The 144,179-nt window shown below is 48.8% G+C and overlaps 1 protein-coding gene across 2 annotated transcripts; it reads left to right on the forward strand.

The window, feature by feature from the left end:
- Nucleotides 1-50,466: 50,466 nt before the first annotated feature.
- Nucleotides 50,467-95,191, forward strand: LOC142295640 (solute carrier family 46 member 2-like). 2 transcript variants are annotated; one of them, XM_075338740.1, is made up of 5 exons: nucleotides 50,467-50,552; nucleotides 84,271-85,329; nucleotides 86,952-87,035; nucleotides 89,076-89,232; nucleotides 94,096-95,191. In XM_075338740.1, exons 2-5 carry the CDS (start codon nucleotides 84,303-84,305, stop codon nucleotides 94,172-94,174), a joined length of 1,347 nt encoding a protein of 448 aa, XP_075194855.1. In that variant the 5' UTR covers nucleotides 50,467-50,552; nucleotides 84,271-84,302; the 3' UTR covers nucleotides 94,175-95,191. The 2 variants fall into 2 exon arrangements, with proteins under 2 accessions (XP_075194855.1, XP_075194862.1); XM_075338747.1 differs by lacking the exon at nucleotides 50,467-50,552 and adding an exon at nucleotides 63,432-63,737.
- The last annotated feature ends 48,988 nt before the right edge of the window (nucleotides 95,192-144,179 follow it).

A 144,179-nucleotide genomic window follows, 5' to 3' on the forward strand; every position in this document is an offset into this window, starting at 1 on the left:
AGCCATAAGATATCCTGATCCTCTAGTCAGCTCCTGAGAGCTTAGACTGGATCCATCAGCATCCATCAACCTTCATCCACCCTGGTGGCTTAAAGAAGTCCCTTTTATAGCCATAACCTTCCCTTAGGATACACTGCGTCCTCATCGATTGGTTGGACAAGATTGCTTCTCCCATTGGATGAATTTCAAGCTGCATGGATAATGTTCATTTAAATGATGTGCATAGAAAGACTCAGTATATCTACATGGAGTCGGCAAGTCACCGACTGGACAATGGCTACTAAGGTAATTACATTATCAATACACAACTACAATACAATGGTTACTGGAAATGTCTGGAGAACAATACGTCTGGCTTTCAGTGGCCAACACAATTACATTGAGTCAACAAGAGTCTTGTAAAAACAATGAGGGACTTCTCCCCCGTCTATAGACAATCTATCATGCTGTCTGGCTGGATTTTAAGAAACTTTAACCCATGAGAGTCCATGTCGTCACATTCCTCCCCCTTCTTAATATTAGCCAGACATGATAGGCTTCCGATCATCCTTCTCCTCTTGACGGCATTGTCCTTTTTAATGGTGAGGTCAGCAACAGAGGCTTGCATCTATACACCTCCCCCTGATTACCTCCCCCAAGTTGAGCAGCCATATTGTGGACAAGCACTAAGGTGGGGTCCATGAGTTGGGCCTGCACAAATCTCCCACTATCAATCCTGCCCCAGTCAATAGCCACACTGTGGTTAGGCTTACTCATGGTTCTTGGCTCAGAAGTGGATGATGGAGACCGGGAATGCAAACCATCCCTGGAAAAGATGTTAGAAAGATCCACATCAGGGTCCTGCTTGGCTTGGAGGTGGGTGATGGCTTCTTCAAACTGACTGGATAGTCCTTGTCCTAGGTCATTCTCCAAAATGACTGGTGTGAGCAGGTAATTCACAAGCCCCACTTTCACTTCCCTTTGAGTGGTATCCGAAACAACAGGCTTGGTGGGGCCATCTATGAACCCCACTTCAACTTCATCCTGGCTAGTCCCCGAAACAACAGGTGTGGGGAGGCTGTCCATAAACTCCATATGGACCTCTTCCTGGTCAGACCCCAAAGTAACTGGTGTGGGGACGGTGTCCATAAGCTCCACATCAGCCTTGCTCTGGTCAGTCTCCACAATGTCAGGTATGGGGAGGCTGTTCACAATCCCCACATCGATCACTTCCTGGATGGTCCCCAAAATACCAGGTGTGAGGAGGCTATCCACAAGCTCCACCTCGACCTCTCCCTGGTCGGTTTTTAGGTCCATCTGCACACATGCCAGAGGGACGTCTGAGCGCTGGCCCTCAGCCAGGGAGATGGATAATTGGGAATCTGGTACAGGGTCCTCTGGAGAAACAATAACTGGGCTTACCAGAGTGATGGAAGATCCAATGTCTCGAAGTCCCTGAGCCTGTATATCACAGACCTTGACCGTCTGGATGTGGGGATGGAGGTTGGCTGGTGTACGGTGTCCGGCCTGCCGTAGGGTGTGGACTGGATAAACCACTTCCTCAGCTATTGGTGTTTCTTGGGAGTAGCATTCCTCAGGTCTCGTTGGTTCATCTCGGCATATGTTGACTGGTTGGAGTGGCAGACGGGCTCCAAGCATGCGGCCTCGGTTTTGGAGACAATCTTTATCTATATGTCCATGGCGCCCACATGTATAACAGCGCCATAGATTGGGCGAGTCACAGGCCCTGTTTGTAGTCCTTTGTTATGGCGCAGCTTCTGCTGGGTAGCGGGACCATCCTTCTCGACCGGCTGGTGCTAGCAGTACGGCAGCTGAAATCCCATAAACATATTCCAGAACCCAAGCCCTCTCTTCTCTTGAGGATCTAGGCCCCAATGCATCCAACAACGCTGTAGCTTGGGCCATTTTGGACAAAGTTGATTCCTGATTGTCACTAAATCCATGATGTGGCACATAGTTTAAATCTTCTGGGTCAATATCGGCGGGATCCTCATCGTCCTCTGCATCATTCTGGGCATCCCAACGGACTAATTTCTGGATCAAGGCTGACCGAGTCTCAGCATTCCAGTAGATAATCTTTCGCCTCTGGCACAGATCCTGTAGCATCCATTTACTGCAGCGGTCGTAACTCCTCTCTTGTCCTTGTCCCATGGCTGAGCTGGTGGGGTTGGACATGGCAGCGTCCGAAACCTGAATGCCTCCCCTATGGCCTGCTGGGTATGCTTATGTGCCTCCCTGGTTGTTGAGCCCTGGACGGTGTCCGAAAACACCAGTCCGCTGCAGCTCCCCTGGGTAAACCAGGCTGAGTAGTATCCCACCGCTGCCACCAATTGTGGAGACACGGGGCTCAGTGGGTGCTCTCGTCCACTAAAACCCGCCGCCTTTAGAAAGACAGCGTGGCTCAGGGCTCATCCCAACTGAACGCCGGCCTCCTTAACCGTGGGCGTAACACTACTCAGACAACACAGGGTGAGGGAACCACAATAATTAGACTTTATTGGATCCCCAAACAATTAACGGCACATAACACATAACCAGCAAAACACACAAATGTAACAGGCAACAGAGTCTCACCCTTCCGCTGGCTCACCAGGGATTTAGAATGTCCATGCCTCACAGGTTCCAAGCTGTCTGAGGTCTGCAAAGTCTGTAACAGGTGACTGAACTGTCCCAACCTGAGTGTCCTCCTTAGGTAGTCCTGGTTTGATGTTAAAATCCTGGCAGCCGGAGTCGAACTCCCTAGGCTGTGGATATGGTCTCCAACCGGAACCGGAGCCCCTAGATTGAAGCCATAAGATATCCTGATCCTCTAGTCAGCTCCTGAGAGCTTAGACTGGATCCATCAGCATCCATCAACCTTCATCCACCCTGGTGGCTTAAAGAAGTCCCTTTTTATAGCCATAACCTTCCCTTAGGATACACTGCGCCCTCATCGATTGGTTGGACAAGATTGCTTCTCCCATTGGATGAATTTCAAGCTGCATGGATAATGTTCATTTAAATGATGTGCATAGAAAGACTCAGTATATCTACATGGAGTCGGCAAATCACCGACTAGACAATGGCTACTAAGGTAATTACATTATCAATACACAACTACAATACAATGGTTACTGGAAATGTCTGGAGTACAATACATCTGGCTTTCAGTGGCCAACACAATTACATTGAGTCAACAAGAGTCTTGTAAAAAGAATGAGGGACTTCTCCGCCGTCTATAGACAATCTATCATGCTGTCTGGCTGGATTTTAAGAAACTTTAACCCATGAGAGTCCATGTCCTCACACCTTAGTCTGTCTGTGAAGCTTTGAATAGATTGTATGTACATCCACTCAGTCTGTCTTGCCTGAGTCTGTCAGCCTGGCAACAAACTGGTCTCAAACACTTGCTTGAGCTCCTGAATGACTGCATAGCCCTTCAGGGCTTCCTTACTTTTTTCCACAGTGGCTGCAAAGCGACTGAAAATTGCCACACCATTTTCTTTCCCACCAACACTTCTTCAGCTTGACAACAGTAACCATTTCACAAAACAAGACTTCAAACCTGGTCAAGTTCTGATTTAAAGTCAAGCTTCTAGTCACGTTAGGTTTGGAGAAGTACCAAGAGAACGGCAAAAGGGAAGGGAAACCCTGTGTCTAGGGAAGGGGAAGATTGCGACCCCTAACCAAACCTACTTCTGGTCCCTGGGGTCGCTCACCTCCCTAGATAGGTTGCGCACCTATGCGCCATGCTGGATACCTGACCCTAGGTATCCCTGGTGCTGGGTCCTAAATAGGGAACAATTGAATGAGCTCTTTGTCAACCCCACTAAACACTATAGAAAACACATGGAGGACACACAGGGGGAAAATGCATGAACTACTTCTCTACAAATCACTCAGGTAGAAGTAAAGCAAAGTTCTCAGCAACGATACCACAGAGGAGTACAAGTCAACTGCTTGCAACCAGTGCATGAATGAACTGAATAATATTACAAGCACCAGTCCAAGGAAGGAAGGGGTATTTAAGCACCAAGATAATACTGATGATCAGCAGCTGGGGGAAAGGCAAGCTCCTGCTGGGTCTGTAAAAAGTTCACATTTATGAAATAATTCATAGTACATATAGATATATATTCCTTTTGCTGATATAACAGAAGTGTATATTAGTATGGGTAATTCTGGTACTGCATTGTATCATGCAAGAGACAGAACTTCCTTAAACCTATAAATACCTCACCATGGGACACACTGAGGGGCTCACTTCACTCTGGAGGGTCGACACTGCAGCAACACGTGTGAGAGTTGCAGGAAGATTCCCGATGAAGCACATGTGCTAGGCCTCAGCAGGGCACTATGGCCTAGACCATTTAAAGGATTCAAGCAGGGATAAATGAAAGAAGAAACAAACTATTGATTTAATAGAGAAATAGACTATTATCCACTAGAATCCCAAAATATCCATCACGTAAGCTAAAGTACAATACTAGTTTTCCTTTTCTGTAACTGATCAACATACAATGAACTCTTTTATTTTTGGCAATCATTTTTATTCTATACTAGCTGTACTACCCGGCTTTGCCCGGGTTAATAACTGCTGTTAACAAAATAGAATATATTAACAAAAATGTATTCTGCACACAAAAACCACAAAACAAATAGATATAAATATAATTATAATGTCTGTCTCCCCCTCTGTATATATCTCTCTGTCTCTCTCTCTATCTCTGTCTGTCTGTCTCTTTCCCTGTCTGTCTCTGACTGTCTCTATCTCTTTCTCCGTCTCTTTCCCTCTCTTTCCCTGTCTGTCCTTTTCCCTCTTTCCCTCTGTCTATTTCTCTGTGTCTGTCTCTTTGTCTGTCTCTTACCCTGTCTTTTTCTTTCCCTCTCTTTCCCTGTCTGTCTGTTTCCTTGTCTGTCTCTTTGTCTGTGTCTGTCTCTTTACTTGTCTGTGTCTGCCTCTTAACCTGTCTCTCTCTTTCCCAGTCTGTCTCTTTCCCTGTCAGTCTGTCTCTTTGTCTGTGTCTGTCTCTTTGTGTCTGTCTCTTACCCTGTCTATGTCTGTTTCTTACCCTGTCTGTGTCTGCCTCTTTCCCTGTCTGTGTCTGTCTCTTTCCCTGGCTGAATTGTGACACACCAAGATTCCATTTAAGGGTGTGGCTGCGCATTATTCTGAAGTTCTGGCTGCACTGTGGCTCCCAGCTCCATTCACTTTAATGGAGGCAGGTTTTTTGGTGAATAACTGTAAAGCGCAGGGTTAAAATTTCCCCTCAAAACATAGCCTATGACACTCTAGAAGTGTGAGTGTGCAAAATTTTGTGGCTGTAGCTGCGATGGTGCAGATGCCAATCCCGTACATACACACACACACACACACACACACACACACACACACACACACACATTCAGCTTTATATATTAGATAAAATGCAACTATTTATTTTTAAATCTTAAGTTTATCTTTGCGGCGCCTTATCGTGTCCTTACTTAAAAAAATGAGTAAGTCATACATTTTTTAACAGGATCCAAAAGGGGGAGAGATGAAAATCCAATGGGAAAGCTACCCATTACAATGAATACTGACAGCAGGAATAATGGAAACTAAGAAAGCATTTTGCACAGACAAACGCTGTGAACTTCTATGGCCAGAAACCATGTGACTAACTGTCACCTGTGACACATCCGTGACAGTACCAGCACTTCTCCGAGTGGTCTCTGGACACCCAGGACCAGGCCTATCTGGATGGGCAGCATAAAATGAATAAACCAATCTTGTGGCATTCACATCCGATGCTGGAACCCACATCCTCTCCTCTGGTCCGTACCCCCTCCAGTGCACCAAATATTGAAGAGAATGATGTAAAAAGGTGAGTCAACAAATTTAGCTATTTGAAACTCCAAATTGCCATCAACCATGATTGGGGCCAGCGGCAGGGGGGATGGCTCCAAAGGTTCCACATACTTTTTGAGCAGTACCCTGTGGAACACATTCTGGATCTTACGCCCTGAGGGAACTCCAAACAAATGCTACTGGGTTACTGATGGCAGTTACTTCATAGGGACCAATAAACCTAGGCCCCAGGTTCCAGGAAGGAATTTTCAACTTTATGTTCCAGGTAGTGAACCACACATAGCCATTCACACCTAGGTCCAGGCAAGCATTTTTTTGTCAACCATAATTTTGTATATGTCTCACATAAGCATCAAATTACTCTGAACCACTTGCCATACTGAAGAGAGTGATGAGGCAAAACACTCCTCCTCAGGAACTGATGAAGTACTCCCTATAACTAAAGGTACCAAATTGCAGATAAAAACCATATGCATCAAAGAATGGTGACTTGCCAGTAGACTCCTGGTGATGATTATTTAAAGCAAATTTGGCCAATGGTAATTAAGATGCCCAATCCATCAGGTTCTCGGAGACAAAGCACATAAGGTAAGTTTCCAAATTTTGATTTATGCGCTTTGTCTGCCCATTCGACTGAAAATGGAAGGCAGAAGAGAAAGACAACTGCAGCTCCAGTCAAGCACAAGTTTCTTTCCAAAATTTGGAAACAAACTGGATTCCCCGATCTGAAACCACATTGGAAGGAACTCTGTGAAGCTTCACGATCTCATTGATGAACACCTGAGCTAGAGTATTGCCATTTGGGAGTACCAGCAACGCAATGAAATCTGTCATCAACTGAACCTATCCACAAATAACAAAACCACAGTCTAAAGGGGGCTTTACACGCTGCGACATCGCTAATGCGGAGTCGTTGGGGTCACGGAATTTGTGACGCATATCCGGCCGCATTGGCGATATTGCTGCGTGTGACACTGATGAGCGATTTTGCATCGTTGCAAAAACGTGCAAAATCGCTCATCGGTGACATGGGGGTCCATTCTCGATTATCGTTACTGCAGCAGTAACGATGTAGTTCGTCGCTCCTGCAGCAGCACACATCGCTATGTGTGACGCCGCAGAAACGAGGAACCTCTCCTTACCTGCCTCCCGGCCGCTATGAGGAAGGAAGGAGGTGGGCGGGATGTTCCGGCCACTCATCTCCGCCCCTCCGCTTCTATTGGGCGGCAGCTCAGTGACGTCGCTGTGACGCCGCACAGACCACCCCCTTAGAAAGGAGGTGGTTCGCCGGTAACAGCGACGTCACCGGGCAGGTAAGTATGTGTGACGGGTCTGCGCGATGTTGTGCGGCACGGGCAGCGATTTGCCCGTGTCGCATAACAGATGGGGGCGGGTACCCACGCTAGCGATATCGGGACCGATATCGCAGCGTGTAAAGTAGCCTTTACTATGCACCCCCATATAGCATTATGCACCCCCATATAGCATTATGCAGCCCCACATAGTATTATTCAGCCTCATATAGCATTATGCAACCCTCATATTATTATGCACCCCTGTATAGTATTGTGTAGGCCCATATAGTATTATGCAGCCCTCATATAGCATTATGCAGCCCCCATATAGTATTATGCAGCCCTATATAGAATTATGCAGCCCCCATATAGCATTAGCACCCCATATAGTATTATGCAACTCCACTGTGTACTCATTGATGAAATATATAAATATTGACTTCTCCTCAGTTCCCTCGCTGATCCTCATTTCCCAGCTGCGTCCTGTGCTCTGCACATGTTAGCACAACGGCGCACAGTAGGGAAGTCATTGTGCTCCACTTTGCTGAGCTGTCAGGGCATCGCAGACTCAGTGAATGATTAGAGAGGAAGCACTCCACTTCGTCTCTCATCATTGTATCAGCATCTGGGTTGCTGATATAATTGAAAGTGGGATAGTGGGCAGGGCACCCTTGGAAGAGGGGGCCCACTAGTGGCACTAATGTCAGGCCCCCCTGACTCAAGGGCCCTATGGTGGCTGCATAATTTGCCACCATTGGCCGTACATCATTGGGAATCCCAGCCCTATCTTCAACTTATAGAGCACTTAACTTCCCCGCCGCATCCTCGTCACCTGCGCGGCTCTGTGTTGCCTGCAGCAGTGTGATGAACTCGCAGCCTGATGACCTCAAAATGCTGCTGCACGCTGGGCTGCAGGATGATGCTCTGCCCCATTGACCTTGGTGCCACTACATGGCTAATATGCACGCAAAGCACATTGCATGCAAATTAGTCCTGTGATAGCACAGCTGTGGATGGGGGTCCAGCCAGGGACTTAATAAAGGGAAGTAAGTGACCCGACCGAACCCAGGCCCCTGTCTTCACCGGGTCCCATCAGTAAGGGCAGTAATGGTGGCCCTGCCAGCAGATGCCAGTGCCTGGGCCCACCAAAAGATCCTCCAGTTCTCCGGTGGGCCAGTCTGACCCTGTACAGGGCAATATTACATATGGAATCTGTGTACAGGGCAACATGGAAGTTGTATACAGGTCCATACTACACATGGAAGCAGTATACAGGTCGACACTACACATGGAAGCTGTATACAGGGCCACACTACATATGGAAGCTGTATACAGAGCCACACTACATATGGAAGCTGAATACAGGGGATTTGGGAGGAATGTATTACCCATAGTGGCTGTATACAATGGCTGAGAGAGATGTACTGCATATAAAGACTGTATACAGAGGCTCGGTTGTGTAATGCATATAAAGGCTGTATACAGAAGGTGGGTCGTGTACTGCATATGAGGCTCACGGGCCAGTGCCCTGGGCTTGCATCCCAGGCTAAAGATTTATTGCCAGTCCCTAATAATGATACTAAACACATGTCAAAATCCACAAAAGGCGCAAGCTGAAGGTTTTACTGCCCTCAAAATACGTAGCCAAACAATAAACATTTTCATTAGAAGCCTGGTTGGTGGTTTCCTTCATCCTGTGCAGTGCCCACACAAGACCACAGATTTCGCTGGGTCAAACCATGGCATGAAAGCATTCGCCATCAAGAAAATACTGATTAAATAAGGTCAGGCATAGATATGATCAAAACGTTTCTCAGGTTGTTGACAAGTGGCCATATCAATGGTCACTGGTCAATGACCTGAGTCCTGTGAATCTCCACCTACCTACTGGTGGGCACCTCTTCTCTTAGTACATTAGGTACTATATTACAATAATAATAATATGCCTTTCTTCATATATGGTGGATGAGATGTAACTTAGATGCATTTTGCTCTTACTTCACTGTGATTCCCCTAACACTCCAGTCTTTCATTTCCTTATTCTTATATATTAGCACAGGCACTTATTATACTATATTATATTTATTTGAGTTTACTTTATATATGTGCCATATTATATTTTACATGATGATACCTAGATTTTTTTTCCCTATGAATTATATTACAATTATTATAACATTGCCCTACTCTCCAAACATTGTCCTTGCAATGTTGGTCTTTGTTTTTAATTATCTCTTTCTCAGTTTAATCATGTCTGTATTTAATAAAATATATGCAATTTTCATATTTGTGTGCTATTGATCTTCATTTCTTTATAGCTTATTATTATTGTCTGTATATAGTATAGTTTGTATGAGACCTCATTCACACATCAGTATTTTTTATGAGTATTTCATCATTATTTACCCAAATGAGGAATGTCTCCAAAATATAGAACAAAGGCGCTGTGTTTATATAGCATAGATTGTATGTATATGTTACCGGCAATGTGTAAAAACAGGCATTCTATAGAATACCTAGGCAATGTATACAATGCCGGAAATGGGTCGTCAAAGTATAAAATACATTAGATGTTTATACATTTCCTAGTCATTCTATAGAATACCTAAATGACAAACAGACGGAGTGTAGAATACTACAGGGGTGGTCCGTCCAAAAGTAGGTGCACAGAGCAGGCAGCAGCAGATCTGTGAAACTGGCTCAGTTGCCCTAAAGCTGGGTTCACACATAGCGACAACGACGTCGCTGTTACGTCACCATTTTCTGTGACGTAACAGCGACCTTGTAAGTCGCTGTTATGATCGCTGCTTAGCTGTCAAACACAGCAGACGCAGCAGCGATCATAACGACACGCGTCACTGTGGAAGTGATGCTGCGCTTGGTAACTAAGGTAAATATCGGGTAATCAACCAAAGTGCTTCTCTGGTTACCCGATATTTACCTTGGTTACAAATGTAAACACTTAAGTGTGGGAGGGCACCAGATATAAATAACATATGGAAATCAATGAGGGATCAAAAAAAACACTAGCACATTTTAAAAAGGCTGAACCAGTAGATAAGAAGAAGAAAATGTGCAAAAAGTGGGATCACCAATATAACAAATAGTAACGTTTATTTGACACAAAAAAACAAAACATGGACATACATTAAAAGCAATTAAAAAAGCACAAGCTTATATAAATGCACATATTTGGTGTCAATGGTGTATGGCATCAAACACACCTCACACCCTCAGCAGGCCAAACAACCCAATATACAATATAAAGGACGTAACCTTGCAAAATGGTTCAAACAGTGAAAATAGAGCAAAGCAGGTGACTGAGACGCAATACAAAAGATACCCAGACATAGAAACCAGCTAGCAATATGTAGCAATGAAATGCATAAATGGACTGAGCCACAACAATCACCTGTCACAGAAAAGAGGTTTGTTGAACCAGAAGGTGCAAGGACGGACGCCAGTGAAAATGAGGGCTGGAGGCAAGGAAAGTGCAACCCCACGCGTATCGCTACAGCAAAGTGTAGCTTCCTCAGGGGAAAGTCACCTTGGTTACAAGCGCACACCGCTTAGCGCTGGCTCCCTGCACTCATAGCCACAGTACACATCGGGTTAATAAGCAAACCTTTGCTTATTTCCCGATGTGTACTCTGGCTGCGTGCAGGGAGCCGGCAGCACAGGCAGCGTGAAAGCGGCGGACGCTGTAACTAAAGTAAATATCGGGTAACCAAGGAAGGGGCTTCCCTTGGTTACCTGATATTTACCTTGGTTACAGCTTACCGCAGTCTGCCAGAAGCTGGCTCCTGCTCCCTGCTCGCTTCAGTTCGTCGCTCTCTCGCTGTGACACACAGCGATGTGTGCTTCACAGCGGGAGAGCAACGAGCAAAAAATGAAGCAGGACATTCAGCAACGAGCAGCGACCTCACAGCAGGGGCCGGGTCGTTGCTGGATGTCACACACAGCGACAGCGACGGGACGTCGCTGCTACGTCACAGAAAATGGTGACGTAACAGCGACGTCGTTGTCGTTGTCGCTATGTGTGAACCCAGCTTTAGCATTAGCAACCAATCAGGAATGAAAAGTGGAATCTAATTGGTTGCTAACGGCTGAAAAGTGGAATCTGATTCATTGCTAAGGGCAACTGATCCAGTTTCACACATCTGCTGCCTGTCCACCTACTACTTTTGGATGGACCACCCTGTATGCTTTCTGGAATGAAGTAGTGTGTTTGCTGTGCCGTAGCAGCAGACTTACATTTACTGTTTCGAGTGAATTGCTGTGCCTTTGGGTGAAATGCTGGGCATTATATCAGACTTTGCCTGAGCAGTTCTTGTCATTCTTTATAATACCTAGACATTTTATGTAATGCCTAGGAAAAGTATAGAACAACACAAATACTTCATACCTTGCCTGAAAACGACAGGGATTGTATACATTGCCTAGGTATTGTATAGAATGCCGGGTTTTCATACATTGCCTGTAACATATATATATATATATATATATATATATATATATATATATATGTATATGTATATATATATATATATATATGTATATCTATCAGAGGTGCTGTGTTTAGATTGCATAGATTGTATGTACATATAATAAGTGCAGTGTTTATATAGCATAGATTGTGTATCACAGAGGCAGTTGCTGTGGCTGTTTAGAGGTCTGTTGACAGGGAGCACCACTCTATTTACCTCAATTGTCCTGTATAGTGTGAGCCTTTAGAGGCTTTCTTCACTACATAGACAATTCTACTCACCTAGGTTTACCTAGAGTCACCCTATTTTTAGCCTCTGCCACCTGGTCAATTATAATTTTTCCCTTGTTTGCCAAAGAGGGGGTATATCATAAAACTGTACAATCAACAGGCAACCCTGGCACCCCAGCCTGATTAAAAAACTGAGATGGGCTTCAATTGTTGCTGAGCGGAGATGGAAGAGGTCGCCTTCCAATGAGCACTTCATTGCATACAAACAGTCACTCACCAATTTCAAGTCCACACTCACCGCCACAAAGCAAACCTACTTCTTATCTCTCATATCCTCCCTATCTCACAACCCCAAACAGCTATTCAACACTTTTAACTCTCTCCTCCATCCCCTGGCGCTTCCTCCCTCTTTTCTCATCTCATCAGAAGACTTTGCCCTTTTCTTCAAGCAGAAGATTGACATCAGAGCAAGCTTTGGCTCACAATCCCCACAGCCCCTTCTCATAACTACTCGGCCCCCTTCCTCCAAATACAGCTTCTTCACCATGAAAGAAGATCAGCTTTCCTCTCTGCTATCAAGATCTTCCTCTCACCACCTGTGCACTTGACCCGCTCCTGTCCTATCACATCCCCAACTTCTCTATAGTCTTCGTCTTCACCCTAACCCATCTCGTCAACCTATCACTAACAACTGGTGTCTTTCCCTCATGCTTTAAACACCCATCCTCAAAAAGCCCACCCTTGACCCATCCTCTGTGTTGAGCTATCCCCCCATATCACTTCTCCCCTTTGCCTCAAAACTACTGGAACAACATATCCATCTTGAACTGTCCTCCCACTTCTACTCCTGCTCCCTTTTTGACCAGTTACAATCTGGTTTCCAACCGCATCATTCCACTGAAACTGCCCTATCTAAAGTCACAAATTACCTACTAATCGCCAAAGCCAAGCAACACTACTCTGTCCTCCTCCTGGACCTGTCCTCTGCGTTCGACATAGTGGACCATTCTCTTTTATGGCACTCTCTCATCTATGGGCATCACAGACATGGCGCTTTCTTGGATCTCCTTATAACTAGCCAACTTTTAGCATCTCCCACTCTCACACCACTTCCTCATCTCACCCTCTATATCAGTTCTTGGACCACTACTGTTCTCTATCTATAACTTTGGCCTGGAACAGCTTATAGAGACCCACACCTTCCAGTATCATCTCTATGCTGATAATATGCAGATCTACCTCTCTGAACCTGACATCACCTTCTTACTAGCCAGAATCCCACAATGTCTGTCTGGAATGTTATCCTTTTTTTCTTTGCTTGATTTCTAAAACTTAACATGGACAGAACAGAATTCATTATCTTTCCTCCTCCTCACTCAACCCCCCCAACAAACCTATCCATCAAAGTCGATGGCTGCTCACTCTCCCCAGTCCCGCATGCTCGCTGCCTGGGGGTAACCCGTGACTCAGTTCTCTGCTTCAAGCACCATATCCAAGCCCTTTTCACCTCCTTCTGAGTCCAACTCAAAAATATTTCCCAGATTTGTACATTCCTTAACCAAGAAGCAGCAAAAACACTAGTGCTTGCCCTCATAATCTCCTGCCTGGACTACTGCAACCCCCTGCTCTATGGCCTAACTTCTAACACTCTTGCACCCCTACAATCTATTCTAAACTCTGCTGCCTGACTAAACTACCTGTCACCTCACTACTCCCCAAGCTCTCCTCTCTGCCAATCCCTTCACTGGTTTCCCATTGGCCAACGACTGCCTCTCTTCCATACATCTGTGACCTAGTCACCCACACATAACCTCTAATTCTTACAAGATCTCTTTCTGTACTCCCCTCTTATCCCACAATCGCATCCAAGATTTCTCCTGTGCACCCCCCATACTCTGGAATTCTCTGAACATATCAGAATCTCGCCTATATTGGAAAGCTTCAAAAAAAACCTGAAGACTCTCCTTCCAAAAGCATACAACTTGCAGTCCACTATCGCACCACATGACCATCTCTACCCTTACGTACTGAATCCTGAGCCCTCGCAGGTAGGGTCCTCTCTCTTCCTGTTCCAGTCTGTGCCTTGTATTGTTCTTGTCCCTATTATGTATACCTCTTTTCATATGTACAGCGCCATTAATAAACGGCATTATAATAATAAAAATAATAATCATATACACAGGAGCATTCATAGGAATCTTTGTTTCAGATTATATGCTGATGTAAACAGCAATCACCTGACAAATACACAACTGCTTATTCGTTGTGTGACTGGATTGATTATGCCGCCACATTAATCACCATTATCAGAAGTACAGCGCCCCAGTTGGAGTGCTGCCGATAATATGATACTGTATCTGGGTGACAGAATGATCCTATTAGTGTTCTGTCCCCATCATTGTTAGTTGGCTTATATAAACCGACCAGTAAACCAACAATAAACTTGCTTGTATATAGGCACTCATTTAATAGCTTGAAACTGGCAGCATAAATGCCCTCTAAATGTCTGTGTATGGTGGAATATCTTAGGGGTACTTTGCACACTACGACATCGCAAGCCGATGCTGCCATGTTGAGTGTGATAGTCCCCGCCCCCGTCGCAGCAGCGATATCTTGTGATTGCTGCCGTAGCGAATATTATCGCTACGTCAGCTTCACATGCACTCACCTGCCCTGCGATGTCGCTTTGGCCGGCGAACCGCCTCTGTGATGCCCTGGACTAGCCAGGGGGTCACAGATAGTCCCCTACACAACACCCCCCCAAAAAGGTTCTACAAGTCAACAAAAACCCTGAGTCACCCCTTTCTGTTCCAGATATCCACACCCGTGGGCGGGGTCAGGCGGTTGGCCACGCCCACCGAAGAGGATTGATGGGCAGGGGTGGTTAAAAACAAACAGATTGTGTTAGGGAGAGGAAAGGAGAGGAGGTAGCTTTGAAAGCTGTGAGTAAATCTGTCAGGGCCTAGGTAGGAGCCTAGGGACCCTGTGGCCAGGAGACAGACGGTGGTGGCCGTCCGCGGGAGGCCGGGAGTAGAACCGGCGGAACCGTCAAGGCACCGGGGCTGGGTCGTAGCCCGCCGGTACCGAACCGGGGAGTCAAACCAAAACCGGAGCACCAGAGAAGGGTACTCAGACCCTGTACGAGGCCCAGGAGCAACTGGACCGAGTCGAATCAACTGATTGAGGCTTGGATTTTAGGTCCATTCCCACCCAAAGTCCCGATAGACGGCAACAGCCCAAAGAGGGGGATAGGAAGCCACCACCAGGGCACCAAAATCCCTCGGGCCAGCACCTGCGGGGAGCGGACTACCGTTGTTCAGATATAAGTAGTCAAACAGTCTACAGAGGTGCAGGGAAAAGACGACACCACCAACCCGAGTAGGGGGAATCACGCAGCCGACTGCGGGCACCGATCACCATCCCATTTTTGGTTTACCAGTGACTCCAGTGTGTTTCTGGTGAGTACACCAGTGCCTTCAGGCACAGCGCCGCACTACGCTGCCCTGCCCTGCACCCCTCTGGCAGCTCCATCATCAACCCCAGCGGGCCCCGGGACTCACACCCCCTACCCACGGAGGGGTCAACACCTGGCAGCTCCATCATCAACCCCAGCGGGCCCCGGGACTCACACCCCCTACCCACGGAGGGGTCAACACCTAGCTGCGCCACAACACCGCCACCCAGGAGCCCCCACCATCATCAGCAGCGGTGGTGCCAACAATCACCACGACCCGTGGGTGGTGTCACGAACAATCTCCATAGCGGCCCCGACCGTGCACCCACCCAAACATCCCAAAACCACAACCACCCCTTTTCAGAGCGACGTAACCCCCGCTTGAGCCACCGACACACACACACCCGAGCCCAGACCCGAGCGGCTCGGCGCAACTGAGCCCCAGGGCGGTACACCTCCTTCCTAAGGGGGCGGGTCGTGCGGCGTCACAGCGACGTCACACGTCAGGCGGCCAATAGAAGCAGAGGGGCGTAGATGAGCGGGACGTAAACATCCCGCCCACCTCCTTCCTTCCGCATAGCCGGCGGGAGCCGCGGTGACGCAGGTAGGAGATGTTCCTTGCTCCTGCGGCTTCTCACACAGCGATGTGTGCTGCCGCAGGAACGAGGAACAACATCGTACCGTCAATGCACCGCAATTATGAAAATGTCGAACCCTACACCGATGATCCGATAACGACGCTTTTGCGCTCGTTAATCGTATCAAAAAGGATTCACACACTACGATATCGACAGCGATGCCGGATGTGCGTCACATTCGATTTGACCCCACCGACATCGCACCTGCGATATCGTAATGTGCAAAGTACCCCTTAGCACTGGTCCAACTTTGAATTTTGCCCAGGGTTACACTATGTCAAAAACTAGAACTGCAAGTAAGTTATATGTATTCAATGCGAACCTGCTCACATCAGTGAAGAAAATAAAACACCTTTGGTAGATCTGACTATTCTGGTATTCTGTGGACTAAAGTGAGGAGGACCTCATCTTGGCATAGGGGTGGGATGAGAGTATTAGAATTTTTTAAAATTTTTTGCAAAGCACAATGAGAGTAATATTGCAATGGGGGAGAATAATACAACAATAAATAGGCACAATGGGGGCAATATAACAACAAGACATAATGGGAGTCAATATTACAGCAATAAAAAAGACACAATGGGGCACTTACTATAAGATGCAATGGTAGGCATTATTACAAGAAATAGGCATAATCGGGTCCACTGTTATGATGAGGCACAATGGGCAGATATTATTACAATTAAGTGGTGCATTGTAGCATTATTTTCAGGAAGCACAGAGTGGCAATACTATAACAAGGGGGCAGCACGGTGGCTCAGTGGTTAGCACTGCAGTCTTGTAGCGCTGGAGTTCTGGGTTCAAATTCACGAAGAGCAACATCTGCAAGGAGTTTGTATGTTCTCCCTGTGTGGGTTTCCTCTCACACTCCAAAGACATACTGATGGGGAATTTATACTGTGAGCCCCAATGGGGACAGTGATGATCACATCTGTAAAGTTCTGTGGAATTAATAGCACTATATAAATGAGTAAAATAAATAGGGGCATTATTACAATACAGGGTCAGAATGTGAAGCAAGTAGGCACAATAGGGGGCACTATTACTAAGGTTTGTGTATTTTGATGTAGCAGAGTTGTGTATGTTTTAATTTAGCAGGGTTGTGTGTGTGAATGTTTATAGAGTTGTGTGTTGATGTAGCAGAGTTGTGTGTTGATGTACCAGACTTGTGTGTTAACCCCTTCAGCACCCAGCCTATTTTGACCTTACTGATCTAGCCATTTTGCGCAATTCTGACCACTGTTCCTTTATGATGTTATAACTCTGGAACGCTTCAACGGATCCCGCCGATTCTGAGATTGTTTTTTCGTGACATATTGTACTTCATAAAAGTGGTAAACTTAGGCCGATATTTTTTGCATTTATTTTTGAAAATTTCTTAAATTTGGCGAAAATTTAGAAAAATTCGCAATTTTCAAAATTTGAAAATGTATTCCTTTAAATCTGAGAGATATGTCACACAAAATAGTTACTAAATAACATTTCCCACATGTCTGCTTTACACCAGCGCAATTTTCAAAACAACATTTTTTTAGTTAGCAAGTTAGAAGGCATCAAAGTTCATCAGCAATTTCTCATTTTTCCAACAAGATTTACAATAAAAAAATTTTTAAGGGCAACGTCATATTTGAAGTGACTTTGAGAGGCCTAGGTGACAGAAAATACCCAAAAGTGACACCATTCTAAAAACTGCACCCTTCACTCTACTGAAAACCATATCCAAGAAGTTTATTAACCCTTTAGGTGCTTCACAGGAATCAAAGCAATGTGGAAGGAAAAAATGAAAATTTAAATTTTTTTACACAAAAGTGTTACTTTAGTTACTTGTAAAAATTAGCATTTTCACAAGGGTATCAGAACAATTGACCCCTCATGAAATTCATCTAGATGTTTAGTGAGCACTTTGAACCCCTGGGGGCTTCACAGAAATTTAAAACGTTGAGTCGTGAAAATAAAAAAAAAAAAAACAAATTACCACAAAATTGTTACTTCAACCAGGTATTTTTTTTTCGCAAGGGTATCAGGAAAAATTGCACCATAAAATTTATAGTGCAATTTCTCTTGAGTACACGGATACCTAATATGTGGTGGAAATCAAATGTTTGGGCGCACAGCAGGGCTCGGAAGGCAAGGAGCGCCATTTGACTTTTTGAATGGAAAATTAGCTCCAAAAGTCAAATGGCACTCGATGACTGGCCGAATTTTGAACAAGCTATCAAAATTCGGGTCATCGCGGGGAAGGCTGTCCACATTGTCCCTAAAATGGAGAAACTTATGAACGGCCTCAAACCATTTGTGGTTCATGACCATATATACACCAAAAAATATATGCAAGCGAATTTGTGTAATTCAATTAACAACATCTTTATTAAACAGAAAAATACATAAAATACATAAAATTGAATGGATCAACCCAAGTGACGGATGGAATAAATGAGGAAAACCTGGCACCTGTTATTAATAAATCTGGGCTTTTGTGTATTGGTAAGAAGTTATATTTTTCTTATCTGGAAAATCAATCTAAGGTCAAATGCATCAACAATCCCTATCTGTAATAAATAAGACTAAGAAGTATATAATTGTAACTGTAGGGGGATTAGATCTACATTACCGTCATGCATAACAATATTACCGATGGTCCAAGTACGTAATGGTGCCGCAGCCTCCCACAAACACACTGACGCGCGTTTCGCAACTACCGTGCTTCGTCCAAGAGTCATGAGTTCATGACCATGCCAAATATTGGAGTTTGATATAAAATATCAGTACTCCAGTATTGGCGAATTTCTGGTTTCTTCACAATCCCCACGAGAAGGACCAGGCCCCAATATTTCATCATTTCTACTGAGTCAATGGGACTCCAAGTAGAATATGATGAATTTGAGTTTTCAGCCAAAAATTCCTGGGCATACAGGTTAGTTTGCTCCACCATAAGACTGACAATTGACTCAGAGAAATAGACTTTGAAAAAGTCTATTTCCCTGATGTTGGAAGTCTCAAATTGGATTCCTGATTGGGGAATGAAATCAGGAATCCGTGGAGCAAAATTTTCAGGGACAGGGGTCCAGACAGGGGCACCAGTGCTAGGTTGGGCGTGACTAGCAGTAGGTTGGGAATTACTCACACTTGGCTGTGGGTCTTCCTCCATTGCCTCCGGCTCTTCTTCTTTGGCCTCCGGCTTTGGTCGATCTCTTGTCCTGCAACATCTCCGTGGTGGCGAGTTTGTGTCGCTGGAGGAGAAAGAGTGGGAGGAATAGATATAAGTGGGGCCCTCTCCCTCACTATCAGCTTCGGAGTGACAAGCGGGACATTTGTGTGTGCGTGTGTAAAAAAACAAAAACTTTAAACTTTATTATAGTGTGCGTGTGTATGTGCAAGTGTTTGGTGAAACTTTCTACTGCAGGAGGGGGCTGAAGAGATGCAGGAGGCAGCAGGGGGCATAATCACCGGGGATGCAATTGCAGGGGAGCAATCGCAGGGGAGTGTCGCGGGCGGAGGAGGGGACGCTGCGCTCACCCACTGCTCGGGTCCGGCTGCTGCTGCTGCTGCTCGGTGGTGGCTCGAGCGGTGGGCCGGATCCCGGGGACTCGAGCGGCGTTCCTCGCCTGTCAGTGAAAGGGGGTGGTTTGGGTTTAGGGATATTGTCCGTGACGCCACCCATGGTTGTGGTGAGGTTGGTGACACCACCGCTGCTCTGGACGGGGGTCCCGGGAGCGGTGACAGGGAGCAGCTTGGATGTTGTTTCTCCCCTCCGTGGGTAGGGGGGTTGGTTGTCCAGGGGCCCGGTGAGGGGTAGGGATGGATGGCAGGCGGGTTACGGGGCCTGGTGAGGTGCAGGATCGCGGGGGCATCGCGGGGGCAGCGCTGTGCCGCACGGCACGGTGGTACTCACTCAGCCAATGATGAATGCAAAGTCTCTGGTAAAACAAACGGCTGGATGGACGGGTCCCACAGACGGCTGCGGTAGCTCTCCCGGTAGGTTGATGGTGACTGCCTTTCCCTGCACCTGTATTGTGTTTACGGTTCCAATGGCTTCCCACCGGTAACCCGCTCCTCAGCTTGGATGGATGCTGAGGGAGCCCCTTTTGCCCACAGGCTCTGGCCCTGGGAACTGTAACCTTGCCGGTGACTGTGTTTCCCTTTACGGTGTGAGCTGTTGCCTTCAATCGGGTCTTGACTGCTGGAAAACCCCGAAGGTTCCCTTCACTAACGGATTTGACCAGTTTTACGGCGACTCCTAGCCTGGTCGGGGTCCGTAAGCCCTGCTGGATGGTGCTGGCTTCTCTTCGCTCCCCGATCCGGTACCGTCGGGCCACCGCCCGTCCGCAGTCCTTACGGTTCGCTCCAATCAGCCTCTCCTGCAGACGGTCACCACCGTTTGCCAACCTTGCTGTTCCGTCACACACCCGGACGACTTCAGTCTCCTCTGCTACCACTTCACTTCACTCCTCCTCAACTCCTCTCCAAAAACTGAACTCCTTCCTTTTCCCACCTCCAGGACTGTGAACTCCTCGGTGGGCGGGGCCAACCACCTGGCCCACCCCCTGGTGTGGACATCAGCCCCTGGAGGGAGGCAACAAGGATTTTTGTTTGACCTAAATGTGCCTAGCCGGGGTGTGGGGTGTGTTGGTGTAGTACCGGTGACGACCTGGCTTGTCCAGGGCGCCACAGGAGCACAATCGCAGAGACGCAATCACAGAGGCGTAAATACCGGGGCGCAGAGGGACGCAATCGCAGGGGAGTGCAATCACAGGGACGCAGGGGGATGCAATATATTAATATATGTCAATAACAGTTTATAGCTTGTGGATAGAGGCAGGAAAGATTTTGTCCTTTGCAGACTCTAATTTGACAATGCCGCCTGACGGTGTTATATACAGTATATACTGGATTCGTAGTACCTTCATTCATCTTTGCTTTCCCAGTCAGTGCATTGTGTGTAACCTACCTATAGATAGCACTACTTATGAGCACGGCTTTCCTTTCCAGTACCTATCCTCATATGGTTTGGTGACTTTAAGGCTATGTTCATTATTTGCTGCAGATACTGAATGTGTTAAGATCAATTATGATTTTGTGTGAAATTCCAAAAGTTTAACTTTTTCTCTTAGTAAATAAGAGTTTTCTACAATTTAAAAAAATGTACTAAAAGCAGAGAGTATGCTAAAATAAAGCAATAACTTAGTAGGCATCACTGCAGTGATTGACTGCAGAGTATATGTGTATGTTCGGCACATCATCACCACAAGACAGTAGGGAAACACTTCAGTGATGGCAAAGGTGCAGAGAAGGAATTTTAGCAAGTGATTTATTTTTCAAACTTTAGTATGTTCACTATCTTGATTACACCATGTTCCAAATTATTATGCAAATTATATTTTTCTCTAATTTTCCTAAATGGTCGGTGCAAATGATAGTCAGACTAATAAAAGTCATCACCCGTTAGAGTACACATCAAATTTTATTGAAGAAACCTCCCAATGATAACAGTATAATCTTCAAAAATAAAAAAAAACTCCTCAAAATGCACTGTTCCAAATTATTAGGCACAGTAAAGTTTCTAAACATTTTATATGTTTTAAAGAACAGAAAATGCTCATTTGTGGAATTTGCAGCATTAGGAGGTGTGAGGATTATGCTGGATGATTATGACAGTTATTCATGTCAGCCAGCTGGTCCCACACATACACCCCCCTCTCTGCACACACAGAGATTCCCCTCAGATGCTCAGCATCTGGGAAGGTGTCGAATCCAATTACATAGCCAAGCCAGAGGAAGACCCCCTGGGGGTTATGTCCATTCATCAAAGGGAGTGGGTGGGAAACTAGAAAAACAATGGAAGCTTCAAGAGATCCAGGATGCTCTATCCCAGCAAGAGTTCATATTCCTGGCTCCGTAACGTTATACACAGTTATGATATTACCGTGCGTCTGAGTCATACACCCACTACATCATTAAAATCAGGACTTCGAGCTGCACCTCTGCATACCCTCTAATTCTTTGTCGCGCCCTGGGGCGGTGAGATACAGAGAACTGCGAGTAGGAGTGTGGTAGAGGAGTCGTGCTTGGACTCAGTATGTGTACCGCCCTGGCAAAACCAGGGTGTCACAGAGGTCTGCATCTATCTTTTTGGTGCAGATCTCACTCTCCCTTGGGGAGTTTCCCACACAGAAACACACCAGCCAATCAGGCCCCACTCACCCCCTCCCCAGGAAAAGAGAGGGGGCGAGAGGAGCTTAGAAAGAGCAGAGCAAAGTTTGAGCTGTAGTCAGTCTGCAGGAGGAGATAAGTCTGGAAGCAGCTCCTGTGGGGAGCTAGGGAGAGTGGCAGTAAGGGTCTCAGGAATAGGCCAGCCGCTTGTGGGGACCCGAAGTGGACCGGGAGAGGGTAGTGGCCCCCCGGTGCCGACTGTCGGGACCCAGTCCGGACCTGTGTACGCAGCAGACACAGACCTCAGGCAGGAGAGGAGCACCTGAATTACACACACGGGTGTGGGACCCGTCCTCACAGCATCTGTAGGCACCAGTTACCAGCGACTTGGTTAATTCCTGGACTCGTGTCAGTTATACTGTGAGTACTCCTACACCACCCGGTCCAAGCCATGGACTGCACCAGTCAGTCCCCAATCAACAACTCCCAATTGGGCCCCGGGACTACACCTCCCCTACCCGTGGAGGGGATTCCACCTTGCTGCCCCACACCACCAGTCCCGGGCACGGTCCCCAGAGGCAGCGGCGGTGCCACCATCTCATCACCGCAACCAGGGGCGGACTGGCCCACCAGGAGGTCGGGAGAACCCCCGGTGGGCCCCTGCTATTGATGGCCACGCCCCCTAGGCCCCACCCCCCTACCCCCCCTGGGCCCCTATGGATATGTGAGAGGCCCCCCCCGGCTGGTAATTTCACTAATCATATCGGTACATTGCCGATATGATTAGTGACAAGCCCATTCCCTCTGCAGCGGCAGGCAGGGAGAGCGATATCCCCTGCTCTGCCTGCTGTCACGGTCAGTGCCGCTCTGACTCATCTGCGCAGCGACACTGCAGGAGGAAGCAGTCTCAGAGTGATGACTGCTTCCTTCTTGTGCAGGTGCTGGCGACATCGCGCTGCGGAGGACGGGCCCGGCGTCGCCCCAGGCCAGGCTGCAGGAGCAGCAGCACGTGAGTATAGAAGGCGGGGGCCCAGGGGAGCGAGCAGGGGCCCGGGGGGGTGTGCAGGGGCCCAGGGGAGCGAGCAGGTGCCAGGGGGGCGTGCGAGGGCCAAGGGGGGGGGCTCTTTAACTTACCAGTCACCTGCCTGGGGCCAGCTCCAGCCGCCTCCACCATCCCATCCAGGGGTGTAACGATCGCGGAGCCCGGTGTCAGCAGGGGGCAGAGGGGCCCCTGACCTGGAGAGGCCACCAGGCGTTTCTAAGCTGCGGCAGAGCAGAATTGCTCCTGCACAGCAGACGGAATCCATCCTTCCAGGACCTGCGATGATATCATGCCCATGTGACTGTGTGGAAGGAGACACAGGATTGCCGGCAGAAAGCAAGATACTGATTCCTGAAGATTTGGATAGATGACTGCTAATAAGAAAAGAGGGGACATAAGAGGGAGGGGGGGTGCAGAGTGAGTGGCATATCAGGGCTGCAGACTGTGATAGAAGGATGTGAAGGGGTGCAGAGTGTTTGAGAGAGGGGTAAGTTGGGGAACAGGCTGTGTGAGATATGTGGTGCAGGGTGTGTGACATATGGGGGTGTAGTGTGTGTGACATGGGGGTTGCAGTCTGTATGGGGAGCAGGGTGTGTGATATATGGGGGTGTAGTGTGTGTGTGTGATATGGGGGGTGCAGGCTGTATGGGGGGCAGTGTGTGTCACATATGGGGGGTGTAGTGTGTGTGATATGGGAGGTGCAGGCTGTATGGGAAGCAGGGAGTGTGACATATGGGGGTGTAGTGTGTGTGATATGGGGGTGCAGGGTGTGTGACATATGGGGGTATAGTGTGTGTGATATGGGGGGGTGCAGGCTGTATGGGGAGCAGGGTGTGTGACCACGTAGAGCTGATGGTTGCCATGTTAGCACAGAGTTATGTGATGACTCCTCTAGCCATCATCATGAGTCAGTTCCTCTTACACCTGACAGACCGCCAGAGGAAAGCAGCATTTATGCAGATCAGAGCAATGCAGCAGGGGGACTAGTAATATATATATATATATATATATATATATATATATATATATATATATATATATATATATATATATATATATATAAAATGTATATGTTAAAAAAAGTTTATAAAAAATAAAAAAGCTAAAAGTTCAAATCATCTCCCAATTCACTCCATTAAAAAAATTATTTTTAATGTATTTATATTTAATTTATTTTTTTTAAGCAGTGAGTAAACAGTGGCTAGAGGTCTATGGGGGTGCATTATACTATATTGACGATCATGGAGTGTGCATTTATATTGAGGATTATGGAGTGTGTATTATACTATATGGAGGATTATGGTGTGTGCATTATACTATATTGAGGATTATGGGGTTTGCCTTATATGGAGGACTATGGGATGTGCATTATCTTAAATCGAGGACTGTGGGATGTGTATTATATTATATGGAAGACTATGCTCTACATTATATAATATGGAGGACTATGTAACGTGTATTATAATACATGGAGGACTATGGGAGGTGCATTATAATATATGAAGGGTTATGTGGGACCCATTATACTATATGGAAGGCTATGTGGGGGTCATTATAGTATTTGGATAACTATATACGAGGGGGACAAAGATAAAGCACTGCATGGGAACGTTTTGTGCTGAGGAAAAGAGGCTCTTTCCCTCAGCACCCAGCTTTCCCATGCTCTGATATCATGGGAAAGCTGGGTGCCGAGGGAAAGATGTATAGCAGAGCTTGGGAAAGCTGCAGATAGAGAGATTTCAGATCATGGGAAACCTGGGTGCTGAGGGAAAGAGCCAAGTGTCAGCGACACTATCCCATACCCCGAGTGTCATGTACGTGTGGGGGGGCCAGGTCCAAACTTTGCACCGGGGCCCATCAAACTCTAGTTATGCCACTGATCCCATCTGTCCTGCTGCTGGGGGCCTGTAGTGCAGCTGCCCCCCATCCCCAGTATGGTGCCCTCAGGCAGCTCCCATGCCACAGGGCATCACAGGCCTGAGTTGGCCCCGCCACCCGGGCTTTCTATCATAAACTTCAGTGATCGTACAGAACTTGTACTATCACTATCACTGAAGTTTTTGCAGTTGCCGGACCTTTAGTGACATCACATGTGTCATGTGACTCACCAAAGGTCCTAGCGGTGCAATGCGGGAGTCCCAAGGCCTGCACCGACCGCACCGGTATCCAGATGTATATGCGTGTTTCAGGCGCGCAATACATTTGTACAGTGCCACCGGTGACAGTAGGGAGAGCAGCGCTGGTACCGCGACGTACCGTCATCGCCGGGGCTGCAGAGGAGCGCGCCTCTGTCCTGCACCGACATCATCATCACCGGGGCCACAGCTGCAGGGATGAAGAGCAGGATGCGCAGGCACAGGTAAGCGCTCCAGAGGAGCCAAAGATGTACTTTTATATGAGGGGCTGCGGGTGGGGCAGGAGCAGTGTTATTTTACAAGGGGCATTAAGAAGCGGTGGGGGACTTTATGGTGCATATTATGGGTCAGTGGGGGACATAATAGGGCAATGGAGAACATAATAGGGCAGTGGGGGACAAAATAGGGCAGTGGGGGACATAATAGGGCAGTGGGGGACATAATAGGGCAGTGGGGGACATTATAGGCCGTGGGGAACATAAGAGGCCAGTGGGAGACATTATAGTGCAGAGGGGACATTATAGAGCAGTGGGGAGACATTATAGGGCAGTGGGAAACATTATAGGGCAGTTAGGACATTATAGGGCAGTGGGAAACATTATAGGGCAGTGGGGACATTATAGGGCAGTACACTGTATACAGAGCTCCTGTGTATAATGTTACTGGTGAGCACTGTATTACCTATACACTATATACAGAGCTCATGTGCATTATGGCACTAATGATACTATTAGTGTTATTAGCATTGTAGTTTTTATTCATGATCATTATTATAGTATTATATGTCCTTGTGTGGTAGTAATATGTCGTCTGGTCATGTACTGATATTTGTCTCATGTGTGGTATTATTTGGTCATTATCTGGTGTGGTAATAGTGTCACGTTATTTCTCCCTTGTATGTGGTTGTATTCGGTCACTATGTGGTCTGATTATGGTCTCGCGGTATTACTTTCTTGTATGTAGTTATAGTCGGTCATTATGTGGCGTGATTATAGTGTTGCGGTATTTCTCCCTTGTATGTGGTAATATTCGGTTACTGTGTGGTCTAATTATGATGTGGTGGTTTTACTCTCTGGTATGTGGTTGCTTTTGATCACTATGTGTTGGTAGTATGTTATCTGGTCATAGTGTTGCGGTATTTCTCCCTTGTATGTGGTATTGTTCGGTCACTTTGTGGTCTGGTCACGGTGTGGTGGTATTTCTCCCTTGTATGTGGATGTATTTGGTCACTGTTTGGTGGTAATATGTGGTCTGGTCACTGTGTGGCGGTATTTATCCCTTGTATGTGGTTGTATTCGGTCACTATGTGGTGGTAATATGTTGTCTTGTCACGGTTTGGCGGTATTTCCCCCTTGTATATGGTATTATTGGTTTTGGTATAGTGGATTGTGTTGTGTATGGAGGTCACATTTTCTCTCTATAAGGGGGAGATTATTTCCAGTAGAAATTAAATACTTAAACATTTAACCTCTCCCTGTCCTGTGACTATTACACTGCAGTAAATATGCACTTACAGAGATTCTCCAGTGAAAACAAGTATACACCTTTACTAAGGCCACGTGCACACACTGAGTATTCAGTGAGTTTTTCTACCTCAGTATTAGAAGCCTAAACCGGGAGTGGTAAAATCAGAGAAAAAGTGTAATAGAAACACGAGCACCACTTCTGTATTTATCACCCACTGCTGGATTTGGCTACAAATACTGATGTAAGATACTGACCAAATACTGAACGTGTGAACGTGGCCTAAGGATAAGTGATAACTTATTCATCTGTGTGGACCGATTGCTGGGACCTGCACCAATCGTGCAACTTTTATCCCCCATTATACTGAAGCTCATGTCCGACTCGACCCCTGATCCATTCATTCCCTCAGTGGCTGCGAGCGCTGGGCTTGTTTTTATCTGGCTGCTCCACAGAGGATGAATGGAGCTGTGGTCACACACCCCACCCCACAGAGGATGAATGGAGCTGCGGTCATACACCCCACCCCACAGAGGATGAATGGAGCTGCGGTCACACACCCCACCCCACAGAGGATGAATGGAGCTGCGGTCACACACCCCAAACCACAGAGGATGAATGAAGCTGCGGTCACACATCCCACCTGCCGCTGCAAAAAGTTCCCCAATCTTCCGATCGGTGCGGTTTCCACTGGTCTGGTTCCACCGATCAATAAGTTATCACCAACCTACCCTGTGATAACTTGTTTTCACCAAAGACCCCATTACTGCAAACGACTATAATTGTACATCACAGTTATGGTGCACAATATAGATGTGCAGGAGCCGCCTGTGTATACAGTCAAAGCAGCACAATAATGGGGATAACGCTAATGGGTGTTTATACTTAGCTGTAGGGTGGGCCCCTGGAGTCAATTCCCCTGGTGGGCCCCAGACACCCCAGTCCGCCCCTGATCGCAACCCATGGGTGGCGTCACGGACAATCTCCCTTACCTAATCCCCCTTTTGCTGTGGAGTCTGGGTCATAGACCGGGTCACTCCACTGTACACCTACAAAAGTGACCCCTTGGCCCGGATCTCAGTATCCCTTATCCTTGGGCGAGACATATGCAGAGGGGTTACAGACGGATCTGATGACACCAGAACTGTCCCGATCAGACCTCCCAGTCCAAAGTTGCGGATCATATTCATTTTGGGATAATTATTTTAGACTTAGGACAGGGGTGGGGCAGTACACCCCTGCGAAGTCACCAGGTAGAAGGGGACCTGACTATTCTGGTATTCTGTGGACTAAAGTGAGGAGGACCTCATCTTGGTATAGGGGTGGGGTGGGAGCGAGTATTAGAATTTTTTAATTTTTTGCAAAGCACAATGAAAGTAATATTGCAATGGGGGGCAATAATACAACAATAAAGAGGCACAATGGGGGCAATATAACAACAAGACATAATGGGAGTCAATATTACAACAATAAAAAAGACACAATGGGGCACTTACTATAAGATGGTGCAATGGCAAGTATTATTACAAGAAATAGGCATAAACGGGTCCACTGTTATAATGAGGCACAACGGGCAGATATTATTACAATTAAGTGGCACATTGTAGCATTATTTTAAGGAAGCACAGAGTGGCAATATTATAACAAGAGGGCAGCACGGTGGCTCAGTGGTTAGCATTGCAGTGCTGGAGTTCTGGGTTCAAATTCACTAAGGCTGGAAACACATCTATGCGAGTAAAATCGGTCCGAGTTGGCTGAAAAAAACTCGGCTGATTTTAGTTCACATTAGGTCCGAGTGCAACGCAAGTGCGATGCTTTTTCTGAATAAATTAATGATTTTACTAGCGTGTGTAATGCGTGTGTAATGCGTGTGTAATGCGTGTGTAATGCGTATTTTTTACTATGTCATCTGCCATTCAGCTCTGCTACATGGCCGCTGACAGCAGACACAGACAGCCATGTAGCAGAGCTGAATGGCAGATGACAGCAGACACAGACAGAGCCGCACTGTCAGAATGAACTCGGGTGAACTTCACTCGACTTCATTGTCATGCTGCGGCTCTGTCTGTGCCGCGTCCTGATTAGCGGTCACCTGTGAAGGGCTCACCGGTGACCGCTAATCCCCTGAGTGAATGAAGTTAGCAGCCCTCTCTCATACTCACCGATCCCCGATCCCCAGCGCGGCGCTGCACAGCATTCACACTGCTCCGGCGGCTTTTACTATTTTGAAAAAGCCGGCCGCTCATTAAACAATCTTGTATTCCCTGCTTTCCCCGCCCACAGGCGCCTATGATTGGTTGCAGTGAGACACGCCTCCACGCTGAGTGACAGGTGTCTCACTGCAACCAATCACAGCAGCCGGTGGGTGGGTCTATACTGTGCAGTGAAATAAATAAATAATTATAAAAAATGGCGTGCGGTCCCCCCCAATTTTAATACCAGCCAGATACAGCCATACGGCTGAAGGCTGGTATTCTCAGGATGGGGAGCTCCACGTTATGGGGAGCCCCCCAGCCTAACAATATCAGTCAGCAGCCACCCAGAATTGCCGCATACATTAGATGCGACAGTTCTGGGACTGTACCCGGCTCTCTTCCCGATTTGCCCTGGTGCGTTGGCAAATCGGGGTAATAAGGAGTTAATGGCAGCCCATAGCTGCCACTAAATCCTAGATTTATTTACTGTCACTGTAAGTGACAGTAAATAAACACACACACACCTGAAAAAATCCTTTATTAGAAATTAAAAACACTAACAAATTCCCTCGTAACCAATTTAATAAGCCCCAAAAAGCCCTCCATGTCCGACGTAATCCACGGACCTCCAGCGTCGCTTCCAGCTCTGCTGCATGGAGGTGACAGGAGCTGCAGCAGACACCGCCCCTCCTGTCACCTCCACGCAGCAACTGAGGTGAGTAGCGCGATCAGCTGAGCTGTCACTGAGGTTACCCGCTGTCACTGGATCCAGCGGTGGCCGCGATTAACCTCAGTGACAGCTCAGCTGATCGCACTACTCACCTCAGTTGCTGCGTGGAGGTGACAGGAGCGGCGGTGTCTTCTGCAGCTCCTGTCACCTGCATGCAGCAGAGCTGGAAGCGACGCTGGAGGTCCATGGATTACGCCGGACATGGAGGGCTTTTTGGGGCTTATTAAATTGCTGAACCAGGGAATTTGTTAATGTTTTTAATTTCTAATAAAGGATTTTTTCAGGCGTGTGTGTTTATTTACTGTAACTTACAGATTAATCATGGAGGGTGTCTCATAGATGCCTGACATGATTAATCTAGGATTTAGTGGCAGCTATGGGCTGCCATTAACTCCTTATTACCCCGATTTGCCAACGCACCAGGGCAAATCGGGAAGAGCCGGGTACAGTCCCAGAACTGTCGCATCTAATGTATGCGGCAATTCTGGGCGGCTGCTGACTGATATTGTTAGGCTGGGGGGCTCCCCATAACGTGGGGCTCCCCATCCTTAGAATACCAGCCTTCAGCCGTATGGCTGTATCTGGCTGGTATTAAAATTGGGGTGACCGCACACCATTTTTTTTAATTATTTATTTCACTGCACAGTATAGACCGGCCCACCGGCTGCTGTGATTGGTTGCAGTGAGACACCTGTCACTCAGCGTGGAGGCGTGTCTCACTGCAACCAATCATAGGCGCCGGTGGGCGGGGAAAGCAGGGAATATGAGATTGTTTAATGAGCGGCCAGCTTTTTCAAAAGAGGAGAAGCCGCCGGAGCAGTGTGAATGCCGTGCAGTGCCGCGCTGGTGATCGGGGATCGGTGAGTATAAGAGAGGGGGGGGAGAGGGATAGACCGACATGGACAGAGAGTGAGGGACAGAGATAGTGACCGACCGACAGACCGACAGAGAGATAGTGACCAACGCAGAGAGAGAATAGAGTCCGAGAGGGAGACACCGACTGACAGAGAATAGTGATTGACAGACATTGTGACACATCACTTGTTTCCAGATTTTTAGGAAATATGCGAGAAATGTATTTAGAAAATCGCATGTCACTAGGATGGTGTGAGTGCCATCCCGTGACATTCGATTATTTACACGCTCCCATAGACTTGCATTGGAAAGACTCGCAGTAGAAACTCGCAAAAAAGCAGCATGCTGCGATTTTTTTCTCAGTCCGATTTGGACTGAGAAAAAAATCGCAGATGAGAGCTGAATCATTCACTAACATGTGTCCGATTCCAATGCGAGTTTTTCTCGCATTGCTCTACTGCGAGAAACTCGCAAGTGAGAAGCAGCCCTTAGAGCAACATCTGCAAGGAGTTTTTATGTTCTCCCCGTGTGGGTTTCCTCTCACACTCCAAAGACATACTGATAGGGGATGTAGATTGTGAGCCCCAATGGGGACAGTGATGATCACATCTGTAAAGTTCTGTGGAATGAATAGCGCTATATAAATGTGTGACACCCCAGGGTTGCCACAGTAACAACACAAAGGGTTAACTCCCCACACACAACACCAAGACCTCCTGGCCAGAAGGGGGAGACCAAGCTGCTTCCCTGTACATTCTGCTGGGGGGGAGGAAATGGTCAGTAGTTTCAGTTTGGAAGTTCAGTGCAGAGCACTGAGGAGACAGGATCTCTGTAGGTTGGAAGCTGGCTTTAGCTCACCTCAGGATCCACTGACCAATTCCAGGCCTAGCTGAGGGTCTGAGGAAAGGAGAAAGCGTACACAGAGGAACATTCCTGGGAGACAGAGCATTGCTGAGATTATCCCAGTGGAGCACACAGAACGGATGCTGGATCCGAGACTGCAGGTTACATGCTGCATAGTTACCACCAGATAAGTGAAGATTCCAGATCTTTCACCTGTACCACAGACACAAGCAACAAACGCAGAGTTCAGGAACATACTAGTAAGGACTCGAGTTGCCTGTCAGGTCGGTACCTAGGAGCAGAGCAGAGCAGAGCCAGCTGCATAGTTCACTCAGCAGCGGGGCCACAGACACACAGTGCAGGCAAGGAAGCCAAAACGGCCCGGCTGGGTGGGAGAAACCCTGAACCCCTCACAGACTCCGTGGACAGTACTCTGCTGAATACCATCATCAGTAAAGGACAAAGAAACTGCAAAACCGTGAGTCTGCCTGTTTATTGTGCTCGTGTCCTGCACTCCCCCTATAGACTATCACACTGCCCCGGGGAAAAGGCTCTACCCGTGGGGAGCCGTCCCATCTCAAGCTGCTTTCCATCACCCCCGGAGGTTCTGCAGCAGCGGTGGTCATCTCTGATCACATTCCACGGGTGGCGTCACGAACATAACCCCCCTTTTATTGTGGAACTAGGGAGCACAGACCGGGTCACGACACCGTGATCCCCTTTCCAGAAGCGACCCCTTGGCCCGGTTCTGGGTATCCCCTTAACCCCTGGCGACACAACTTTGGCGTCACGAACAGGATGCGGACTGGACCCGGCTGCAACCCGGGTGACGTGTGCCTGTAAAGACTTATTGCATCGCATAAAAGACTTGCACTGTGAATTGTTGCAACAAAGAACGGACTTTAAACTTTGCAAAGATACCTGGAAAAATCCAAAAACATCATTGGTAACATTTTCCAGGCGCCATCTTTAATCGCGCCATTAGCTGCTACGCGCGGGAGAACAGCGCGCCTAAACTAAGACTCCGCCTACCGCTTGCAGAGGAAGTGCGCTCGGTGCTGCGACCCGAACGAAAACGCAGAAAAGTGTCCCAGGCTTGCTGTCAAGAAGACTGGTGAAATTAACTAAGGGGGCGCAAAGATGTCGCAGCAGGGAGACGCTGTTGTACCCGGCGGTGCAGCGGCACCTATCATGCCGTTCCTGATGCCGTACACCCCGGGTGCAGTGTGGCTGCCGCAGTACTCAGGTGAGCCCAACACACTTAATGACTTTATCGGAAAGCTAAAAATCTACTACAGCATGTACCCCCTGACAGAAGCTCAGCGTGTTGGTATGCTTATGGGACAGTTAACTGGCAATGCCCAGCGGGAGGTTACATCCTGGCCGGACGATGCAAAAGACACTGTAGAGCATATAATAGCTGGACTAAAAGCAGCTTTTGAATCCACTGCTGGCAGCCGGGCTAAAATGAGGTTCTTTGGATGCAAGCAAAAACCTAGAGAGAGCGCAAGAGACTTTGCCTTAAACTTACAGGAGGCGCTCAGAGCACTTAAATTAGCAGAACCTGCCTTAGCCCCTGGAGCAGATAAGCTGCTGATAGACCAATTCCTGGATGGACTCTCATCCCCTTCCCACCGGGGACAACTGAGCATGATGGTGATCCAGGATCCAGGACTAACATTTGCCCAGCTAAAGGATAGAGCCATCCGCCTCCAGCAGGTGGAGGAGCCGCAGGATATAGACTCTGTTCAATACCTTACAGTGGCACCCCAGCAGCCAGTGGTGCCGGTGACATCGGCCATGTCAGCGGCTGTTGCTAACCACCTGGAGCCGATCACTAATGAGGCTCTACATCAAAAGCTTGAAGCCCTTACAGACACTGTTGCTTCCATGGCTAGAATCATCCAGGAGCTGCGTGGAACCAAGTCTGCACCCAAGATTGAGCTGGCGACCAGCAAGGAGGATGTCCCATGGATGAGGCCTAGGAGATACCAAGCGACGAGAGGACGACCCAGCGACCGCTACCAGCCGGATGGACAGCCCATTTGCCGCCGTTGCAATGAGCCAGGTCACTTTGCCCGTGAATGTGCTTTAAATGGGGATCCCCTGGGGAGGCGGGCCGCTCCTCAGGAATGAACTCTCAAGGTCCTTCACCCTGGCACGACAAGTATGTGGGGGGACGTCCAGTCATCCCCATCGTGCTGGATGGCATTCCGCTCAACGCCTTGCTGGACACTGGTTCCCAAATATCATCAATTCCGCATGTCCTTTATAAGAGGTACTGGGCTGATTCAGACGTTAGCAGTGGTCCATCTAATGTTGCATTGAATATATGGGCTAGCAATGGTGAATTAGTACCACAGGTTGGTTTCAGAGAAATGACCATTAAGGTTGGGAGAGTAGAATTGCAGAATCAGGGTATTATCATTGTTGATGTTGACCGACGAGAACGTGAACCAACTATGCTGCTAGGAATGAATGTAATTGAAAATTGTTTTGCAGAGGTAATTACTGTCTTGCAGCAGATCGTCGAGACTGCCAAACCTGGGCAACAGAGACTCCTGCAGAAGGAAATTAAAGCCTTGATGCTGAAGCAGCAGGTAGAAATGTCAGGAGGTGAAATTGGCAGTGCAAGGGTAAGTGACCCAATACCTATTGTAATTCCTCCCAAAACAGAAATGCTGGTCTGGTGTAGAGCCGCAATAGGCATCAGAGGGCGAGACTATCAGGCCCTGGTAGAACCCGTGTACTCAGACAGTAGGCCCACTGTACTGACGGCCAGAGGAATAGTTGAGGTACATCGGGGAAGAGTGCCAATACGCCTTCTAAATTGTGGGGAAGATGAGGTCACCCTACCAAAGTATGCTACCATGGCTAAGCTATATACAGTTGATAACAACGCCATCACCACCGTTGAGCCCTTGAAGCCGTCAAATCAGGCGGAGGACAATGGCTCAGAGGGAAAGCTGGAGGATTGGTGCCAAAAGCTACATGTAGGCACCGATTCTACACCCTCCCATCAACAGCATGGAGTATACAGGGTAGTGAAAGAATATGAACAAATATTCAGCAAACACCCATTAGACTTTGGGCAGATCAAAGGGGTAGAGCACACTATACCCACAGGTAACCATCCACCCATAAAGGAGAGGTATAGACCAGTACCACCGGCTCACTACCAATGCGCCAAAGACATGCTCAAAGAAATGAAAGAAGCAGGGGTAATAAGAGACAGTTGTAGCCCCTGGGCAGCCCCACTAGTGCTAGTTAAGAAAAAAGATGGGACCATGAGGATGTGTGTAGACTACAGACGGATCAACCGCATTACACACAAGGATGCATACCCATTACCTAGGATAGAGGAGTCATTGGCTGCATTAAAATCCGCTACTTACTTTTCCACCCTAGATCTGACTAGTGGGTATTGGCAAGTTCCTGTGGCAGAGGCTGACAAGGAGAAGACAGCATTCACCACGCCGATGGGCCTCTGTGAGTTCAATTGTATGCCGTTTGGACTCTGCAACGCACCTGGAACCTTCCAGCGACTGATGGAGTGCTGCCTAGGACATAAGAACTTTGAAACTGTCCTCCTGTACCTGGATGACATCATAGTCTACTCCAAGACCTATGAACAGCATCTACAAGACCTGGCAGAAGTGTTTGAAGCCTTATCCGGATACGGCATGAAAATCAAGCCATCCAAGTGTCACCTTCTAAAACCAAGGGTACAGTACCTGGGACATGTCGTGAGCTCAGAAGGGGTAGCACCAGATCCTGAAAAAGTTACCGTGATCAGAGATTGGCCAAGACCCACCAGCGTGAAAGAGGTGAGGCAATTCCTGGGACTGGTGGGCTACTATAGAAGATTTATAAAAGGGTTCACGAAGCTAGCAGCTCCCCTACAAGACATCCTGGTAGGACAGTCAAAGAAGTCTGCAGCCCGAAATCCTCCTTTCCAGTGGAGTGATGAGAGAGAAGAGTCCTTTAAGAAGTTGAAGTGGGCACTGACAGGAGAAGAGATCCTGGCATATCCAGATTACCATCAACCCTTCATTTTGTACACGGATGCCAGCAACGTAGGACTGGGAGCAGTATTGTCTCAAAAGCAGGAAGGCAAGGAGAAAGTTATTGCCTTTGCAAGCAGGAAGCTCCGGCCTACAGAAAGAAACCCAGAGAATTACAGCTCCTTCAAGTTAGAACTACTGGCAGTAGTTTGGGCTGTAACAGAGCGTTTCAAACACTACCTGGCAGCTGCAGAATTTACCATCTTTACTGACAACAATCCGTTGACCCACCTGGACTCTGCAAAATTAGGTGCGCTGGAACAGCGATGGATAGCCCGACTGTCAAACTACAACTTTGTCATCAAGTACAGGGCAGGCCACAAGAATGGGAATGCAGATGCCTTATCCCGGATGCCACACTCGGGGAACGTGGAAGAGGAAACGGAGGGACTGGAAGAAATTGAGCTGCCGACCTTTCACCGTCCTAAGGTGGGACAGTATCAACCAAGTGTCTACCAAAAACAACAGCAGGCAACTCTCAACCCATTAGCACACCACGGATGGGCTGACACACAAGACAGCGATCCAGCTGTGAAGCTAGTGAAAGAACTGCTTACACAACAAGGTGCTTACCCTAATCAGAATGCCCCAGCTGAGACACAACATCTCTGGAAAGAGAGAGGTAAATTGTTCCTGTACCAAGGGAAGCTCTGTAGAAGGCACACCAATCCAAAAACACATGAGTTGGTCTGGCAGATCATTGTGCCCAAGAGAGACGTCAAGATGGTTCTGGAAGCTTACCACAACGGTGCTGGTCATTTTGGTTGGAAAAAGTTGGAAGTGCTCTTAAGAGAAAGATTCTACTGGGTTGGCATGAGAAAATCAATTGAAGATTGGTGTAGAAAATGCGGACCATGCAACCTCAGAAGAAAGGATCAACAGAACCAGAGAGCTCCACTCCAGTCCATAGTAACCAAGCAACCACTCGAGCTAGTCGCATTAGACCACGTCAAGTTGTCACCAAGCCGGTCCGGCTATGTCTATGCCTTAACCATCGTGGACCATTACTCACGCTTCTTAGTGGTGGTACCCGTGAAAGACCTTACAGCTAGAACAGCAGCTCAAGCATTCCAGACGTACTTTTGCAGACCCCATGGTTACCCAGAACAAGTCCTTGCAGATCAAGGTCCAGCCTTCGAATCACAGATCTTCCAAGAATTCTGCAACATGTATGGCTGTAAAAAGATCCGCACAACAGCATACCATCCCCAAACAAATGGCTTATGTGAGAAGATGAACCATATTGTGATTGACCTGTTGAAGACTTTACCAGAGTCAGAAAGAAATCAATGGCCAGAGAAGTTGCCCGACCTAGTGGACTTGTACAATCATGTCCCGGTGAGTTCTACAAACTGCACCCCCGCTTACCTCATGCGTGCAAGGCCCGGTAAACTGCCAATTGATTTAGATATGGGAATTCTGAAGCCAGATGCAGAAATTCAAGAATCCAATTGGGATACCCTACGTCGGCAACAGTATCGCCAAGTACAAGAGTGCGTAGAGAAAAGTCTCCAACAAGCTAGGGGAAGACAGGAGAGAACCTTCAACCAGCATGCTCTAGCAACCCCATTGCAACCTGGTGACCAAGTTCTCAAGAGGAAACGACGCACGAACAAATTGGATAATCAGTGGGAAACCACCCCATATACAGTCTTACCATCCAGTATGGATAATCCCAAAGTGTGTCTCATCAGTAAGGATGAAGGAAGGACATCAGCTGTCGTGTCAAGAGATCAACTCAAACCGTGTCCTGAAACCCTGAAGACACCAGAAGTCACCTTACCCATACAGGTACAACCTGTCAAGAAGGAAGAAGATGTATTCCATACAGTCTTAGGAGATTTCCCAAAAACATGGCCAAATTACCATGGAGCAGTAGTAGTCCCAATGATCGCCTTCCCTCAAGTGGTGGAACCACAATCAGAACCCATACCACAAGAAGTCTCAAGACAAGAAGACCTGGAAGTTGAAACCGTAGAGGAAGAACAGATTCCTGGTCGCAGTGGGCTTGCCAGTCCTACAGTCAGTACCCCATCCTCACAAGTACCAGAATCACCAAATAGGTACACTTCCACCCACACCATTATGCTAAGTACACCCAGTACAGCAACAGTACGCAGGTCACAGCGTAGTACTCAGGGTCAGATACCAGCAAGATATAAGGACTAATGTGAAATTGCATATAAAATGTACATATGTTATAATGTTTATATGAAAAACCGTAACAGTTTAGTGTACAGAAAAGGTGAGAGAAGAGTGGTGTAAGGTGGCAGCACGGAGAGTTACAACTTGATCACATTGTTGGTGGCCCGAGGGCCGTGAGGCCTACTGCACTTACGACCAGAGTAGAGACACCTTTAAGAAGTGTTTGTTGATTGAAATGTTTATTTAATTGCAACGTTAAGACCAAAAGCCCCGTACCTACAGAGACTATACTGTATGAACACTTATATATTTTTGAACATTTTGGACTCTTTTTGAGCTTTAAGGTTTTTGTATTTTTTTCCTTTTGAGACTCTGTATATATACAATTGTTGTGATAACTTGTTTGTTTGTTTCACAGTCCCGGAGTACTGTTCTTCACTAAGGGGGAATGTGACACCCCAGGGTTGCCACAGTAACAACACAAAGGGTTAACTCCCCACACACAACACCAAGACCTCCTGGCCAGAAGGGGGAGACCAAGCTGCTTCCCTGTACATTCTGCTGGGGGGGAGGAAATGGTCAGTAGTTTCAGTTTGGAAGTTCAGTGCAGAGCACTGAGGAGACAGGATCTCTGTAGGTTGGAAGCTGGCTTTAGCTCACCTCAGGATCCACTGACCAATTCCAGGCCTAGCTGAGGGTCTGAGGAAAGGAGAAAGCGTACACAGAGGAACATTCCTGGGAGACAGAGCATTGCTGAGATTATCCCAGTGGAGCACACAGAACGGATGCTGGATCCGAGACTGCAGGTTACATGCTGCATAGTTACCACCAGATAAGTGAAGATTCCAGATCTTTCACCTGTACCACAGACACAAGCAACAAACGCAGAGTTCAGGAACATACTAGTAAGGACTCGAGTTGCCTGTCAGGTCGGTACCTAGGAGCAGAGCAGAGCAGAGCCAGCTGCATAGTTCACTCAGCAGCGGGGCCACAGACACACAGTGCAGGCAAGGAAGCCAAAACGGCCCGGCTGGGTGGGAGAAACCCTGAACCCCTCACAGACTCCGTGGACAGTACTCTGCTGAATACCATCATCAGTAAAGGACAAAGAAACTGCAAAACCGTGAGTCTGCCTGTTTATTGTGCTCGTGTCCTGCACTCCCCCTATAGACTATCACACTGCCCCGGGGAAAAGGCTCTACCCGTGGGGAGCCGTCCCATCTCAAGCTGCTTTCCATCACCCCCGGAGGTTCTGCAGCAGCGGTGGTCATCTCTGATCACATTCCACGGGTGGCGTCACGAACATAACCCCCCTTTTATTGTGGAACTAGGGAGCACAGACCGGGTCACGACACCGTGATCCCCTTTCCAGAAGCGACCCCTTGGCCCGGTTCTGGGTATCCCCTTAACCCCTGGCGACACAACTTAGTAAAATAAATAGGGGCATTTTTACAATACAGAGTCAGAATGTGAAGCAAGTAGGCACAATAGGGGGCACTATTACTAAGGTTTGTGTATTTTGATGTAGCAGAGTTGTGTATGTTTTAATTTAGCAGGGTTATGTGTGTGAATGTTACAGAGTAGTGTGTTGATGTAGCAGATTTGTGTGTTAAAGAAGTGGTTCACTGCTCTGCAGTAATGGCCACCTGTCTGTAAAACTGATAGAGGAGGCTCTTTCGAAATAAACTCAGCCCACAGCCCAGTCACTCAGGAAGACTGGGGCCAGATTCGGTGGTGTCAGGTCAACTGGAAGTTGACGTGACATCACCGGATCCCAGTGGTCACGGAGCCCGGGGGGGTCACTGCATACCTCCCAACCGTCCCGGATACAGCGGGACAGTCCCTCTTCTGAGCCTTTGATCCCGGGTCCCGCCCGTGAGGCTGTTTGTCACGGCTCCACCCACCCACTGTAGCCCCGCCTCGCTGTTTCTCCCTTCTACTATTCATTACAGAGCCGAGCGCGCACCTACTCCTGTGACTGCTGCTGAGGTATGAATCACCCCCTGCAGCAGAGCGACCCCCCTGCAGCAGAGCGACCCCCCCCCTGCAGCAGAGCCCCCCCCCCCCCCTGCACCAGAGCCGACCCCCCCCAGTCCCGGAGCCTGCGTTTGTCTGCAGCTGTTCTCTCTGATTCCCCGTGTGCGGCTTCTCACTGCTGCAGACACGCGGGGAGTCAGGAAGCTGAGGAGACCGTGCAATCAGCACTTATCTCCTGCAGATAGCAGTGACAATAACCTATGCAGAGTGGCATCTGCAGGCTTCTATTAGCTTACCGATCAGTGGTCTCCTGCCTGTGGAGCTGCTGGGTCCTAGCTTCCCAACAGCTTCAGCTCTGCTTTATCCTGGCTCCCCTACCAGTTAAAGGGAAACTGTCAGCAGAAATTTCACAATAAAAGTAAAAGCTTCCCCTCTGCAGCTCCTGGGCTGCTTCTGGAAAGGTTCCTGTTGTTATTGTGCCCCCTTTGAGACCTACAAAAATACTTTATGAAGTCTTACCTTTTTGTATGCAAATGTGTTTTTATGGTCACGGGGGCGGGCTGTCTGGCGTCCGTTATTCCCCCTCCTGCCGCTTTACGCAGTCCCCCATTGCTCATTTACATACACAAGGACGCCTTCCTCATGTAACTGTCCTCCCGAAGTTTTGCGCATGTGAACGCTTTTTCAGGTGATTGCGCAGGCACGAGATTATGGGCGGCGCTGTGATTGTCATCAGCAGCGTTAACCAAGTACCCGCCCATAATCTCGTGCCCGCACTTTTCCCTCTGACTCCACCGTTATGCGCAAGTGCTGGCCATATGAACCATGTTACCTATTACTGCTTGCACGAGATTATGGGCGGGTACTTGGATGACTTTGCTGATGACAATCACAGCGCCGCCCATAATCTCGCGCCTGCGCAATCACCTCAAAAGCGTTCACACTTTGCACAGTGCTCAGTCCCGCGAGAGTGGCACTGGGCATGCACAAAACTTCAGGAGGACAGTTACATGAGGAAGGCATCCTCATGTATGGAAATGAGCAATGGGGGACGGCGTACAGCGGCAGGAGGGGGAATAACGGAAGCCAGACAGCCCGCCCCCGTGACCATAAAAACAGATTTGCATACAAAAAGGTAAGACTTCATAAAGTATTATTTTAGGTCTCAAAGGGGGCACAATAGCAACAGGAACCTTTCCAGAATTCATCCCAGGAGCTGCAGAGGGGAATCTTTTATTTTTTTTGCTAAATTTCTGGTGACAGGTTCCCTTTAAAGGGAACCTATCAGGTGCAATCTGCACTCAGAGCCAGGAGCAGTTCTGGGTGTATATTGCTAATCCCTCCCTAACTGTCCCTGTATACACTACCATAGATAAAGGCATCTATAGAAAAAGTATTTTTAAAGAGCTTATATCTTATGCTAATTAGCGCGGGGACTAGTCCCAAGGGCGTTACTTCACTTGGCTAGTCGGCTCACATAGCGTGTTAGTACTCACACAGGGGCGTAATAACATGCTAACATGCTATGCGAGCCGACTAGCCAAGTGAAGTAACGCCCTTGTGACTAGTCCCCGCGCTCATTAGCATAAGATATAAGATCTTTAAAAATATTTGTTCTTGATCTCTTTATCTATGCTAGTGTATACAGGGACGGTTAGGCAGGGATTAGCAATACGTACCCAGAACTGCTCCTGGCTCTGAGTGCATATTGCACCTGACAGGTTCACTTTAAAGGGAACCTGTCACCAGATTTGGGGCCTATAAGCTGCGGCCACCACCAGCGGGATCTTATGTACACATTCTAACATGCTGCATACCTCCCAACCGTCCCGGATACAGCGGGACTTTCACGCTTTACGTTGTTTGTCCCGTTGCCACGGGCGGGACGGCCGGCTCCCGGGCTCCGCCCACCCACTCTCTCTCCGCCTCCCTGCTTTTCCCTCCTACCATCCTAGTAGACGTGGCATAGAGAGGAGCGCTGCCTGTGCTGCTGCTGGTACAGTAAACTAATCTCCCCAGCGCTGATTTCCCTCCCTCCCCCCTCACCCCCTGCCGCCTGTCTGTGCGGGCGCCCCCCTGCCGCCTGTCTGTGCGGGCGCCCCCCTGCCGCCTGTCTGTGCGGGCGCCCCCCTGCCGCCTGTCTGTGCGGGCGCCCCCCTGCCGCCTGTCTGTGCGGGCGCCCCCCTGCCGCCTGTCTGTGCGGGCGCCCCCCTGCCGCCTGTCTGTGCGGGCGCCCCCCTGCCGCCTGTCTGTGCGGGCGCCCCCCTGCCGCCTGTCTGTGCGGGCGCCCCCCTGCCGCCTGTCTGTGCGGGCGCCCCCCTGCCGCCTGTCTGTGCGGGCGCCCCCCTGCCGCCTCATTGTGCGGGCGGCCGGCCGCCTCTCTCTGCGGGCGGCTGGCCGCCTCTCTGTGCGGGCGGCCCGCCGCCTGTCTGTGAAGGCGGCCGGCCGCCTGTCTGTGAAGGCGACCGGCCGCCTCACTGTGGCTGCCTGCGTGTCCGTGCTGGAGGCCCGCCGGCTGCCTGCGTGTCCGTGCTGGAGGCCCGCTGGCTGCCTGCGTGTCCGTGCTGGAGGCCCGCCGGCTGCCTGCGTGTTTGTGCTGAATGGGTGTGGATGGGGAGTGGATATGGGCGTGACTGTGAAATGGGTGTGGTTAGGGGGCGTGGCCTAAAAATTTGCCGCCGCAAACTTTGTCCCTCTTTTCCTTCTTTAAAAGTTGGGAGGTATGGTCACTGCATGGGTATGAACGGACCTCAATAGCGTCGCTCAGAGGCAGAATTCACTGATCAAGGCATTTAGAAATAGCCTTTCCTATCAGTTTTACTGGGATCTGGTCACTACTGCAGAGTAGTGAACCACCCCTTTAATGCAGCAAAACTATGTATATATCGGATGCCTTCACACTGTGGGTGGGGTCGAAGTGGGGCATCACATTGTGTGTGTGGGAATTTTAATATGTGCAGCTGTACAGGGACTCAAGGGGTATGGATACCAACTTCCACCCACAAAGCAGGTGGAATTGTGCATGATGACCTATTCTACTGCAAAGGGTCCATATATTGTTCTTGGACAGGGGCCTTCTTCTGTCTGTTTCTGCTCCTGTGCTAGTGGGCTTCATTAGGGGCAATATTTCTGTGTAGGCTCATATAAAGGACTGGCATAGCATAAAAGGTACTGTTAGCGAAAAATTCCAGCAGCATGTGTAGCGTGTCTCCACTTTGTAATCATTCAGTTTGCAGCTATGTTAAAGGGAACCTGTACGGTGCAATATACACAGAGAACCACGAGCAGTTCTGGGTGTATATTGCTAATCCCTGCCTAACCGTCCCTGTATACAGTAGCATAGATAAAGAAGTCTTTAGAAAAAGTATTTCTAAAGATCCTATATGATACACTAATGAGTGCAAGGACTAGTCGCAAGGGCGCGATTTCCCCTGGTAAGTCGACCACTTAGCATGTTAGTATGCCTCTGTGGGTGTGCTACCATGCTTATGAATGTGCAGCATTAGATAATCACCTCTCTGCTGCCGAGTCCTGGATTTTGGCACAGTGCACATAATCCTGGACTTTCAATCATAATGTGCATGACCGCCGGGTATGCGCCGGGTGTATGCGTCCTGGCTTCAAACCTATGTAGTGCACATGTCTGAAAGTCCGGGATCATGTGTGTTGCCCAGGGAAGGGGGTACTCGGTCCCGGACGGTTGCAAACGGGAATGTCACTTCAGGTGGCCGTTGCCCGGTGCTGTGCCCTGGGGATGCTTAATAAAAGGGGGTATTTACAGGGGATAATAGAGTTAATTATCATTATTATTATTAATATTATTAATAATGTTGGTGATGCCACCTGCAGGTTGCGGTTAGGGATGGAGAACCGCCGCTGCTCAACGTGGGTACTCCCAGGGATGGTGATAGTGGCAGCTATGGTGGTAGGCTCTCCGCAGGTAGGTCTGTGCCTGGGAGATGTATGATGTATAATTATGGAGACCACGCCAGATTAACTTTAACAGTCTCTACTCACATGGACCCTCGGCTTGCTGGTTCCGGTCCCTGTATTGCCAGTGCCAGATAGTGACTCAGGTTGCTCTGTCCCCGGCACTCTCAGTGTGGTTGAGACCCCGAAGCTTGGAACTTTGGGGGTCCCTCCACTGTGAGACAGCGGTCCGTCCGTTCAGCTGGCAGTGTGGACCCTGCGGGAAGGTACGTGTCCGAACCCCGATCCTAGTTTACTGCTGATGCCCCCGGATCTGAAAGGTCAGTGAGGCCCCTGGAGAGCCCTCACCGTGCAGGTATTTGCCAAACAGTCTAAAACTTGCGCTTGACCTAGGGCCCTGTGCCCCGTACGCGCCCAGATTCCAGTGGGCCGCCCTCCTACCATCCCTGGGGTCTTGACTCCTACCCAGAGGTACTCGCTTGCCCTGGCTGCCAATCTGACTCCCGTGCCCCTGAGTCACTGTTACACAGACCCAGCTAGAGGCACGTCTGCTCTGCTCTCTACATTCTGACAGACTGCTTCCTGTTCTTTCTCAGACTGCTCTGCCCCCCTCCCACCAGGTTGTCTAGTCTCTGGGTTCGCTCTGCCCACTGGGTGGCCCTCCTACTAGCCCTGGTGTGAGTGGCAACATGGATTTTAGGTGTGTGTTGCTGTTGCAAGCATTGGTGTTACAAGTCCCAGGGGGTAGGTCCTGCATCCCCTAGAGGATGCAGTTCCTTTTAGTGCCCTGAGGTTTTCAGGGGCGCTACACCTGCGCACCGAGATAAAATCCAGGACTCAGACTCAATGGCAGCAGAGAGGTGAGCATCCTCTGATGCTGCGTATTCATTTGCATGTTAGTACGCCCACAGGGGCATAATCACATTTTAAGAGGGCGTCTAGTTGGGGGAAGTAATGCCCTTGGGACTAGTCCCTGGCCTCATTAGCATAATATAAAAGATCTTTAGAAATACTTTTTCTAAATATACCTTTATGTATGCTAGTGTATACAGGGACAGTTAGGCAGGGATTAGCAATATGCACCTAGGACTGCTCGTGGTTCTGAGTGCATATTGCACCTGATAGGTTCCCTTTTATTCCCAATTGCCTATACTTCCTAACTGGACAGATTAATATTGACTGGGGGCTATGTTGTAATAAGACTACAATGGGTATGAGTCTGAATGAGACCTTACACGTGTATTTTGCAATGATTCACAGCAGATTTGCAGTTGGTTTGTAGACATTTTGAGTATACAGTTAGGTCCAGAAATATTTGGACAGTGACACAAGTTTTGTTATTTTAGCTGTTTACAAAAACATGTTCAAAAATACAATTATATATATAATATGGGCTGAAAGTGCACACTCCCAGCTGCAATATGAGAGTTTTCACATCCAAATCGGAGAAAGGGTTTAGGAATCATAGCTCTGTAATGCATAGCCTCCTCTTTTTCAAGGGACCAAAAGTAATTGGACAAGGGACTCTAAGGGCTGCAATTAACTCTGAAGGCGTCTCCCTCGTTAACCTGTAATCAATGAAGTAGTTAAAAGGTCTGGGGTTGATTACAGGTGTGTGGTTTTGCATTTGGAAGCTGTTGCTGTGACCAGACAACATGCGGTCTAAGGAACTCTCAATTGAGGTGAAGCAGAACATCCTGAGGCTGAAAAAAAAGACAAAATCCATCAGAGAGATAGCAGACATGCTTGGAGTAGCAAAATCAACAGTCGGGTACATTCTGAGAAAAAAGGAATTGACTGGTGAGCTTGGGAACTCAAAAAGGCCTGGGCGTCCACGGATGACAACAGTGGTGGATGATCACCGAATACTTTCTTTGGTGAAGAAGAACCCGTTCACAACATCAACTGAAGTCCAGAACACACTCAGTGAAGTAGGTGTATCTGTCTCTAAGTCAACAGTAAAGAGAAGACTCCATGAAAGTAAATACAAGGGGTTCACATCTAGATGCAAACCATTCATCAATTCCAAAAATAGACAGGCCAGAGTTAAATTTGCTGAAAAACACCTCATGAAGCCAGCTCAGTTCTGGAAAAGTATTCTATGGACAGATGAGACAAAGATCAACCTGTACCAGAATGATGGGAAGAAAAAAGTTTGGAGAAGAAAGGGAACGGCACATGATCCAAGGCACACCACATCCTCTGTAAAACATGGTGGAGGCAACGTGATGGCATGGGCATGCATGGCTTTCAATGGCACTGGGTCACTTGTGTTTATTGATGACATAACAGCAGACAAGAGTAGCCGGATGAATTCTGAAGTGTACCGGGATATACTTTCAGCCCAGATTCAGCCAAATGCCGCAAAGTTGATCGGACGGCGCTTCATAGTACAGATGGACAATGACCCCAAGCATACAGCCAAAGCTACCCAGGAGTTCATGAGTGCAAAAAAGTGGAACATTCTGCAATGGCCAAGTCAATCACCAGATCTTAACCCAATTGAGCATGCATTTCACTTGCTCAAATCCAGACTTAAGACGGAAAGACCCACAAACAAGCAAGACCTGAAGGCTGCGGCTGTAAAGGCCTGGCAAAGCATTAAGAAGGAGGAAACCCAGCGTTTGGTGATGTCCATGTGTTCCAGACTTAAGGCAGTAATTGCCTCCAAAGCATTCGCAACAAAATATTGAAAATAAAAATATTTTGTTTGGTTTTGGTTTATTTGTCCAATTACTTTTGACCTCCTAAAATGTGGAGTGTTTGTAAAGAAATGTGTACAATTCCTACAATTTCTATCAGATATTTTTGTTCAAACCTTCAAATTAAACGTTACAATCTGCACTTGAATTCTGTTGTAGAGGTTTCATTTCAAATCCAATGTGGTGGCATGCAGAGCCCAAATCGCGAAAATTGTGTCACTGTCCAAATATTTCTGGACCTAACTGTATTTTGCCACTTGTGAGCCCAGCCGTTAACTGCCTGAAAGTTGATAGAACGGAGACTAAAGATGGCTTTACACGCTACAACATCGCTAATGCGAACTCGTTGGGGTCACGGAATTAGTGACGCACATCCGTCCGCATTAGCGATGCCGTTGTGTGTGACACCTATGAGTGATTTTGCATCGTTGCAAAAACGTGCAAAATCGCTCATCGGTGACATGGGGGTCCATTCTCAAAAATCGTTACTGCAGCAGTAACGAAGTTGTTCCTCGTTCCTGCGGCAGCACACATCGCTCCGTGTGACACCACAGGAACGAGGAAGCTCTCCTTACCTGCCTCCCGGCCGCTATGCGGAAGGAAGGAGGTGGGCGGGATGTTCGTCCCTCTCATCTCCGCCCCTCCGCTTCTTTTGGGTGGCGGTTCAGTGACGCAGCTGTGACGTCGCTGTGATGCTGAATGAACCTCCCCCTTAAAAAGGAGGCGGTTCGCCGGTCACAGCGACGTCGCCGGGCAGGTACGTATGTGTGACATGTCTGGGCGATGTTGTGCGGCACGGGCAGCGATTTGCCCATGTCGCACAACAGATGGGGGCGGGTATCTACGCTAGCGTTATCGGTACCGATATCGCAGCGTGTAAAGTAGCCTTAAGGCAATTTTCACACTTGCGTTGTTTTGCATCCGTCACAATCAGTTGTGTAAATGGTGCAACGGATGCGTTGCAGATAGTGGCACACCTGATGTGACTGATGCTGCAAAAAAAGATCCGTTGTTTTTTCTTTACTGTTTTACCGGTGGCCAGCTTTTGTGAACGATCAGCTGATCAGACGGCGGCTGGCTTAAAAAGCTGGCCGCCAGCCGATCAGCTGACCGTTCGCAAAAGGCGTCCGCCGGCTGATCAGCTGAACGTTCTGGATGCTGGAACTGAATTTATAGTAGATCATGGTTTTTTACTGTGCGCATGCTCACAGTAAAAAAACAATCAGTCGCACAAAAAAACATTACATTCCGCGTTGATCTCACCTGACGGTCAATCAGTAAACATTTGATCCGTCACGCGGCAGATGCAACACAATGCCATCAGTCACAATCCATCACTAATAGAAGTCCATGGGGAAAAATGGATTCCTGCAAAATATTTTGCAGGATATTGTAATTCCTCAAGGCGACGGATTGTGACTGATGCAAAACAACGCAGGCAGTGGCGTAACTAGAGTTTGATGGGCCCTGGTGCAAAATTTGGACCGGGGCCCCCCTCCACGTACACCGACACTTAGGATACGGGATAAAGACACTGGCATCGGGGTACAGGATAATGATGCTGACACTTGGCTCTTACCCTCAGCACCCAGGTTTCCCATTATCTGAAATCCCTCTATCAGCACAAAGCTTTCCTATGTTCTGATATCCATCTTGTCCTCAGCACCCAGCTTTCACATGCTCTGCTATACATAATTCCCTCAGCACCCAGCTTTCCCATATCAGAGCATGGGAAAGCTGTATTCTGATAGATGTACAGCAGAGCATGGGAAAGCTGGGTGCTGAGGGAAATAGCCTTTTTCCCTCAGCACAAAACATTCCCATCCCATGTTTGTATCTTTGTCCCCCCTCGTATATAGTTCTACAAATACTATAATGGCCCCCACATAGCCTTCCATATAGTATAAAGGGTCCCACATAACCCTTCACATATTAGAATGCACCTCCATAGTCCTCCATGTATTATAATGCATTTCCCATAGTCCTCCATGTATTATAATTCACCCCACAGTCCTCTATATATTATACTGCACCACAGTCCTCCATGTTTTATAACGCACCCCCATAGTCCTCCATGTATAAAGTAGCCTACCTCCATATATTATAATGTAGCCCCCATAGTACTATATGTATTACAATGCAGCCCCATAAACCTTCATATTGTATTATGCAGCCCCATACTCTTCCATGTATAATGCACCCATATAGTCCATGTATAAGGTGTCCTTCATGTTTATTATGCAGCCCCATAGACCTCCATGTATAATGCATCTCCAAAGACCTCCATGTATAATGCAGACCCATAGACCTCCATGTATAATGCAGCCCCATAGACCTCCATGCATCATGCAGCCAGCCCCCCCAGGGCCTTCATGTGTCATGCAGCCAGCCCCCCCAGGGCCTCCATGTGTCATGCAGCTAGCCCCCCCAGGGCCTCCATGTGTCATGCAGTCAGCCCCTCCAGGCCTCCATGTGTCATGCAGCCAGCCCCCCCAGGGCCTTCACGTGTCATGCAGCCAGCCCCCCCAGGGCCTCCATGTGTCATGCAGCTAGCCCCCCCAGGGCCTCCATGTGTCATGCAGTCAGCCCCCCCAGGGCCTCCACGTGTCATGCAGTCAGCCCCCCCAGGGCCTCCACGTGTCATGCAGACAGCCCCCCCAGGGCCTTCACGTGTCATGCAGACAGCCCCCCAGGGCCTCCATGTGTCCTGCAGCCAGCCCACCCCAGGGCCTCCATGTGTCCTGCAGCCATTCCCCCAGGGCCTCCATGTGTCATGCAGCCCCCCCAGGACCTCCATGTGTTCTGCAGCCAGTCCCCCAGGGCCTCCTTGTGTCCTGCAGCCAGGCCCCGCCCCCAAGGACTCCATGTGCCCTGCAGACAGACACCCCCCAAGGACTTCATGTGTCCTGCAGCCAGGCCCCCCAAGGACTCCATGTGTCCTGCAGCCAGGTCCCCCCAAGGACTCCATGTGTCCTACAGCAAGCCCCCCCCAGGACTCCATGTGTCCTGCAGCAAGCCCCCCCCAGGACTCCATGTGTCCTGCAGCCAGGCCCCCCAAAGGACTCCATGTGTCCTCCCCGTGTACTCACTTATTTATAAAAAAAAAAAAATAAAAAAACAAGTACTCACCTCTCAGCTCTGTCCTCACCTCTACTTGTTTCAGCGCTGCTTGTCCTCACTTCTGTTCTGGTTCCCCCGTGGCTCCGGTCAGCGTCCTCCTGCGCTCTGTGCACTCAGCACAGCAGTCGCACAGGAGCGATGTCACCGCGCAGGCACAGGGGAAGACTGATGATGCCTAGAGCGGCTCTATGCAATATCACTGCAGAGCGCGGTGACGGGAGCAAGGTGCCGGGAGCGCGGTGACGCCGCCGCTGACACCAGGCAGGGAGGCCCGGTGTCAGCGGCGGCGACCGGGTCATATAGCGGCCACCGTGCTGCGTGGTCTCCGGCAGAACAGCGCAGCTCCTCTCTCACAGAAAGGAGCTCGCTGCTGATCTGCCGGCCGCTGGCCCCTAACCACCTGGGCTCGGTCGCAATGGCGACCGCTGCGACCGCGGTAGTTACGCCCCTGAACGCAAGTGTGAAAGCAGCCTAAATTGTTTAATGACACTCAGAAATATTAGGTGATGGTTCCTGTCTTCAGTGCTTGAATATTTGATTGCTCGTGTTACATGCTTCCTGTGGGAGCCCGGCTTTATATGACGGGGAGCCCCTGACTGGCCAGCCTGGTTGTGGCTTGTTATGCCCTCTTTTTCCTGGCGCATCGTAAAGGGTTAATCCTCCATTGCTTGTTCCCTTCCCGAATCCGGATGTGATGCAGTCCTCCTTCCCCCCTCCCCCTATGGGGGTATATATTTCTGTGACCGAAGTGCTTCCGGCCTTTTTGATCGGTGATCGAGAGCTGCCCACCCTCCCTCCCCTTTTATGTTGCTGTTTGTTGTTGGGATTAATGATGTTGTTGTAAGTTGCAGTGGATGGCGGAAGATCGGCTATGGGTAACATGTGTCGGCAGTCCGGCGGCATAACCCCAACACTTCCAGTGGTCAATTTCAGGAGCTGCGACCTTACCCTTCCAAAATGGTGGTCTTAAAAGATGAGAGTGGTTGCAAGTTTTTCTTTACTCTCCAATAAAGTTATTTAAATTTCTAATGTGTTCTTTTCTTTGCGTCGGGGAAAAAGGGGCCTTTGTTTAATGTGTGGGCAGTCTTCTCTTTATGGTTGGCTCACTTTTCTGTCCACCCATCAGGAGGGGGAGGGATTTTCTGTAGCTTCTTTTTTTTTCACGAAACCAAAAGTGAAAAAACAGTGAAGTTCCCGTCTGTTCCCAACATCAGAAAGTCTTCCTGCAGATGCAGAACAGCTCTCTCCTGCTCTAAGCAGATTGTGGTAAGTACTCTCCTGTATCTGTTATGATGAAATGTATGATATACATACAGTATTGTATATGTCAATAACAGTTTGTAGCTTGTGGATAGAGGCAGGAAAGATTTTCTCCTTTGCAGACTCTATACTGGATTCGTAGTACCTTCATTGATCTTTGCTTTCCCAGTCAGTGCATTGTGTGTAACCTACCTATAGATAGCACTACTGATGAGCACGGCTTTCCTTTCCAGTAGCTATCCTCATATGGTTTGGTGATTTTAAAGCGGGCATTACACGAGACGATCTATCGTGCCATAGATCATCGGGGTATCGGGGTCATGGTTTTCGTGACGCACATCCGGCTTCGTTGACGACGTCGTCCCGTGTGACACCTATGAGCGATCACTAATCGGTGAGAAATCATGTATCGTGTATTAGTCGTTTATTTTTTAAAAATCGTGTATTTTACTTTGCGCCGGTTGTTCATCGTACCCGGGGCAGCACACATCGCACTGTGTAACACCCTGGGATCGGTGAACACCGCTTACCTGCGTCTGGCGGCTCCCGCCGGCAATGCGGAAGGAAGGAGGTAGGCGGGATGTTTTACGTCTCGCTCATCTCCGCCCCTCCGCTAATATTGGCCGGCCTCTGTGTGATGTCGCTGTGACACCGTACGTCCCATCCCCTTCAGGAAGTGGATGTTCGCTGCCCACAGCGATGTCGCACAGCCGGTAAGTACGTGTGGCAGGGATTAAACGACTTTGTGCGACACGGGCAGCGATTTTCCAGTGACGCACAAACGACGGGGGCGGGTACGATCGCTCGTGCAATTGCACAATAGATCGTCACATGTAAAGCCCGCTTAAGGCTATGTTCATTATTTGCTGCAGATACTGAATGTGTGCACATACCTTAAGATCAATTATGATTTTGTGTGAAATTCCAAAAGTTTAACTTTTTCTCTTAGTAAGAGTTTTCTACAATTTAAAAAATATACTAAAAGCAGAGAGTATGCTAAAATAAAGCAATAACTTAGTAGGCATCACTGCAGTGATTGAGACTGCAGAGTATATGTGTATGTTCGGCACATCATCACCGCAAGACAGTAGGGAAACACTTCAGTGATGGCAATGGTGCAGAGAAGGAATTTTAGCAAGTGATTTATTTTTCAAACTTTAGTATGTTCACTATCTTGATTACACCATGTTCCAATTTTTTTTTTTTATAACTGAATGTTTTATTAAAGTTTTTAAACAGACACGGAAAAAGTACATGAATGCATAGATATGTCTCACAAGCATATGAGCAATAACTGTAAACCGAGAATCAGTGTACATATCATACTATCCACTAATACAATAAAAACAGGGACTGTGACAAGACAAACAAAACAATACTAGACAAGGAGATATAAGAGGGGGGGATGAAGTGGGGAGGGTGGATATATCAGGCTTCCATCAAAACCACACCTTACTATTATTCTTTATTGGCCCAATAGGTGTCCCAAAGTGACCAAACGTTCTCAACATGATCTACCGTGTTATTTGACAGGGCAGATAGATACTCCATCCTTCTCTAATCTTGGATCCGAGATTGGAGATCTGTAAGTGAGGGTGGATGGGCCAATCTCCAGTTACAGGCAATCAGACATCTAGCTGCTGTGGTTATATGTAACAATAACCGCTTCACTCTTTTCCACAGTTGAACAAGTGGTATATTTAATATATAGAATTTAGGATCCAGGGGAAACTGAAGGTCAGTTACTTTATATGTAAGGGATTGCACCAACCTCCAGAAGCACTGGATAATGGTGCATACCCAGAATATGTGTGGTATGTCTCCTCCTATAGCTCCACACCTCCAACAATTGTCAGGTGTGGCTGGGTTTAGTTTATGCAGTAGTGATGGGGTGTGATACCAATACATGAGTAATTTATACTGATTTTCCTTGTAGACATAGCATGAAGATGTCTTAGAGGCAGTATCCCAGATTCGTTTCCACATACCCAAGGGAATGGACTCACCAAGGAAATTGTCGCGGGCGGGGAGGAGGGCGTCGGCACACTACGCTCACCCCTTCTGCTCGGGTCCGGCGGCTGCTGCTCAGTGGTGGCTCGAGCGGTGGGCCGGATCCCGGGGGTTTCTCGAGCGGCACTCCTCGCCCGTGAGTGAAAGGGGGTTTGTTGGGTGTGGGGATGATTATTGTCCGTGACGCCACCCACGGTTGTGGTGATTGCACCACCGCTGCTCAGTATGGGGATCCCGGGGATGGTGATGCGGAGCAGCCAGGTGTTGTGTTGCCCCTCCGTGGGTAGGGGTTGGTGATCCCGGGGCCCGGTGATGAGATGTGAGGTGCAGGGCCTGGTGGGCGCAGGGACGCGGGGGCAGCGCTGTGCCTTGCGGCACTGTGGTACTCACTCAGCCTGAGACGTTGACACAGTTTTTACGGTAAACCAAACGGCTGGTAAGACGGTCCCACGGACTGCTGCACTTGCTCTCCCAGTAGGTGACGGTGATGTCCCTCTTCCTTGCACCTTTGTTTACTTGTTGGTTGCGATGGGTTCCCACCGGTAACCCGCTCCCCGGCTTCAAGCTGGACCGGGGGAGCTCTACTCTTTGCCCGCAGGCGCTGGCCCTGAGAGACTGGTGCCCTGGTGGTGGCGGTGTCTCTCCTACACTGGTTGGGCTGTTGCCTTCAATCGGGACTTGGTTGTTGGGGGATCTACGTCCCCTTCACTGACGGATTTGGCAAATTATGGCGACTCCTAGCCTTGCCGGGGTCCGAGAGGCCCCTGCCCTGGTGCTGACTGTCCTTTGGTACACTGCTCCAGACCGCCGGGCCACTACCCGTCCGCGGTCCTTCCAGGAACTTCCACACGGTCCCCCTCCAGACAGTCACCGCCGTTGCTGACCTTGCTGACCTGTCCTGCACACAGCTGGACTACCTCAGGCTTCCTTTCTGTCACCACTTCACTTCCTTCAACTTTCACTTTCTTAACTCCTCCACTTAGCTCCTCACTCCTGCTCCTCCCTGAGCTAAACTGCCTGGTTTCTCCCGCCTCCAGAGCTGTGAACTCCTCGGTGGGCGGAGCCAACCGCTTGGCCCACCCCCTGGTGTGAATCATCAGCCTCTGGAGGAAGGCAACAAGGATTTCTGGTTAGCTGTGGTGTTCCTAACTGGGATGTAGGGTGTGGTGGTGTGTGACCTGTGTCCTCTGGCTTGCCCAGGGCGACACATTCCCCCTTAGCAAAATGCAGACCGTCCGCGGGCTGCCGTCCAACACCGGTTTTATTTTTCTGTAAAAGATAACATGGTAAAATAACATATATACATTTTTTAATAAATCTTCCCTTAACGGGAGGCACATTTCTTTAACGTTGCAAACGGTTTACGGTTACGGTTTCCGCTCTCTCCCACCCAAGCAACCTGGCCCTGATGCTGCCCCTAAAGCCCAGGCAGCACCCCTTGACCCACAGTCCAGCACAAGTTACCCGAGCGGGATCTGTCCTTCCCCTCCAGAGGGTAGCCACCGGTTCCTTTGGTGGCTGGGCCCCAGCCTGCTCTGCTGAGGGCCCTCCCTCCAACCTGCCTCTCCGGAGGCGGCATTGCAGAAACGGTAACGGCAAACAACTTATTTACAAGCCACTTAACGTTTGTGGTTGCCCTGCAAGTTCACGGGCTTGTCCATGGATAGTCCTCCATGCAAAACAACGTTTTAAACGGTCCCCACGGGGACAACGGTGCCGGGGCCGGCCGGTTGCAAATCACTCAGATAATCAGGTTAAACTTCGGTAATCATTTTCATTTATCATCAGAACTTTCAAACAAACACTTTTAAACACAATGATGGTCCCAACGGGGACAACTTTTAGGCGGAGGACCGCCGGCTTAGCAGTCCATCCTCAATTGCGGGGCTCTAGTGCCACCTTCACATGGTGCACCGCCGTGGACCCCGATGGTAGCTAGCTACGGGTCATCTTCCTCCATATTCATGCGGGCCTGCACATCCGCTCTACACCCCTCTCGGGCATCGATCTCCCTGCGCAGCTGCTGTTGCCGTCGCTCCCAGCCGGGAGTACTTTCTGTTTGCTCCGGTTCAGCGTGTGCAGGGGACGGGCCCAGCCAGAGTCCCTCCGTGTCGGCTATGACCGGCACCTTCAGTAATGAGGGACCCCGCTGTGACATGGCCTGCTCTGCCTCCTGGCAGCCGCATCCCCGCCGTGCCTCCGGTGCATCTTTGCTGATGGCTTCAGCCTTCGGCTTCTTCCATGGAAGCGGATCAGGGCGGTCACGAGCTTCTGCTGCAGGTCTGTCCGCCGGGGCGGATTGGCAGGGTACCGCTACGGGTGGTGGTGGTAGCGGGCCTAGTGGCGGGGCAGCAGCAGCTAACACGGGTAGCGGGAGAGGCAGCAGGGTGAACGGGTGTAGGCCGGGCCCCTCAGCCGCAGCGGCCGACCCCTCGGGAATACAGGGACGTGGGTCTCTTACCCGTTCCTCCAAATCTTCCTCCACCTCGCATCTCCGCATAGCAGCCACCGCTTCCACCATGTCGGCCTCCCACTCCTCCAGGAGGAGCTGCATGCGGACCTGCTGACGGCTGCTTAGCTGGGTGGTCCGGACTTCCACCCACGCCGCCATGCCGGGCACGGGGATCACGGTGTTGTTGGTCGGACTCAGCATCTTTAGCAGCGGCCTCTTCCAGGAACCAATAAATGGCCGCAGGGTCCTGGCGTCCCTGCTTCTATCGCTGCTCTCACATGCAGCCAGCCGCCATCGCGTCCCCCTTAGCTCTTTCCGGCCCCTCCTCTCCCGGGGCGGGGTTTTGGCCTTCGAGCCTCTACTACTCGAGAAGACGCTCGAGCGGGAACTTTTCGCGCCAAAGATGGCGGCTTCTGAAATTTTTCCTGCCGGATATCTCCGGCGGTAACAAGGCGCACCTCTACCAAACGGCAGAGCGGTAAGATCCTGTTCGTGACGCCAAGTTGTCGCGGGCGGGGAGGAGGGTGTCGGCACACTACGCTCACCCCTTCTGCTCGGGTCCGGCGGCTGCTGCTCAGTGGTGGCTCGAGCGGTGGGCCGGATCCCGGGGGTTTCTCGAGCGGCACTCCTCGCCCGTGAGTGAAAGGGGGTTTGTTGGGTGTGGGGATGATTATTGTCCGTGACGCCACCCACGGTTGTGGTGATTGCACCACCGCTGCTCAGTATGGGGATCCCGGGGATGGTGATGTGGAGCAGCCAGGTGTTGTGTTGCCCCTCCGTGGGTAGGGGTTGGTGATCCCGGGGCCCGGTGATGAGATGTGAGGTGCAGGGCCTGGTGGGCGCAGGGACGCGGGGGCAGCGCTGTGCCTTGCGGCACTGTGGTACTCACTCAGCCTGAGACGTTGACACAGTTTTTACGGTAAACCAAACGGCTGGTAAGACAGTCCCACGGACGGCTGCACTTGCTCTCCCAGTAGGTGATGGTGATGTCCCTCTTCCTTGCACCTTTGTTTACTTGTTGGTTTCGATGGGTTCCCACCGGTAACCCGCTCCCCGGCTTCAAGCTGGACCGGGGGAGCTCTACTCTTTGCCCGCAGGTGCTGGCCCTGAGAGACTGGTGCCCTGGCGGTGGCGGTGTCTCTCCTACACTGGTTGGGCTGTTCCCTTCAATCGGGACTTGGTTGTTGGGGGATCTACGTCCCCTTCACTGACGGATTTGGCAAATTATGGCGACTCCTAGCCTTGCCGGGGTCCGAGAGGCCCCTGCCCTGGTGCTGACTGTCCTTCGGTACACTGCTCCAGACCGCCGGGCCACTACCCGTCCGCGGTCCTTCCAGGAACTTCCACACGGTCCCCCTCCAGACAGTCACCGCCGTTGCTGACCTTGCTGACCTGTCCTGCACACAGCTGGACTACCTCAGGCTTCCTTTCTGTCACCACTTCACTTCCTTCAACTTTCACTTTCTTAACTCCTCCACTTAGCTCCTCACTCCTGCTCCTCTCTGAGCTAAACTGCCTGGTTTCTCCCGCCTCCAGAGCTGTGAACTCCTCGGTGGGCGGAGCCAACCACCTGGCCCACCCCCTGGTGTGAATCATCAGCCTCTGGAGGAAGGCAACAAGGATTTCTGGTTAGCTGTGGTGTTCCTAACTGGGATGTAGGGTGTGGTGGTGTGTGACCTGTGTCCCCTGGCTTGCCCAGGGCAACACAAAATCTTCCCATTTCCTCATATATGTATGATCTGGCTTATCTTCTGGGCAGGGGGTAATTAAAATACGGTATATATCTGAGATGAGGCCTTTAGTAGAGACCCCAGCTCTGCATAATCTCTCAAAAAGTGTAGGGATAGAGACTTCTAAGGAGGTAAAAAGGGAGTGCATCATGTGTCTAATTTGTAAATACCGATATTGGGAATTGCCAGGGAGATTAAATTTAGCAGCTATGGTGGCGTAGGGGAGAAGGACTCTGGAGTGTGCGTCTACTATGTCAGCAAAGCAAAAGAGTTTCCTGTCAAACCATGTTTTAGTCGCTATACCCTGCATACTGTCTGGTATACTGGGATTAAAAAGAAAAGAAGTCAATGGAGAGTGTTCAGATTTAAGTGGAAACTTTTTGACACAATAGTCCCATATCTTCTTAGTGAAGGCTATAGGGCCCAGGGTATGTGGGTCAGGCTTGTTTGATGAGGTGCCCCAGAGGTAGGAATTGGGGTGTATTGGGGCGAGCCATAACTTCTCTATTTCCATCCCTCTATAGAAGGCACTGCGATTAGACCATGCAGGGATGTGGCGTAGATGTACTGCCCAATAGTACCTAGTAATATCAGGGACCCCTAGGCCTCCTCTCAGTTTACTGTCAAACAAAGTTCTTTTCTTAATTATATGTCTCTTGTAGGCCCAAACAAATTGAAGTATAATAGACTGAATGCTGCACAACTCTTTGTATGGTACACACACCGGAAGGGTCTCAAATAGGTAAAGTAGCTTCGGCAGGACAGACATTTTGACTGCAGAGATTCTTCCAAACAGAGACAATGGGAGCTTGTTCCAATTGAGCAAGAGCCTTTTTATCTCAGTAAATAAGCTAGGATAGTCTGCTGGTATAAAAGCTTAGTTGTATCCCCAGGTATGTCAAGGATATATTTTTCCATTTGTAATTGTAGTATTCCTGTAAGGAGGAAACTCGCCCCTGTGGAATATTAATAGGCAGGGCTTCCGTTTTGCTCTGGTTGATCCTATACCCTGACAGCCTTCCAAATTGTAGTAATAGGGAATACAAATTCGGGAGGGTGGTATGTGGTTGGGACAAAATCAATAGGACATCATCCGCATATAAGGATAGCTTAAACTCCTTGTCTCTCACCATTACTCCACGTATATTAGGGTCAATGCGAATAGCAGCAGCCAATGGTTCAATACACATAACAAAGAGCAGGGGGGACAAAGGGCATCCCTGACGAGTGCCATTGTGTATCTGAAAGGGTTGAGATGCGGCATAAGGAAGTTTGACCGATGCTGAGGGGCATGAATATAAACTTTTCAGGGCTGTGATAAATGCACCTGAGATTCCAAAATGATGCAATGTTTCAAACATGAATGGCCACCTCAGACTGTCAAGCGCCATCCAAACTAAGAAGGAGTGCTTCACTCTCTGTCTTATTAACAACTTCTACTAAGTCAATAATCTTCCTGGTGTTATCCCCCCCTTGCCTACATAGGACAAAACCCACCTGGTCTTTGTATATTAGGTGTGGGAGCAGGACCAAAAGATGTAGAGCCAGTAGTTTAGTGAAGATTTTCAAATCAGCATTAAGGAGTGCTATGGGCCTATAATTGGCACATTCCATAGTATCCTTCCCCGGTTTGGGTATGAGCGTAATATAAGAATGTAACATAACACTTGTGGGTATAGGGGAGCCCGTGAGGAAGCTATTAAATAATTTAACTAAATAGGGGGTGAGTCGATCCGCAAATGCCTTGTAGTAAAAATATGTCAGACCATCTGGACCCGGTGATTTTCCATTAGGAAGTAATTTAAGCACCTCTTCTACATCTTCACACGTGATTTCTTTATTCAGTGTATTTACAGCACTCTGAGTAAGAGTAGGCAACTTACACTGCTCAAGAAAGGAGTGGATTAGCTCCCTCTGCTTTCCTGGGTCTGCAGGAAGAGAGCTAGGCAAAGAATACAGTCTTGACCGATAATCCTGAAAGATCTTTGGAACGTTAGCGGGGTCATAGAAAATATTCCCCCCCGAATCTCTCAAGGCATAAACGGATGAGTTCCCCCTATCCTCACTAAGTTGGCAGGCCAAAAGGGAGTGAGATTTATTTCCTTTGTCATAGTATTTATGCCTGCTGTAAAGTAGTAATTTTTCTGTTATATTGACCCCCTAGGTCCTTCAGTTGGGAAAGAGTTTTTACTATACCTCTAAGGGTACGTATTGATGGGTTAAGGGTCATCCTATTTTCTAAAGCTGGGGTCACACTAAACGACAGCGACAACGACGTCGCTGTTACGTCACCATTTTCTGTGACGTAGCAGCGACCTTGTAAGTCGCTGTTATGATCGCTGCTTAGCTGTCAAACACAGCAGCCGAAGCAGCGATCATAACGACACGCATCGCTGTTCTGCAACATGTGCAGAGAGCAGGGAGCCGCGCACACTGAGCGCTGGCTCCCTGCTCTCCTAGCTACAGTACACATCGGGTTAAATACACGATGTGTACTGCAGCTAAATGTGCAGAGAGCAGGGAGCCGCGCACACTGCTTAGCGCTGGCTCCTTGCTCTCCTAGCTACAGTACACATCGGGTTAATTACACAATGTGTACTGCAGCTACATGTGCAGAGAGCAGGAGCCAGCGCTGGCAGCATGAGAGCGGCGGAGGCTGGTAACGAAGGTAAATATCGGGTAACCACCTTGGTTACCCGATGTTTACCTTGGTTACAGCTTACCGCAGCTGCCAGATGCCAGCTCCTGCTCCCTGCTCGCTTCATTTCGTCGCTCTCTTGCTGTCACACACAGCGATCTGTGCGTCACAGCGGGAGAGCGACGACCAAAAAATGAAGCTGGACATTCAGCAACGAGCGGCGACCTCACAGCAGGGGCCAGCTCGTTGCTGGATGTCACACACAGCGACAGCGACGTGACGTCGCTGCAACGTCACAGAAAATGGTGACGTAGCAGCGACGTCGTTGTCGCTGTGTGTGACACCACCTTTAGTCTCTGAGACTTCTGAGGAGCTGATCTCTCTGATAAAGTCTATCTTTTTTGATACGGGAGCTTAATGCTATGCATTGCCCTCTAAAGATGGCCTTATGGGCTGCCCAAACCGTAGAAAAATTAGGCACTGACCCCTCGTTGTTCTTGAAGTATTCTATCAGTCCTGCTTCCAGTTTGTCTCTGTAAGGAGTTCTCTTGAGGAGGGACTCATTGAGCCTCCAGTGGCAGACTCTTGTGCGTGGAGTGGTCTGATCTAGGGTGAGAGTCATTGGCGCATGGTCTGACCACGTTATTGCACCAATATCCACATTGCTCGTCAATCTAAGGGCTTGAATGTTGCCAAAGAAGAAGTTGATCCTGGTGTGTGTACCATGAGGGGGAGAGTAGAAGGTAAAGGTTTTTTCTGAGGGATGTTTAACTCGCCACAAATCAAATAAGGCAAACCTGCGGATCAGTCTTCGAAAGGCAGCTGTCAATTTACGCTGAGATGGGCTCGACAATTGATTGTTAATGGTCAACCTGTCTAAAGAGTCAGAGAAAATAGTGTTAAAATCTCCACCCACAATCCACGCTGAGGAGGGAAGGCGTGTGAGTTTGAGGAATACCTGGTTCAAAAAGAAGATCTGGGAGGTATTAGGCGCGTAAATATTACACAAAATGATCGGAAGATCCTTATATGTTCCTTGTAGGATAAGGTACCTACCCTGTGGGTCTGCCAAGGAGGTCGTAACTTGAATGGGACAGGTCCTTGATATCAAAATCGCCACACTGGCTTTTTTCCTTTCCTGGGAAGCTAAAAAAATCGTGGGGTACAGATGTTTAGCAAAATTGCAGTTCCCATTGAGGTTCAAGTGCGTTTCTTGCAAGAAAACCACATCAGCTCACTAGGTCCGCATCTCACCAATCGCCATACGCCTCTTTATGTTTGAGTTTAAACCCTTAACATTTAACGTTAAAATTTTAACCATATTTTAAGTTGTAGTAGTATAAAGCAAAATTAGCATTACATACAAAGGCTAACCGGGTATTGCCCATCCCACAACTGCCTAAAGGCCCATGCTGGATGGCTCTCAATGGGGTACAGAGGATTCCCTCACAACAATTAGGGTAGACACATAAGGAATGGGAAAGGACAATGACAAAACACATAACATATAGAGCATAACATTTACATGTCACAAATGTTACCAGAGAGGAGTGAAGCCAGGGTCAAAGAAGGAAAAATTGGCATAACGTAAAAAACTGTACCAATATCTAAACCCTAACCTCCTTTACCAACTCTTCCGTAGGAGGAACCAGGGTAACTCTAAAGCGGGCTTTACACGCTACAATAAATCTTACGATGTGTCGGCGGGGTCACGTCGTTAGTGACGCACATCCGACATCGTAAGTAATATTTTAGCGTGTAAAACCTAAGTGCAATTGCGATTGAACGAAAAACCATTCATCGCATACACGTCGTTCAATTATTAAAAATTGAACGTGTGGTTGTTCAATGTTCCCGAGGCAGCTCACATCGCAGTGTGTGACACCCCGGGAACGATGAACAGATCTTACCTCCGTCCCGTGGCTCCCACCGGCAATGCGGAAGGAAGGAGGTGGGCGGGATGTTTACGTCCCGCTCATCTCCGCCCCTCCGCTTCTATTGGCCGGCTGCCGCGTGACGTCGCGGTGATGCCAAATGTCCCTCCCACTCCAGGAAGTGGATGTTCGCCGCCCACATCGAGGTCGTATGGAAGGGTAAGTACGTGTGACGGGAAATAATCGTTTGTGCGACACGGACAACAAAATGAACGTCCAACACATACGATGGGGGCGGGTCACATCGCATACGATATCGTATGGCAAATTGTAAGGTGTAAAGCAGGCTTAACCCTTGAAGGGGGTTTGTAGCTATGGACACTCTGCTATTGCAGTCAGTATCGGAAGCTAGATTCAAAAAATCTACAAGAGGGGAGTATTCATTTCTCACTGCCCTAGTAGCAAACCAATGCAAATATTATGAGGAGTCATAACCAGATATATTAATATCAAAAAAGAAAAAAGTGAACAGCTACTTATGAAAGAAAGAACCAAACAGAGTCCCTGTAGTAAACAAGGGAGGGCATGAAACCACCCCCCCACCCTCCATTACCCCTAAGGGGGGCTGCAGCTTGAAACCAGAGATTCAAACAAGGGGCTCCAGTTCCCAGAAGAGAAAAAAAAATAAAATAAAAATTGTGATCTCAGGACGGAGCTGGTCGTGCCTTAGGCCGTGAAGAGGGAGATCCCCCCCTAGAGTCCACTTGCTGCCAGACTGGACAGGGTGGATTGGATGGCACCTCTAATTCCCAGTCTACCAGGGAGGGTGGAGGGATTCCCAGGTCAGTGCAAAAAGCTGGGAGGTCCCGCGTTGCGCGTAGCACAGCCGTACGACCATCTTTTGAGGCTATGAGGGCAAACGGGAACCCCCAGTGGTATTGGATGCCCTTATCTTTTAAGGATGCAAGTAGTGGCTGCAGTTGTCTCCTTTTCTGTAGGGTGATCCAAGATAGATCAGGGAATAATTGGATCCTAGTCCCTTGATATACAATTCTCTCTGAGGTACAGGCTTTAGCCACAATGGACTCTTTTAGTTGGAAGTCGTGGACGCAGCAAATAATGTCACGAGATTGGTTTTGAGGCCTTCTGGGACGTAATGTTCTATGCGCTCTGTCCAATTTTATCCTTTGAGTTGTAGGGCACTCCAGCACGATGTTAAATATGATTTCAAGTATGGCATGGACATCCTCATTACCCGTGGCATCAGGGACACCTCTCACTTGGATATTATTACGGCGTCCTCTGTTATCCAGGTCTTCCAGATGTTTGTTAGTTTCACTCAAGGCCTGAGCATAGGAAGTCACATTTTTCTGTAATTTGATAATGTACTGTCTAGTGGCATCATGATCCCTTTCCACTGAATCCACTCTATCTGCCAGTAGCCCAACATCTTGGCGGATAGAGTTAATTTCTGACTTACAGTTTTCTTTCACCTCTGAGATCAGGGATTTGAAGTCTTCCTTGGTAGGAAGGAGATCCAGATACTTTTTTAATCTTCTTTGGTCAAAATAGTGTTCCATATCTCCCGACTCAGTTTCTGATGGGGAGTCACGTGACCCTCCCCCGTCCTCCTGCTGAGTCACCAGAGCCGACAGTGAGGGTGTAGAGTCTAGGTCCATATCCAATGGATCTGACCACGCAGTTTTATTTTTCGCTTGAGTACCTTTATGGGTTGATTGTTTGTTGTGACTTCGGTGGCATGGGGTCACTCGCAACACAGTCTCTCTTAGTAGGAAACTTGTCCAGAGGGGTCACAAACGGCTGCCCCTTTCTTAATCTGTATGACCAGCTTGGACCTCTTCTCTTCCTCAGCCCAGCCAGATCGTCACGTAGTCTGTGCCGTGTATTATATCTCCTTTCAATGTTATTTATTGATGTAAGACCATTAAAATTGTAGCTGTCCACTTATGTCCTCTATATGGGTGGTAAGGCGAGCCCCCCTCTACGCAGACATTATACAGGGGTGTATATCTCTTTCATGGCTCCCTCCTGTGGCAATCTCTTTACAGCAAGCTATTGTTCTAATGACCACTAGATGGCAGTAGAGTATAATGCAGAAAGTGAGGAGATTTTATATATAGAAATGGCAGGCTCTGCAAAACACTTTTGTAGCACTGCTCTGAGTTTTCTTCCTTCTCTCTTTTCTCACTTATATCAGGGAAGAGGGAGTCAGAGCGTCCCTCTCCCTGCATTGCTACAAGACCACACACAGGCCCCCAGGTCAGGACGGCAGACAGCTGGACCGCAGCTCTTCACTCCGCTCAGGGCCTCACACTGCTGCCCCTCCCCGCTGCTTTCAGGGCACCTGCTCGTTCCCCTCTTCCAGATCACTGCACTGAGTGCCTCAGTAGCTCCACTCACCACAGCCCCGCTCCAGGACTTGCCCCTCCGCTGCGTGTGTTCACCAGGAAACTGGATCTATTCAGGGTGAGTGGTGTTAGCATTCCTGTTCTCTGAGGGTCACACTAGTGACTATGTAAGGGGAATATGTGAAAAGCAGAAACTGCTGTGTGAATACTGACATGAAAAATCCAATAGCTATATGTAAGAATGAAAATATGAAAATGGAATCTGCATTACTGCCATGAACATATGAATGAAGAGAAATTTAGCAATTGAATTGATCAATGCAATAGAACTCCAACACTACGCCAAAGTATTTCTCTACGTTGGGGTCCCTAGCTTGTGTGTGCCCTCTCATGCAGTTAAAAAACTTACCGTGTTGGGAAGCTGAGACCCAGGCTATATATGCGTATAATGTGGACTGGCAATAGGTGTGGTGGGGCCGGGTTCACAAACGAAAGACTACAAATCAATTAAGACATAACGTCTGGAACACCGTTTGTGAACCCGGCCCCACCCCACCTGTTGCCAGTCCACATTATACGCGTATATAGCATAGGTCTCAGCTTCCCAACACGGTATGTTTTTTAACTGCATGAGAGGACACACACTAGCTAGGGACCCCAACGTAGAGAAATACTTTGGCGTAGTGTTGGGGCTCTATTGCATTGATCAATTCAATTGCTAAATTTCTCTTTATTCATATGTTCATGGCAGTAATGCAGATTCCATTTTCATATTTTAATTCTTACATATAGCTATTGGATTTTTCATGTCAGTATTCACACAGCAGTTTCTGCTTTTCATATATTCCCCTTACATAGTCACTGGTGTGCGTACCTTCTCTCCATATAGTGTAGATTTTGTAGGTTTTTGCACCCAGTTCAGACTCAGAATTGGTGTTCCAGACGTTATTTCTTAATTGCTCTGAGGATCACAGACTGCCACTCCTCGGCGCTGATCTCAGGGCACCCACTCGCTCCCCTCCTCCAGAGTACTGCCCGGCTTCTGCAGAAGCACTGCTCACCGCGACCACGTTGTGGGACTTCCCCTCTGCTGCGTTTGTACACCAGAGATCCAGGCCTTCTCAGGGTGAGTGGTGTCGGCGCTTTTCCTCTCTCCCGGTCCGCTCACGTTCCCGGTCGGTGCCTCACGTCTGCAGGGATCTTTTCAATGTCACTGGGTGCTGAATTCAGGTCCAGAAGGGTCACATTAACCGCTGAACCGGAGTTTTTCACCGGAGCCAAGCCACCACGCGTCTTTCCCGCTCTGCATCCAGGCCACGTCCCAACATGTTCTAAATTACTATGCAAATTATATTTTTCTCTGATTCTCCTAAATGGTCAGTGAAAATGATAGTCAGACTAATAAAAGTCATCACCTGTTAGAGTACACATCAAATTTTATTGAAGAAACTTCCCAATGATAACAGTATAATCTTCAAAAATAAAAAAAATCCTCAAAATGCACTGTCCCAAATTATTAGGCACAGTAGAGTTTCTAAACATTTTATATGTTTTAAAGAACAGAAAATTCTCATTTGTGGAATTTTCAGCATTAGGAGGTGTGAGGATTATGCTGGATGATTATGACAGTTATTCATGTCAGCCAGCTGCCCCCACACATACACCCCCCTCCCTGCACACACAGAGATTCCCCTCAGATGCTCAGCATCTGGGAAGGTGTCGAATCCAATTACACAGCCAAGCCAGAGGAAGACCCCCTGGGGGTTATGTCCATTCATCAAAGGGAGTGGGTGGGAAAGTGGAAAAACAATGGAAGCTTCAAGAGATCCAGGATACCCTATCCCAGCAAGAGTTCATATTCCTGGCTCCGTAACGGTATACACAGTTATGATATTACCGTGCATCTGAGTCATACACCCACTACATCGTTAAAATTGGGACTTCGAGCTGCACCTCTGCATACCCTCGAATTCTTTGTCGTGCCCTGGGGCGGCGAGATACAGAGAACTGCGAGTAGGAGTCCGCTAAGGAGTCGTGCTTGGACTCAGTATGCAGAGGGGACACAGACGGATCTGATGACACCAGAACCGTCCCAATCGGACCTCCCAGTGCGGAGTTGCAGATCATATTCACTTTGGGATATTATTTTAGACTTAGGACAGGGGTGGGGCAGTACACCCCTGCGAGGTCACCAGTTAGGAGGGGACATGGATTGTAGCCAGTTTGATAAAGACAATTTAGGCTTCTTAGCTTGTCTTTTTTCGGGGGCCATGCGTACTATACACATGTGAGGAAGTCCATGAAACCCTGGTCGAACGGCGCCCCCCTGTAGGCAGACGCATAAGGTAACTTCTTGATCTGTATGCCTGCTTATAATCCATAACTTACCTGTAAATGTACTCTGACCTATATATATATATATATATTCTGTAAATTTCATATTGTATATATTGTAGGTTCTAGTGTGCCTTAGGCTGATTAAAATATATAATTTAATCTTGGGCTGTTCTGTTATCTCGATCCTGAATTCCACGTCTGTGTGCAAGGCGTAGTAGTTATCATAATCAATTGGTGGCAGTGAGTTTATGCCAAGGATCATTGTGGGGCAACCAGTGAGATCTGGGGGAAGTTTAGATATATTCCGTCTGCAATGGTCGGGGGAATATATACCTTACTCTCATCGGGAGCCCTTCAATCGCCGGCAAAATAGAATAGCGGCCTCCTTGCTTATTGTCGGGCAATTCCATAATTGGCCTGACTATAAGAGGGGCGCTAGAGAGCGCGTCACGTGCTCGGTCTGTCGGGTGGTGGAAAGGGAGGCTGTAACTTCCACTTCCTACCCCCCGTTTCGTGACATATTGGTGGCCAGCGGTGGGATCGAGATAATAGTGTGTGTTCGTGTGAGACCCATACTCCCAGACACTAAAGACTTCCAGTAGCAGCTGTGGCTGCTGGGGTCTTAAGACCAGCTCAGTACTAGAGTGTCAGAGTGCAGATACTCTAATGTGTGTGGGTGCATCAGGTGGCAGTTCTGTGTCAGTGACCAAAGTCTGCAAGAATGGCTGATGGCACCAGGAGCAGAGCTATGCAACTGGCCAATGCTAAGGCAGAAGCCGAAGAGGGCGAGGACGGTGTTGTGTGCAGCAATGAGGAGGTTGCCACGAGTCCCCCAGGAGCCCGACGCCCAATAACAGCTCTGCAGAGGACATCGCACAACCTGGCAATTATGGACAAGGCGAGGAGGAGCCCACCCAAAGGTCCTCAGGGAGCCAGATGCCAGACCCTGCAGGGGGTCGCTCATCACCTGGCTCTGCAGCGTGCCGCAGCCCTCCTTCAAGCTGCTGTGGCCAGTCTTACAGCTGGAGACCAGAACACCTACAAGATGCTCATGGCAGAGCATGGGCGTCTGGCAGCGTGTGAGGCTGCGGAGCGACAGGCAGCGCGTGAGGCTGCGGAGCAACAGGCAGAGCGTGAGGCTGTGGAGCGACAGGCAGAGTGTGACCACCAGCTGCAGTTAGCTCAGGTCCAGCCCTCACCATCCACCCATGACCATCGAGACACCAAGCTTCCAAAGGTCCGTGTTGAGGACTTCCCAGTGCTGGAGAAGGATGGAGACTTGGACTTTTTTCTGACGGCCTTTGAACGGACTTGCCTGCAGCACCATCTGGACAAGGACCAGTGGGCCAAGTACCTGACCCCTCGTTTAAGGGGTAAGGCCCTGGATATCCTTGGGGACTTGCCTGCTGAGGCAGATCAGGGCTATGACATCATCAAGCGGGCCCTGATCCAACAGTACAACCTTACTCCGGAGTCCTACCGCAAGAAGTTCCGGAGCCTGCAGAAGGGACCAAAGAACACCTGGGCTGACCACCGGCGGGCCCTTGCCATAGCTGCCGACCACTGGGCCCAAGACCTGCAGCTTACTACCGGACCAGAGATCCTGGATTTGTTCATCACGGAGCAACTCTTGTGGAACTGCCCTGAGGATCTCTGCCAGTTCATCCGAGACCAGAAGCCAAAGGGGTCCACTGCTACAGCTGCCCTGGCGGATGACTACACCAACAATCGGGCCCCTGAGGCCAAGAAAGTGGCCGCCAGCAGCACCTGGAGAGGGGGTAAGATGAATCCTGCGACTGCCCCACCTGCCCCTAGACTGCAAGGGGTGTCCCCCTCGGCTCCCCTCTCCAGGCTAGTGGCAGAACCAAGACGTTGCCACCAGTGCAACCAAACTGGACACTTCAACGCCATGTGCCCTCAGCGCCCCAAGGCCCTGGCCCCGTCCCCGTCCCAAAGACCGCCCACAGTGATGTGTGTGGGTGGGGGTGGTGGTAGGTCCCTGGACAACTTACAACCTGTCACAGTCGGCCGGTCTATGACCCTGGGACTGTGAGACACTGCCGCTGAGATGACTCTGGTACAGCCTGAGATGGTGTCCCCCCCAAGACTTGGTACCCGGAAAAACCCTCGCTGTCTCAGGGATTGGAGGCATTGAACCAGAGCTGACCGTCGCCAAGGTTTATTTGGATTGGGGCGCAGGACGAGGGGTGAGGGAGGTGGGAATAACTGATAGGATTCCCGCCAAAGTGTTACGTGGGACAGATTTGGGGCGGATAACCTCCCCGAATACCCAAGGGCTGATCTTTCAGCCAGTACTGACATACCCCCTGGCGATGCTGATGTGTTATCTGTACATGATGTAAGGGAGGAGAGAGTGAGCTCTGGGTCTTCTGCTTACACAGACACACACACAGCTGCAGCTGTGACAAGGGAGGGGGTCAGAGAAAGGTGTGACAATGCCTTTACAAGTGATCAGCCAGTGAGCTGGGATCTGCAGAGAGCAGGATACTGCAGGGAGAAAGCCAGTGCGTGAGGTGGGGGCTACCACAACAAATGCGGGGTCCCCAGAGATTTCACAGCGGGGTTCTGCTGCTGCAGAGGGGGAACAGGCAGGTGAAATTGGGCCTGGCCCAGGAGCAGAAGTGCTCCCAGGTAAGATCTCAGTGCAGGGTTCCCCCACAACCGGGGTGTCAGGAAGCAGATTGGTCTGCCTGAACCGGCGACTTGGTCAGGAACGGAGGAGAAGCAGGCACGCCCCACGGTAACAGCAGCTGTGGCCGCTGTCACCCGCAGTGGGAGTGCTGGAACCCAAGGGGCCTCCCGGAGCTCCAATAGCTCTTCCCCTTCTTACCAAGTGGCAGCCGAGTCAGGCGGAGGCCAGGACACAGGTCCCGGGATACTGACTGAAGATGTGGCAGTCTCCTCGATTCTGGCCACATCTAGTCAGGGGTTTCAGGCAGATTTAGAAGCTGATGACAGCCTGAAAGCTCTTAAGGAGCAGGCGGCACAGCCTCCCTCGGAATCGGACCTGGAGCGAGTGGTCTGGGACCAGAGATGGCTGTACCGGGTCACGGTCCAGCAGGGTTCACCAGAGGCGTGGCCCAGGGACCGACAGTTGGTGGTACCCTATCCGGACGGAGTTGTTGCGGATTGCACATGAGACTCCTATGGCCGGACACCTAGGAATTGCTAAGACCAAGGCCAGGTTAACCCAGCATTTCTACTGGCCAAAGATTGGGACCGATGTGGTTGCCTACTGCCGTTCGTGTGACACCTGTCAGAGAGTGGGGAAGGCGGGGCCACGCCCCAAAGCCCCACTGGTATCTTTGACCATCATTGATGAGCCTTTCAGGAGGGTGGCTGTGGATCTGGTTGGCCCGCTGGCCATCCCCAGCAGCTCCGGGAAACGCTTCACATGATGGTAGTAGATTATGCCACCCGGTACCCTGAAGCGGTAGCCATGTCGTCCATTCGGGCCGAGAAGGTGGCCACCGCATTGCTGGAGATTTTCTCCCGAGTGGACTTTCCCATACCTCGTGTACCAGCAGCTCAACCGTGTAACGTACCTGGTCACCCTGGACCCTGCCCGTGGAAGGCGGAAGGCCTTCCATGTGAACATGATGAAGGCACATCATGAGCGGAAGGCATGTGCACTCCCCGTGTGCAACATGCCTGAAGAGGGAGAGACAGAAACCCTCTTGGATATGCTTGCCCAGGTCAGGGCGGGTGGATCCCTTGAGGATGTGGAGGTTGGCCACCAGCTTTTGGAGGACCAACGGTCCCAGCTGTGGGCCATCCTACACCCCTTCCGGGAGTTGTTTACGAACCAGCCCGGAAGGACTGAGTTAGCTGTTCATCACGTGGACACTCGGGGTCACTCCCCGATCCGGTGCTCCCTGGAGGTGCAGCAACACATGCGCCAGGAGATTGACGAGATGCTGAAGCTGGGGGTGATCCAGGCATCCAACAGCGCTTGGGCTTCGCCTGTAGTCCTCGTCCCAAAGAAGGACCGAACCACTCGGTTCTGCGTGGACTACAGGGGGCTCAATGCTGTCACGGTCGCCGATGCGTACCCAATGCCACGCATCGATGACCTGCTCGATCAGTTGGCCGGGGTTCAGTACCTGACTATCATGGATCTGAGCCGGGGATATTGGCAGATCCCCCTTACTCGCGAGGCCAGGGAACGCTCTGCCTTTATTACCCCATTTTGATTGTACGAGTCCACGGTGATGCCATTCAGAATGAAGAATGCCCCTGCCACTTTCCAGCGGATGGTCAACACCCTGCTCAAGGGACTTGAAGGATACGCGGCCGCATACCTGGAAGACATCGCCATCTTCTGTCCCACCTGGGAGGATCACCTAAAGCATCTAGCACAGGTGCTCAGGCGGATCCACCAGGCAGGTTTGACCATCAAGTCGGGCAAGTGTCAGCTGGCCATGAGTGAGGTCCTCTACCTGAGTCACCGGGTAGGCGGGGGAGCTCTGAAGCCAGAGTCTGGGAAAGTGGAGGCCATCACGTCCTGGCCCACCCCCAGGACCAAGAAGAAGGTGATGTCCTTCTTGGGGACCGCCGGGTACTATAGGAGGTTTGTTCCACACTATAGTAGCCTGGTGAAGCCCCTGACGGACCTCACCAAGAAGAAGCTGCCCTCCGCAGTCAATTGGACAGTGGACTGCGAGACAGCCTTCCGGGCCCTCAAGACTGCCCTGTCCAGCTCACCAGTACTACAGGCAGCCGACTTCACGCGGTGGTTTGTAGTACAAACCGACGCCAGTGACTTCAGCCTTGGTGCGGTGCTCAGCTAGGTGGACTCTGCGAGCCAAGAGCACCCAGTCTTGTACCTGAGCAGGAAGCTGTTGACGACGGAGGTGGCCTACTCCACGATAGAAAAGGAATGCCTAGCCATAATGTGGGCTCTGCAGCGTCTACAACCCTACCTATACGGGCGCTACTTCATCGTGGAGACAGACCACAATCCCCTCAGCTGGTTACACACTCTCCGGGACCAATGGGAGGTTGTTGCAATGGAGCCTGGCACTCCAGCAATACAACTTCACCATTCGCCACAAAAGGGCCGTGACCACGGTAATGTCGACGGGCTGTCCTGACAAGGAGAGGTCGCGGACGGGCACGTGGGGGAACATAGGAATGTGCTGTCCCCTAGCGCCCTCTAAAGGGGGGATGTGACGCCCTGGCCGGGCCAGGTAGTCACAGATAGGGCCCCGCACTACACCAGTCCCCTAACAAGGTGACAGCAGCCAAACATAAAACCCTAGTCACCCCCTTCAGTGCTTGATGGACACACCAGGGGGTGGAGACTAGAGATGAGCGAACCGGTCCCGGTTCGGTTCGAGGTCGGTTCGCCGAACGGAGGTCCCGTTCAAGTTCGGCTCGTCGAACGTTCGACGAACCGAACTCGAACTGCATAGGAAACAATGGCAGGCAATCACAAACACAGAAAAACACCTAGAAAACACCCTCAAAGGTGTCCAAAAGGTGACAAACAACTCACAACACATGGGAAAGTGACAAGGACATATACTCATGTGAAAACAAAAGAGCTGGACAAGGAAAAAGAGGAGGAGATACAGATATATGAGTATATGCAAGGAAACATCGATTCCATTATTGTGCAACTTGAGCCCTGCTCATTTTAGGCTTCCAATCTTGATAAATTGCCTGAGCTCGCCACGTACGCCTTGGGGATCTTGTCGTGTCCTGCAGCCAGCGTTCTCTCGGAACCTGTCTTCAGTGCTGCTGGGGGTCTGCTGGCAGATAAGCACACATGTCTGTCCACTGACAATGTGGACATGGCTCTCAGAGGACTTTTCTTCCCCTGGGTCAGCCAGGGGAGGCGAAAGGCACGCGTATTTTTGAGAGTGCTTCATGCAAAGCATCTTTTTCATTTTGAAAAGGGGGGTCAACTGATGCCAGTCAAGTGAGGTGTTTGTGGCCCAATTAGTGGAAATGAGGGAGACTGTGGTTGGAGTCCCCTCGCTGTGTTTATAAAAGAACCAAGATGAACAAGTCATGGCTCTCAGAGGACTTTTCTTCCCCTGGGTCAGCCAGGGGAGGCGAAAGGCACACGTATTTTTGAGAGTGCTTCATGCAAAGCATCTTTTTCATTTTGAAAAGGGGGGTCAACTGATGCCAGTCAAGTGGGGTGTGCGTGGCCCAATTAGTGGAAACGAGGGAGACTGTGGTTGGAGTCCCCTCGCTGTGTTTGTAAAAGAACCAAGATGAACAAGTCATGGCTCTCAGAGGACTTTTCTTCCCCTGGGTCAGCCAGGGGACGGGAAAGGCACGCGTATTTTTGAGAGTGCTTCATGCAAAGCATCTTTTTCTTTTTCAAAAGGGGGCTCAACCGATGCCAGTCAAGTGGGGTGTGTGTGGCCCAGTTAGTGGAAACGAGGGAGACTGTGGTTGGAGTCCCCTCACTGTGTTTCTAAAAGAACCAAGATGAACAAGTCATGGCTCTCAGAGGACTTTTCTTCCCTTGGGTCAGCCAGGGGACGGGAAAGGCACGCGTATTTTTGAGAGTGCTTCATGCAAAGCATCTTTTTCATTTTGAAAAGGGGCATCAACTGATGTCAGTCAAGAGGGGTGTGTGTGGCCCATTTAGTGGAAACGAGGGAGACTGTGGTTGGAGTCCCCTCGCTGTGTCTCTAAAAGAACCAAGATGAACAAGTCATGGCTCTCAGAGGACTTTTCTTCCCCTGGGTCAGCCAGGGGACGGGAAAGGCACGCGTATTTTTGAGAGTGCTTCATGCAAAGCATCTTTTTCATTTTGAAAAGGGGCATCAACTGATGTCAGTCAAGAGGGGTGTGTGTGGCCCATTTAGTGGAAACGAGGGAGACTGTGGTTGGAGTCCCCTCGCTGTGTCTCTAAAAGAACCAAGATGAACAAGTCATGGCTCTCAGAGGACTTTTCTTCCCCTGGGTCAGCCAGGGGACGGGAAAGGCACGCGTATTTTTGAGAGTGCTTCATGCAAAGCATCTTTTTCTTTTTCAAAAGGGGGCTCAACCGATGCCAGTCAAGTGGGGTGTGTGTGGCCCAGTTAGTGGAAACGAGGGAGACTGTGGTTGGAGTCCCCTCGCTGTGTCTCTAAAAGAACCAAGATGAACAAGTCATGGCTCTCAGAGGACTTTTCTTCAACTGGGTCAGCCAGGGGACGGGAAAGGCAAGCGTATTTTTGAGAGTGCTTCATGCAAAGCATCTTTTTCATTTTGAAAAGGGGCATCAACTGATGTCAGTCAAGAGGGGTGTGTGTGGCCCATTTAGTGGAAACGAGGGAGACTGTGGTTGGAGTCCCCTCGCTGTGTCTCTAAAAGAACCAAGATGAACAAGTCATGGCTCTCAGAGGACTTTTCTTCCCCTGGGTCAGCCAGGGGACGGGAAAGGCACGCGTATTTTTGAGAGTGCTTCATGCAAAGCATCTTTTTCTTTTTCAAAAGGGGGCTCAACCGATGCCAGTCAAGTGGGGTGTGTGTGGCCCAGTTAGTGGAAACGAGGGAGACTGTGGTTGGAGTCCCCTCGCTGTGTTTTACATGCTTTTAGAAGGGCATGACATGGCTTGGAGGTTGACTTTCATCATCTGCAAACTGTTGGCTACCAAAATGCTGCCTTTCCAACAACTGTGGTTATAGACAATGAGGAACATACTGATGAAGATGAGACGCAGATACCCGATTCGGATGACAACTTAAATATTCGGTCAGGGCAAGAAGAGGCGCGGTCTGAGGGGGAGGGGAGTGCAAACACAACAATTGATGATGAAGTTCTAGATCCCACCTACTGTCAACCCACAGTCAGACACTCGAGGAGGTCAACAGAGGCGGTGGAGGAGGATGCAACCGACGTCGAAGTAACCTTGCGCCTTCCTGGACACAGTCGGAGCACTGGTAGCACGTCTACAACTGCATCCTCAGCCACCACTCTGCCTCTGAGCATTATTCGGGGTGGATCAACAGGTCGCATGGCCTCTAAGCTTTGCCTAGCCTGGTCCTTTTTTGACATAAAAAAAGATCGCCCAAATTATGTGATCTGTAACATTTGGCATGGTTATCTTACTAGAGGTCAAAACCTCAGCAGTTTGACAACTTCTTCCATGAATCGTCACATGAATAAATATCATATGGCCTGGTGGGAAGCTCACCGTGCTGCAATGCGGCCTAGCGGAGCCAACCATCCACCGCCTGCCCCTTCCAGTGCATCCGCGCGCTCGTCATCTTCTAGGACTGTGGGGACAGCTGTCACACCTGTTTTTCCACCCACAACTTCCACCACTGTAACCGCAACAGGCAGTTTGCTTGGTAGGTCGTCAGTTGGTTTGGAAGGGGAAACAAGTGATTGTGTACAGCTCTCTCAAACATCGATAGCACCAACGTTGGAAGAAGGCAACATCATGTCTCCGCCTGCACTTTCCTCACAAACCTGCATTTTTCAAGGGACACCCTACTCAACACCGTCTACACACAGCAGCCAGATCTCTGTCCCTCAGATGTGGTGAAATAAAAGGCCACTTCCTGCGACCCATGACAAAGCTAAGAGGTTGACTCTATCCCTCTGTAAGCTGTTGGCTACCGAAATGCTGCCTTTCCGCCTAGTGGACACACAGGATTTTAGAGACCTTATGTCTGTCGCTGTGCCCCAGTACCAGATGCCTAGTCGCCACTACTTCTCTAAGAAAGGTGTGCCCGCGCTACACCAGCATGTCACACACAACATCACCGCTTCCTTGAGAAACTCTGTGTGTGAACGGGTGCATTTCACCACAGATACTTGGACCAGTAAGCATGGACAGGGACGTTACATGTCGCTGACTGGCCACTGGGTAACTATGGTGATTGATGGTGAAGGGTCTGCTGCACAAGTCTTGCCGTCCCCACGACTTGTGTGTCAATCCTCTGTCTGTCCAAGTTCCGCCACTGCTTCTGCATCCTCCACCTCATCTGGGTCCTCCACCTCCGCCCCAAGCCTGCCTGGTCAGGCCACCAGCGTTCTCACTGCGCAGAAGGAATCACGCACCCCTCATTACTATGCTGGCAGCAGAGCGCAACGGCATCAGGCGGTCTTTAGCTTGACATGTCTTGGGAATAAGAGTCACACAGCTGAGGAGTTGTGGTCAGCTCTGCGGTCCGAGTTTAATAAATGGTTGTCTCCACTCAACCTGCAGCCTGGTAAGGCCGTGTGCGACAATGCTGCAAACCTGGGTGCGGCCCTTCGCCTGGGCAAGGTGACACACGTACCTTGTATGGCTCACGTGTTGAACCTTGTCGTCCAGCAATTTTTAACACACTATCCCGGCCTAGATGGCCTTCTGAACAGGGCACGAAAACTGTCTGCTCACTTTCGCCGTTCAAGCGCCGCAGCTGAGCGACTTGCATCGCTCCAGAAGTCTTTCGGCCTGCCGGTTCATCGCCTGAAATGCGATGTGGCGACACGCTGGAATTCAACTCTCCACATGTTACAGCGACTGTGGCAGCACCGCAGAGCCCTGGTGCAATACGTCATGACGTATAGCCTGGGCCAACGAGATGCAGAGGTGGGTCAGATCACCCTGATGGAGTGGTCTCAGATCAAGGACCTATGCACCCTTCTGCACAGTTTCGACATGGCGAGCAGAGAGATCCTTTTTCTTTCCCATGTTACTTGAAAACTGTGGCCTGCTCAATATTGTGGAACATCCAGTTTTCCTTTTATTGGCCTCATCTGGCAAACTAATTATCACAGGTATCTGAGATTGATTTCAGTGATCCAAAGAACCCTGAGACACAATACCATCAATGCGTTTCATTGGAAAAAAAAAAAAAATCGCTATGACACTTAAATCCGATTTGCATAATAATTTGGAACATGGTGTATATCTTTAGTATAGACAAACTCTAATTCTGTCCTGCTTTTGCACAACCTTAATTCTAAAACATTTTTTTTTTATAAAATATTCCTTCATGTTTAATGGCTTAAAAAAAATCTGCATCAGGGTTTTGCCATTGATAATAACATAGTGGGAGAGACCCTGTCTTCAGTAATATGTCATTTATTTGGCTGCTTGCTGTAGTTTTGTTAAAACTTTTTATCAACTGGACATTATCACTAGAGGACTACAAACCTAATGCCATATAGTCCTCAATATTCCTGAGCTCTGTACAGTCCCTGACAGAAGTTCTGTCGCTTATCCATGTAATGTAAATAAAAGCTTATAACCTGATTTTAAATTCATCCATTGGTTTCATAAATTACTCTTTTGAGAGCTGAAACCCTCCCAAATTTGGTTTAGGTTATGAAAATAAAGTTGCTGCAAAGCTGAAATATTGATCATTTAATGAACACAGAAAGGTCAGATTTTGGCAAGACAAAAGTTTTGTTGCCCACAGAAAGTAATGTGAAATTCAAACAAATAATTAACTTCTAATATAAAGATACTGTATGTTGCATAACATTGGTGAATTAAGTTGTAGTGCTACTAGAGACATATTTAATATTTTGTGTGACTTCCATGAGCTTGAAGGACTGCATCCATGCGGTTCAACAATGATTCATACAATTTATTGATGAAGTCATCAGGAAGAGCAAAGAATGCAGTCTTACATGCCTCCAGATTTCATCTAGATTCTTTGGTTTTGTCTTCCAAGCTTCCTCTTTCATCCTACCCCAAACATGCTCAATGTTCATGTCTGGTGACTAAGGGCTAGTCATTGAGCACCTTGATCTTCTTTGCCAGGAGGAACTTTTTTGTAGAGATGGATGTATGAGATGGAGCATCATCCTGCTGCAGAATTTGACCCCTTTTATGATTGGGAATATAAGAGGTATCTAATACTTCTTGATATGTTAGGCTATTGATATTGCCTTCCACCTTGCAAATGTTTTGCACACCCCCATACTGGATGCAACCCCAGATGATGATCTTTCCACCACCAAACGTAACTGTTTTCTGCATCCATAGGGGCTCCAGTGGGTCTCCTGCAGTATTTGCGGCAGCTGTGGTGTAATTCAATGGAAGATTCATCAGAGAAATCCACCTTCTGCCACTTGTCCATCTGTTTAGCAGGCTGTGGGACTTGGCAAATGCCACACCGTTTTTTTAATTGCCTTTTGTTTAGTGCTGGCTTCTGGGCACTGATTCAACCATAGAAGTCATTTCGAGACAGAATCCTACAAACTGTTCTAGTTGACACAGGGACTTGAGGTGACCAAGCCTGTTGGAGCTCTGCTGCAATGGAAGAGGGTCTGGCTTTGGATTTTCTAACCAACAAACGTTCCTCCTGAGCACTTGTCTTGTGGGGTCTGCCGGACCTGGGCTTGTCAAAAACATCTCCATTCTCTTCAAATCTTTTTTTAATTCTTTGTACTTGATGCTGAGACACATTAAAGGTGCCAGCGGATCTGTTCTTCAGCCTCTTGATAATCAATGCTATGGTCACGGTGGATTTTTGGCATGTTATCAGAGGTCAAGTTGCAGTTCAACTGAAAGTCTGGGGTGCTGGGTTTCTTTTTATACACACCCACTAATTAACCGATCATTTAGTGAGCACAGGTGAGGATGTAAACTAGGATTGGGTGCATTATATGACAAGGCGACAAAACTTTTGTCTTGCCAAAATCTGACCTTTCTGGGCTCATTAAATGATCAATATTTCAGCTTTGCAGCAACTTTATTTTCATAACCTAAACCAAATTTGGGAGGGTTTCAGCTTTCTAAAGAGTGATTTATGAAACCAATGGATGAATTTAAAGTCAGGTTATAAGCTTTTATTTACATAACATGGATAAACGACAGAACTTCTGTCAGGGACTGTATAACCCCACCACTGATTGGCAGCTTTCTGTGTACACAATATATGGGCAGAAAGCTCCCAATCAGTGGTGGGATTATACAGAGCTCATGAATTTGGACACTAGTAAACCTGATAGCATGTAGTCCTCTATATTCCTGAGCTCTGTATAACCCCATTACTGATTGGCATCTTTCTGTGTACACTATACATGGACAGAAAGCTCCCAATCAGTGGTGGGGTTATATAGAGCTCATGAATATGGTGACTAGTAAACCTGATAGCATGTAGTCCTCTATATTCCTGAGCTCTATGTAACCCCATCACTAATTGGTAGCTTTCTGTCCATGTTTAGTGTACACAGAAAGCTGACAATCAGTGTTGTGCACTGGGTTATATAGAGCTCAGTATTCAGAGAACTGATAGATCTGCAGCACATAGAACAGTGATTTTATCAAAATGACAACGAGCAGTCCAGTAAGAGACACATCGCTGGAATCAGCAACTCTGACCCTACATTATGCTGCTTACAGATGCTGTAGCAAAAACCTGGTGACTGATTCCCTTTAAATTAGTATTACTATTTTAGAATATAGATATACAAATGTCTAGCACTGAGAGAGTGGACAATAGATATTTAGCTCTTCCAGACTTATTAAAGTCCACATATAGAATCACATGTCATCCAGCTGACACGTTTAAGATCTTACATAAGTCCTTAGTCATGGAAATAAAGCTTAATTATTGCATAATAAAAAGTTAGACTTTTTTAATTTCCTTTTCATATCAATTTTTTTTTTTCCTATATGATGACTCCTGCTCGGCAAAGGGAATCTCTGCTTAACTGTATACCGCCCCGCACTCGGCTGCAGCCGAGCCACTCAGTCCCGGGCTCGTGTGTGTGTCAGTGGCTCGAGCGCCTCCGGACCGGGGGTCACTTCGCTCTGCAAGGGGCTGGCGCTTTGAAGGGGAGTTTTGGTGGATCACGGCCGAGGCTGTGGTTTGTTTGTTTGAGTTTGTGACGCCACGTGAATGTGAGCACCACCGCTGCTGTTTACTAGGCACCCCGGGGGAGATGTTGGTGCAGCTTTTGGTGTTAACCCCTCCGTGGGCAGGTGTGGTGGACCCGGGACCTGGGTTGGTGGAGGAGATGTCCGTGCTCGGCGGGGGAGGGCGGTGCGTGGCCCGAGGGCCCAGTGGTACTCACTCTGACAGATACACGGGAGTCTCTGGTAAACCAAAAAGATGGTGGTTGGTGCCCGCAGCCGGCTGCTTCTAGTTCCCCCAACGGGCTGGTGGTGTCCGCCTTTCTCCTGCACCTTCTTAGTAGCTATGGACAGCCGTGCTTCAGTGACGGAAGTCCACTCCCTGGCATTTTGTATCGGGAGAGCACGTCGCCTGCAGGCGCTGACCCTTTGGATCTCTCGGCCTGTGCGGTGGCCATTATCCGGTATCGGTCGGCTGTTGCCTTCTTTCGGGACTTGGGTGGGAAAGGACCTAATGTCCAGACCTCAATCAGTTAATTAACGGGGTCTGGTAGTTTCGGGACCGCGTTTCAGGGTCTGAGTACCCCCAACTTGTGCTCCGGTTTCCAGCCGGTTCCCTGGTTCGGTACCGGCAGGCCACTACCCTGTCCCGGTTACCTACGGTTCCACCAGCTGTCTTCCCGGCTCCTGCAGACGGCCACCACCGTCTGCCTCCTAGTCAAGATGTCCAGGCTCCTACCCAGGACACTAGGCAGATTTACTCCTCCACACTCTACTCGCCTCCTTTCACTTCCACTGTCAAAACTGATCTGCCTGGGTTCTCCTGCCTCTGGGCCTGTGAACTCCTAGGTGGGCATGGACAACCGTCTGGCTCCGCGCCCCTGGTGTGGACATCAAACCCAGAGGGAGGTGACTAGGGTTTTGTAGGTTGGCTGGTGTCACCTTATTAGGGGATGGGTGTTGTGCAAGGGCCTATCTGTGACTACCTGGCTAGTCCAGGGCGTCACACTCCCCCTTGGTTAAATGCAGACCGTCCGTGGGCTGCCCGACCACCACCGGTTTATTTTTGTTGCTTGAAACTGAAAAAGACAAACGGGAAAACATATACAAGTATAATAACATATTTACATTTACGTAGTTCTTCAGGATCTTCCCTTACAGGAGGCATTTTTGCTTTAACGTTACTAACTTTAAAACATTTTTATTAAACTACAAAATGGGACCGGGTCCTTCCGCTTGCCCACCCAAGCAAACCTGCACCTTGATGCTGCCTCTAAAAACAGGTCAGCACCCCTTTTCCCCAGTCCAGGAAACAGGCCCAGGTACGGGTATTGCCCACAACGGGCCGAGTACAAAGTTCCATACCCAGCAGTCTCTCAGAGGCCCCACGTCCAGGGAACCCCTGGACCCGGAGGGTTGTCACCGGTTGCACTGGTGACGGGACCTCGGCTGACTCTGCCGCCGGCCCTTCCTCCAACCAGCCTCTCCGGAGACTGTAGGACAGGATATGAGGGTCCGGGGATTATTTACAACACGGGGGTTTGCTGCCGGCACAGCTTCCTCCTGCAGCTTTCCCACGGTCCACCACCGGGCAGCACGGTCCCCAATGCCACCTTCACTCACGGGCAGCACTGTTCATAAAGACCCCATCTTCAGCTGCCGGTGGTGCGGGTACGACTGCTCCTCCCGGCTGGTTCAATCAACAGTAACTGTCCGTACTCCTCCAACTCCTTGCCATCCTCCACCAGGGGCTACGACCCCTGATGGCGCCCACTGGGGCTCTGACCCCAGTGACGTTCAACAAGTCGGGCAAGGTCCTCCTCCTTCCACCCTGTAGGCAGGATGGCGTACCCCGGGAACTTTGGGGACGTTCAACAAAGGAAGGAGGTTAAACGGGAGCAGGTCCTTCATGTGAAACATTAAAACCTTAAAACTGGAACTTTAGGGGGTAACTTACGGAGGCTAGTCCATTGCAGAGGGCCATACTGCGCCATCCTCTGCCGGGTCACCGGGCTCCCTTCCCAGGTGCAGTGGGCCCCAGGGCTTTGGATCTCCATCGGGAACGGTGTCGGGGGTAGCGTGTGCGGCACCTCTTCTTCCATAAGCGACGCTATACGGGGCCCACCCGTCACGGTACTGGCGGGTTCCAGCTCCCAGCTGCTGAGGGATGATGTGGGGGTCTGCGTAGCTTTGTCCTGGCGCTGCATGGCGGATGCCAGCTTCTGCTCTTGGGCCCACACCATGGAAACCAGCCTGCGGACCTCCGCCTTCCAGTCGAGCACTTGCTGCAGCGTCTGGGCTCTCACCCAGATGCAGAATCGACCCAGCTCCCGCTCCAACCAGGCAGCGGTCCCTGCGGGTAGCTCATTCGGGCTGTGGTCCACTGCATCATAAGCCACTCCGCCTCGTCCACTTTGGAGTCCCGCCCCGTCGCCGACGGGGTTGAACGCCGACATCCTCCATCCGCTCTCCCCTTGGTCTTTTCGTAGTACTCGTCTCCTTTTTCAGCCGCGCACTTTTCGGCACTGCTCATTCCCAGGGGGCGGGGCTTCCCTTTCGCGCCCTTTCTACGGGGAAGACGGCTTTGGTGGGAATTTTTGCGCCAAAAGATGGCGGCAAGATGGCAGATTCTGCAAATTTCGGATCACCGCTGACTTCAAGGCACACCGGTAAGTGGATTGGTTCAATCCTGTTTGTGACGCCAGAACAGTCGATGTGTACCGCCCTGCGCTCGGCTGCAGCCAAGCCACTCGGATCCGGGCTCGTGTGTGTGTCGGTGGCTCGAGCGCCTCCGGACCGGGGGTCACTTCGCTCTTCAAGGGGCTGGCGCTTTGAAGGGGAGTTTTGGTGGATCACGGCCTCAGCCGTGGTTTGTTTGTTTGAGTTCGTGACGCCACCCATGGGTTGTGGTCAATGTGAGCACCACCGCTGCTGTTTACTAGGCACCCCGGGGGAGATGTTGGTGCAGTTTTTGGTGTTAACGCCTCCGTGGGCAGGGGTGGTGGCCCCGGGACACGGGTTGGTGGAGGAGATGTCGGTGCTCGGCGGGGCAGGACGGTGCGTGGCCCGAGGACCCCGTGGTACTCACTCTGACAGATACACGGGAGTCTCTGATAAACCAAAAAGATGGTGGTCGGTGCCCGTAGCCGGCTGCTTCTGGTTCCCCCAACAGGCTAGTGGTGTTCGTCTTTCTCCTGCACTTTCGTAGTAGCTGTGGGCAGCCGCGCTTCAGCGACGGACGTCCGCTCCCCGGCGTTTTGTGTCGAGAGAGCCCTTTGCCCGCAGGCGCTGGCCCTTTGGATCTCTTGGCCTGTGCAGTGGCCGTTATCCGGTATTGGTGGGCCGTTGCCTTCTCTCGGGACTTGGGTGGGAAAGAACCTAATGTCCAGACCTCAATCAGTTAATTAACGGAGTCCGGTAGTTTCGGGACTGCGTTTCAGGGTCTGAGTACCCCCAACTTGTGCTCCGGTTTCCAGTCGGTTCCTCGGTTCGGTACCGGCGGGACCCTGTCCCAGTTACCTACGGTTCCACCGGCTGTCTTCCCAGCTCCTGCAGACGGCCACCACCGTCTGCCTCCTAGTCAAGGTGTCCGGGCTCCTACCCAGGACACTAGGCAGATTTACTCCTCCACACTCTACTCGCCTCCTTTCACTTCCACTGTCAAAACTGATCTGCCTAGGTTCTCCTGCCTCTGGGCCTGTGAATTCCTAGGTGGGCGTGGATAACCGCCTGGCTCCACCCCCTGGTGTGGACATCAAACTCAGAGGGAGGTGACTAGGGTTTTGTAGGTTGGCTGGTGTCACCTTATTAGGGGATAGGTGTTGTGCAAGGGCCTATCTGTGACTATCTGGCTAGTCCAGGGCATCACAATTGCAACTGTCATAGTGTACTGTTTAACAGCCCGTGAACCTGTGTGTCCATCCCATTACCAGGGCAGATTTTCATCCAATGACAGTTTCTGTTAAAAGGGTGCAAACATTTTGAAGCCTGTGAGGATACAGAAAGCAAGGCCGGAGTGACACTGGCGTATGACTCGCACGAGTGCAATGTGAGAAAATCTCGCATTGCACTCAGCCCTATGTTAGACAATGCTGCAGCTCAGATCTGTGAGTTTTTACTCAGCCCTAAACGGACTGAGGAAAAAAAAAATCACAGTATACGATTCTCTGCGAGAGCCGTGTCACTCGCACCCATACAAGTCTATGGGTGTGAGAAAAACATCGCACTGCACTCGGATGTTATCCCAGTGCAGTGCGATACATGCACAGGCTGACAATGGAAGAGATAGGGAGATTAACCTCTCCTTCTCCTCCGCAGCACTCACTCTCAGCTTTGCAGCTGTGACCCGATCGCAAAATCGAGTCAGTCGCATAACACTCGGCTCAGACTCGCAGGAGAACCTAAGCCGAGGGTCATTAGCAAATTGCATCAATTGCTCTCGCATCGGATGCCATACACGAATATGACTCCAGCCTAAATCAGAGAATTGGATAAGTTTCCATTGTGCAATGGAAACCAATTATGTGCTGATACTGGTATACCCCTCTATTATCTCACTTTACATTTACCAACTGGAAAGTTTCTTACTTTCTAATTTGGTAATAGAAGCTCCGGACCTTTAAGAAGTGTGCTGACTTATAATCCTCTATTGGACGGGCATGTGTAAGTATAATATTCAGCTGGCCATAAGACTGGGCATATACACAGGGTGTGGGTTTTTTTCTCTTATTTTTATAACCTGGGAGCCTCAGTAGGCATCGGATACCGCTAATAGCCTATATATTGTGATCGGAGGTGTTCTTTTGGAAGTGTTGTAGATGTTTACCACCAACAAACTCAACAAACTAAAAAAATACAAAGACTATGCAGTATACAGAGGGGTTTTTTTGTGTTTTTTTCTCTTTTTTTCTATCATGGGAGCCTGTGGGCATCGGATGTCACTGCTATATATTGTCATCCATCGGAGATGTCTTTAGGAAGTGTTCTAGATGTTTTCCACCACCAAACTGGAAAAACACAGTGTGAATGAAGCCTAGTCCTTACAGGCAGTGGTCTCCTTCTTGCAGAATAACCCTTTAACATTAGCCGTCTCATCCTCCTCTGGTGAGGCTACATAACATACAGGGGAATATTAAAAGGGTTTTAGATTGTGACCCCCAATGGGGACAGTGATGATGTCTGTAAAGCGCTGTGGAATTAATGGTGCTATATACTGTAAGTAAAATAAATAAGTGATGACAAAAAAGAAAAAAGGTAATCTGTTCGCTAAGAATCCTGCTAGATTTAATCAAAAAGCTCAATTTACCATTTTACCAAATTTATCCCTCACAGTTGAGTCCCAGCATAGGAAAACTCAGTTAATTTTGTGGGATTTTGACTAAAGTAAAAGAAAAGTCCATCATTCTCATACCGAAGTAATTCTTCCTTTATGCTAATGATATCTATTTTGAATATTTATTATAGTTACATAGTTACTTAGGTTGAAAAAAGACCTAGGTCCATCTAGTTCACATTGCCATTTTTGTGTTTTCTCACAACCTACAGGTCCTCTTCAGGCTAATTATCTGCTAATTGTGATGGCTAGGACGTGGATTGAGCCAGTGGTTGCAGGCGCTCAGGTTGCTAGCTCCTTCTATGATACGGCACTCCTTATGGTGGTAAGAAATCATTACAACACATCCATCGACAGCCAAGAGGTTCCATCCAACTCTAGCAGAGATGACATGCTACAGAAAGCAGTCTCCAACTTCTACATCATTTACAATGTCATCATAGGATTAACGCCTCTTCTGTCTGCCTATGTCTTAACCAAAATTGGAGACAGGACCAGCAGGAAAGTCACTATATGTGTGCCATTGCTCGGATACCTCCTATCAAGAATGTTCTTGTTGTTTGTCATCATCTGGGAATGGCCAGTGGAAGTGATGTTTGGCTCAGCCGCACTGAATGGTTTAACGGGCTGGTTCACAACCTATTGGGCCGGTGTTATGGCCTGGGCTTCCTTATGTTCTTCTGAAAGCAGACGATCTCTTCAACTTGTTATTATTGAAATGGTGTATGGCTTAGCAGGATTTATAGGCAGTTTAGTATCGGGACATTTATTTGTGTTTTTACATATAACGAGCCATCAAGGCACTATCCTGATGTGTTGTAGCATTGGTGGCTATGCATTTTGTGTCCTATACTGCGTTTTTATCCTGAGGACACCAGAAAAAAATGATAACTCAGAGCCCACCAGACTATTAAGAGAATCTACAAAAATGACTATACAAGAGGACAAGACTGAAAATTCAGTTCCTAAAGAACCATCAAAGCATATTCTTATTGCGTTGTTTGTCAGTGCTATAATTTGTAATGTTGCTCTTTCAGCAACTAATGATGTTGTCAATGTGTTTGTTCTAAAGAAGCCTCTGAATTGGGGTCCTGTAGATGTCGGCTATGGCAATGCAGCTGCTTACATGACCTACATCACCAGCTTTCTAGGAGTGTTGATTTTTTCTCGATTTACAGGTGATTTGGGATTGATTACTATTGGAATAATTTCGTTTGGTTCTGGACTTCTGATAATGGCCTTTGTACGCTCAACATATATGTATTACATTGGTAAGTATATATTGTTGAATAAGTAGTATAACAATTCACAATTGCAGATATCCACATGTAAACTGTATCATTGAGAGGACTTTTATAGAATTTTAGAAAAATGTGCTTAAGAAATGTTACCTTCCCTTTTGCATTTTTTCTTAGACAGCAAGACTTTACCGTACTTACTCACCATGCACAACCCTTGACTTTACAATCGAAATTACTTATGAACAAGTGTTTACTGTAAAATTCCTTTGCTTGAATAGTTAATAATTAGTGATGAGCGAGCAATACCATGCTCGGTGCTTGGTACTTGTACTGAGTAGTGATGAGTTAACACTGCCATGCATGAGTGCTCAGCACTCGTATTGACTGGTGATGAGTGAGCACTACCATGCTCAGATGCGTGGTACTCGTAATGACTAGTGATGAGTGAGCACTACCAACCTCGGGGGCTCGTTACTCATAATGACTAGTGATGATCAAGCACTACCATGCTCGGGTGCTCGTTACTCGTGACGACTAGTGATAAGCGAGTACTACCATGCTCGGGTACTTGGTACTCGTAATGACTAGTGATGAGTGAGCACTACCAAGCTCGGGTGCTCCTTACTCGTAATGACTAGTGATGATCAAGCACTACCATGCTCGGGTGCTCGTTATTCATAACGACTAGTGATAAGAGAGTACCAGCATGCTCGGGTACTTGGTACTCATAATCACTAGTGATGAGCGAGCACTACCATGCTTGGGTGCTTGGTACTTGTAAGGAATAATGATGAATGAGCACTGTGATGCTCAGGTGCTCGGTATTTGTAAGGACTAATGATGAGCGAGCACTACCATGCTCGAGTGCTCGGTACTTATACCAAGTAGTAATGAGCAAGCACTGCCATGCTCGGGTGCTTTGTACTCATACTGAGTAGTGATGAGCGAGCACTACCATGCTCAGGTGCTCGGTAGTCATACTGAGTAGTGATGAGTGAGAACTACCATGCTTGGGTGCAGTTGGATGCTCAAATAAGCGCAACTCGAGCACCTGATTATAATGGAAGTCAATGGGGAATCCTTGCATTTTTCCAGAAGATTTTTCGAAAAAATGCTTGAGTTTCCCAATGACTTTCATTATACTCAAGTCGTCTCCATCCGAGCATCCAACTGCTCGTTACGAACACCCGAGCATGGTAGTACTCACTCATCACTAGTTACGAGTACTGACCACCCAATCATGGTAGTGATCTTCATCATTAGTTATGAGTACCAAGCACCCGAGAATGGTAGTGCTCGCTCATCACTGGTTACGAGTACCGAGCATCCGAGCATGGTAGTGCCCGCTCATCATTAGTTCCGAGTACCAAGCATCCGAGCATTGTAGTGCTTGCTGATCACTACTAGTTACAAGTACCGAGCACCAGAGCATGGCAGTGCCCGCTAATCATTAGTTAAGAGTACAAAGCACCCGAGCATGGTAGTGCCTGCTCATCATTAGTTACGAGTACAAGGCACCTGAGCATGGTACTCCTTGTTCACCACTATTAATAATGTAAATAATGACATTTGTGAGTGTCAGAAACTTACGTAATTACATGCTACACTATCCTGAAATATTTACACTGTATCTTTTTAAATCTATATTTCAGCTCGAACAACTATGATATTTTCATTAATCCCTACGCCAACCATCAGATCAATGATATCGAAGCAAATTCAAGGCTCCTCGTATGGTAAGATGTGACAGTACGAAACATGAATAAATATGATGTTTAGTCTACCATATACTTACACCATAATTAAAGCAGACACACAGTGCACTATCTAGAAAGCTGTCGTTAGATGTCGGAGATATATTATTTCACAAAGAAATACTATTTTTTTAATTATGAAGTCTTAAGTGTTTCAGTAAAGGTCATTAAAAACAGCGTTCAGTTAAATAAAATAATACATTAGATGTGTTTACAATAAGAAGTAATATAAATTACTAATATGCTTCAAATATTTAATGTCGCCTGGTCTTCAGATATCGCCACCTGTCCTGGTTCTGCGGTTTCGGTATCATATGAGTGCTATGTGTGAAGAAGGCTGGCTAACTGCACATTTTACTATCCAAGCCAGCCAAATAGAGTCTTATCCGATGTAAAATATAAAGAATAACTTGTAGGAGTTCACCTCTTGTGGTTGTGCAGCTCACAACCACCATAAACGCCTGTAGGCCCCTGAAAAACTCACATGGAGATCAAACAGTGGAAAGGAGAAAGAGTTAATCTCCTGCGCCGCCACCCAGTCAAAACGATAACAGACAGAATATGATTCACTGGTCAACGTGTTCCAAGGCCATTAAAGCCCCTTCATCAGGACAATCATATACATACAGTATATGATTGTCCTAATGAAGAAGCCTTAATGGCTTTGAAACACGTTGACTAATAAATCATATTCTATCTTACATCATTTAGACTGTGTGGTGGCAAGGGAGATTAACCCTTTCTTTTTCCATTGTTTACGCTTTAGTCATGACAGAGTGTGGCCTAGCTAGATGACAGAGGGTGTGTTACGATTCGGGGTTCGGTTATGCCTCGAACTAGTCTGGTCCCGTTTTTGATTCCCACATTGGGGTAGGTTAATTCTGCAGCGCCACCTGGCCATCGCTTGAGGCATCAGGTGGCTAGAATTTTGTACCATCCTGAGCCTAACTGCTCATGCTACCATACTGCGCATGTGCGTGATATCATGGATGACAAGGCGGTCACTGATTGGTCATCAGTGACATCAGCGATGAAGTGGCAGCCGCTGATTGGTCATCATGATGTCAGGAATGACTTGGCAGCTCCTGTATGGTTGCAGCCAACGCCATTACCACATGCCATGCGGCCTGGTCCAGGGTGGCGGCTATAAAAGGTCTGTAGCTCCGCCCATTGGTGCGCAAGCGTCACTATACATGCTGACAGCATCGTCTGTATTCCTGGCTGTCAGTGTGAGTGGGTTCCAGCGCCATTGTAGTCTGCAGTGCTTGTGGCAGACTTGTGTTTGTATGTTGGAGTGATTCTGAATTCAGGGCAGGCGCCGGTACCAGGTATTCGTATCTGGGTACAAGCTGTGTCTCGGCACGGTGAGGGTTTAGGGTCCTTCCGGACAAGATGTGCCCCCTACGCACACGCCCCATCTGCACTGGCAGACTTGTGTGTATGTGTGTGCCAGCTTTGGGTACCCAGTGACGCTAACTGGGTGACCTTCACGGTCTGACGTGTCCCTGTACGCACGTGACCGGCTCAGTGTTAATGTTCCAGGTTGCCAGTAACGCTAACTGGGTAGCCTTCACAGTCTGACATGCTTCTGTACGCACGTGACCGACTCAGTGGTTACGTTCCAGGTTTCCCAGTGACGCCAACTGGGTTACCTTTCGGTTTTGTCGTGTTCCTACACACGTGACTGTTATATGTTGCGTTCTCATTTGGTGTTGTCGTATTTTTACACACGTGACCATTACTGGTGTCCCTGTGAGGTTAACAGGGACACGCTACACATAGGAGTGTGCCTTACAAACATCCCCTTCGTTTCTGTTGTGGTTTCCTGAGTTGCTGTAATTGTCCTCCTGTCCTTTGTGGCTTTAACACCTGCCCGGCGGACGAGGGGCAACGATTGATTCTCTATTATTTTTATAATCAATCTGTAACAGGGTGACGGTAGTTGGATAAATCTTATATAAAAATTATCATGAATTTATATACGCCTAAGATTTCAATTTCTTATTTTTTTTTCTTTTTAAGGCAAAGTGTTTGTCGTACTGCAGCTGGCGATAGAACTTGTGGCCGTGAGCTCCTCTGCAGGGTTCAACAAGCTTTATCAAGCCACGTTAGATTGGTTCAGTGGATTCTGTTTTATCGTGTTTGGAGCCTTGGCATACATCAGCATTATTCCCATTGGGTACGTACGTAGATGACATACAATCATATATAACTGTGTATATAGCCATGATGTCTATACACAGATGTGTGACTAGTATTGAAACAAACTTACAAGATATAGGTTAATGTCATATCGATCAGCCTATAATTGGCCCTATCAGATTGCAGACTCTTGTATTTCCATGAAATACCAATTCTGGTACTCCTTTTTTTTTTTTTTTTTTTTTTAAGAACTCTGTGCTATTCCTCCTCCTGGAAATATAGTAATGAATTGGTGATAGGTCTGTGCTAATGCAATCAGACACTATCCAATCGGCACTAACAGTGACAGCAGTGTAAGGACATATCCTAGTGATAGAGGAACAATACAATGCAGTAATAGGGAAAGATGCGCTAGAATTGCTATTATATGGGGAATGCATTACTAAAACATACATCAGTTGCCTTCAGTTAAAACGTTCTGTTCTTATATACTTTGGTTTAACTAATCCAAAATTACTTTTGTTTCTTCCAGAACAATTGTTTTTCTATGCATAAAAAAGTGTATATTGGGAGAATTTAGAGGTTTATATGAGACTAGAAGGTGGCCCGATTCTACGCATCGGGTATTCTAGAATTTACGTATTGTGTAGTTCATGTATGATTTTTGTTTATATATATATATATATATATATATATATATATATAGATGTTGTTGTGTGTAGTTACCAAGTGTTTGTGTAGGGCGCTGTACATGTTCTGAGTGTCGCGGGGGGTGAGAGCGGTGTTGTATGTGTGTTGCGTGTGTTGCGTTGTTTGTGGAGCGCTGTGTGTCTGTAGCGTTGTGTGTGTGTGTGTTGTGCGGTTTGTGTGTGTGTGGTGTGTTTTGGGGGGAGGTATGTTTTGAGCAATGTGTGTGTTGTGCAGTATGTGCGTATATTTGTGTGTGCAGCGTTGTCTGTGTGTGTGGGTGTCTGTGTAGGGCGTTGTTTGTGATTCCTAGTGTGTGTGTGTTGTGCAGTGCGCGTGTGTGTGTATGTTGGGGGGAGGTGTGCACCTCCCATCGTGCTCCATCCCCCATGCTGCGCACCCCCCATCGTGCTGCATCCCCCATGCTGCGCACTCCCAAACGTGCTCCATCCGCCATGCTGCGCACTCCCAAACGTGGTCCATCCGCCATGCTGCGCACTCCCAAACGTGCTCCATCCGCCATACTGCGCACTCCCCATCGTGCTGCATCCCCCATGCTGCGCACTCCCAAACGTGCTCCATCCGCCATGCTGCGCACTCCCCATCGTGCTCTATCCGCCATGCTGCACACTCCCAAACGTGCTCCATCCGCCATGCTGCGCACCCCCTATCATGCTCCATCCGCCATGCTGCGCACTCCCAAACGTGCTCCACCCGCCATGCTGCGCACTCCTAAACGTGCTCCATCCGCCATGCTGCGCACTCCCAAACGTGCTCCATCCGCCATGCTGCGCACTCCCAAACGTGGTCCATCCGCCATGCTGCGCACTCCCAAACGTGCTCCATCCGCCATGCTGCGCACTCCCAAACGTGCTCCATCCGCCATACTGCGCACTCCCCATCGTGCACCATCCGGCATGCTGCGCACTCCCAAACGTGCTCCATCCGCCATGCTGCGCACTCCCAAACGTGCTCCATCCGCCATGCTGCGCACTCCCAAACGTGCTCCATCCGCCATGCTGCGCACTCCCAAACGTGGTCCATCCGCCATGCTGCGCACTCCCAAACGTGCTCCATCCGCCATGCTGCGCACTCCCAAACGTGCTCCATCCGCCATGCTGCGCACTCCCAAACGTGCTCCATCCGCCATACTGGGCACTCCCAAACGTGCTCCATCCGCCATACTGCGCACTCCCCATCGTGCACCATCCGGCATGCTGCGCACTCCCAAACGTGCTCCATCCGTCATGCTGCGCACTCCCAAACGTGCTCCATCCGTCATGCTGCGCACTCCCAAACGTGCTCCATCCGCCATGCTGCGCACTTCCAAACGTGCTCCATCCGCCATGCTGCGCACCCCCCATCATGCTCCATCCGCTTGGGAGTGCGCAGCATGCCGGATGGTGCATGATGGGGAGTGCGCAGTATGGCGGATGGAGCACGTTTGGGAGTGCGCAGTATGGCGGATGGAGCACGTTTGGGAGTGCGCAGCATGGCGGATGGACCACGTTTGGGAGTGCGCAGCATGGCGGATGGACCACGTTTGGGAGTGCGCAGCATGGCGGATGGACCACGTTTGGGAGTGCGCAGCATGGCGGATGGAGCACGTTTGGGAGTGCGCAGCATGGGGGATGCAGCACGATGGGGAGTGCGCAGTATGGCGGATGGAGCACGTTTGCTCAGCCTCTCTCCTTCCAGCCTCCCTCAGCATCAGCCTCCCCCTCCCAGCCTTCCCCAAGATCAGCCTCTCTGCTCCCAGCCTCCTCCAGCACGCCGTGCTCCTCTGCCGACACTCACCCACACCCGATCGCATCCACTCACCCACACAACCGATCGCATCCACTCACCCACACAACCGATCGCATCCACTCACACACACCCGATTGCATCCACTCACACACACCCGATCGCATCCACTCACACACACCCGATCGCATACACTCACACACACAGACACTGACGATATTGCACATACGCGCTGATACTCACAACATCCGGGGATATCACATGCTTCTGGCCATGTGATCCTCCGTCAGGTCCTGGAAGCTCACAGCACAATATCGCCGCCGAGAAGCAAGCGATATCCCAGGATGTTGTGAGTATTTGGATGCGATGTGATGTGTGAGGTATGTGTGAGTGTGATCTGATTTGTGTGTGTGTGTGTGTGCTGTTATGTTATGTATGTTCCGCAGCTGCAGGACCTTGATGTGTGGATGCGATGTGATGTGTGTGTGAGGTGTGTGTGAGAGTGAGTGTGAGCCGGTGTACACTGGTAACTATGATACACATCGGGTAACTAAGGGACCTTAGTTACCCGATGTGTATAATGGTTACCAGCTTTCACGGCCTCCGTTAAGATCCCAGCATCGCAAGGTTATGTCTGGCGCTGCCGGGATCCTGACGGAGCCGGTGTAGAAGCAAGCGATATCCCAGCATGTTGTGATGTGTGTGGATGTGATGTGTGAGGTGTGTGTGAGAGTGAGTGTGAGAGTGAGTGTGATCTGATGTGTGTGTACTCACCTGGGAATCGGAGCCCCGTGTCAGTTGGGCCAGAGCGAGCGTGCATTGCGTGAGGGGGGCGGGGCCTGCAGAGAGCCGGGGCGAGAGGCCAATCCGTGTGGGGGGGCGGGGCCATGGCGAGCCCAGCGGCCAATCAGCTTTGTGTCACCGTAAGGACACAATTTCGGAGCATGACAGACAGACAGACAGACAGACAGACAGACAGACAGAATAAGGCAATTATATATATAGATTATGTCCAAACTAGCATAATTCTCATCAGGAAACAAGTTCTGCTGTATAATCCCTTCCTGTACAGCAATTAGATTTGTGCTGCCCTTGTATTCACCAATATTATTCCCATTGGGTCTTCCATGGCAGCTGGATATCACTTCAGCTCCCGACTTACTGGGTATCGCTAGTGCTTTTTAGTCCCCAGAATGTCACTAGGCCTCATACAACACTATGATGTACATTTCCAATGATGCCAGGAAGACTATCTGCCAGAGGGGCAGACAGGTTGCTAGAATCATGGCTGCATGATTAAAATTATTCAGATCTACTGTAATTAGAACACCATGAAGGTGCCTACAAGCACAGAACATAAGTTTACATTATATATATATACTAGCTGTACTTCGCCCGGGTTAAAAAATGCTGTTAACAACAAAATAGAATGTAGTAACAAAAATGTATTCTGCACACACAACCACAAAACAAATATTTAAATGTAATTATAATGTCTGTCTCCCCCTCTGTCTCTCTCTCTCTCTCTCTCTCTCTGTATGTCTGTCTGTCTGTCTCTTTCCCTGTCTCTCTGACTGTCTCTGTCTTTCTCTGTCTGTCTCAATCTCTTTCCCTGTCTGTCTGTCACTTTCCATGTCTCTCTTTCCCTCTTTCCTTCTGTCTCTTTGAATGTGTCTGTTTCTTTGTCTCTTTACCTGTCTTTGTCTGTATCTTACCCTGTCTGTCTCTTTCCCTCTCTGTCTGTTTCCCTGTGTCTGTCTCTTTACCTGTCTGTGTCTGTCTCTTAACCTGTCTCTCTTTCCCTGTCAGTCTGTCTCTTTGTCTGTGTCTGTCTCTTTGTGTCTGTCTCTTACCCTGTCTATGTCTGTTTCTTACCCTGCCTGTCTCTGTCTCTTTCCCTGGCTGCATTGTGACATGCCAACATTCCAGTTAAGGGCGTGGCTGCGCATTCTTCTGACGTTCTGGCTGCACTGTGGCTCCCAGCTCCATTCACTTTAATGGAGGAAAGTTTTTTGGTGAATAACTGTAAAGCGCAGAGTTAAAATTTCCCCTCAAAACATAGCCTATGATGCTCTTGGGGTCCAGAAGTGTGAGTGTGCAAAATGTTGTGGCTGTAGCTGCGACGGTGCAGATGCCAATCCCGGACATATATACACATACACACACACATACACAGCTTTATATATTTGATATATAGATATAGATAGATATATTTATAAAATATATTTTTCAACTGCATTACAAATGTATAAGAAAACTGTATGTACCAAGGTTGTGTTCCAGGTATACACCTATTATAAGTGCTCCATAGCAGTGTAACTGGATGGACACTTTGAGCTCATTACATGGACTTTCCAGATTTTTATCAATTTGACTTGAACAATTCCGTTTCTATAGAGTAAGTGAAGATGTTTAAAACTACTTGCTATAGAATTTTAACAATATTTTCTTGTATTTTTCCCCCCAGCATTATAGCCTTCCATAATTGGTCCAGAAGAACTCAACAGAATAACGTAGTGGTTTCAGACCCGCAACCTTGTTCCTGATGAATGTTGAAACATCTTCCAATACCATGGAAACCAGCCGTCTAAACACAATGTACAACTATAGGCACACTGTCCTTAAGGCCTCGCTCACACATCTGATTTTCATGTAGGAGTTCTAGCCATGTTTTTCGTGGGTAGCATTTGTACCTGTAATAGTCTATGGGGCTATCGCAGCGGGCATGTCTTAAACAACCTGAACATGCCTCTGTCTGTCTTGGATTTCATCGGTACAACAAGTCCCATAGACTACTATAGGTGCCCTATTAAGGCTTCAAGCAGGATATAAGATGAGGCTTTTGCCATGAAGTAATCACACAGGCGGCACAGTGGCTCAGTTGTTAGCACTACAGTCTTGAGTTCAAATCCCACCAAGGACAACATCTGGAAGGAGTTTGTATGTTCTCCCAGTGTTTGCGTGGGTTTTCTTTGGGTTCTCTGGTTTCCTCCCACCAAAGACATACTGATTGGGGCTCAAAATTCAAGGTCCCTATGAGGACAGTGTTTCTGATGTGTAAAGCGCAATAGAATTAATGGCACTCTATAAGTGAATAAATATTATCTGCTCACAGGAGTATTGCTTTTTGGAAGAAACCCTATTACTACTGCCCAACCCACAGGCAGCAGGAGTAAGACACCGACTCCCTCATTAGTAACTATTCTTGTTAGGATTATTTGTAACAAATTCCAAAGTCCTACTCTGGTATTTGTCATGAATAACGAACCTAATGCAAGTCATTGAGTAACCTGACAATTTTTTCTTGTTTCTTGTCATGATGAATACTGGAAGAGTACTCTGATAAAAGCACTCCAATTAATTACCTTGAATCTGTGCAGTCTTCCCTGATTCCATGTCCGGTTTCATGTCTTTTTAACCACTCTGTCAGTGTCCATTTACTAGAGACAGACTAAGAACTACTCTGTTCGAAACGCGTCCTCTCACCTGTATTTCCTCTGAATTCATGATGGAAAATTTTTTAACTTGAACATGAAATAAAAAAAGAATGAATTTTTAACCTATTTTGGACCTGATTGCTGAATTTCTACCATATCTATGCTGCTGCTGAGGTCTGCCTACCTCTTATTCCGTGCACGGTCTGGACTTGATCTTGGGTACAGGTGAGCAGGGTTACTCCCCTTTTGTCTTGGTACTTTTCAGTCTGGCTTAGTACCCCAGCTCCCTGCCCATTTAATATGCGAAGGAATTAATACATATTCCCTGTGTCTGTTTGGAAATCAAAATTGTGTGGATTTTCATGCTATAAAGGGAATTATTTTTACCCTGACACGTGGGATTTCCTATATATTGAACGCAATTATGGAGATCAATAATGGTAATTCACCAATGGATGAATTTTTTAATGTAAATGATCAGAGAAGACTGGACAAAGCAGCTAGGATTTTTTCATGCAGTAATATTGCCACCCTTACAGAAGACCAGGTGGAACTGAATAAATTAATGTGTGACTTGGAAAAAATCCTCTCAGCCCGTATTCGCACTTGGTGGGACAAAAAAACCTTGCAAGCATACTTGGATAAACAAATGATACCTCGGGGTCTACGCCTCAAGAAAAGACCCACCACTAATTTCAACCCAGAATTTATTATACAATGGGATCTGATTTTGTCTGAATGTTATGCCAAATTAATACGTCTTATTATTGAACAGGAAGATATTAAACGTAATGATTTGGAAAAAAAAGTCAGAGATATGGAAGCTTCATTGGCAAAATATTCAAATTTGGACTCATATAGAACTCTTAAGGAGCAGATTAATGATAGTCTTATGAAGCTGGAGGATTCCATTACCGTATTCAAAGAAGGAAAGTTTAAACGTGATACCAAGGACTATGAAAGTAATAGGGTGTACAATTGACACCACTTTTGCAAATTCCACGAACATGGTCCAAAGTCTATCTTGAAAAATAAAAAACATAAAGCCAACAAAGTACATTTTTAATCTACAGAACCTGAATCGACAGATGGTAACACAGACTTTTCCGACAGATTCTGAAACCCTCTCAACAGGAGGTGCAAAAAATTATACTTCTGTTCCAAAAAACTCCCAAAAAAAACCCAGGAGAGCAGGGCGTAAACACGCCAGGAACAAGCAAGTATCAGCACGGTCATTACACCAGGGGCAAGAAGATCTAGAGGAATGCGTTTTTTCCTCAGTCATCAATATGTCTGCATGCATCCTTACCAGCCCAGAAATCAGGCTATTAGAAAAAGGACTCAATTTTGTTCCAAACGCGAAGTTCAAATTATTTGATACGATCTTGGATGTGAATAAATTTATACGTAAGCTCACTGTGAAAAAACATTTTTTTTCACCAGGAACAACAATATTTGCCTCAACCGAATATTCAGGACATTTCCATCTTGTCCTCTTTTCAAGAACAAATGACTCTGCAAAATCTAAGAGATCTATCTGATGAAGCGTGCAAACTTACAAATCCACATGACACTATTGTGAAAAAAATCACAAATCCTAAGTTTTATCCGGTTCAATCCAGATGTACTCAGATGGACGATTTTCAGAACTTGGTCGAAAAGGATCTCACTAAATTGTACAACAATAACAAACCTATCCTTCATAATTTGAGTAAACAAGAAAAAAACGCATTGAAATCACCAATGGACAACGAGAACATTGTTGTCAGAAATTCTGACAAGGGGGGATCGGTGGTGATTCTTGATGTGGGACTCTATGAAAAAGAACAGTTATGTATGCTTCATGATAGTAATATCTATAGAAAATTGAAATTTGATCCTATCAATGATATAAAAAAATCCCTAGAAAAATTGCTAGATGAGGGGGCCCATTTAGGGTTAATTACAAGCAAACAGAATTTTTCTTTCCTACATGTCCGCTCACACCTCTACTACATGCCCTACATAAGTCCCACAAAGATTCATTCCCACCCAAATTCAGACCGATAATCTCAGGTATTGGATCTATAACCGAACACCTCTCTGAGTGGCTTGACGACCATCTGCAGTTCTTAGCCAAAGCGTCCCCAAGCTATATCCAGGAGACCAAGTGTCGCGGGCGGCTGGGCGCTGCGCTCGCTAAGGCTATGTGCCCACGGGACTCTGTACCCGCGGATTTTGCCGCGGAAAACCTGCGGATTTTTCTGGATTTTCCAGATAAATCCGCAGGTTCTAGCATGTACAGGCACTTCCCATGTTACCCTATGGGACATGGGGAGTGTCTGTGTCCACTCTGCGGAAAGTGCGGCTGCGGAATCTCCTGCGGAGATCCCTCAGCCGCACCTAACTGCATGTCAATTATTCATGCGGATTTACTTGCGGAGATCCCGGCCCTCCGCTATGGAGATAGAGGGATGTCCGCAGGTAAATCGCGTGAATCTCCGCATGTTTCCCGCAGCTATTCCCCTGGAAACTCGCAGCTAAAAATAGCTGCGGCTGCCGGCGGGCAGCTGCGGGAAACATGCGGCCGTACCTGCGAATATATCCGCAGGTACCAGCGTCCCGTGGGCACATGGCCTATCGCTCGGGTCCGGCGCTGCTGCTGCTGCTCGGTAGCTCGAACGGTGGGCCGGATCCGGGGACTCGAGCGGCGCTCCTCGCCCGTGAGTGAAAGGGGTGGTTTGGTTTGGGGATGTAGTCCGTGACGCCACCCACGGGTTGTGGTGAAGGTGGGCACCACCGCTGCTGGTGACGGGGATCGCGGGAGCGATGGTAGGGAGCTGCTGGGATGTTGTTTTCCCCCTCCGTGGGTAGGGGTTGGTGGTCCCGTGGCCCGGTGAGGTGACGGGGAGGCAGGGTCGGCAAGGTGCAGGGTCTGCGCAGCGCGGTGCCGGTCGGCACGGTAGTACTCACTCAGCCACAAATGGATGCAAAGTCTCTGGTAAACCAAATGGCTGGATGGACAGGTCCCGCAGCCGGCTGCTGTGGCTTCTCCCGGACGGTTGGTGGTGGCTGCCTTTCCCTGTACCTTTTTGCGTGTGTTCGGTCCCGATGGCTTCCCACCGGTAACCCGCTCCCCAGCGTGGATATGTGCCGGAGGAGCCCTTTTGCCCGCATGCTCTGGCACTTGGGATCCTAGCTTTTGGCGGTAGCTGTATTCCCTTCTGCTGGTTGGACGGTTGCCTTCTATCGGGTCTTGGCTGTTAGGAAACCCCTGGGGTTCCGGTCACTAACGGATTTGACCTGTTTAACGGCGACTCCAAGCCTGGTCGGGGTCCGCAGGCCCTGCCTGTGTGTGCTGGCTTCACTTCGCTCCCCGGTTCGGTACCGGCGGGCCACCGCCCGACCACGGTCCTACGGTTCCGCGTTGATTCACCGCTCCTGCAGACGGCCACCACCGTCTGCCAACCTTGCTGTCAGTGCCTGGGCCACACACCCAGACACCAGCAGGCACTCCTTCCACTTTCACCTCCTAAACTGATCTGCAGACTACCACTGCACTCGAACTCTGCCCGAGCTTAACTAACTGCTTTTTCCTGCCTCCAGGACTGTGAACTCCTCAGTGGGTGGGGCCAACCGCCTGGCTCCACCCCACCTGGTCTGGACATCAGCCCCTGGAGGGAGGCAACAAGGGTTTTGTGTTTGGCTGATGTGCCTGTCTCGGGGTGGGGGGTGTTGTAGTCCCTGTGATGACCTGGCTAGTCCAGGGCGCCGCATTCCCCCTTGGTTAAATGCAGACCGTCCGCGAGCTGCCCGTCCATCACCGGTTTTATTTTCACCTGCAAAAAAGGTAGAAAATATATGAAACATTCAACAAAGCATTTTTTTTACGAATCTTCCCTTAACGGGAGGCACGGTACTTTAACGTTACAACACATTTTTATTAATAACGGTCGGCTTCCGCTCTCCCACCCAAACAACCTGGCCCTGATGCTGCCCCTAAGAAGTGGGGAGCACCCCTTGACCCCAGTCCAGATCCAGGCTGCCCGAGCGGGAACGGGTACGGTGTCTCGCACCCTACGGTCACTTCAGGGGACCCCACGTCCATGGGGGACCTCTGACCACCGGAGGATGGCCACCGGTCCAGGTGGTGGCCAGGTCTCTGCCTGCTCTGCTGCGGGCCCTTCCTCCAATCTGCCTCTCCGGAGGTGGCAACGGAAACATGCCAACATATTTACATTTCCACTAGTTTGTGGGTACCCTGCTAGTTCTCAGTCTTGTCCATAAGCAGTTCCTTATGCACGGTAACAAAGGGTCCCTACGGGGACTACTTGCCGGCAACAGCCGGGTCAATCACAGTCGACAATCAGGTGACATCTTCGGTTTGATTACTTTTATCATTCATTTATTTACTCATTTACACAATCAATGGACTGCACCCCTAAATATCGGTTTCCCTGTACCTAAGCGGGGGCCTGCCTAGGTTGGAACGTGTGGACCTACGGGGCCCAGTGTCAGAGGTAACAGGCAAGGGGACAGAGGAGACAACCGGTTCCTCTTCCCGTACATCATGTGGGGCTTTCGGAGACATAGGGGAGCTGGGTACAGGTGCATCCCTGGGCACTGGGTCATTGGCGGCTACTTCCATCTCTTTTTCCTCCACGGGTTGCGGGAACAGTATCACTGGAAGAAGCACGGCGCCATTCTGCGTACGCCAATCTGCCGGGAAATCGCCCATCATGGTGTGGATTACCTCCTTTTTCTTCTCCCCCGTCGGTCTGGGAACCGGTATTTCAGTTGCCACCCTTAACGGTGGTGGGCACCTCTTCAGGTGGTCCCTGGAAACCGTGGCTGGAGTCTTCCCCTGACCACGACTGATCTGGTAGGCCTTCCCATTCTCCCATTCAGTGGGTTGTATGACATACGGGGTCTTCTCCCATTGGTCATCCACCTTATGGGTTCTTCTTTTGCGCTTCAGTACTACATCACCAGGCTGAAAGGGACCCGTAGGGGCCTTCCTATTGAAGCACTGTTCCTGCTGTCCCCGACTCCGGCACAAGTTCTTTTCTATGTATTCTTGAACCTGTCGGTACTGCGCCATTCGCCGAGTGTCCCATCCAGCAGTTGAAGGGAGGGCTTCTGGGGCTTCCAAACCCATGTCCAGATCTACTGGCAGCCGACCGGGCCGGGCTCTCATCAGATACGCTGGTGTACATTTGATAGAGCTGGAAGAGATGTTATTGTACATATCGACCAGGTCAGGTAGCTTTTCTGGCCACAGGTTCCGCTCGTCCAGCGGTAATGTCTTGAGGAGACCCAGGACCAGATGGTTCATCTTCTCGCACATGCCATTGGTCTGGGCATGGTAAGGCTTGGTCCGAATTTTCTTGCAGCCGTACAACTGGCAGAATTCTTGAAACATCTCCGCTTCAAACGCCGGGCCCCGGTCGGTAAGCACCCTCTCCGGGTACCCGTGTGGTCGACAGAAAAAGGCCTGGAACGCTCTAGCGGCGGTACGGCCGATCAGGTCCTTGACTGGGACAACCACCATGAATCTTGAATAGTGGTCTACAATGGTCAGAGCGTAGGTGTACCCACTTCGGCTAGGGGTGAGCTTCACGTGGTCGAGGGCGACCAGCTCCAGCGGCTGATGCGTAATGATTGGGCGTAACGGGGCCTTCTGGCTGGCTTCGTCCCTTCTTCTCAATGCACAAGGACCACATTCTCGGCACCAGGCCTCCACAGACTCCTGCATCCCGCTCCAATAGAATCGCTCCCTCAACAGCATCTCCAGCTTCTTCCACCCAAAGTGCCCGGCACCGTCATGGTATGCCTGCAGGACAGTGGGCACGTTAGCCTGGGGGATCACCAGCTGGCAGACCTTCTCGTGGGTCTTCGGGTTAATCAATTCCCGATACAGCTTCCCCTGGTGCAGATACAGCCGGGCTCGTTCCTTCCACAGTCGTTGGGCCTCGGCGTGGGCGGCAGGGTCTATCCCGGCGGAGCCTTGTTCCACCAGGGTCTTGACAAAGCGGACAGCAGGTGCCTGATCCTGGGCTTCTTGCCACCATTGGCTGGGCAGCGGGTCTAAGTTCATCTGTTGTTGATGGACATGTAACTTCTCGGCTGGCGGCCGGTGGAACGCGGGCAACTCGATTTCTTCGAGGTCATCCTCGTCCAGCCCCTCTCCCAACAGGTGAGGCATCCAGGAGAGTGCGTCTGCGTTAGCATTTTTACGGCCAGCCCGGTACTTGATGGTGAGGTCATAGTTAGCCAACCGGGCCACCCACCTCTGCTCCAATGCACCCAATTTAGCTGTATCCAGATGGGTGAGCGGGTTGTTGTCCGTATAAGCGGTGAACTTGGCTGCCGCCAGATAATGGCGGAACCGCTCGGTGATGGCCCACACCAGCGCCAAGAGCTCAAGCTTGAAAGAGCTGTAGTTCTCGGGGTTCCTTTCCGTAGGTCGGAGTTTCCGGCTAGCATAGGCAATCACCTTCTCCCTTCCGTCCTAGACCTGGGATAAGACTGCTCCCAAGCCTACGTTACTGGCATCGGTGTAGAGGATGAATGGGAGACCGTAGTCGGGGTACGCCAGGATTTCTTCCCCAGTCAAGGCCGTCTTCAGCTGACGGAAGGACTCTTCATGCTTCTCTTCCCACGCCAACGGGGTTCCAGGGGACCTGCCACCCTTGGTCTGTCCCACGAGAAGGTCTTCCATGGGGGCAGCCATCTTCGTGTATCCTTTAATGAAGCGGCGATAATAGCCCACCAAACCCAGGAACTGCCTCACCTCTCTCACCGTGATCGGCCTCGGCCAGTCCTGAATGGCAGTGATCTTTTCAGGATCTGGGGCGACGCCTTCTGCGCCCAGTACATGTCCGAGGTACTGCACTCTGGGCTTCAATAGATGGCACTTGGAAGGCTTCAATTTCATCCCGTACTTAGCAAGGGACGTGAACACCTCAGCTAGGTGCTCCAGGTGGGCTTCATACGTCTGGGAATATACAATTACATCGTCCAGGTACAGCAAGACGGTCTCAAAATTCAGATGTCCCAGACAGCATTCCATCAGCCGTTTAAAGGTTCCAGGGGCGTTGCACAGCCCGAACGGCATGCTGTTGAACTCACAGAATCCCATGGGGGTAGCGAAGGCGGTCTTCTCACGGTCTTCAGGCGCCACAGCCACCTGCCAGTACCCACTGGTGAGGTCAAGGGTAAAGAAGTAGTTAGCGGTTCTTAGCGCTGCCAGGGACTCTTCAATACGGGGAAGAGGATAGGCATCCTTATGCGTTATCTGGTTAATCTTCCGGTAGTCCACACACATCCTCATGGTGCCATCCTTCTTCTTTACCAGCACCAGTGGGGCGGCCCAGGGACTGCAGCTATCCCTAATAGCCCCCGCCTCCTTCATGTTCCTCAGCATGACTTTGGCGCATTGGTAGTGTGCAGGGGGAATAGGTCTGTATCTCTCTTTAATGGGGGGATGTTCACCGGTGGGGATGTGGTGTTGGACCCCTTTAATCCGCCCAAAATCTAAGGAATGTTTGCTAAAGACCTGCTCGTACTCCTGTACCACCCTGTATACCCCTTCTTTGTGATGTGTGGGGGTGTCATCAGTGCCTACATGTAACTCTTGGCACCACTCATCTAACCGCTCCTGGAATGGGTGGTGACTGGCAGGAGGCGGTGAGGTCGGGGGGAACGGCCTCCTGGATGGTGTGAGGGTCTAGAGTAAGCAGCTTGGCAAGGGTAGCGTATCGGGGAAGCCTAACCTCCTCCTCCCCGCAGTTTACCACCCTTATGGGCACTCTCCCTTTCTTGACGTCTACCACTCCTCGGGCGGCCATTACTGTGGGCCAGTGTTCGGAGGGCATGGGCTCTACCATGGCTGGGTAATCCCGCCCCTGGGGACCTACCGCTGCCCTGCACCAAATCATCATCTCACTCCGGGGAGGCACAACCAAAGGAGCCGCATCCATCACTCTCACTCCCCCAATCTCCCCTCCTGTTGTGTTCACTTGCTGCCGATACATCAATGCCCGGATCTCACGCTGTACCGCCCTCTGTCGGCTTCCCGCTGCGGTGGCGGCCAGCTGCCGCAGTAGGGTCAGCACCTCACTCATGCAGTGTTCCATCACATTAGTCCCTACCACTACCTTCGGGTTATGATCACTGGGTTCATTCATTATCACAATCATTCCCTGTTGCAGTTCAGCCCGTCCCACGGTCATGGCCACTTGTTTGTATCCCACTTGGGTCAATGGGAGTCCATCAGCTGCGATCAGTGTCATGCTACCATCTGGAGGGGCAAGTTCATCATTCCCCCAATACCGCTGATACAGTGTGTATGGTATCGTGGTTACCTGGGATCCAGTGTCCAGGAGGGCCATCAGCGGGACGCAGTCTACTGCCAAAAGGATGATGGGCCGGGCTCCGATGTACCGGTCCCGCCAGTCTGGGAGGCCACTGGGTTCTACTCCTGAGGATTGGCCCGTGGCCCCAGGGGTTGCTCATTTAACGGACACCATCGGGAGTAGCGGCCGGGCTTGCTGCACCTGTAACAAAGTGGAGGTCCATACCGTGAGTCATTGGCCCTTCTCCGCTGCATCCAGGGGATGTCCTCTGGGCTGTCGGCGAGCTGTATCCTCCCCGGGGGCTTGGGTCTTGTCGGAGGCTGGAGTGCGGCGAGGATCTTGGCGAGGTCTCCATCCATGCGACGGACCTGGGCAGCCAGCTCCTCCATCATTCCGCCAGGGGCTACAGGCGCCGAGGGAGCTGGGAGAGAAGGGGCCACCACGATGGGAGCCGTCTCAGCTGGCCACGAGGCCGCTTCCGGGATTTCGGATGCTGGGGGTTGCAGAGCTTTGATGGCCCGTTCTTTCAGCACGGCAAAGTCCACGTTAGGGTGTTCCAGGGCCCACAGCCGGAGCTGCTTGTGGTCCTCCGGGGATCCCATCCCCTGCACGAACTGCTCGACTAACATTTTGTTGCTGTCCGCATCATTAATGGCATCCACCCGCTTCAGTGTACGGAGGGAAGTTTGCAGGCGCAAGGCATAGTCTCTAATACTATCTGCTGGCCGCTGTCGGCATTGGTAAAACTGCATCCGCAGCTCAGCTTCGGTGCGGGTCTCGAAGGCAATCTGGAGCTTTTTAACGATGGTGGCCACGGAGGACCGGTCCCCCTCGGTCCAGGTCTCCGTCTCCTGTTCAGCCGCGCCGGTCAGCTGCCCTAGCACTACCGCTGCACGTTGCTTATCGGTCAGGGGGTACAGTTCTAGGACCGGGTTAAGCTTCTTCCGGAAGACCTGTAAAGCGTCAGGTTTCCCGTCGTACTGCGGCAGCCAGGTAGCTCCGGGCACATAGGGCAAGGAGAACGGCATCACCTGAGCAATGGCGGAGGCCGCGGCCTCCCCTGCTCGTGCGGCCGGAGCACGGCCTGGCCCATTCTCATTCGCGGGCGCCGCTGCGGCTGCGACCGCCGCTCCTCCAGCGGCCTCAACGGGCGCGGACATCTTATTACCGCCCCCCTTGGTCATTTCTCGGCACCTCCTCTTCAGGGGCGGGGCTTCGGCTTTCGCGCCTCCACTGCTCGAGAAGACGCTCGAGTGGGAAAATCTTCGCGCCCAAGATGGCGGATTCTGAAATTTTTCGTCCGGGCACCGCCGACGGGACACAAGGCGCACTTCTACCAACCGGTAGAACATTAAGATTCTATTCGTGACGCCAAGTTGTCGCGGGCGGCGGGGCGCTGCGCTCGCTAACGCTCGGGTCCGGCGCTGCTGCTGCTGCTCGGTGGCTCGAGCGGTGGACCGGATCCGGGGACTCGAGCGGCGCTCCTCGCCCGTGAGTGAAAGGGGTGGTTTGGTTTGGGGATGTAGTCAGTGACGCCACCCACGGGTTGTGGTGAAGATGGGCACCACCGCTGCTGGTGACGGGGATCCCGGGAGCGATGGTAGGGAGCAGCTGGGATGTTGTTTTCCCCCTCCGTGGGTAGGGGTTGGTGGTCCCGGGGCCCGGTGAGATGACGGGGAGGCAGGGTCGGCAAGGTACAGGGTCGCAGGGACTGCGCAGCGCGGGGCCGGTTGGCACGGTAATACTCACTCAGCCACAAATGGATGCAGTCTCTGGTAAACCAAACGGCTGGATGGACGGATCCCGCAGCCGGCTGCTGTGGCTTCTCCCGGACGGTTGGTGGTGGCTGCCTTTCCCTGCACCTTTTTGCGTGTGTTCAGTCCCGATGGCTTCCCACCGGTAACCCGCTCTACAGCTTGGATATGTGCCGGAGGAGCCCTTTTGCCCACAGGCTCTGGCCCTTGGGATCCTATCTTTTGGCGGTAGCTGTATTCCCTTCTGCTGGTTGGACGGTTGCCTTCTATCGGGTCTTGGCTGTTAGGAAACCCCTGGGGTTCCGGTCACTAACGGATTTGACCTGTTTAACGGCGACTCCAAGCCTGGTCGGGGTCCGCAGGCCCTGCCTGTGTGTGCTGGCTTCACTTTGCTCCCCGGTTCGGTACCGGCGGGCCACCGCCAGACCCCGGTCCTACGGTTCCGCGTTGATTCACCGCTCCTGCAGACGGCCACCACCGTCTGCCAACCTTGCTGTCAATGCCTGGGCCACACACCCAGACACCAGCAGGCACTCCTTCCACTTTCACCTCCTAAACTGATCTGCAGACTGCCACTGCACTCGAGCTCTGCCCGAGCTTAACTAACTGCTTTTTCCTGCCTCCAGGACTGTGAACTCCTCAGTGGGTGGGGCCAACCACCTGGCTCCACCCCACCTGGTGTGGACATCAGCCCCCTGGAGGGAGGCAACAAGGGTTTTGTGTTTGGCTGATGTGCCTGTCTCGGGGTGGGGGGTGTTGTGTTGTAGTCCCTGTGACGACCTGGCTAGTCCAGGGCGTCACACAAGCATGTCAATGTCTGAATATTCTCTCCCATATACAGTGGTGGAGTGATTTTAGTAGGATTTCTTGTGATGTACAATCATTATATACATCCATTCCCCACTATCTGGCCATATTGGCTTTGAAAAAACAAATGGAGAGATATTCGGAATATGATCCTGACCTACAAAATTACATTCTTGAAGTCACCACTTTTCTACTAAAAAACAACTATTTTTCTTTCCTGGGCGATTATTATCTGCAGCAACAAGGATGTTCTATGGGGGCTAGGTTTTCACCCTCGCTCGCAAATATTTTCATGTTTTGGTGGGAGGAGGAGTTTATTTTTAATTTTTCAAATCCATTTTTTCAGTTATTGTTATTTATCTGAGATTTATTGACTATATACTAATGATCTGGCGGGGTACTGATGATATGGCCACAGATTTTTTTTCTTAGATCGCCAATAATCCTCACAATTTATCCTTCACCCACTTACATGAAAAAAGTGAAATTAACTTTCTGGACATGACCCTCACAGGTAACACCAATAGGGGGATTGTTGACTGCAGATTATATCGTAAACCGTCCGCGGGTAATTCTCTATTGCATGCCAATAGCTGCCTCCCCAGGCATGTAATAGAGAATATACCCACTGGCGAGTATATTAGAGCCAAGAGGTGCTGCAGTAACCAGGAAACCTTGGAAAAGGAATTTGAGTTGGTTGACAAAAGATTTTTAGCATGGGTTTATTCAAAAAACACTCTAGAAAGAGTAAAGATTAAAACCCACCAGAGGGATCGTTCGGATTATCTCCAATTTAATAAAAACAAAAATAATCTCCATTCTGGATATGACGGCCTTTTGCCCCTAGTGTTTTCCACCAGGTATAGCAAGAATTATCATCAAATAGTAGGAATAATAAAAAAATACCTTCCTATTTTGACAGCAGATGAGACTATTTAAAATCCTAAACGTAGGGGGTCAAATTCGTCTCAAAAAGAAATACAACACTGGGAGCGTTAATTTCACCAAGTGACCATAAAAATAAAATGTCCCATAATAAAAACAAAAAAACTGCTGGAAAAACTGGTGGATGCACTACGGGCAACTGGTTGTCAACAGTGGGATCTTATAAATGTGGCCATAAAACCTGTGGGCTCTGCAAATACATGGTTAGTACTAGTAATTTCGCATTATATTCCAATGGAAAAAATGTTCATATAAACTCGATGATTAATTGTGGTACTGGCAATATTATTTATTTGATCTCATGCGTTAAATGTCATTTGCAATATATAGGTAGCACGACACGCACATTGAGAAAGAGGTTGTCTGAACATATATATGACGCAAATAACGCAACCACTAGAGGATTATCTGGAGCATCACAGCACTTTCTCAATGTGCATGCGAGCAATATGGACTCATTGCAGGTTATCGCAATTGAGACAGTATGTCTACCAAGAAGAGGTGGTAATTAGAGTTGAGCGCGGTTCGTGGTTCGTGGTTCTCCAGTTCGCGGTTCGAGTGATTTTGGGGGCTGTTCTAGATCGAACTAGAACTCGAGCTTTTTGCTAAAGCTCGATAGTTCTAGTTACGTTCGAGAACGGTTCTAGCAGCAAAAAGCCAAGCTAATTACTAGCTGGCTTTCCGCTGTAATAGTGTAAGTGACTCTGTGACTCACACTATTATGAAATTTCAGCATATAGTGTGTGGGAACAGCGCATTCAGATCACTGCTGCTGGGATAATGGCGATCGCCATTTTCTTTTCCTTGTCTTCCTTCCCTAAGCGCACGCGTGTAGTGGGGCGGGCCAGCATGTCAGCCAATCCCAGACACACACACAGCTAAGTGGACTTTTAGCCAGAGAAGCAACAGCATGTGTGATAGGATGTCCATGTCACATGTCCCTGCATTATAAAAACGGGTATCTGCCCGTCCGGATGCCATTATCTGCCTTTTACGTCTAGGTGTCAATCACCGCTGGCGTAGCTCCTGTCTCCGATACTGCTATGTACGCTCTACAGACAGCGCTATACAGAATAGGGATAGAAGTTTCTATTTAGCCCTTGTAAGGGCTAATTACAGCAGGCTCAGAGCCATAGGTGACAGTCAGGTCCGTGGAAACAGATTTTAACAGCTACAGAAGATAACAGCGTCTGTGTAGCTAAGCTCAGGGACTTCCTCGGTGCATTTTCCCATTAGGAGGGATAGAAAGTGAGGCTTCATTTCCTGTACACTGACCCACAACCCGGCCACTGTACCATCCTGCCCTTTGCACACTCAAGCTCCTTGTTACTAAGCCATTATACTAGCAAACATTGAGTAAACTTAGTGGCATCCTAAAAGTGGCTGTTGGACTTCCATTATTGTCCCACTGGTGCAAAGCTATTTGCAGCACCACTGCATTGCACACTCAAGCTCATTGTTACTAAGCCATTATACTAGTAAACACTGAGTAAACTTAGTGGCATCCTAAAAGTGGCTGTTGGACTTCCATTATTGTCCCACTGGTGCAAAGCTATTTGCAGCACCACTGCATTGCACACTCAAACTCATTGTTACTAAGCCATTCTAATAGCAAACTATGCTGCCAGTTTAAGGGCCGTAGTTGCATTGTCAGGGATAGTTATTGTTTATTCTGCTGTTAATAAAGATAGACCACCGCTGCAATCTACACCTCCTCTCAATTTTTACTACCACATTTTAAGTGCACAATCTTGTCGCAATCAAAATGAGTGGCAAAATGACAGATGCTGGTGGAAAGGGGAAGAGGCGTGTTGGAAAAGGAAAAAAAGGGTTTGTCCGTGGGGAAGGTGGCAAAGCTACATTAACAACTGCTGAGGATAGACCATCTTCCAGCAAAAGTAAGATGTCTACTACTTACCGTGGACAATCCGATGTGCTCCCTTTTTTACGGACACGAACAACTGGAACAAAGGTAGATGATGGCCAAAAAAAGAAAATGCTTGAATGGATCTCAAGTGGTCCAACAAGTGCCCTCTCCGCCACCTCAACTACCGCATCCAAAAAACACCAGTCCTCTGAGTTGTCATCCCAATCACACTTGCTTTCTCCCAGCTCTGAAGTCTCCATCCGCCCTGCACAGTATGGTGGAACGGAGATGGCTGAGTCTGCAGAGCTGTTCAGTCACACTATAGCCTGGGAATCAGAGGTGTGCTCCCAAGCTACAGTGAGTACAGACCAGGAAATGGTCTGCAGTGATGCCCAGAACCTTTGTGACTCTGATTCAGGCCGTCAGGACCAAGTTTCTGAGGTTAATGTTGACCCTTATTCACAAACTGTAACCCCTGTTGTTATAGACAATGAGGAACATACTGATGACGATGAGACGCAGATACCAGATTGGGATAACAAATATTCGGTCAGGGCAAGAAGAGGCTCCGTCTGAGGGTGAGGGGAGTGCAAACACAACAATTGATGAGGAAGTTCTAGATCCCACCTACTGTCAACCCACAGTCAGGCACTCGAGGAGGTCAACAGAGGCGGTGGAGGAGGATGCAACTGACGACGAAGTTACCTTGCGCCTTCCTGGACAGAGTCGGAGTACTGGTAGCACATCTACAACTGCATCCTCAGCCACCACTGTGCCTCTGAGCACTAGTCGGGGTGGATCAGCAAGTCGCATGCCCTCTAAGCCTTGCCTAGCCTGGTCCTTTTTTGACATAGCAAAAGATCGCCTAAATTATGTGATCTGTAAAATTTGTCGTGATTCTGTTAGTAGAGGGCAAAACCTCAGCAGTTTGACAACTTCTTCCATGAATAAATATCATATGTCCCAGTGGGAAGCTCACCATGCTGCAATGCGGCCTAGCGGAGCGAACCATCCACCGCCTGCCCCTTCCAGTGCATCCGCGCGCTCTTCATCTTCTAGGACTGTGGGGACAGTTGTCACACCTGGTTTTCCACGCACAACTTCCACCACTGTAACCGCAACAGGCAGTTTGCTTGGTAGGTCTTCAGTTGGTTTGGAAGGGGAAACAAGTGCGTGTGTACAGCTCTCTCAGACATCGATAGCACCAACGTTGGATGAAGGCAACATCATGTCTACGCCTGCACTTTCCTCACAAACCTGCATTTTTCCAGGGACACCCTACTCAACACAGTCTACACACAGCAGCCAGATCTCTGTGCCTCAGATGTGGACAAATAAAAGGCCATTTCCTGCGACCCATGACAAAGCTAAGAGGTTGACTTTATCCCTCTGTAAGCTTTTGGCTACCGAAATGCTGTCTTTCCGCCTGGTGGACACACAGGATTTTCGAGACCTTATGTCTGTCGCTGTGCCCCAGTACCAGATGCCCAGTCGCCACTACTTCTCTAAGAAAGGTGTGCCTGCGCTACACCAGCATGTCGCACACAACATCACCGCTTCCTTGAGAACCTCTGTGTGTCAACGGGTGCATTTAACCACCGATACTTGGACCAGTAAGCATGGACAGGGACGTTACATGTCGCTGACTGGGACTGGGTAACTATGGTGATAGATGGTGAAGGGTCTGCTGCACATGTCTTGCTGTCCCCACGACTTGTGTGTCAATCCTCTGTCTGTCCAAGTTCCGCCACTGCTTCTGCCTCCTCCACCTCGTCTGGGTCCTCCACCTCCGCCCTAAGCCTGCCTGGTCAGGCCACCAGTGTTCTAACTGTGCAGAAGGAATCACACACCCCTCATTGCTATGCTGGCAGCAGAGCGCAACGGCATCAGGCGGTCTTTAGCTTGAAATGTCTTGGAAATAAGAGTCACACAGCGGCTGAGTTGTGGGCAGCTCTGGAGACTGAGTTTGGTAAATGGTTGTCTCCACTCAACCTGCAGCCTGGTAAGGCTGTGTGCGACAATGCTGCAAACCTGGGTGCGGCCCTTCGCCTGGGCAAGGTGACACACGTGCCTTGTATGGCTCACGTGTTTAACCTTGTTGTCCAGCAATTTTTAACACACTATTCCGGCCTAGATGGCCTTCTGAACAGGGCACAAAAACTGTCTGCTCACTTCCGCCGTTCAACCACCGCTGCTGAGCGACTTGCATCTCTCCAGAAGTCTTTCGGCCTGCCGGTTCATCGCCTGAAATGCGATGTGCCGACACGCTGGAATTCGACTCTCCACATGTTACAGCGACTGTGGCAGCACCGTCGAGCCCTGGTACAATACGTCATGACGTATAGCCTGGGCCAATGAGACGCAGAGGTGGGGAGTGGGATGGAGTGGTCTCAGATCAAGGACCTATGCACCCTTCTGCACAGTTTCGACATGGCGACGAATATGTTTAGCGCTGACAATGCCATTATCAGCATGACAATTCCAGTCATTTACATGCTGGAGTACACGCTAAACACTATTTGGTGTCAGGGAGTGGGACAACAGGAAGGGGAGGAACTACAGGAGGATTCATATGCGCAAGAGACAACAACATCACCAAGGTCCAGACGTTCATCATCACCAACGCAGCAGGCATGGGACCATGGGGGACAGGGATCAACAAGGGTGCATGGTAGCAGACAAAATGTTGAGGAAGGTGCAGGAGAACATGAAGAAATGGAGGACGAACTGTCCATGGACATGGAAGACTCAGCGGATGAGGGAGACCTTGGTCAAATTTCAGTTGAAAGAGGTTGGGGGGAGATGTCAGAGGAAGAAAGAACGGTTAGCACCTCTATGCCACAAACACAGCGTGGACTTGGTCCGCATGGCTGCGCAAGACACATGAGTGCCTTCTTGCTGCACTACCTCCAACATGACCCTCGTATTGTCAAAATTAGAAGTGATGATGACTACTGGCTTGCCACACTATTAGATCCCCGGTACAAGTCCAAATTTTGTGACATAATTCCAGCCATAGAAAGGGACGCACGTATGCAGGAGTATCAGCAAAAGCTGTTACTCGATCTTATCTCAGCTTTTCCACCAAACAACCCTGGTGCAGGGAGTGAATCTCCCAGTTGTAACTTGACAAACATGGGACGGTCTCGTCATCTTCAACAGTCTACCCATACCAGCAGCATCGTATTTGGTGCTGGTAACAGCAATTTTATTGAATCTTTTCATAATTATTTTTAAACCATCCTTTGCAAGGCCACCAGAGACAACAAGTCTGACACATAGTCAACGGCTGGAGAGGATGATACAGGAGTATCTCCAAATGAACATCAATACCATGACTTTGCAAATGGAGCCTTGCTCATTTTGGTCTTCAAATCTTGAAAAATGGCCAGAGCTCTCCACTTACGCCTTGGAGATCTTGCCGTGTCCAGCTGCCAGCGTTGTCTCTGAACGTATCTTCAGTGCTGCTGGGTGTGTGCTGACAGATAAGCGCACGCGTCTGTCCAGTGACAATGTGGACAGACTAACGTTCATCAAAATGAACAAGTCATGGATCCACAAGGAATTTACTACCCCTGTGTCATCCTGGGGAGAGTAAATGCTTGTGGATTTTTAATGTTCTTGATGCAAATTTAGCTGTGAAGTGTACAACTGGGGCACAAGTGCTGCCACTGAAGGGGTGAATGTCTGTGTGGCCCAATTTTTGGAAAAAAGGGAGACTCCGCTTGGAGTAACCCTTGCTTGCTGTGTTTTTTAAAAGGAGCCAAGATGAACAAGTCATGGTTCAGCAAAGACTTTGCTACCTACCCCGGTGTCATCCTGGGGACGGTTAAGTATGGCGTATTTTTTGAATGTGCTTGATGCAAATCTAGCTGTGAAATGTACAACTGGGGCACAAGTGCTGCCACTGAATGGGTGGGTGTGTGTGGGGCCCAATTTTTGTTAAAAAAAAAGGGAGACTCCGCTTGGAGTAACCTTGCGGTGTTTTACATGATTTTAGATGGGCATGCCATGCCTATATCTGTGTCTCATCCTCTTTTCCTTGTAACGCTTTTTTGTTTTCAGATGAGAATTTGTTCTTGTCACTTTCCCATGTGTTTATGTTGTGAGTTGTTTGTCACCTTTTGGACACCTTTGAGGGTGTTTTGTAGGTGTTTTTTTTTTTTATTCAACTTTTTATTTTGAAAAAGGTTTTTTTAAAAACAGATTATACATCAAAAAAGAAAAGAATAATACACAGATATGCAGTTACATGAATAAATATACCATTTCACAGGCATGCTCATTAATGGATCATATCACCAACACTTCAAGCGCCAAGTATAAGATGGAAGATGTCCCCTGATACCAGTCCAACCCCCAAGTATCTATCCCTTCATTCCTATACCTTACCCTACATCTGGTATGTGTCCACTAGGGCATCCCAAAGAGACCATGTCATTATGAACTTATCCATTGTATTATGGAGCTGTGCTGTGAGCTTTTCCATATTCCTGACATCTTTTATTCTGGCATATAGATCTGAGACAGAGGGCGGGGCTACCCTTCTCCAAAACAGTGAAATTAGACACTTGGCCGCAGTAAGGACATGGAGTAAAAACTTTAGTTCAGGTTTGCTAAGAGACGATGGGAGGGCATTCAGCAGGTACACTACCGGATCTCTGGTCACACTACCCCCCACCAATCTACCAATCAAGGATTCCACCTCCTCCCAGAAGCCTTCAATGAGCGGGCATGTCCAGAATATATGGTACTGGGATGCTCCCCCAAGGCCACATCTCCAACACACATCTGGGTATGTACGGTTAAATTTGTGAAGGAGTTCTGGTGTGTGGTACCATGTCATGAGAATCTTTACTTGATTTTCCTTATAAAGAGTGCTAATCGAGGACCTAAATGTCCTAGCCCATATAACTGACCAGAGTGCATCTGAGAGGGGGCGTCCAACCCATCCCTCCCATCTCTTCATATATGAATGCTTCAGTGCTTCTGGCGGGTCCCCAATTATCAAAATATTATAAATAGCCGAGATCAGTCCCCTGGTTGAAGTCCTGCCCGAACATAGAATTTCGAATGCTGTGGGACGTCGCGCCCCCGCCCGACCCATAATGTCTGTGAAAAAATGTGATATCTGTTGATATGAGGAATATAGGTGGAGGGGAAGGTTGTATTGATATCGTAAATCCGAAAATGGTTTCAATTTCAGCGTTACCGGGTTGACCAGATCCCGAAAACAGTATAGGCCCGCCTTCGCCCACTGCCCCGTCACCTCCGAGTTCATGCCCTTTGTCAGATGTGGTGTGAACAAGAAAGGGGTCAGCAGGGAAGACTGTGAGGCCAGCTGGAACTTCATTCTACACTGCCGCCACACCTCTCTCGCAAACGCCATCGGACCCAGGAGTTCTCTGGATGGGGTTTCACTAGGGCGTCCCCATATTAGAGAGCTGGGGTGGAAAGGTGCCAACCAAAGCTTCTCTATCTCCGTCCACCTGTTAAAAGCCGGTAAGGTCGTCCATGACGCCAGGCTACGCAGATGTGCGGCATAGTAGTAAAGCCTAAGATTCGGACACGACAAGCCCCCTTTTGTACGTGGTGCGCATAGTAGAGATGAGCGAACCGGTCCCGGTTCGGCTCGAGGCCGGTTCGCCGAACGGGGGTCCCGTTCGAGTTCGGTTCGTCGAACGTTCGACGAACCGAACTCGAACGTATAGGCTATAATGGGAGGCAATCACAAACACATAAAAATGCATTATAAATGTACACAAACAGTTAATAAACATTGCCATAACACTTACCGGTCCTCGCGATCCCTTCTGCACTCTGTCTCCTGCCGCTATTCCATCCGATGATCGCTGAATCCTCCCGGTGACCTGCACTGCCAGCAGAGAAGCAGGACCTATCGTGACGTCAAAATAGCCATGTGACCAGTCACGTGGCTATTATCTCATTGGCTACAGACTGGTCACATGACTATGACACGTCATGTAGGACCTGCGAGTGCATCTCTCCGGTACACGGTGCACATATGTGTATCGCCGTGTACCGGCGACATGCTCTAGCACACGGTCGACTCCCCGTTCCGTTAGGGACCGGCTGACACAGCCGGTCATTAACGGAGATCACCGTTGCCATAGCAACGCAGTTAGCGGTGACGTCACCGCTAACCGCGGCTCCGGGAGCACCGTTGCTATGGTAACGCGTCTGTCAGCGTTACCGCTAGCAGCCAGCAGTGATCACTCACGGAGTGAAGGCTGCACGCTGCTTCCCGATTGTAGTGAGCATTGTAGTTAGGATGGAGGTTCCCCAGCCCCAAGTGATGCCCCTCACTACAATCGTCACTACTACTACACTAGAAAGAAAGAAGACAGAAGAGCAGGATCGTGGAGGGCTGACAGGGGTAATAAAGATGGAGTCTCTAATGTGTCTGTGTATTTATTTCTATTAAAGTATTTTTTCTCTGTGTGGTGTCTTTTTTTAACCCTTTATTGGAGATTCTTAATGGCCGGGTCAAACGTGCCTGACATTAAGAATCTCTGGCTTAATACTGGCTGGTAAAACAAAGCCAGTATTAACTCATGATTACCCAACAAGCCACCCGGCTCCAGGGCTGTTGGAAGAGTTGGATACAGCGCCAGATGATGGCGCTTCTATGAGAGCGCCATTTTCTGGGACGGCTGCGGACTGAAATCCGCAGCAGAGGCGCCCACAAACCTCGGGCTAACCTGTGCTGCGGATTCCAATCCCCAGCTGCCTAGTTGTACCCGGCTGGACACAAAAATAGGGCGAAGCCCACGTCATTTGTTTTTTAATTATTTCATGAAATAAGTGAAATAATTAAAAAAAACGGGCTTCCCTATATTTTTGGTTCCCAGCCGGGTACAAATAGGCAACTGGGGGTTGGAGGCAGCCCGTGGCTGCCAGCTGTACCTGGCTAGCATACAAAAATATGGCGAAGCCCACGTCATTTTTTTGGTGGGCAAAAAACTTCTGCATACAGTCCTGGATGGAGTATGCTGAGCCTTGTAGTTCTGCAGCTGCTGTCTGCTCTTCTCCATACAGACAGACAGCAGCTGCAGAACTACAAGGCTCAGCATACTCCATCCAGGACTGTATGCAGAAGTTTTTTGCCCCCTGAAAAAATTATGTGGCTTCGCCATATTTTTGTATGCTAGCCAGGTACAGCAGGCAGGTACGGCTGCCCCCAACCCCCAGTTGCCTATTTGTACCCGGCTGGGAACCAAAAATAAAGGGAAGCCCTTTTTTTATTATTTCATGAATTTCATGAAATAATTAGAAAACAAATGACGTAGGCTTTGCCCCATTTTTGTGTCCAGCCAGGTACAACTAGGCAGCTGGGATTGGAATCCGCACCACCGGTTGGCCTGAGCTTTCTGGGCCCCACTGCTGCGAATTGCAGTCTGCAGCCACCTCAGAAAATGGCATTTTCATAGAAGCGCCATCTTCTGGCGCTGTATCCAACTCTTCCAGCACCTGCCTGCTATACCTGGCTAGCATACAAAAATATGGCGAAGCTCACGTCCTTTTTTTGTAGCTTTTTGGCAAAAAAAAAAAAAATGCTTCCCTGGATTTTCCATTGCCAGTGAAGGTAACACCAAGCAGTGGGGGTTAGCAGCCAGTAGCTGCTTGGATTACCCTTAGCTAGCAATACAAAAAATGCAGTGGGAGCTAACATATATTTTTTTTAATTATTTATTTAAATAACTAAAAATAAAATGGGCTTCCCTGTATTTTGATTGCTGGACATCACAGTGCTGTAAAAATAAATCTTTAAAAAAATGACGTAGCGCTCCGCGGTATTTTTGATTCTCAGCGCAGATAAAGCAGACAGCTATGGGTTGCCACCCCCATCTGCCTGCCGTTACCTTGGTTGGCAATCAAAATACAGGGAAGCCCATTAATTTTTTCTATTTAAAAAATAGTTAAAAAAAAAAAATTACGTTGGGTCCCCCCATTTTTGATAGCCAGCTAGGGTAAAGCAGACGGCTGTAGCCTGAAAACCACAGCTGGCAGCTTTACCGTGGTTGGGGATCCAATGTGGAGGTCCCCTCAGGCTCTTTTTTATAATTATTTTATAAATATTAATAATTACACAATAAAAGTAGGGGACCCCCCAAATTGGATCACCAGCCAAGGTAAAGCGGACAGCTGTGGTCTGGTATTCTCAGGGTGGGAAGGTCCATAGTTATTGGGCCTTCACAGCCTAAAAATAGCAGGCCGCAGGCACCCCAGACGTGGCGCATCCACTAGATGCGCCAATCCTGGCGCTTCACCCCAGCTCATCCCGTGCCCTGGTGCAGTGGCAAACGGGGTAATAAATCGGGTTGATACTAGCTGTAAAGTCACCTGAGATCAAGCCCAGCAGTTTGTGATGTCATGGCGTCTATTAGATACCCAACATCATAAACTGTCAGTACTAACAAAAACAAAAAATCGACAAAAGAAATTTATTTGAAAAAACAGTCCCCAAAACATTTCCTCTTTCACCAATTTATTGTAAGAAAAAAAATAAAGGGGTCCCACGACGACTCTGGACCGTCTAGAATATGGGGGGGAGACACTCAGGGAACGTATCCCCCATTTTCTAGGAGTGCGGACCCTTCATGTGAGGAGTGTGGGTGCAATGAATCTGCACTCACTCTCCCCGGGTCCACAGCAGCAGAGTCCATGTCGTAATGGTTGCTACCAAAGCTGCAATGCCCTGCTCATGAGGTAAGGGCATGCCTAATCAGGAGAACTACTGTAGAGGAAGCTCTGCTCACTGGTATATAGGTGCTCAGAGGTAATAATAGATAAAATTAGTGAGTAACCTCGGCACTCTATATCTCCCAGACTAAGTCAGTAAGTCACAACGGATAGTAATGCAAAATCACTCTTTATTGGTCCGTATTAAGAAAATTTTTTTTTCATAAGCATATATGTTTTTGTCCAAAACAAGTTACAAATGACGTTTCGGCCTGAGCCTTCGTCAGATTGGACTTATCTGCATGTAATCATGAAAAATGACAATAATCAGTATCACATAAGAGTGAGAGAACAATAACATAAACTCGAACAATGTAGAGGTACAATTGGGATGCAGCAAAAAAATTGCAACACAGCAAGAAATGAAACACATGATACAAATGTCATAATACAGTACAAGGACAATATAGTAATGACAAATATGGGGTCAGAGTAGACTTAGACAGCTCTGGTACGAAAGAGATGTCAATCATAAAGTAACATGTGCAGTAGGTGTAGAGCTACACTATGCATGGCAGAGCTAATGGGTAGACCGACCATAGAAAAAGTAGAGAAAAAGTGGAGAAAAAGTGGAGAATAAGTGGAGAATAAGTGGAGAAAAAGTGGAGAAAAAGTGGAGAAAAAGTGGAGAAAAAGTGGAGAAAAAGTGGAGAAAAAGTGGAGAAAAAGTGGAGATTAAGAGGAGAAAAAGTGGAGAAAAAAGTGGAGAAAAAGTGGAGAAAAAGTGGAGAAAAAGTGGAGAAAAAGTGGAGCATAAGAGGAGAAAAAGTGGAGAAAAAAGTGGAGAAAAAGTGGAGAAAAAGTGGAGCATAAGAGGAGAAAAAGTGGAGAAAAAGTGGAGAAAAAGTGGAGCATAAGAGGAGAAAAAGTGGAGAAAAAGTGGAGAAAAAGTGGAGCATAAGAGGAGAAAAAGTGGAGAAAAAGTGGAGAAAAAGTGGAGAAAAAGTGGAGCATAAGAGGAGAAAAAGTGGAGATTAAGAGGAGAAAAAGTGGAGAAAAAGTGGAGAAAAAGTGGAGAAAAAGTGGAGAAAAAGTGGAGAAAAAGTGGAGCATAAGAGGAGAAAAAGTGGAGAAAAAAGTGGAGAAAAAGTGGAGAAAAAGTGGAGAAAAAGTGGAGATTAAGAGGAGAAAAAGTGGAGCATAAGAGGAGAAAAAGTGGAGAAAAAAGTGGAGAAAAAGTGGAGAAAGTGGAGAAAAAAATGGAGAAAAAGTGGAGAAAAAGTGGAGAATAAGAGGAGAAAAAGTGGAGAAAAAGTGGAGAAAAAGTGGAGAAAAAGTGGAGAAAAAGTGGAGAAAAAGTGGAGAATAAGAGGAGAAAAAGTGGAGAATAAGTGGAGAAAAAAATGGAGAAAAAGTGGAGAAAAAGTGGAGAAAAAGTGGAGCATAAGAGGAGAAAAAGTGGAGAAAAAGTGGAGAAAAAGTGGAGCATAAGAGGAGAAAAAGTGGAGAAAAAAGTGGAGAAAAAGTGGAGAAAAAGTGGAGCATAAGAGGAGAAAAAGTGGAGAAAAAGTGGAGAAAAAGTGGAGCATAAGAGGAGAAAAAGTGGAGAAAAAGTGGAGAAAAAGTGGAGAAAAAGTGGAGCATAAGAGGAGAAAAAGTGGAGAAAAAGTGGAGAAAAAAGTGGAGAAAAAGTGGAGAAAAAGTGGAGAAAAAGTGGAGATTAAGAGGAGAAAAAGTGGAGAAAAAGTGGAGAAAAAGTGGAGCATAAGAGGAGAAAAAGTGGAGAAAAAAGTGGAGAAAACGTGGAGAAAACGTGGAGAAAACGTGGAGAAAAAGTGGAGAAAAAGTGGAGAAAAAGTGGAGCATAAGAGGAGAAAAAGTGGAGAAAAAAGTGGAGAAAAAGTGGAGAAAAAGTGGAGAAAAAGTGGAGAAAAAGTGGAGAAAAAGTGGAGAAAAAGTGGAGAAAAAGTGGAGAAAAAGTGGAGATTAAGAGGAGAAAAAGTGGAGAAAAAGTGGAGAAAAAGTGGAGCATAAGAGGAGAAAAAGTGGAGAAAAAATGGAGAAAATGTGGAGAAAAAGTGGAGAAAAAGTGGAGAAAAAGTGGAGAAAAAGTGGAGAAAAAGAGGAGAAAAAGTGGAGAAAAAGTGGAGAAAAAGTGGAGAAAAAGTGGAGCATAAGAGGAGAAAAAGTGGAGAAAAAGTGGAGAAAAAAGTGGAGAAAAAGTGGAGAAAAAGTGGAGAAAAAGTGGAGAAAAAGTGGAGCATAAGAGGAGAAAAAGTGGAGAAAAAGTGGAGCATAAGAGGAGAAAAAGTGGAGAAAAAAGTGGAGAAAACGTGGAGCATAAGAGGAGAAAAAGTGGAGAAAAAAGTGGAGAAAACGTGGAGAAAACGTGGAGAAAAAGTGGAGAAAAAGTGGAGAAAAAGTGGAGAAAAAGTGGAGCATAAGAGGAGAAAAAGTGGAGGAAAAAGTGGAGAAAACGTGGAGAAAAAGTGGAGAAAAAGTGGAGAAAAAGTGGAGAAAAAGTGGAGCATAAGAGGAGAAAAAGTGGAGATTAAGAGGAGAAAAAGTGGAGAAAAAGTGGAGAAAAAGTGGAGAAAAAGTGGAGAAAAAGTGGAGAAAAAGTGGAGCATAAGAGGAGAAAAAGTGGAGAAAAAAGTGGAGAAAAAGTGGAGAAAAAGTGGAGAAAAAGTGGAGATTAAGAGGAGAAAAAGTGGAGCATAAGAGGAGAAAAAGTGGAGAAAAAAGTGGAGAAAAAGTGGAGAAAGTGGAGAAAAAAAATGGAGAAAAAGTGGAGAAAAAGTGGAGAAAAAGTGGAGAATAAGAGGAGAAAAAGTGGAGAAAAAGTGGAGAAAAAGTGGAGAAAAAGTGGAGCATAAGAGGAGAAAAAGTGGAGAAAAAAGTGGAGAAAAAGTGGAGAAAGTGGAGAAAAAAAATGGAGAAAAAGTGGAGAAAAAGTGGAGAAAAAGTGGAGAATAAGAGGAGAAAAAGTGGAGAAAAAGTGGAGAAAAAGTGGAGAAAAAGTGGAGAATAAGAGGAGAATAAGAGGAGAAAAAGTGGAGAATAAGTGGAGAAAAAAATGGAGAAAAAGTGGAGAAAAAGTGGAGAGAAAGTGGAGAAAAAAATGGAGAAAAAGTGGAACACCCTTTGGTACCTTTCATGTGGCACTAAGGGGTGCTTAGCTTTGTATTTAGCCAAAAAAATGAAAAAAAAATGACATAGGGTTCCCCCTAGTTTTGTAGCCAGCTAGGGTAAAGCAGACGGCTGCAGCCTGCAGACCACAGCTGGCAACCTCACCTTGGCTGGTAATCCAAAACTGAGGGCACCCCACGCTGTTATTTTAAATTAAATAAATAATTAAAAAAAAAAACACGTAGGGGTCCCCCAAAATTGGATCACCAGCCAAGGTAAAGCAGACAGCTGGGGCCTGATATTCTCAGACTAGGGAGGTCCATGGTTATTGGAATCTCCCCAGCCTAAAAATAGCAGGCCGCAGCCGCCCCAGAAGTGGCGCATCCATTAGATGCGCCAATCCTGGTGCTTCGCCCCAGCTCATCCCGCGCCCTGGTGCGGTGGCAAACGGGGTAATATTTGGGGTTAATACCAGATGTGTAATGTCACCTGGCATCAAGCCCTGGGGTTGGTGAGGTCAGGCGTCTATCAGATACCCGACATCACCAACCCAGTCAGTAATAAAAAAAAAATACACGACAAACACATTTTTATTTGAAAAAACACTCCCCAAAACATTCCCTCTTTAACCAATTTATTAGATTGAAAAACAAATCCAGGTCTGGTGTAATCCAAGGGGTTGCCATGACGATGCACACTGTCCCAGTCAATGAAGAGCAGGATGTTCCCCATTGGCTGGGAGAGCAGTGCAGTGACCTGAGCTAACATCAATGGGTCAGCCCAGGTCACTGCAGGGGGGTGACAAGTGCTGCTGTCAGTGAGGTACATTACCTGCGCTGATCTCCAGCACACTGACAGCCCCTGTCACTGAGGTCAATGACCGGCGCCTTCACATCAAGTATCGCGAGAGGTCCGTGACGTCACCACCAGTGTCAGTCTCGGGTCGGAAGCGATAGGTGATGTGACAAGCGGCGGCCATGGAGGACAGTGACAGCGCTGAGGTCGGGATGGCGGGACTTCATCACCGCAGGTAAGCCGAGCGAGCGAGCGGGCGGGCGGGCGGGGGGGGGGGGTGGATGTGTGTGTGTGTGTTTGTGTATGTGTATGTATGTGTACATGCCGCGGGCAGGAGGGGGTGGAGAGAGCTGAGCGGGAAAGTGTGGGCTTCCTGCACGTAACTAAGATAAACATCGGGTTACTAACCAAAGCGCTTTGCTTGGATACCCGATGTTTATCTTGGTTACCAGCTTGTGGCAGGCTGCCAGCGATGGCTCCTGCTCACTGTAGCTGTAAAAAGCCCTGCTTTTTGCTGCTAGAACCGTTCTCGAACGTATCTAGAACTATCGAGCTTTTAGCAAAAAGCTCGAGTTCTAGTTCGATCTCGAACAGCCCAAAAATCACTCGAGCCTAGAACTGGAGAACCACGAACCACGAACCGCGCTCAACTCTAGCGCATAGTACTGAATCTGGGATGCGGTGCCTTCCTGAGTGCCATATAAATTGCAAGAGTTTTGATTGGACTTTTTTCAATACCCCCAGGGGAACCCGCACCGGGAGTGTTTCAAACAGATACAGAAATTTAGGGATGACTGACATTTTAATTGTAGCGATTTTACCCAAGAAAGAGATCTGAAGTGATGACCATTTTTTCAGGCTATTTTCCACTTCGCGTATCAGAGGCGGGAAATTGGCCTGGTATAGTGTTCTATAATTAGGGGTAATTTTGACTCCTAAATATTGTAGGGAGTCTGAACGCCAAGAGTACTTAAAGTTCTGTTTAAGGATCTGTAATTTAGTTTCTGGGATGTTAAGCGGCAAGGCCTCTGTTTTGTCGGAGTTAAGTTTATAGCCCGAGAGTCTAGCGTATTGAGTAAGTACTGCGTGTAAGTTTGGCAAGGAAATGACGGGATTAGTCAGAGACAGCAGGACGTCGTCTGCAAATAGGGCCACTTTAAAGGATTTGTCCCGAACCTTGACCCCTCCAATGTCCGGATTTAGTCGAATGTGTGCTGCTAGTGGTTCAATGCTTAAGACATATAGCAAAGGGGACAGAGGACAGCCCTGCCTAGTTCCATTTCGAATCGGCAGGGGATTGGAATGTGCATGAGGGAGGCGAATTGTCGCCGCAGGGAGGGAATACAAGCCCCGCAGGGCTGAGACAAATGGTCCCGACAGGCCGAAGTGGTCCAACACAGAAAACATGAAGGACCAATCCAGCCTATCGAAAGCCTTCTCCGCGTCTAGTCCCAGAAGAAGTGCCTCCACTCCCTCCCTGTTCACCACCTCCACCAAATCCAAGATCCTTCTGGTGTTGTCCCCCGCCTGCCGATAGCGAACGAAACCTACTTGGTCTTTATGGACCAGCTGTGGAATCCAGTTATTTAAACGATCCGCCAACAGTTTGGTGAATATTTTAAGATCAGAGTTTAAGAGGCTGATCGGGCGATAACTCGCACATTCCATGGGATTCCTACCAGCTTTAGGTATAACAGTTATATAAGAGTGTAAAAAAGTGTTTGGGATGTCCTCGCCCTTCATAAAAAGATTGAAAAGGTGAGTCAAATGAGGCGACAATTCTCCCTGGAAGGTTTTATAATATAAGTAAGTAAACCCATCTGGGCCTGGGGCCTTGTGGTTTGGGAGGTCTTTAACGGTCTGATGGATCTCATCCGGGGTTATTTCTCGATTAAGATCCTCCAGAGCTTCCTGGGACAGTTTTGGAAGGTGACAGTCAGCCAAATAGTCATTCATAATTGTTGTTCTATCTGGGTGGGACATTGGTAGTGACGGAGGGATAGAGTACAGGGATGTATAATATGCGTGAAAGAGTTGTGCAATTTTTGTGGGATCATAATGAGGGGTACCCAGAGTATCCTTTATGGCGCTAGGTGCAGAAGTTATTGTTTGGTCCCGGAGCCTTCTGGCCAGCATCGTATGCGGCTTATTGCCAAACTCATAATACTTCTGACGTGAGTATCGCAATAGCTTTTCTATTTTCCCGTGCGATATCTCTTTTAATTTAGATCTGAGATCTATTACCGCTTTCAGGCGGGCCTTAGAGGGGCGGGTGCGAAGGTGTTCCTCCGCAGCTCGGAGGTCTGTTTCACATTGACGGTAAAGGTGCTGTGAGTCCTTTTTGAGCCTGGAAGAAATAGCTATGCACTCCCCTCTAATAACCGCCTTGTGGGCTTCCCATATCACTGGGAAAGATGGAGGGGTCTGAGAGTTCTCTGCGAAGTAATTCTGTATAGCCTTACAGATATATTCTCGAGAAGTAGGGTTAGTGAGTAGGGATTCATTTAGTCTCCAATGGGTTCTTTTTGTGGGAACATTTGTTAAATTAAGGTGTAGTAGTAAAGGAGCATGATCTGACCACGTGATATTGCCTATTTGTGCTTGTCTGAGTGTTCTAAGCGTGAGAACATTACCAAAGAAATAGTCTATTCGGCTGTGGGAATTATGAGGGTGTGAGAAAAAAGTGTATTGTCTTGCTGTCGGGTTATCAATTCTCCACAGATCAAATAGGTGGTATTTATGGATCAACTTGCGAAATCCCGTAGACAGATTAGATGACCTACTCAAGTTTGTGGATTGCGAGGGTGCTAGCATTTTATCGGCTCTGTATGAAAACACCATATTGAAGTCCCCTCCTATAATGTGAAAGACCCCCCAATCTGGCGGGAGGCGTGAAAGGACCGAGGAAACAAATCTATTCTGGTTAGAGTTTGGAGCATAGAGGTTACATAGGACTAATTTCATCCCATTCAGCGTACCCTGGATGATCAAGTAGCGACCTGAGGGATCTGCTTCCCACTTACTCACTTGAAGCGGGCAAGTGCGAGAAATTAGTATAGCCACCCCAGCTTTCTTTTTTGTATTTGTAGCTGAAAAGGATTGAGGAAACCAATGGCGGGCAAAGTTAAAAGAACTTTTTTCCGTGAAGTGTGTCTCTTGCAGAAACACTACATCCGCCAGTGATTTTCGCATCTCCTGAAGCACCAGCCTCCTTTTAACATCAGAATTCAACCCCTTCACATTAAGGCTCATCAACGTAGCCATCCCAGTACCTTAAAGTAAGCTAATGTCAGGGCTAGCGTTTGTGACTGTCGCACGATGTGTATGGTAGCCATACTCCCTGGATTCTTCCGGGATAGAGCGCCTCTACTATAGTGAATTGCATATCTGTGAGTACAACCAGAACAAGAAAGAATAAACCGAAACATACTTATGTTCTACCAAAAAATATAAACTCTCCAATTATGTACTAAGGGTATGGAATCAACCCCAACCGTCCACTACCCCACCAGCAGAGTCGACTTATTTTTATATAAAGTTAAAGATACCTCACTAACTATAACCTGCACTATAAACCAAAGTGCGAATCAATTGGTATGACTCTGCAGAAGGATTAGTGGCGGAACTTCACAAACTGGACCAGGGATCCAAACCTCCCCCCCCCCCGGGGTTTTGTATAAAGGAGGATGTCCCAGGGAAATGGGAAGCAATATAAGCAAATCAGTTGACCCCCTGGAATTCCCATATGAGATAAAAAAAAATGACTATAAAGTCACGGAGAAAAGCCATCAGGTAGGTCCTTCTGCTCTTGGGCCTCTAGATCGCCGTTTACGTGCCGCCGCAGCCGGCTGCCAGGTCTGAGGAAGCTGCTGTATCTGTTGGGGCAGAGTCCAGTCTGGCAGGTCCGGGACAGGAAGGTCGAATGCCCGGCAAAATGACTCCAGATCTGCAGGGGTCCTAAGGCTGGCCGACGACTCCCCTCGCCGCGCAGACAGACTGAACGGGAACCCCCATCTATGGAGGATATTGTTAGCCTTTAGGGATGACAGTAATGGACGGAGGGCCCTCCGTTGCTGTAGTGTCAGCCATGAAAGATCCTGAAACAGTTGAATCCTAGCATCTCGGTACATTGCTTGTTTTGGCGGTCGTGCTCTGAACATTATTTCCTCTTTAAGTTGGAAGTCCACAATATGACAAATAACGTCTCTCGGGTTCCCTGTCAAATTTTTGGGGCGCAGAGCCCTATGCGCCCTGTCCATAGGAATTGGGCTATCAGGAGGGCGCTGAAGGAGTGAGTTAAATATGGTCTGCAGAATTTTTGTAACGTCCTCCTTTCCTTGGGCCTCCGGCACGCCTCTGACCCTTATATTATGGCGTCTGCCTCTGTTGTCAAGATCTTCAATATGACGCTGTAATTCTCTTATGGCGTCGGCTTGGGAGGATGCATGGGACTGGAGGTGGCGAATGGTTGTTCTAGCATCATTGTGGTCAGTCTCCAGCTGGTTTATTCTTTTAGAGACAGATACCACATCCTGTCGGACCGCCGCTATTTCAGACCTGCAGGTATCTTTTACCTCAGAAATAAGTGCTTGGAAGTCCGTTTTTGTAGGGAGCTGACGTACAAATTCCCACCAGTCTGCTGGAGGGCAAGCAGGCTGCGGAGACACGGGTCCAGCACTCAGGTTTCCCGGTGGCCCCCTCTTGGAATCCACTCTGTCAGGCGGGCTCAGTGGGGTCTTAGAGGACTCCTTATATCGTATTACAGGGACTGGGCTCTTTGGCCCTGCTTCCCCCGTTGATTTCTGGTGCCTTTGAGGCCTTGGGGTGTGAGTCTCACTTTGTAATATTGGTGGTCCCAGTGGGGAGGAAAGGGGGGCACCTTTCTGAAAATCTGGGTCGTCCCAGACAGGCTGGGGAAGTGTTGCAGGCTGCCGGGTCTCACTCCTGGCCTCCCGGGCCTCCCTATGTGCCTCTCCCCCGTCCCCCATCAAGCTGTCCACCATCCCACCTCCAGAGCTCCCCCAGTCCTCAGCTTCATCGCCCCAGGCTGAGCCACCGGTCTCCCCCTGCGACTCTGCAGCCAGAGCCGACGGACTCCAGCCGCCGCCGCTCTCCAGGATCTCTAGTGGGGGGAGGAGCGGCATTTCCCCCATCTCAATGCGACCGCCGGAGCTCGCCTCTAGGGAGAACGTCTGCCTCCTACCCGGTCCTGCAGTCCGTGGGCGTGCGGCCTCAGCTTGTTCCCCGCAGTCCTGGTCCCGGCCGCGAGCAGGTGAGTCGCTGTGCTTCTCCTCCGCCGCCGCCGCCATCTTAGCCACGAGGTCCGTTCCCCTCCTGTCGGCATCTGCGGGATCCTCCTCTCTTTCTTCGCTCGCGCCGCCGACCTCTCCAGTCTCCTCACCTCCTCCTCCGTCTGCGGTGTGCTCCGGTTCCCTCCGTCCCCTGTCTCCCCCATCTCCTGGAGCCGCAGCAGTCCGTGGAAGCAGGGGATCCGGCGTTCCCGCCATCTTGGCGTCCTCCTGTTCTTGCTCCCCTGGCAGCTCCTTTAGTAGATAGGAGTCCAGGGTGAGCGGCGCTGGGGTTCCCTGGTCTCTGGCACCCTTTAGGGGCTTTCTCTTCCCCATCCTGGGCACTCCAAGCTGATGTAAATGGGCTTATTTCACTCCCGGGTGAAGGAGCTCAGTCCTTACACGTCCTGCTCCATGAAGCTCCGGCCACGCCCCCCTTTCTAGGTGTTTTTATGTGTTTGTGATTGCCTCCCATTGTTTCCTATGCGGTTCGAGTGGTTCGCCGAACCGAACTCGAACGAGACCTCCGTTCGGCGAACCGAACTCGAGCCGAATCACGACCGGTTCGCTCATCTCTAGTGGTAATCTTAAAGATATTTTGTCGCAAGGAAATTAAGTGGATTTTTACAATGGATACTAGAACTCCTCTGGGTATGAATTTAAAAAAAGATATGCTATATATATATTGATAAGATTACTTCATTCGCACTCCAATTAATTACCTTGAATCTGTGCAGTTTTCCTTGATTCCATGTCCGGTTTCATGTCTTTTTAACCACTCTGTCAGTGTCCATTTACTAGAGACAGACTAAGAACTACTCTGTTCGAAACGCGTCCTCTCACCTGTATTTACTCTGAATTCATGATGGAACATTTTTTAACTTGAACATGAAATAAAGAAAGAATGAATTTTTAACCTATTTTGGACCCGATTGCTGAATTTCTACCATATCTATGGAAGAGTACTCTGTATTCGGTAAGCATAATCTGAAAATGAGTAGTTAGTATTCGGTCATCACTAGTTGCAGCATTTCAAAGACAAACAGGGCTAGGCTCATGGGGACTAGTCTTGGAGATATGTACCGGCAAGCTTCTCCCTGCCCAGTCAGCTAAAATAACAGGCCTCCCCTTTACACACAGGGATAGACCTGTCAGTCAAACTGAGAGGGCAGGGAGAAGCTGGAAGGGACATACCTTCCAAACTCATTTTCCCTGAGGAAGCTTCTTTACTTGAAGCGATACACATGGGGTTCTCCTGCTTATCCCTTCTTGGAGCCATGGATCTTTTAATATGCGCTTCAATTTATTAGGTTTCATGTGATGTGGATACTACAGCCTGCTTTATGTTACGATTCTGCATACGATATCGTATGCGATCGTAACCGCCCCCATCGTATGTGCGGCACGTTCAATTTGTTGAACGTGTCGCACAAACGAGTAACCTCCCCGTCACACGTACTTACCTGTTCACATGACCTCGGTGTGTGGCGAACGTCCACTTCCTGGAGTGGGAGGGACGTTCGGCGTCACATCGACGTCATGCGGCAGCTGGCCAATAGAAGCGGAGGGGCGGAGATGAGCGGGACGTAAACATCCCGCCCACCTCCTTCCTTCCGCATTGCCGGCCGGGAGCCGCAGGACGCAGGTAAGATCTGTTCATCGTTCCCGGGGTGTCACACACTGCGATGTGTGCTACCCCGGGTACGATGAACAACCTAACGTTCAATAATTAGGAATTGAACGACGTGCGTGCGATGAACGTTTTACCGTTCAATCGCAATCGCACGTAGCTGTTACACACTACAATGTACCTTACGATGCCGGATGTGCGTCACTTACGACGTGACCCCGCCGACACATCGAAAGATATATTAAGAAACAGGGTAGGACACACGTGACCCCCTTATACATCGTTAGACAACATATGGTTAACCCTCAATAAACATATGGAAAACTTAAGAGAACAGGGAGGGAATAGATAAACCACTATCATAAGTTTGAAAAAATAAATTCAAACAGGGTCAGCTCAAATGCAATATAATAATCTTTATTTAGTACAAAAGATATGTAGATTTAAAATACACATAGAGCATGATCCAAAAATTACAAATTTTAAGGTAAAGGCGGATGAATAGATAAAAGATCCAGAGCAAAAGGTAGTTAGGTCTGTACCATCACCATGGGGGATAAAGGTCAAGCCAGCCCCGGCATGTGATAAAAAGTTCAAATCCTAGTGGAAATACACATGTCCGATAATGCAAGGAGCATAGCTACTTACCCATGGTGAAGTTTAGTCAGACCAACAGCCACCGCACCCCAACGCGTTTCGTGGTCTTCCTCAGGGAACTGCGACATGGTGTGTGGAAAGAGGGGTCTATTTAACTGTGCCCCAAAGAGAGTGGCAGGCTGATCGCTCATTCAGGCCGCATGTAGGGGCGGAAACTTGTCCAGAGCGTCCATCATCGGGCCGTTCCCGGAAATGACGCGGGCTACACAGTGTCTTCACACTGCGCCCGCCTCCTCCCGTTGAGGAAGCCGTCATTCAGGACGCTCAGGAGGAGACCGATCCACACATGCGTGCCGTGGGCGCGGCCATCTTTAAACAGCGCACCGAAAAGGGCAAATAGTATTTGGGAGATGGAGTAAAAGTAAGTTTAATAAATAACGCAAATAGTATGGAAGAGATTAAGAGAAGCCCTAAAATATCAGAGATATATAGTGAATGGCAAAGAGGTGGTGTGTAAAATCCTGAGGGAAGGAAAAGAGGGGGAAAAAAAAAGGAAACAACCCATCTTCCACCCATACTGCGACAGGCATGCGATCTATAAATACATATATATTTTTATATCATCATAGAGATCACTCTAAATGGACATCGAATCTGCATATCAGTCGCAGGAAGGGCAGAGGGGGGAGGAAAGAGATAAAAAGATAAAAAGTAATAGTAATATAGTCAAGCCCCACCAAAATACCACATATAGTGGCATCAATCTCCTATATCTATATAACAGAGAGGAGTAAGGAGAAATAATAAGACATGGTATGAAAAAAGAGGAAGAGATCCAGCATGATGAGGTCCACGACTCATATCCACAAGTGGAAAAGGTTGGAGGCCACAGCAGGCAGGATCTCAGCCTAATAAATTCATATCAATAAAAACAAAAAAGTATCATGATTTTTAAAAAAACTTTTTTTTTTTTTTTAATTATCATTACCACACCACATTATAATCATTTATAACGTCAGCTTACATATATACATAAGACTAGAGAGCAAAAACTAATAGGGATCCGGCATGATGTAAGCCACGATCCACCACCACAATGTGAAAGGAGGATCAGAGCACACAGCAGGCAGAATCCCAACCAAAACAACCTAACGTTCAATAATTAGGAATTGAACGACGTGCGTGCGATGAACGTTTTACCGTTCAATCGCAATCGCACGTAGCTGTTACACACTACAATGTACCTTACGATGCCGGATGTGCGTCACTTACGACGTGACCCCGCCGACACATCGTAAGATATATTGTAGCGTGTAAAGCGCCCTTAAGTCTTATTTGCATTCTTCTTTATGCACACATTTTCACTGTTGCTGTATATAGCATTGTTAAATGTTTATAGTTAGATTCCTGATTAGGGCTGTTTTAATTGTTTCCAAATGGTTTGAGTATTTATTACATGTTCAAACATATTTGCCTTCTTACATATTTCACTACAAGACCTATTAGTGGCTTTATGGTCATATTGATATGTTATTGAGTGTATATTTAAATTCAGAGGGATGTTACAACATGTTACATATTTATTATTGTTACATTTCATTGTTGTATAGTAACTTACATATATTTATGGGGGTTGTCATGGTTTTAATTGTTTTGAAACGTGGAGATATATGGTGTTATTATGGTGTTAATAAAATTTATTGACCTGTGTGCACTTTTTTTCTGCATTGCTTTTTCTTTTTTGATCATTAGTGGATATTTGCATGGGTAGCACCCCACTTTATTATATTTGGCTGTGCATCTACAATTGAAACCAGAAGTTTACCTACACTATCTAAAAAGACACATCTGCATGTTTGTCTCATTATCTGACATGAAATCCGAATAAACCTTTCCCGTTTTAGGTCAATTAGGAACCAAAAATGTATTTATATTTGCCAAATGCCAGAATAATGAGAGAGAGAGAACGTTTTAAGGCCTTTTTATTACTTTCTGCAAAGTCAAAGGTCTATATCACTTCATTGTTGGATACCTCTAAGGGGCACGTTGCATGCTGCGACATCAGTAACAATGTGTTAGCGATGCTGCAGCGATAGTCCCCGCCCCCGTCGCAGGTGCGATATCTTGTGATCGCTGCCGTAGCGAACATTGTCGCTACGGCAGCTTCACATGCACTCACCTGCCCTGCGTCGTCGCTCTGGCCGGCGATCCGCTTCCTTCCTAAGGAGGCGGGTCATGCGGCGTCACAGCGGCGTCACACGGTAGGCGGCCAATAGCAGCGGAGGGGTGGAGATGAGTAGGATGTAAACATCCCGCCCACCTCCGTCCTTCCGCATTGCAGCTGGGACGCAGGTAAGGTGATGTTCCTCACTCCTGCGGCTTCTCACACAGCGATGTGTGCTGCTGCAGGAACGAGGAACAACATCGTACCTGTCGCTGCACCGGCATTATGAAAATGTCGGACCCTACACAGATGATACGATAACGACGCTTTTGCGCTCGTTAATCGTATCAAAAAGGATTTGCACACCACGATATCGACAGCGACGCCGGATGTGCGTCACTTTTGATTTGACCCCACCGACATCGCACCTGCGATATCGTAGTGTGCAAAGTACCCCTTAGACTAATCACTTTATCCCTGGCACTCTTTTCAACTATGTTTTTCTTTGAAACACAATATTTTCAGATTAAAACAAATTTGTGAGAAAGTCAGTCTATGATTCATACTGTTACTTACAGCAAGATGGAATTGCAGCTGTATATTGCTCAGGCCAAAAGACTACTACTACTCCAGCAGGATACAGCTAAACCCCCACTAGGTGGAGGCAACACAGGTGCAGGTGGAGCCATTCACACGCACTTCCAAATATGGAGGAGGTGATGGCTGGATGGTAAAACTGCACACTGGTGGCTTGCATAGAGCACTGTTCACACTAGCAGACGCACAGTCACAAACCCGCAGCCTATTAGGTGACGCCCATACTATTAGATCAGGCGGGCTGCCAAGCCGTACCCCCACTGCGCGCTACGTAGGGACAGAAACTCTGATAGCAAGGCCTAACAAAAAGGGGCCTGGCTGTATCCTGTACAAAAAAGTTTTTGAGGTTTTTTGTTAGCGTTATGGCCATAAGACGTAAGCCTACAACCCTCGTCACGGGAACCTCATGCTTGTAGGTCCCTACACTACATATGATATAAAAAAGCAAAAAGAAAATATCATTACTTACAGCAAGATGGAATTGCAGCTGTATATTGCTCAGGCCAAAAGACTACTACTACTCCAGCAGGATACAGCTAAACCCCCACTAGGTGGAGGCAACACAGGTGCAGGTGGAGCCATTCACACGCACTTCCAAATATGGAGGAGGTGATGGCTGGATGGTAAAACTGCACACTGGTGGCTTGCATAGAGCACCGTTCACACTAGCAGACGCACAGTCACAAACCCGCAGCCTATTAGGTGACGCCCATACTATTAGATCAGGCGGGCTGCCAAGCCGTACCCCCACTGCGCGCTACGTAGGGACAGAAACTCTGATAGCAAGGCCTAACAAAAAGGGGCCTGGCTGTATCCTGTACAAAAAAGTTTTTGAGGTTTTTTGTTAGCGTTATGGCCATAAGACGTAAGCCTACAACCCTCGTCACGGGAACCTCATGCTTGTAGGTCCCTACACTACATATGATATAAAAAAGCAAAAAGAAAATATCATTACTTACAGCAAGATGGAATTGCAGCTGTATATTGCTCAGGCCAAAAGACTACTACTACTCCAGCAGGATACAGCTAAACCCCCACTAGGTGGAGGCAACACAGGTGCAGGTGGAGCCATTCACACGCACTTCCAAATATGGAGGAGGTGATGGCTGGATGGTAAAACTGCACACTGGTGGCTTGCATAGAGCACTGTTCACACTAGCAGACGCACAGTCACAAACCCGCAGCCTATTAGGTGACGCCCATACTATTAGATCAGGCGGGCTGCCAAGCCGTACCCCCACTGCGCGCTACGTAGGGACAGAAACTCTGATAGCAAGGCCTAACAAAAAGGGGCCTGGCTGTATCCTGTACAAAAAAGTTTGTGAGGTTTTTTGTTAGCGTTATGGCCATAAGACGTAAGCCTACAACCCTCGTCACGGGAACCCGTCCCTACGTAGCGCGCAGTGGGGGTACGGCTTGGCAGCCCGCCTGATCTAATAGTATGGGCGTCACCTAATAGGCTGCGGGTTTGTGACTGTGCGTCTGCTAGTGTGAACAGTGCTCTATGCAAGCCACCAGTGTGCAGTTTTACCATCCAGCCATCACCTCCTCCATATTTGGAAGTGCGTGTGAATGGCTCCACCTGCACCTGTGTTGCCTCCACCTAGTGGGGGTTTAGCTGTATCCTGCTGGAGTAGTAGTAGTCTTTTGGCCTGAGCAATATACAGCTGCAATTCCATCTTGCTGTAAGTAATGATATTTTCTTTTTGCTTTTTTATATGATTCATACTGTCCATGGTTTGGGCAGCAGATTTACTTTAAAACATTTTTAAAAATGTATTTTTCCCTGTGATCCTGGAAATAATGTATTACTAGTGTGACGCCCTGGACCCCAGGGGTCACAGTAGAACACCATACACACACACACACACACACACACACACACACACACACACACACACACACACACACACACACACACACACACCTTGGTAGGGAACACCCGTCAACCCAAAAACCCTTGTTGCCTCCCTCCAGGGTCTGATGTCTACACCAGGTGGGGCGGAGCCAGGCGGTTGACCCCGCCCACCGAGGAGTTCACAGTCCTGGAGGCGGGAAAAGTCAGCAGATTGTGTTAGGCAGTGAAAGTGAGAGGAGTGAGGAGAGAAACTGTTGGTGTCTGGGTTGGAGCCCAGGCACGTTCAGCAAGGTCGGCAGACGGTGGTGGCCGTCTGCAGGAGTTAGTGGACGTCTGCGTAACCATAGGGCCGGGGTCGGGCGGCGGCCCGCCGGTACTGAACCGGGGAGCGGAGTGAAGCTAAGCACCAAGGCAGGGTACTCAGACCCCGACTAGGCTCGGAAGCCGCCGTAACGGTCAAATTCTCTGATTGCGGTCTGGACCTCAGGGGTTCATTCCCACCCAAGTCCCATCAGAAGGCAACAGCCCAACCCGTCCGGATAAGAGCCACCGCCAACGGCGAGAGATCCAAGGGCCAGCGGCTGCGGGCAAAACGGGCTCTCCCGACACGTACAAGCCGGGGAGCAGACCACCCGTGGGAATCCATAAGGGTCAAACACTTACACACAGGTGCAGGGAAAGACAGCCGCCACCAACCCGTCCGGGGAGAAGTGAAGACACCGCAGCCGGCTGCGGGCCCCATCCATCCAGCCATTTGGTTTACCAGAGACTCTGTCATTGACTACCTGAGTTAGTACACCAGTGCCATCCGACACAGCGCTGCACCGTAACGCTGACCCCTCAGCCGCGCTGCCTCCCCGCATCAGCACCTGCACCTATCCCCTACCCACCAACTTCCAACCCTCCCAACCGGGGCCCCGGGACCAACAGCCCCTACCCACGGAGGGGACAACACCTCAGCTGCTCCCCGCCATCGCTCCCGGGAACCCCCGTCACCAGCAGCGGTGGTGCCTACCATCACCACAACCCCGTGGGTGGCGTCACAACCGACATCCCACCACCAAACCTCCCTTTTTCAGGAGGAGGCGCTGCTCGAGTCCCCGGGTCCGGCCCCATGCTCGAGCCACCGAGGAGCAGAAGAACCGGACCCGAGCGCCAGCGATCCCCTGAGGCGAGCGGTGTTCCCGAAAACCCCTCTCTGCCCGCGACAACTTGACGTCACGAACAGGATCCTACCCATCTACTTACCAGTAGAAGTGCGCCTTGTAGTCCCCGCCGGCAGTGTTCGGTCAAAAATTTTGAAATTCCGCCATCTTGGGCGCGAAAAGTTCCCGCTCGAGTCGTCTTCCCCGAGCAGGGAAGGCGTGAAAAGTGAAGCACCGCCCCCTGAAGGAGGTGCAAGAGAAAACCAAGGGGGGGCGAGGGGAAAGGACGCTCCTCATGTAATCTCCGTGATAAGAAGCGGGGACGCCAGGACTCCGTATTCATTTTGTTCCTGGAACCCGCAAGCAGCATGTCCGCTCCGTCTAACAAGCCTGAAGAGCCCGCGCCCGGAACCGCGGCGTGGATGAGGGCCCGGATCGCCAAAGTCAATCAGCACCACCGGGACCAAGTGCGCCTCTTGATGCAACAATGGGCCGCAGAGGCGGAGGAGCTGGCGGCGATCGCCCGGGAGCATGAGATGGAGGCCCTTTTAGTGGAGCTGGTAAGCGACCCACGACCCTATGTCCCTGAGTGACCGGCCGCTGCGGCTGAGGGACCCGGTCTATCTCTGGCCCCTAGACGGTCTCCTCCGTCGCCCTTCCTGACTGCCGCTGCCAGGTTACCTAGCCCGCTGTCCCTTACCAAGGCAAAAGAACCCGAGGTGCCGGGCCCCGGGGGTCCGGAGGTAGAGGAGGCTGCGACAGCAGACGATGACCTGCCTGCCGCCGAGGAGCCGCTGGTCCGGGCCCCGTTGGAAACCGTAACCGATCTGCAGGGCCTTGCCGCCAGCCACCTGGAGTCAGATGATAGCGGCTCAGGGGCTGACACGGAGCCTGTCTCAGAAGAGGAGGGAGTCTCCGGCCTGTATGCTATGGAGGCCACCTACGTCCCACGGAGCGAAAACAACGGGTATCGGGCGGCCCTCTCCTGCCGCGCCTGCCGTGTGCTGGAGGGGTTGGAGGATGTGATTCTCCGCCCAGAGCCAGGTGAGGAGTAAGAGGATGAGAAGTAAGGCAGCGGACCCCCGTTGCAAAAGAACTGTTGTCCCCCGTTGGGACTGGTGTTGTCCCAGTTTTAAAACCGTTAAGCCCCCTTACTGCATGAGGAACTACTCATGAACATGGCCGAGAACTTGCAGGCCACCCACGAACTTGTGGGTTTGTAAATAGTTCCGGGCTGAGTTCCGGTGACCACCGCCGGGGTCAGGGGTCCCCCTGGACGTGGGGACCCCTGAGTGTTAACCGGGTGCGGAAAACCGTACCGTGACCATTCCCGCTTGGGCGACCTGAACCAGGTTCCTGCTTCTGAACTGGGGAAGAGGGATGCTGCCCGTTTCTTAGGGGCAGCATCAAGGTTTAGGTTGTTTGGGTGGGAAAGCGGAAGAACCGGGACCCGTCCGTTATTAAAAATGTTTTTTACCGTTAGTAACGTTTAAGCAAGTGCCTCCCGTCAGGGAAGATTTAAAAGTATACATGCCGTTATTTTGTTTGTTGTTATTTATCTTTTTCAGAAGAAAAAAAATAAAACCGGTGATGGACGGGCAGCCCACGGACGGTCTGCGTTTTACCAAGGGGGAGTGTGACGCCATGGACCCCAGGGGTCACAGTAGAACACCACACACACACCCCTCCCCTGGTAGGGAACACCAGTCAACCCAAAAACCCTTGTTGCCTCCCTCCAGGGTCTGATGTCCACACCAGGTGGGGCGGAGCCAGGCGGTTGACCCCGCCCACCGAGGAGTTCACAGTCCTGGAGGCGGGAAAAGACAGCAGATTGTGTTAGGCAGTGAAAGTGAGAGGAGTGAGGAGAGAAACTGTTGGTGTCTAGGTTGGAGCCCAGGCACGTTCAGCAAGGTCGGCAGACGGTGGTGGCCGTCTGCAGGAGGTAGTGGACGTCTGCGGAACCGTAGGACCGGGGTCGGGCGGTGGCCCGCCGGTACCGAACCGGGGAGCGGAGTGAAGCTAAGCACCAAGGCAGGGTACTCAGACCCCGACTTGGCTCGGAAGCCGTCGTAACGGTCAAATTCTCTGATTGCGGTCTGGACCTCAGGGGTTCATTCCCACCCAAGTCTCGTCAGAAGGCAACAGCCCAACCCGTCCGGATAAGAGCCACCGCCAACGGCCAGAGATCCAAGGACCAGAGCCTACGGGCAAAACGGGCTCTCCCGACACGTACAAGCCGGGGAGCGGACCACCCCTGGGAATCCATAGGGGTCAAACACTTACACACAGGTGCAGGGAAAGCCAGCCGCCACCAACCCGTCCGGGGAGAAGTGAAGACACCGCAGCCGGCTGCGGGCCCCGTCCATCCAGCCGTTTGCTTTACCAGAGTCTCTGTCATTGACTACCTGAGTGAGTACACCAGTGCCATCCGACACAGCGCTGCACCGTAACGCTGAACCTGCAGCCGTGCTGCCTCCCCGCATCGGCACCTGCACCTATCCCCTACCCACCGACTTCCAACCCTCCCAACCGGGGCCCCGGGACCAACAGCCCCTACCCACGGAGGGGCCAACACCTCAGCTGCTCCCCGCCATCGCTCCCGGGAACCCCCGTCACCAGCAGCGGTGGTGCCCACCATCACCACAACCCCGTGGGTGGCGTCACACCCGACATCCCATCACCAAACCTCCCCTTTTCACTCGTGGGCGAGGAGGCGCTGCTCGAGTCCCCGGGTCCGGCCCTGTGCTCGAGCCACCGAGAAGCAGAAGCACCGGACCCGAGGGCCAGCGATCCCCCGAGGCGAGCGGCGTTACTGAAAACCCCTCTCTGCCCGCGACACTAGACTTTAAATTATTCAACAGGTCTTCCCATGAACAAAGTAAATTTTACAGTTCATTTTAATCAATATATCTTGAAGTAATGAAACATTCCATAATTGATGTGTTAAAAAAAGAAAATACTCCTGTGCTGATATCTTATATTTGTGCCCCTGCTATGTACTGTGTAATGGCCGTGTCTGACCATACCACATCTCCTGGGCCAGGGAGGAACTAATAAAGTATACAGACATTACAACACGGGATCACGGCTCATTCTTTTTGTAAGGTAAAACATTTCCCTGCCTTTTTTTAAAAAATATTTACCTCGAAAAAATAATTATTTGCAATCAAAAGTTGTAATGTCTGTATACTTTTTACTTCCTCCCCGCCCATGAGCTATGGTATGATCAGACCATGTCCCTGTACGGTTAGACACATCCATTACACAGTACACAGCAGGGACACATATATAAGATCTCAGCACACATTTTTTTAAAGACATCCAATTGTGGAACTTATTTTCAGCACACAAAAAAAGCAATCTTTGGCATTAAAAAAGCTGCTGAAGTGTTTTGTTTTTTTCCAACACACTTTTTCACATGCTTTTTTGTGCTTTTATTTGTAATGGCAATCACAGGAATTCAGGTGCTGTACCCCTTGCGCTCACCACCAGGTCTCTGATGTTACAACCAGGACGTGGCTCTGTGCTCAGAGCGGTGCCCGCACCGCTCACGGCAATTACACCCTCCTGAATGCTGCAATCAGTGCGATTGCAGCATTCAAGGGGCAGTGAAAAGGATCTCTTACCTCTCACTGGCGATCGGGTCCCCGTAATGTGATGACAGGGACCCGATCGCTGCCATGGTAACCCTGGGTCATCACCATGACAACCCAGGGTTACTGAACTACGGACAGATCGCCTCACGGACCAGGGCAAATATGTCACTGGAGTTGCTTATTGCAATGTCCCGCGGTAAAGATTGCGAGGCCTAGGTGCAGGGAACCCCTGGCGACATCACAAGGTGAATAGAGTTCATGCACATGGATCTGCAGGATACCCCAGTGATCCACCGGCATGAACGCAATTCACCTTGTGACATCACTCAAGTTATCTGCGGTCACAGGTGAACGTCCGTTTATGACCGTAACTAACCTGAGTGACATCACCACTGATTGCGACTCACTCTGCCTACAGTTACAGCGTTCGGTCATGGTCCATGATCGCGCGCTGTAATTTCATAGCAGAGCTGAATCGCCATGGGACCTCATGTGGATTACGTCGGACCTTGAGGGGTGTTTTGGGGGTTAATAAAGAGTTTTTCTTTTTCGTTTATTTCAAATAAAGGATTTTTTCAGTGTTTATTTACTTTCACTTACAGATTAGTGATGGGAATGTCATAGATGCCTGCCATCACTAATCTAGAGCTTAGTGACAGCTGTGGGCTGTTATTAACCTCTTATATTACCCCGATTGCCACTGCACCAGGGCAATCAGGAAGAGCCGGGTAAAGCACCGGGCTTGTCACATCTAATAGATGCGACAATTCTGGGGCGACTGTAGGCTGCTATTCTTAGCCTGGGGGGTCCCAATAACCATGGGACTCCCCAGGCTGAGAATACTAGCCCCCAAGTGTCAGGCTTTTTCATGGCTGGGTATCAAAATTAGGAGGTACTGCACGCTGTTTTTTTTTTTTTTAAATTATTTAAATAATTTAAATTAAAAAAAAACCCTCAATGTGGCCCCTTTTATTTAGATACACAGCCAAGAAAAAAGAGCAGGGCTGTGGGCTGTAGCCTATAGTCGTAACGTTATCTGTGCTGGTATCAATACAGGGGGACCCTACGTCAATTGTTTTATTCATCTTAAACCACGATATAGACCCGGAGACAGCACCTGTGATACCAACCAATCAACAGACGCTGTCTGAAGGTGGGGTCTGACTGCAGCCAATCAGATCCACTGGTGGGTGGGGAAAGCAGTGAATATTTATTAGAGATAATTGTTGGACCTCAAAGTAAAGCTGCACAGCTGTGGGGACTCGGTAAGTATGTACTGCTTTAACCACATGGCACATGTCTTCACAGTGCTATTACCCCATAGCTGCAGGTTAATAGCGTTATGGGATTTGTGACAGGTTCCTTATAAAAAAAATTTTTTCTTTACATATAACTACCTAATACCACCACTTGCGTTTATGCGATTTTTAATGCACGAAATATATATATATATATATATATATATATATATATATATATATATATATATATATATATCTCTCTACTAAATACCGCATATTGCACTCATACAAATTTTTAGCGCATGAAATAACAATTAACAGTATGTTACGGCTCCTACCATATTAATATATACACATATATATATTTGCGATATTCGTGTGATGGAATTGTGTACATACGCATACATACATATATATTGCGCACATGCGTTTTTTATGCATGTAATTATATACTATTATATTGCGCACATGCAATTTTTTTATGCATGGAAAAAAATATTTGACAGTACGCTATCGTTTTTATTACATCAGTATATATCTAAATATACATATTTGCGATACCCATACGATGCAATTATGTACATATGCACATAAATATATATGCAAATACAGATACCCTCACCTGTCACCCCCGTGATGTGTGCTCCCTCGCCTGTCACCCCCGTGATGTGTGCTCCCTCACCTGTCACCCCCGTGATCTGTGCTCCCTCACCTGTCACCCCCGTGATCTGTGCTCCCTCACCTGTCACCCCCGTGATCTGCTGTCCGCTCTCCCTACACCTCTCACCCCCGTGATCTGTGCTCTGCTCACCTGTCACCCCTGTGATTTGCTGCCCGCTCACCTGTCACCCCGGTGATCTGCGCTCCCTCTTCCACCTCTCACCCTCCCCGATCTGCTGCCTGCTTCATCTCCTGTGATCCTGCTGCCTAAATCCATTCTGTAAGGTAACAATCCCCAATCTCACCTCCCACTCCCCTTCCCCCCCGTCTCCCCATCCTCCGCCACTCCTGCATCCACTGCGCCCTCTCCCATCTGCCGCCACCCTATCCCATCCGCCACTATCTCACATTCACAGATGCTCCCTTTATATGCCGCTGCCCCCCACTTGCTGCCCCCCCCCCATCTGCCGCTGTTCTGATCCATCCTGTAAGTATTGTTCGTGGCTCTTTTCTAACTATTTCCAATCGCATCTCCCACTCCCTCTCCCACCCCCCACCTGCTTGCCGCCAAGTGCTGATCAGCTACATGATTGGCTGATCAGGTACGTAATTGTTGCTCGAGTTTTTGCTTTTTTTTTTATTTGGGGTGCACAAAAAAAAAGACAAAACTTGAACAATTAGGTACCTGATCAGCAATCGTCCTGCAGTCGTACTTGACTTTGGACAGGACTTCTTTTTTCCATCCCACCTAGTCCCCTCCCCTTTTTGCAGAACATCCGTGCGTGCGCCCTGATTTTTTATTTATGCCATGGGGGTCTAGTTTCCAAAATGTGGTCACATGTGGGGGAGCTCCACTGTTTCGGCACCTCAGGGGGTCTCCAAACACAACATGGAATACGCTAATTATTCCAGACAATGTTGTGTTTGAAAAGTCAAATGACGCTCCTTCCCTTCCAATTCCTGCCGTGCACCCAAACATTTGATTTCCACCACATATGAGGTATCTGCGTGATCAGAAGAAATTGACCAACAAATTTTGGGGGTTCATTTAATCCTGCTACCCGTGTGATTATGCAATATTTGAGGCTAAATTAACATTTTTATTGCAAAAAGTAAAATGTTCATTTTTTTCCTTCCACATTGCTTTATTTACTGTGAAGCACCTAAAGGGTTAATAACCTTCTTGAATGTCGTTTTGAGTAGCCTGAGGGGTGCCGTTTTTGGAATGGTGTCACTTTTGGGTGCTTTGTGTCATGTAGACCTTTCAAAATCGCTTCAAATGTGATGTGGTCCCTAAAAAAAGTGACTTTGTAAATTTTGTTGTAAAAATGAGAAATTGCTCATAAACTTTGAACCCCTATAACTTCCTTAATTTTTTTTTTTCCACAAAATTGTTCTGATGTAAAGTAGACATGTGGGAAATGTTATTTTGTGTCATATGTCTCGTTTGTTTTAGAGCATAAAAATTAAAAGTTTGAAAATTACAACATTTTCAAACTTTTCGTGAAATTTCCGTTTTTTTCACAAAGAAATGCAAAAAATATCGGCCTAAATTTACCACTAACATGAAGCCCAATATGTCACGAAAAAACAATCTCAGAATCACCGGGATCCATTGAAGCGTTCCAGAGTTATAACCTCAAAGTGACACTGGTCAAAATTGCAAAAAGTGGCCTGGTCTTTAGGGTCAAAATAGGCTGGGGGTTGAAGGGGTTAAATTCACCGTCCGAAACACGTAAGGTGTTTCATGCACTTTGCCCCATCCCTCTGCTAATATATACGTCTCTTGTATATTTTTATACTTATTTTTCAATAAAGTGGATTTTTTTTAAACCATGGATTTTGATGCTGGATCCAACCTTTCTTCAATAATGACTGACTACAGCCTGGCCTCCTGAAGGATCACGAGCACGCCTAGCCCTGTTGCACAGAACTATATGGTAAGCTGGAGTTTTTCCTATATTATATTGTTCCTTATAAATGCCGGTATGCCAAGCGCATCATAACAACAAGTACACTCAAGTCTATTATCACTGAAAATCCTGCTTAGCTAAAGGGACAGATTGTGTATTTGCTGTTAGATTTCATTTATTCTTAATAAATTTGGAATAACTAACAAATCTGATGTCACTTCATGATTGATCATACTGTGTATAGAATTACTAGAAACAAAAATTGGAATAAAGCAGTTAGAAACAAAATGGTGTCTGAATACTTTGTGCATGCAATGTATTGGGGTGGATACTTGAATGGCAGAAACACACTAAACACTGAACTCGCCACAGGTAAGGAATCTAAAGTTTCTCCACTTGAGTGTCAAGTTTAACTGAAGAATCATTAAAATGTTTCTCTTCACTTACTTTGTTTCAAAAGCAAACCTAAAAATCTGCTGCTTTCTCTTCCTGGACGGATATTTCATTCTCAATTCACTTGTGATATTTGACTTCCTCATTACTGAGATTGGAGATGATAGTTAGGGCCTATAGTATTTTATGCAGAGGGAAAAGCTAGAGGAAGGCATACATTCTACAGCAGCGATTCAGCTTCTCCACGCAAATAGGGCAGCTCTATCAATAGAACTGCCGGCATCATGCTGATTGACAGCCTGCGCCCTATCAGCATGATGTGATCCTCCAACAACAGAGCAGAAAACAAGCCACTGCTGTCTACAGGGTCAGCGGAAGCCAGTGAATCGCCAGCAGGAGTGGTCTATGACTGCTGTACTGGTGAACGGCTACGAGTACAACAGGCAGCTACTACCCAGTTAGCTCTTTTTAAAAAAAAGTATCAGATATTCACTTTAATAAATCCAGTGCATGAGAAAAGTGGTGTGTTTATTGCCACAAATCTTAAGGTCATGTCACACACAATGACAGCGACGACGACGTCGCTGCTAAGTCTCCATTTTCTGTGACTTAGCAGCGACGTCGTCGTCGTCGTGGTCGTTGTGAGTGACATCCAGCAACAACAAGGCCCCTGCTGTGAGGTCGCCGGTTGTTGCTGAATGTCCTGGACCATTTTTTGGACGTTGCTCTCCCACTGTGAAGTACACATCGCTGTGTGTGACAGCGAGAGCGACGAACTGAATGTGCAGGGAGCAGACTTCTGCAGACGCTGGTAACCAAGGTAAATATCGGGTAACCAAGGAAAGGCTGCTTGGTTACCCGATATTTACCTTAGTTACCAGCGTCCGCCGCTCTCACGCTGTCAGTGCCGGCTCCCTGCACACGTAGCCAGAGTACACAGTGGGTAAAATTAACCCGATGTGTACTCTGGCTACGAGTACAGGGAGCCAGCGCTACGCGGTGTGCACTGGTAACCAAGGTAAATATCGGGTAACCAGCGAAGCATTTTGCTTGGTTACCCGATATTTACCTTAGTTACCAAGCACAGCATCGCTTCCACGCGTCGCTGCTGGCTGGGGGCTGGTCACTGGTGAGATCTGCCTGTTTGACAGTGATATAGAAGGGTTAAATAGTTTCTCTACTTCTTCATAAAAGATATTTTATTGTTATTAGTAAGTATATCTGATGGTAGTTCATAGTCATGGAGCCTACGGAATAAGAGACAGGCTCAAGGATTATTATTGTCTCAAAATGTTCTTCTTATCTTCTTCTTATCTCATATGCATGACTCTACATTTTTGTTTTGCTAAAACTTAAAGGTCATATGAGCAACTTGTGAAGTCCAGCTAGAAGCTTTTTTTTTTGCAATATCACATTGATCTGTAAATGGTATAAATAAACTGTACTTTGGTTAAATAAACAGAAAAATTGATCATGCCCACATGGATGCAGGTCTTTTTCTCAGAGCGCTCGATCTTGATTAGGTCTGAAGAGGCCTAATTCAGAGGACCTCACTGGTGATCCCATAAGCTGACTTGTGACAAAACAGAACAGCTACAACAGTTTTTGGTGCCCAACGTGGAGCCGTGGCCAACCAGCCTATTCGGAAGAAGATTTGGGGACTCTGGAGACAGTGAAATTTCAGCTGCAGCAAGGT

Source organism: Anomaloglossus baeobatrachus, chromosome 1, assembly GCF_048569485.1.
Source record: "Anomaloglossus baeobatrachus isolate aAnoBae1 chromosome 1, aAnoBae1.hap1, whole genome shotgun sequence".
NCBI lineage: Eukaryota > Metazoa > Chordata > Amphibia > Anura > Aromobatidae > Anomaloglossus > Anomaloglossus baeobatrachus.

Coding starts and splice junctions, on each gene's coding strand:
- LOC142295640 (XM_075338740.1), top strand. CDS start 84,303: ATGGCTAGGACGTGGATTGAGCCAGTGGTTGCAGGCGCTCAGGTTGCT. Junction 85,330..86,951: donor AACATATATGTATTACATTG/GTAAGTATATAT, acceptor TCTATATTTCAG/CTCGAACAACTATGATATTT. Junction 89,233..94,095: donor ATCAGCATTATTCCCATTGG/GTACGTACGTAG, acceptor TTTTCCCCCCAG/CATTATAGCCTTCCATAATT.